The sequence below is a fragment of the Anas platyrhynchos genome, chromosome 3, assembly GCF_047663525.1.
Source record: "Anas platyrhynchos isolate ZD024472 breed Pekin duck chromosome 3, IASCAAS_PekinDuck_T2T, whole genome shotgun sequence".
NCBI classification, from domain to species: domain Eukaryota; kingdom Metazoa; phylum Chordata; class Aves; order Anseriformes; family Anatidae; genus Anas; species Anas platyrhynchos.
In genome coordinates, this window is record NC_092589.1 from 85,390,959 (window position 1) to 85,535,137 (window position 144,179).

Consider the following 144,179-nt stretch of genomic DNA (forward strand, 5'->3'; position numbering starts at 1 on the left):
CCAAACAGCCTATTTGGGAACTCACGTACTTGCGAACGACACATAAACCTATCTAAGCCTTAGATCAAGTGACTTCACAGCCACCAGCACGACTATTTTTAATTCTCTGCCTCAATTTGCACACTAGCAATAATCTCATGCCTGGTAAAGGGGGATGATCTGGCTTAAAAGTTCAGCTGCAGCCATGTTAAAAAGACTGGAGGAAATGGATAGCTCATCTCTGGGACGTGCAGCCCTTTGGAGCAATGCCAGAACTTCTTAAAGACAAATCAGCTTGGGATTACAGTTGATTAGAAGCAAAATGGTGAAGCAAAATTTTCTACCTATTTTTTGAAGTGAAGATGATGAAGGTAGTGAATGATGAAAAGCAGCACACTTCAGTTAACAGGAAAACCAAACCACTTAGCCTGCAGGGGATCAGCTGCTTTTAAAATGTTACCAGTTTGCTTACAAGATGATGCTGTCTAAGGGGGATGCTGGAATGATGTGTGGAACAAACACATGTCCAGTGAAGGGCATGTGCCTCTTGACAGCAATCTAGGTGCCATATTTCAGAGCAACAAATTGCTGTAAATTCTGCTGTGGATGCATACTATCCTCAAATGACAGAAATGTGTTACCTGCCTCAAGTGGGCACACAGCGGGATGTGATCAGTGACCAGGAATAATGCTCCACTGGTTCTTTGCAGCAAAATGCCATGTTGGTGACTGGTGTTTCAGCACCCAACATGGGGTGCTTTTTCCTAAGGAGTTGCTTGGTCAGTGGGCAGGGCAGAGGTGCAGGGATCCTACCCAAAGGATTCCCCACCGGTCTCTTCTATGTGGCGAAGAGACCAGTGGGGAATCATCCTTCTTGAATGGAGGACTTTTGTGCACTACTTCCAGGAATAATCTGGGGTTGTTTGTTGAGCCTTTTGCACAAATGCACAGATTGCCTCTTCCTGAAGTTCTGTGTATCCAGAGCCAAAACCATGCCTGTTATTGTCGTCCAAATGAGAGCAGCATTTGGCATGTGGAATATAAATCTTTCTAAAAAGCCCTGCATTAGGACAACAGGTCTCCTGGGCGAAGTCAGTGGCAAGTGAAGCAAATGTTATGCTGATAAATAAGAACCTCTGGGGGTTAATTTTGAACAGCGAGACTGGTCCTTGGCAGAGGAACAAGGAATGGACTATTAATATTAGTGTACCATTCACTCTCCTTTAATTTATCAGGTCACCTCGTAGGCCTGTGACACTTATCTGTGCTTTCACATGCTGAATGGTACATCCACAATGAAATTCCTTAACACTGTGGAAGGACTTGAGGAGGAGATGGTGTCCAAACTGGGACAGGGATCAAGCTGAGACTGTTGTTCAGGAAAAGATTAGGTTTGGGTATGAGTAGGAGGCAAGCTCAGGGCTCTGTTTCAAATGGATGAAATTTCACAAACTGTTCTCCGTATTTTGGCTCAGTGTCATGTCAGATGAGCTGTCTTAGAAGATTTCCACTGTGATGGGGAATATTCAAACATCAGAGTTAGAGAGAAAAGCTCTGTTCCTGATTCAGCTCCTTCCTACAACCCCATGGTGGGCTGAGGTTACCCTCTGGGGTGCCTCTTCCATGTTCCTCCACAAAGCCACCTGAAACTTTGCATACCCAAGGAACAAATAAGATCTAAAAGGGTCCTGTAGTGATTTGGCTTGGAGATCATTTTTGTACAAGTCTCTGCCCCTTCAGAAATGTGAGGGCTTTGCCGTAAAAAAAAATAAAAAAAAAATAAAAAAAATAGAACAGATATGTGACAATTGCCCTTATTTTGTTGTAAACATTATTCATGCCTTACTATTTTTATCCATGCACAAAGCCAGCTTAGGGTTCAGAGCTCAGCTGGGCTACTGCTGAGCTCAGCAGGGCTGAGGCGCTGAAGCTGCTGCCCTGAAGAAGAGGCTGCTTCTGCCTCCTGAGAGGGGGGGCAGCAGCTGAGCCCCAAACTGGGCAGGAGCTGGGGGCAGGAGCTGTTCTGGTGCTTTCCCAGCTGGGAACAGCTCCTGCCTTCAAGGTCTTGCTGATTTCTGAGCTCTTCCACAGCAGTGAGATGCATGCCTCTGTGGCAGAGCTCAGAGAAGACAGCTTATGCTCCGGCAAATGCTCCTCGGGGAAGGAGCTTTACCACCCTGAGCACCAGGGGTTTGTAGCCTGCCCTGAGCAAAAAAATGGGCTGCAGGTGCTGCTGTGCAGCTGCCCATCTCTGCCAGCACTAAACAGTGCTGGCGAAGCTCAGTGATGCTCAGGGAGGGCTGAAGCCCTGGGGTCTCTGCCTTGCCTGGCACTAAAATCAGTGGTAACCTGCAGCTGTGGGAGGTGGTGGCCCTTGATGCAGCTGGCTCCACTTGGGGTCCCACAGGGTCTCAGCAAGAGCAGAGGCTGGAGTATTTTCCTCCTCAGAAGTGGCTCTCTGCCCTTCCCACGAAGTGGAGGCAGGGCGTGCTACTGCATAATAACTCACTTAGGTACTGATCTGTAGCATTTTCATGTTCCTGGTGGAAAAAATCTTGCATGGGAAAAAATGCTTCACCTTTTTTTTTTTTTATTTTTTTATTTTTATTTTTTAATTGCATTAATAACATACTCCCTTTTCTACTTGGAAATATATATATATATTCATAAGATACCTTACTTTTGATTTGAAATGTAGTTGATAAATTGCCTATTTTTCTTTCTTTCCTTCCTTCCTTCCTTCCTTCCTTCCTTCCTTCCTTCCTTCCTTCCTTCCTTCCTTCCTTCCTTCCTTCCTTCCTTCCTTCCTTCCTTCCTTCCTTCCTTCCTTCCTTCCTTCTTTCTCTTTCTTTTTTTCTCTCTTTTTCTCTTTCTCTTCCTTCTTTCTCTTTCTTTTTTTCTCTCTTTTTCTCTTTCTCTCTCTTTTTTTTTTTTTTTTTTTTTTCCATACTCTGACCAAATGCTCTTCTCTGGCAGGATTTTGCTCTTGAATCTAGCATACCAAAGCAGCACTGGGCGTGGAGGAGCAAAGCTTCCCATGCAGGGAAAGGAAACCCATGAAAGAAAAAGGAGCGTTGTGGGTGGGTGCTTTGGTGAAGTATGTCATTACATTCCTGTTTATGAGAGCAGCACGGCTCTGAACAAGGTCCTTGCTGCAGCTGCCATCATCAGCATGTGGATAACTGGAACTGATCCGGGATGAGGGTGCAGGGTGGAGAAAGGATAAAGGAAACAAAACAGAAAGAGGTGACCTCTTATTTTTGGGGTGACAGTTTTGCTGGAGACTGAGAAATACACAAAGGAGATTAAAATTAAGAACAGATCCCTAACGACTATGCAATTGTGCTGGGGCCAACCAGCTGGAGGGGTGGTGGAGTCTCCATCCTTGGTGATCCTCTAAAACCTCCTGGACGTGGTCCTGGGCAGCCTGCTCTGGGTGTCCCTGCTTGAGCAGGGGTTGGAGCAGGTGGCTTCCAGAGGGCCCTGCCAGCCTCAGCCATTCTGGGATTCTGTGAACTTTGGAAATGCTAAGGCAGCACCAGGATCTGGGAAGGCTAGCAGGGCACATTGGCCCAGCATGGTGGCATCCCATAGGCATTAGGAAGTTTACTTCTGACTAGGATGTTTGGCACAAAGTGTGGTTTGCAAATGGTAGGACAGTAGTGCCACCAGAATGCCTCTTTGTCTCTCTTGATGTGCACACATGGACTGTGGTCCCTTCCAGTTCTCTGCTTCCTTGGAAGAGGACTCTCACACCCTTCTGGTCCACTGCTGCAGTGCCTTGATGGTGGTCCCACCTGCACAGCCCTAAAATGGTGGGTTTCATTCTTTTGTTTTCAAGGCACTCTGATTCTTTGCCTCCAGCCCAAACGCCTGGAGCACCCATAAAACTCTAGATGACCAAAGTCCACTCTAGTTTGATAATAATGTTTTTTTGTTGGCTGTTGGTGTATGTGCCATTGTAAGATCATTTTAGCACCCCAGGGGCATGTAACAATAGGGAACCTTATTTCACAGCAACCCACTATCTGCAGTAGTCAACTTGGGCGAGGTGCTGAGTAGTGTGGGAAGTCAGTTGCAGAATTTGTATTGCTTCAGCAGGCGATTTTAAACAGGAGGAGCACTGAATGTGTGTCTCACCTTTTGATAGTTGACAAGAATTGCATCCTAGAAATACATGTCAGTTCAGTGTGCAGCAAGAAAAATCGCTGGGAACAATCCCGTTCTGTGTAAATATGCCCTCCAACTAGGAACATTGTGCACATTTTTAAAAGTGAGGGTAACTAGGAAATGGAACAATTTTTCTGCAAGAATACGGTTAATTTCCAGAATTTATAAATGTTAATTGAGACTGAAACGTGCCCTGACTGCACCAGGAGTCATACTCTTGATAGTGAAAGTATTTGGTAAACAGACTTTGTTTTGTAGTAGGTGAAACTAAGTAATGGCTTTGAATCTGTGAAACCAGTTCTGTCCGAATGAACGGTAACCCAGTTTCTGGTAGTAGTGTGTTTTCTGCAGCTCACTGCTCCAAATGTAGGACAGCTTGTTTAAATCCAAAATGATGTGTTTCCCCAGCTCCCCTGAATGAAACGCAGAATGGTGAAATCCACTGGAGTATTCCCACATGAGCTTAATGCATTTTAGGATAAACAAAACATGGAACAGTAAAATCGGCATAAAATCCTATCAGTCATATGCAACTGGGATTGCATGACTGCATGAGTCATGAAACATCGGGGTTTCGCCTTTCCTATGTGGGCAAGAAGACTGAAGACGTTGACTTGTCCACATAGCAATGAAAAATGTAGCCTCTTCAAGAGAGAAAAGCCTTATCCTTGGCTCCCAAATGAGCAGACATACCCAGGCAGCCCATTTTAATTGCATTCATATCCAAAGGGCCCAGAATTTGTAAGCAATGGGCTCCACCATGGCCATAGCACCGCACTGAGCACAGCTGCAGGAGCACCCATGGGAAGGGGCTTGCCGGGACCTCACCTGCCCGTGTCCTACATTGTGGGACAACCGTGGGTCTGGGGTGGAGGAGATGGGAGCCTTGCTGGAGCCTCTGCCTTCACCTGTATCCAAATAATCCTGGCCAGGAAGCCACCCTAACATCTCTCTCCCTGGGAGAAAATGCTGGGTTTATGAAATGAAAAATACTGCCATTTGCTGACGCACTGAAGCTATGAACTCTTTAGGTTAGGCAGCAGCCTGTCTTTTGTTTGATGAATGGATTGGTGCCCCGGTCTCCGATTTGTCCTGTAGCTGCTGCAACAATGCAGATGGTGAGCACTACTATTTCATTTGACACACAATTTCTCAACAGAATAGCAAAAAGCTACTGGCAGGCTCATCAGAAAAGTCTGATAATTTGGCCTACTTTAAACTGTACCTTTTCAAAACAACACAGCATTTAGTCCAAACATTGACATTTTTCCCAGGATGAGTAAAACATCTTTCCAGTAAAAACTGGCAGAAGGAAAACAAAGCTAATAGAACTGTAGTACTTTGAAAGCACAAATTCTTCTTTTATTTATCTTTGAAAGATCATTTCCTAGAAATCTCTGATTTTCATTTTATTCAAAAGGCTTTAGTATTGAATATTCCAGTAGTCAACGTTAACTCCAGTGCTAATTCCTAGTATAGCCTCTTCCATTCCAAAATGTAATAATTTTTATTGGTATCACCAAAGGAAATAAATTTCAGAAATAAAATATATAGAACATGAGGGTATCAGGGGACTCCCTTATGCACGTACATGAGAAAGTCAAGGTCTTTAAAACTAGTTTTAAAATCAGGTTTGTGTACTCTTGTGAGACAAAAACGAAACAAAACCAAACCAGCCTGAGCTCTGCTTCCACACCCATGCTCAGACTTTGCCCAGACCAGGTCTGGGAAAGAGGTGAATGAGTAAAGGTTAAGGAAGGCTTGCAAGTGTGTCTAGTATAGACAAGGTCTAGGAGTTTATTTTGAAAGTGCACTGTTCTGTGCTATTGTTGAAAGCAGCATTAGTCATTCTTCTAAGCATTGTTACTTCCAGTAATGCAAAGTTACTCCCTGTTCACCATGGGCCATTTCCATGAAGCTCAGGTTTTGGGGTGTGTGAGCGCATGTGTGCACAGGGGTTAGGTTGGGCTGTGTTTGGCTCTGCAAGTTTTTGTGGTAGCCCAGAGCATTTCTTGCCCAAGCCTGCAGTCCTCTGAATCCCTGTCCTGGTGGCTGATGTCTCCTTGGCATCTCCCTGCTGGGAACGGCCGTAATGAACCTGTGCTGGTGGCTCCCCACTGCACCACAGAGACAGCAGGATGGAGATGAAGGCTGCTCCCAGCTACTCCACCCAAGGTGGTGGGGAAAGAAGGGCACGACAATGGTCTGAACTCTCCAGAAATGTGTATCTGGCAGTGAGCTGATCCTCCCAGATGTTGGCTGGGTGGAGAACAGCTAGGGATGTTCTTCAGTCACGTTCCTGCTGTTTTCCAGAAAGAAAATTGTGTGCCAGCACAATTAAGTTTTCAGATGATTGCTGCCTGGTTACATCTTCCATCTTCAGCAGGCAGAAAACAGGTGTCATTTGTAATGTTTTCATTGCCCTTGGGCACTGTATGAAATGATATTACAAAACTTTCTTATGACACAGTTGGGATAAAGTTTTGCTGTATCTTCCTTTTAAACTTCTGAGGGAGTTCTTTAGACTTCCCTTGCTCTTCCTGTACATCTTTCTTTCTGCCATGTCACCCCTAGACAGAAGGCCTAGAGAGAAGGCCTTTAATACCTAGTGATGGTAACAGCATTGATATTTATTGTGATCTTAACAAAAGCAAACACCTCTGGCTGAATTGACACTAGTGTTTGGACTGAAGTGGCATTGCTGCTCAGAAGTGAATCCCCTGACCGTCTGTCTTGTCGTGAACCTTGGCAGTGTAGGCAGAGGAGCTGTGGCATAAAAACCCAATTCCTCCTTTTGAAAACCTTCAAGCTAGGAAAAGTGCAGGCTGGGGAGGCTCAGCCCCACAAACCAGGCAAAACATGGGTGGGCAAGGCCCCAGGCCATGGGCAGGAGAGGCTGGGGCCTCAGAAGTGGCTGCCTCCATCTGCTGCTACCACTGCACATGATTTGGAGCTCAGATAGGCTCAGAGTCACAGGCCTTTGCTTTTTCACAGCTAAAGAACACATATTCCAGTTTTAGGCACTGCCTAGTGTTCAAAAGGGAGCCAGGATGATGTTATGGTCAATTTCCATGGAGTTTAGTAAGGAAAATACTAAAGATCCTTCAATTCAGTAAGAATTCACCTGGAGTGCGCTCTCTCCCCTGCCGCTGGGCTGAATGAACAACTCACACCGAAGAATTTATTAGCCAAATACACACACACGCATATAGAAACACACTTAGCATTATTAATCTTCATTTTTCTGGAGAAGGACGGAGAGTATTGGTGGGGTGAAGGGACTAATTGAACAATATTGTGCAGACCCACAGAAAGGCATTGTTCACATCGCACATCTTACCTTCCCATTTATTGCTTGGGCAATGCAAACAGCCTGTGTGAGTAATCCCTTCCAAATTCTGTCAAAGAATTTCTGCTCACAATTTCAGTTCCCTCCCCCCCCCCAAAAAAAAAAATCCCTCAAACCCACCAATGAAAACTTTTCCTTCCAAAATACATATTTGTCATTAAAGAGACACTGCATGTTCATAAACTGAATTACTGCTTTTTGTAGCAGCAGCATTACCAGGATCAGTCATAATGAATGATTCCTGAAACTCATGCAAATATTTCTATAGTTCTCATAATGCAACATACCCTAATTCAATTTCCTGCTACAATTCTCAATTATCTCTACTGATTTAAAGTAATGTGGGCTTTCACAACCGAGTTGGCTTAAGAGCAGCAAGTACAGAATACACCTGTACCCTGAAGTGTGAAAATAATTTCACACTGATTCAAATGGTTTTAATTTATATTGAAACAGGCACGATCAACATCCTGTGTACCTTTCTGAACTGAAAGAGTGCCCATGCTACGATTCTGACTGGAAACAATTTCCCCTCCTGCTTCAAGTGAGTGGGATGTGATCCGCAGGTGCTCACAGCAGGCTTGGCTGGCGTTGCTCCTTCAGCAAAGCTGCCCGGTGTGAACGGCTTCCTCTGAACTATGCTCGCATGGCCTTTACCAGAGCAGTATTCTCCAGCCTACTTTTCTTCTTAAGTCTGCAAGTGGCATCAATTTACAGAGGAGAAAGGAAACAAGATGCATGTAAAATAGCATTAAATCCCACTGGCCAGGGTAAATGCACGGAGACGTTCTGTGGTATTGCTAAACTTAATGCTGCTAAAATTTAGTTGCAGCATGCTGAGAAGACAAATATGAAGACCAAGTGTTAACTATTGCTAGCTCGTCTTTCCCCAGAATCTCGGGGATGGCCTAGATTAAAATGGGAGGAGAGGGCAGGGGCGCCGTGCTTCCTCGGGCTGAAGCGATGCTACAAGTGGGGCTCTGCTCGGCTGGGTTGTGTTGGAACCTCCCCAAGTGTCCTAAAGACGGGGCCTCCTCAGCCTCCTTGGCCTCCACTGCAGCCGTGGGTGCTGCAGGCACCTGCAGCAGGGCTGCTGCTGCGCTGGGCCTCCCGGCAGCTGGGCCTGCAGCAGGCCAGCTGCTGCCCCTTGCAGCCTGAGTATTTATTTTAAGTAATGAATTCGCTGGCAAGGCAAGAAACCTGCCGGCGGATACGAGATACCCGGCTTCTGCTTTCAAGTTGTGTTCACATGTACACATTCAGAATTTAAAAGCTTCCTGCTTTTTTTTCCCCTAATTATTTTTTTCTTTTCTTTTCTTTTCTTTTTTCTTTTCTTTTCTTTTCTTTTCTTTTCTTTTCTTTTCTTTTCTTTTCTTTTCTTTTCTTTTCTTTTCTTTTCTTTTCTTTTCTTTTTTCTTTTCTTTTCTTTTTTCTTTTCTTTTCTTTTCTTTTCTCTTCTCTTCTCTTCTCTTCTCTTCTTTTTTTTTTCTTTTCCTTCCCCCCTTTTTTCATTTTCCCCCTTTTTTTTTCCTTTACCCTTTTTCATTTTTTCTTTTCCCCCTTTTCTTTCCTTTTTTCCCCTCTTCTTTTTCTGTCCTTTCCCCTTTTTCTTTTTTTTTCTATTATTTTCCTTTTATTTTATTTTCCCTTTTCTTTTTCTTTCCCCCCTTCTTTCTTTTCCATTTTCTTTTTATTTTCTCCCTTTTTCTTTCCCCCTTTTCTTACCTTTTTTTTTTTTTCAACTTTTCTTTCCCCTTTTTTTTCTTTTCCCCCTTTTCATTTTTTTTCTTTTCCCCTTTTTCATTTTCTTTACCCTTTTTTCTTTTCTCCTCTTTTCCTTTTTCTTTTTCTTTCATTTTCTTTTTCTTTTTTCTTTTTTTTTCTTTTTCTTTTTCACTTCTCCTTTTTCATTTTCTTTTCCTCTTTTTCTTTTTTCTTTACTCCTTTCTTTTTCTTTTTCTTTTTTTTTTTTCTTTTCTTTTTCTTTTCTCTTCTTCTTTCTTCTTTTCTTTCTTTTCATTTTCTTTGCTTTTATTCTTTTTTTTTTTTTTCTTTAACCCGCTGCCACATGGCCCTACACCCCTCAGCACTTTATTCCACCCGGCACCAGCAGTGTCTCCAGCAGGGCCAGCGGCACCTCCTGGGGTGCACCCCGCCACCTTTGCACCCCCCCCTCCCCAGGGTGGTCGCGCTGCCCCCACCCCACACACCTTAACACCCCCTACCCCCCAAAACCCCCCCATAAGCGCCGACCAAGCCCTGTCCCCCCCACGGGGAGGGCCGGCTGCCCGGCAGGGGGCACCGTTGCCACACGGCAGCGGCCGGCGCCGAGCGGGGGAGGGCGGCGGGGGCTTCCCCGCTCGTACCGGGGGGCGCCCCGGCTGGGCGGGGGGGGGGGCACCGAGCGGCACCCTCGGGGCTTTAATTAGGCGGGGGGGGGCGTTCCGTGGCCTTTCCCCGCGCTGTGCGGGCACAGCCCCGACCCCCACCCCGCTGCGTAATGGCGGGGGGGTGTGTGTGTGTGGGGGGGGCTCGATGCGGCGGCGGCCGCTACCCCCCCCTCCGCCCCCGCCTCCCCCCCGCCGCCATTTGGCGGAGCGCCCGCTCGGGGCGGCCTCGCGTCACGCCGCCGAACGCCCCCATTGGCCCCGCGCTCCGCGCGTCACAAAGCTCCGAGCGGTGACGCAACGACTCCCCCCCCCCCCACGTTCCCCCTCCCTCCCCGCGCAAACTGCGCGCACCCGCCCCCCCCCTCCTCCCCCCCACCTCGGGGGCGCGCAGCGCGACGGGACCGGCGCAAAGAAATTCAGCGCTGGAGCAGGTGGAAAACGCAAAAAGGCGGAGCGGTTACGTTAAAAATAAGCAAAAATAAAGCTGAAATTTTTTGAAAATTGGACGCGTGCGTGTGTGCATTATCCTATTTATTTTTTTTTCATCCGAAATCACCAAAGTTGTAATAAATGGGCAGACTGCTTATTATTATTATATACATACATATATATATATATTATATATATATTATTTTCTCCCCGGGATGCGCAGGCACGGCGCGATGCCCCTGCGCCGCCGCCGGCCGCTTTGAAAATCGCGTCGGGGATGGCGCAGCCGGGACCCCCCCCCCCCCCCGCTCCAGGTCCGGGATCCTCGGCATCTCCTCGCAGCGGGGCCCTGCCAAACCCCGCCGCCCTGCTGCGAAGTTTGGGTACATCGCTAAGCACGGGGATGGTTTAAAAATTAGGGGCTGCGCGGGGGGCTGCCACTTGTTGCCCCACCGCCGCCGCCAGGGCGAGGGGCGGGCGTTTGCGCGGCGCTGCGCGGGATTTCCAGCGGGGCGGGGCGGCCGCGCAGCTCCCGGCCGAGCCGTGCCGAGCCGTGGAGCCGTGCCGAGGCGGCGGGGCGGCCCGTGGGTGCGCGCTCCGTGGGCGTGCCGGGGGCACCGGCGAGGCCGGCCATGCAGATGGAGGGGGCGGGCCGCGGGCGCCGTGACTCGGAGCCCCGGAAGAGCGGAGAAAGCCCGTATAAAAACTACTGGGGACCTTCCCCGGGCACAACTACGAAAGCTCCGGAGACGGCGGCGGCCCGCGGCGGGGGCGAGCGGGGCGGCGGGCGGCGCGGGGCGGCCTCTCCGACGGCGCGGGGCGGCCTCAGCCCCGGCGGGGGGCGAGGAGAGCGGCGGCTCTGCAGGTCCGGGCGCCTTCCTCCGCAGGGCTGGCGGGGGGCTTCCCCCTTACCCCCCTCTGCGTGTTTTTTTTTTTTTTTTTTTTATTATTTTATTTTAATTTATTTATTTTTGGTTAATTTAAGGTGTGCGCAGCGGGGGCAGGGGGAGCGCCTCCGCTGCCGCTGCTGCTGCCGCTGCTGCCGCTGCTGCTGCTGCTGACCGCTCGCTTTTTGCTCTTTTCGCCAGGCGCGGAGGACGAGGGGCGGCGGGGGGGCGGTGAGGAGCCGGAGCGGTGCCATCCAGCCCAGCATGGCAGAGGACGGGCAGGCCGGCGGCTGCCCCGCCGGGAGGTACGCGGGGGGCTGCGAGAGCGCGCAGTGCAACGTGCTGAGCTGGGAGCAAGTGCAGCGCCTGGACCGCATCCTCAGCGAGACCATCCCCATCCACGGCCGCGGCAACTTCCCCACGCTGGCCATGCAGCCCCGGCAGATCGTCAAGGTGGTGCGGAGCCGGCTGGAGGAGAAGGGCATCGGGCTGCGGGACGTGCGGCTCAACGGCTCGGCCGCCAGCCACGTCCTCCACCAGGACAGCGGCCTGGGCTACAAGGACTTGGACCTCATCTTCTGCGCCGACCTCAAAGGGGAAGTCGAGTTTCAGACTGTCAAGGACGTGGTCTTGGACTGCCTCTTGGATTTCTTGCCCGAGGGGGTGAACAAGGAGAAGATCACGCCGCTCACCCTCAAGGTAACCCTGCGAGGAGAGGGGCAGCGTCCCCTCCCGCCCCGCTCCCTGCGACCCACGGGGACACACGGGTGACTTTTCCCCCCCTAGCCTTGCACGTCAAGAGGGGTCTGCGGTAAAGCAGCTGGGCTGGTGCTCCCCGGCACTCCTCAGCTTCCCTCCCTCCGTGTCACCGCGTTGACTGTCACTGCATTCGCCAGCACCGCTGGTGTACCTGCTGCAGCCAAGGCTCTGCCAGTCTCCTGGCTCAGCCCTACAGCAGCCTGCGGTACCAGACCCGGATCCTGGGGGGCTTAGGGAGGCTTTTGTGGCTGCGAGAAGGAAGCAAGTGCTTGCACCGTGCTCTTTTGGGGGTGTTTAAATGCCCCGGTGCTGTGCCAAATTCCCTTGCCGCGCAGACGGCTCGCTCGGGTTAATTAGGCTGCGTGCCAAATGCCTTTAAGGTTTTTAGAGGGATTTCTTGGCATATGGGGCAGATTTGCGGAAGCAGTGCCGCAAGAGCAGGGTCGGGGAGCGTTGAACAGTTGCTGAGTTTTCTTTTTTATGGGGGAGGGGAAGTGGACACTGGTAAAAAGGGTTTCTTATCTTAATTGTAGCGGTGACCTTCTGTGTGGGGGTGCATGGATATTTGGCATGCGCACCATCGGTTTTGCGTGTAGATGTATTTAGAAGCGCTTGAAAGAAGCAGCACTGCCAAGTACTTCTCTTGCACGACAGTCCCAGGAACATCCCCCCCCGCCATCCCCATGCAGTGACAGCACTCTGGGCTCTTACACTGAGCATTTCTCCTCCGGTCCGTGCCTGCACGCTCCTTAAATCTTTTTTGCTCGGACGGGGTGAAGGTGGGGGAGAAGGAGAGTGGCTGCTGCAGGGCAGGGGGGGGAGATCTCTCCTCTCTGTGTCTTCATTTGCTCATTTTGTCTTTCCCCTTGTAGGAAGCTTACGTGCAGAAAATGGTAAAGGTATGCAATGATTCCGACCGGTGGAGTCTCATCTCCTTGTCCAACAACAGCGGCAAGAACGTGGAGCTGAAATTCGTGGACTCTCTGAGGCGGCAGTTCGAATTCAGCGTCGACTCCTTTCAAATCAAGCTGGACTCCCTGCTGCTTTTTTATGAATGCTCGGAGAACCCAATGACTGAAACCTTTCACCCGACTATCATCGGTGAGAGTGTCTATGGGGATTTCCAAGAAGCTTTCGACCACCTCTGCAACAAGATAATTGCCACCAGAAACCCAGAAGAGATCAGAGGAGGGGGTCTGCTCAAGTACTGCAACCTTTTGGTAAGGGGCTTTAGGGCTGCCTCCGAGTCCGAGATTAAGTCCCTGCAGAGATACATGTGCTCGAGGTTTTTCATTGACTTCTCAGACATTGGAGAGCAGCAGAGGAAGCTGGAGTCCTACTTGCAGAACCACTTTGTGGGATTAGAGGACCGCAAGTATGACTATCTCATGACCCTCCACGGTGTGGTGAATGAGAGCACGGTGTGCCTGATGGGACATGAGAGGAGACAGACGCTGAATCTGATCACCATGCTGGCCATCCGGGTCCTAGCCGAGCAAAATATCATCCCCAATGTGGCCAATGTCACCTGCTATTACCAGCCAGCCCCATACGTAGCAGATGCTAACTTCAGCAATTACTATATTGCCCAGGTTCAGACGGTGTTCCCATGCCAGCAGCACACATACTCTACTTGGCTGCCCTGTAATTAAGGACCGAAATTAGTAGACCTGGTGGGGAGAATGTTTTCTAACACATAGAAGGGGGCCCTGCGCCCCTTTGAAATGGGGTGTTTTGTGCAATGATGATCTGCTCTGGTTTTCAAGCTTGGTAAAAGCCTGTGGTTCTTCTAATAAACAACGGGAGCATGATCTAGAAAGAACCCCAAAATAATTGGATCCTACCCCAGAGCACAAGAGGCCTGTCATTAAAAGCAACCAGCTTCCCCTGAAATAAGCGAGGGAGGAATGCTTGATGACAATATGGGTTGGCAGTATCTGCTCCCATAGCTTTGGCATAGAGAAGGTGGGAAAGCCTTATTTTCTTTTATTTTTATCCTTACTCTAGAATGGGATCTGCAAAAGGGAGAATTACGAAAGAAACAAAAAAAACAACAAAAAGACAAAAAATCACAAAAAACAATTTTATATATATATTCAGGAATTAAAAGTAGAGGCATAAAGCAGAGATAAGCTGAATAAAAATGTATATTGGAATTACTGCATTTGGGGCTTGCAGCAAGTGCCGTCTATGGATTGACCGTGTAGAATGTATAGCTTGCTTGAATAGAGAATGCTTTACCAGAAACAGCTTGCTCCAAATGAACAGTAGGAGATTGGTACAGTTATAAAAACAGAAACACGTACGATGACAAAGTCCATTATTTCCAGCTGTGTGTGCATGCCTCACATTTTAAAAATGTGAGAATGCAGGGAAACCAGCTGTGGCAAACAAAATATGCTCAAGGACCAAAGATTTCACAAATAAGTTATCCGAGCAAAGAAGATACAGTAGAGTATATATATAAATATATATATATTAAAAAAAAAAAAAGAAAAGAAAGATGTTGCTATATTTGTACACACCAATAGTAATCAAAAGTGCCTGATGCCTTCATAGAATTTGAAGTGAGAAAAATATAGTTTTGTGGTTTAACCATGCATTTTGTTTTATCAGGGACACAAGGATTAAAAACAACAAAAAAAAACAACCATAAGCTTGTGAATAAGTGGTGGAGGAAATGCCCTATTTTTTTTCTTGGCAAATACTTGTATAGAGTAAATGTTATGTCGGTGTGCTATTATCCTAGGTACGTGTGTGTATGTGTGTATATATGTTTGTGTGTGTATATATGTACATGTTATATGTGTATATCTATATATATACACACACAATATATATTAATGTGGTCTAGGAAAATGTAGCAATTAAGGAATGTTTAAATAAAGTACTATGTGTTTTCCAGTTTGCAACAGGATGTCATAGGACAGTGGGCACCTTGCAGTGAATTTTTAACCCACACCTGAGAAATTTGGAGTAAACGAACCAGTCAGGATTAAGGTGGGATTCAGATAATGTCTTTGGTTGCAAGAACAAGGATTACAGTAATTCAGTGAGTTGCTTGTGAGCCATAATAATTCCACAAACGGAGAAACATATGACTAGCTGATTTTTTTTAACTGTTTTGTACTGTAATGCCATTTTGACATTTAACCCACTAATGTTGTGACTGCATACCTCCATGATGTGTAATTCAGTGGAACGTGGATCAAAGATAGGTTTATTTAAACCCCCTGACAGCTAAAGAATATTGTATTAGTTGGTGATCTGAACACTAATTGTTAGTATTTAAAGGAGTATTTTAATAGAATGCGTTACGCATTCCAGGACCACTAGAATTTAGTAAATGTGAAATGAACCCTTTTTAAGAGTGTTGCACGATTGCTTAAAATTATATTTTATATATATATATATTATATATATATATTTTTATGCAAATATTAAACATCTTTGATCTGGTTGTCACACTGCATTTACAAGTTCAGTACTGTACTTTATTTAAATGGAATCACTTTGCATTGGAACAATAACTATTCACTTTCATTTCCTCTCCCAAAAGACCAGCAGGGGGAAAATCAAACCTCTGCTGTTGTTTTCACTTCAGTGCCATCCCTGAAGGTGTTAGATTCTTTGTTGGGCTTTGAAACCCTGATGACTAAATGACACTTGACGCTAATATTTCGCTTTTTCGTACTGAGGAAAAGAAAAAAAAAAAAAAAAAAAAAAAAGGGAAATCAGGCTTTTGAGAGAAAATGTGACCTGCCTCGTTGCATGGTCTTGTGGAGGCAGGGGTGAGGGAGGACAAGACTGTATCCCAGCAGTGTTTTCCCTACAGAGATACTAAGGTACATCTATTTTTGTCACACTTTGTACTTCTAACTCTGAAGGCAATCTAACAGGAACCCGATTTGTTTACTGAAGCACCTTCCCTGTGAATTCTTCAGGAAATGTAAAAGCTGTTTCATTGCCCTTTGCTGTGTTTGCTCGGAGACCTTGTCCCCTCCGTCCCTTCCTCCTGCAGAGGCTGCAGCCTCCCGCGGGCTTCCTCCTCTCCCGGCCCCGCGCTGGGGGCCCGTGCCCCACCGTGTCCCAGTGGTGGAGCGGGGCTGGAAGGCGCTGCTCAAACCCGAGCACTGCCGGCAGCTCTGGAGAGGGTTTCTAGCGGAAGCGCCGGGGAGGGCTGGGGAAATAGGATCAGCTGGTAATGTGGTATGTCTTCTCTCGCCACAACTATTTGCAGCAAATAAATGAGTCATCCGCTCTTTCGAGGGGGCTGAGAATCTATAGCGGTGCCACAACCACAAGATGCTGATAATACATGACACAATGTATTTTTTCCTTTGAAGGACCCTTTTTCCATTGCTTAGAAGAAAGTTTTGATTTACTTCCTCTCCGCTCAAATTTTATTGTGTTTTTATGATTGACAGCAGCTAGTTACCTTATAGTGCATGCAGCAGGGCTCTGAGCTAAACTGCACCTTTCAGCGTTTGCATTTTGATACATATATAATATGTTTTTATATATATTATATAGGTATTCTGGATCTGTTTTGCATATGTTAATGAGCAAGTGGTGGAACTGGTGGAGCTTTGTTGTATCTGTGACTGGGAGTTTAAAAGGTGCCCGGTGTTAGAGGTGGGAAGAAGGCGTGAGTTCAGGCCAAGAGAAAAATAAGAACCCCTTTTCAAAGCTGGTTTATTTCTGCGGTTTGCACACCTTCCCCTCCATAAAATCTGACTCTTTTTTAACTGTTTTTTTCCCCTCCTCTTCAGCACACTGGTACTTTTAAAGTTAACAACCGCATTCTTGCTTTGTAGACTTCATTTTTCCCATCCAATCAGCTGTAAGGCTACAACTTGCTACAAGAGACAGTGCCTCTTTTAAAGAGCTGAACTGATTAAAAACATTGACCTGATTACAGTAAAACTGTTTGTGCCGCAGCTGAATTTATTGCTAACCAACAGGGACCTAAACTTGCTTCAACGTAGCTATCGTGAAACAACCGAGAGCTTTGAAATGGGATTTTTTTCCTTAGATGTAGCTGTCCCCCCAAATGCAAGAACACTTCTAAAAATAGATGGGCAGTTAGGAGACCAAAAAAGTGATATTTTTCTGGTTTTATTGCACTTAAAATATTTTTTGTTTTGTCTTGCACAAAGGCCTTCACACAAATCTTCTAAACACTTCTTACTAAATGCTTGGTTTGCATCATGTCAGAAACTCCTACCAGTTCAAAAGAAGTTTTTTTTTTTTTTTTTTTATTGAGAAAATGAAGTGTGTTAGATAAAACTGCACAGAAGAGGAAAAACTGTAATTGCATATTCAGCTCCTATTTGAATATATTCTTTTGTATGGTTTTCTTTATGCAGAGAGTTTCCCTTGCGAGAAAGAAAATCAGTGTACTGTTTTGCTGTTGTAATAATGGTTTGCTAACAAAATAAATAGTAAAAAAAAAAAAAAAAAAAAAAAAAAAGCCTGCAAATTTCAAGACAGCTTGGCTGAAGCACTGCAGGCTCCTGCAGTCTGTAGGAGTCTGTGCAGATTTGCTTTCCCTCAGATTTCCTTACAACTGTTGCCTTCTGCAAGGCATCCTGTTGCAGCAAACTGCTCCTTGGATTGCTCTTTTGGAACATTTTGACTATAGGCTTTGTCACAGAAAAAGAGCTGATGGAAAACAGACTCTAGAGGGAACAGATTGTGAATTTTGTTTACAGCATCCAATATTTGGATTTTTTTTTTTTTTTGTAAATAAAAAGAAGTTATTTTTTTCTATTGATTTGTGTCTGCTGTCTTCCATGTCTGAAATAGCTCTGGCCTGCTCCTAATGAATACCAACTCGCTTTCATTAAAGAAAAGACGAGGGCACCACTTTTCTGAGAAGAGCAACATTGGGCCGCTTTCTGATGGGAGTGCAGCCATTTTGAAAAGCTTTGCCCAACTTCAGGCCCACTGTGCCACAGAGAAGCTCCCCAGCCAGCACAAAAAACACTTGGTCCAGATCTTGTCAGGCCGTGTAAATACTCCAAAATCTGGTGCCTTGCCCAACCAGCAGTGCTCTTGCTGCCTTCCCAGTGTAGGTAGCGGAGCCGAAACCTCCTTGTGAGGCCTGCAGTGACACAAGGGTCCCAATGCCTCCACTCGCCGTTTGGGTAGTCCTGAGGGGCAAGAGGTGCTGAGATGGGGCTGTATGTAGCAGAAGGGCAGCCGCTGCATCTCGGGAGTGGGGATTCACGTGCCTGTTGGACACAGCTGCTGGATCTATGCAGTTCTTCCCCCACCCTCAACGTTTGCTCGCCTTGCCTGCCCTACAGTGCTGTCCTTGTCAGCAGAGATATTTGCTGTGTTTACAGGGGAGACGCTTCTATAATGAGGGTTAATTTCCTCAAAAGGCACTTCAAGGGAATATAAAATATTAATTTACAATGCTCGTGGCGATACTTTTTAAACCAGGGCTCCTCAGCCTGGCCCAGATTCGAAAAGTGTTGACTAAGACCCTGCAGTATGCAGCTCTTACTAGCCTCATTCATACACTACTCTCCTCTTGGAAGACTTAACGCCAGCTAAGTGGTCACTTGAATGTGCTTATTCTAATGATGAGTGAACCTGTATTCCCCTAGAAAAGCAAACAAACAAACAAGCTGCTGGGGCTGCTCGTTTTTCCAGGCATAGGAGCAGCCCCCTTGCCCGGCACTGGGTGCCTTCCTGCACAGAGCCTCCTTTGAGAGGCCGGTGCGGGGAGATCTGGGCAGTGGTGCCAGAGAGGGACGCGCTTGGTGTCCCTGGCCATGCGGCGCTTCCTCCTGTTAGCTTGCCCAGCTCTAAAATATTGCAGGCAATCTGCCTGAGGTGTCTGCAATGCCTGAAGAAGCAAGTGCAAATTGCAGGACTGGAAACTCTCTAAATTCAAATGTCTTTATATATACGCCTCTCAGAAGGCAAGCCTGAATGGGGATTGAGGATGCTCTTACATTTTGGAGCTTCTCTTCTCTCTCTCTCTCTCTTTTTTTTTTTTTTTTTTGAGTTGAATGCCAATTGAGTGTCAGGAATGTGGTGAGTCCTCCTTCCCGTTTGGAAGAATATGATGGAGACAGAGCCAGCTGAATGCTGTGCTTCAGTAAACTGGATTTTTTATGGAGGGAGGAGCACTGAGGACTGTGGAAGAGGGAGCATTGAGGACTGTGGAAGAGGGAGGGCAACAGCAAGGTGTGAGACCCTGAGTCACCCAACTGACAACATCAGTGGGAGGACTTGTTAATAGATGTTAAAGTAGAAGCGGAGAAATAGCTCAAATCTTTGTGTTCACCCTGATAAAATTAATATGATCAGGGAAGCTGTCACTTTTGAAGATAAGCAACAGTTTGTAGTTTCTCTTGGCATCAGCAAGATGATGTACAGCAAGATGTTTTTATTTTATTGAATTAAAAAACAAAAAAAACAAAAAAAAAAAACCAGGAACCTCTTTGCCTGGGAATGAGCTACGCATAGGCTAAATCAGTACTCCATCCTCCAGTGAAAGTATGTGGAATCCTGGAAAGGCAATAAATTCATAATACTGAGTTCTGTATTATAAATCACTTCTTGGGAAACGCCCATGAAACCTTTGCAGAGATTTTTTGTGGCACAGTTGTGTGGGTTTCATTCACAAATGTATATGTGGATCCAGACATGCTTTCCTGAAACTGTCACCAAACAAATTCCTCACGTTTATTTATTTATATTTACTAAATTTCAGTTCATATGGCTACCTGCCCTTAGATGAAGCACAGTCTATGAGCCATTTCATTATGATAGTGGTCTCCCTCCTTGGAGATCTTCAAAGGCCACCTGGATGTGGTCTTGGGCAGCCTGCTCTGGGTGGCCCTACTGGAGCAGGGGTTGGAGCAGATGGCCTCCAGAGGGCCCTGCCAGCCTCAGCCATTCTGGGATTATGGTATTAGAACTGGTGTAGTTTTGCAGCTGTCTGTAAAAGCAGCTCTGTGTGTGGGACTCTTATCTCCTCATGTATAGAGCAGGAGGACAAAATCAAAATCTGCACTTTTAGAGGAGAAATACTAAGCCTTCAAAGGCCTGATAAAACATAATGAGCAGACTCATCTCCTAAACACTTACATAAATTTAGGCTACTCAGAATGACTGTTTTGTGGATGCGCTATTCCACCGTTTCCTCTGGCTGCTATTTCATCAGGGTATGCAATGCCAATACACACCAGAAAAAAATCCTTTTTCTTTATTTTTGTGGAAAAACTGCATCCCAAATGCACACTTAAATATTGTACACAAAATTTGGATATTCTCCAGGGTAAAAGGGTCTCTTAGATTACCATAATGTCTTGAAAGGCATATATCTCTTCTTTTCAAGAGGATATTAGGTGTAAATATACTTTCCCTTCTGTTGGAATGGAGGGTGAGCAACTCTTTTGGGTGAACAGCTCTCCTGGTAATTAAGCTTGTCTTCCTAACCAAGGAAAAATCCAGACTGGCCAGTGCTTTTACGAAGTGGAAGTCTCAGTATCTACCTACACAGGCTTTCTTCTCTTCAGCTTCTTCCATGCAAGGTAAAGGATTGAGTCATTTCTAAAATCAATGCTAAAGCAAAGACAGAAACCGATTAATATGTTTTGGAGACATCTAGCTCATCCCTGCCATTGTGCATCTCTAGTTTCTCTTCTGCCATTTGAATGAAGGGAGGTGCCTAGAGCAGGAAGTTGGGGGTTCCTGGTGGAGATGTATGTGGCCCTGCAAAGATCTTCTCTCATTGAACATCTTCCTTAGTGCTTCAAGAGCACTCCTGTGTCCACAGTGGCTATATGACCTTCATTTTCATGGTGATTCCTTTGGTTGTGTCATTCCCTCAGTCCAAGACATCCAAGGAGTTCCTGCAGCACATTCTGATATGGAAAAGTAATTGGACAGAAATCTTTCTATACTTGTAACTGTTCTTAATTCAACTCATGCTTTGAGGAAAAAGTAAAGCCACAGTCTGTTTGTTGGTTGGTTGGTTTAATGTTTTACTCTTGAGTAATTTCTCTTGCTCTCACTTCTGCATTGGTCTTCTCTGTGTGCTTCTCTGCTGCCTTCTCATCCTGATTGTGGCAGCAGAAATGGAGGCAACAGCTTCATGTGCTCTTCAGATTATCAGTAATCCAGCTGCTTCCTGGTGCTTGAGAGCCTCTGATGTGACACCCATGCTCGAAGGTTTGTTAACTAAGTTCAGCAACAGGTGTGGATTCAGAAATATTGGAAACTAAGTTTTCCATTGCCAGTTCTTCACGATACCGGCAGGGATTTATGCATACGGGCTTGTACAAACAGTTACTTGGTCATCTCAGGAAGTGCAGAGAAACAGTTCAAATGAATTCAAACTTTAGCAGATTAACAATTATGATTAAGTCAGGAAAAAAAAAAAAAGTGTACTGAAAGATATTAATTAAAAATGTCATCATCTAAACTAGTAGAGAGTAGAGCTCTTACTCAGTTTGAAGGATTCTCTTTGGGTTGTAGTAGTTAATTCACACTCTTTGCAATCCAGACACTTAGCTTTGGGCTAAAGTACCCACCAGAGAAGCATATACATTTCATCCTCCTCACCCTGTACTTTTTCATTCGGAAAACAATGAAAACACGATATTTCTCTGATTTGTGACAGTGTTGTGAACTATGACTTGACTGATTTTCATAAACGTTGTTTATAAGTAATCCTATAAATGTCAGCCAGTAGAGGAAGTGAAACTAAGAGCTTGGGCCTTCCTTCTGGCCAGCTGTGAACTGCTCTCTTGCCTTTTTTTATAGAACTGTAAAACTGAATCACACATTTTTTTTAGATTTAGCTTTCCAACGTGCTTTTCATTTCTTCCCAGCCCTTTGCCACCAATAATGTCAATTATTTAAGGCTGGATTTTCTTGTCTGCCAAACTCATTCTGTGCCTGTGTGAGCCGAAGTCACAGTCCCCTGTGGGTGAGCACAGAGACATTCATGCTGTGTACCAGATGCTTGGGGAGCAGCATCTGCTGTCTTGCAGCCACCGTGGGTCTTCATATATTTCACATTTCATAAAACTATTCAAAAATCACAGAAATTACAAGAACTTGAAATTAGCAAAATTTCACCCCAAACTGAGCAGCCCCATGGTTGTCTCCAGGGTCTTGGAGGTCGCTCTTGTCACCAGGTGTTGTCTGCCCCCAGGAAGGATATCTGTATTTTGTATGCACGTGGGGAATGCAGCAGCTGCCTTGGGTCAGGCTATTGCTGTCACTTCTCTGAAGACAACTCATTAGGCACAGAGCTTCTTCAGGGATGGACTGGTGGTCACCTCAAAAGTAATATCCTAAGAAGAAAGAAAAAAGGGCTTCAGGTGCTGATGAGGAACTACTAGCAATCTTTCTGGCAAGTGCACACACAGCATGGGAGAGGCTCACCACCTAATTTGAATATTTCTGGAGGGTTTTTGGGCAGTTGTCATATTTGCTGCAGACCACCTAATGCATTACTTTCATTTTAAGTGTTCTGGGTGCACATTACTGAACAATACACATGGAAATACTCTTGTAAACTGTGCTTTTTGACCTATTAAAGGATATTCTTCATAAGCAGTTGTCCAGCAGATATTTTCCAGTGCCAAGAGCTTGTTCGCCAAGCTCTGAAGACATTCACGTGGGAGTATGTAATATCGGGTGACAATCTTTTGTCCTCTCAGAAATGCCTTCCCATAGCAATGGGAACATCCACAAATGACAGGAATGATCAGATTAAATGCTGACCAATACGCCAGACTCCTGAGCTAAAGCTGCTAGGGCAAAGAGCAAAGTTTTCCTTTGACTCTGGCAGGCCTGTGGATGAAGCCAGAGCAGTTACGCCAGTGCTCATAGAGACACGCAAGGAGCACACAAAGCAGATTTGATAGCTGAGCTTGACCGTAGCAATGCTTGCTAGTTCTTTGTTATTGAATGTTTGCACTGCAATAGCAACCAAAAGGCATGACCAGGTTAGGACCCATTGTACCAGGCACTGTGCAAACAGCTGTGTGCGAATCCCTTCCCTTAGAGCTTCTCCATGTGGGGCTTTCAATGCGCTCATTCTTTACGTGTCTTGCTATAAGTCAACTCGTTTGCTTAAGATAAGCTCTTGCTTCTCTATGAAATGGGATCTACCCCACAAAAAGTGTTTCCAGAGTCATTTTTCATGAAGTATTATTGAGTTCTGTTAATTTGTTCACTTGCTAAGAATGTCATGTCAAAATCTCAGCTTGCCTTCATAAATTGCTGAACCCACTTTTTTAAAAGCCATGTACTTGATCTGATACATTTCTGTCACTGGGAACTGAAGCCAGTGCTTTCCCTATAGCTGATGCTGAAACAGGTTTATTTTTTTCCCTTCCATTGAATTGCAATAACTTCAGGAGGCGAAATGAAACAACTGTTGAGTAATGTGCAGAACTATTATATGACTCCAGAGCTACAAGGAACAAACACACTGAAGAAGCTGGGCCCGTACATTGTGCCTCTTGAAGTGAGTGGGTGTCCTGGCAGGGTTTATTGCTTTTTATTTCTATGAAGGTGATACCAAATTTTATTTATTTATTTATTTATTTATTTATTTATTTATTTATTTATTTATTTATTTATTTTAATTAGGCTGTCTACCAGATAAACACATTGGACTCAGGGATTTTCTTAACAAGCAAAAATTAAAAAGATTAAAAAGATTAAAGATGAGCTCCTGAAGGGCTACCTTCACCAGCTGGTCAGTGAATCCCCCAAATACTCACTGTTATGAATCCATAATGCCTCACCCTACACTGGCAGCAGGAAATCATTATCCTGGGACACAAGTCTTACTTAATACATTACCCTTTTAAAATATCAAATTGCAATGTTCAGAAAAATCTTGATATGTTAAGCAGTTTGTAGACAAAGGTCATCAGAAAGCAGGTTTAATGATGGCAAACCAGTGTATATAATGAGGTTGAGGGGAGGGGAGTCTAGTAACAGCCCTTTGTGTAATTCAATAGAATAATTCAAAACTCAGCTGTAGGCCTGGGCCTGCAGCCCTGCCCGTGAGACCCATGGGCTGTGGTTATGGGGTGGTTTATGTTTCTATCTTCGTTCCATATTCTCAGGGTTTAGTGCCTGGCTGTAAAACACCCCTCAGGAACTGGGTGAGTCCACATGTGGTTTAAACCCACATAAGGCAAGGAATTCAGAATTTGGGTTGGAACACCCCGTTCTACCTCCCCACCAGGCTTTCACATCGTGCTGTGCTGCCTATCAGGAAGGCCTCTGGCCTGCGGAGATCTCCTTCATGCAGTCTGCAGCTCTTTGCAGTACAGTTGTTGGTTAATATGAGATACTTCTGTAAGATACAATTCCCTCCCCCCGCCCTAAATAAAGCATAATGCAGTGCATTGGCAAAAGTTTGGCTCACGTCTCTGATGATGTGATAAACATTAGTGGATATTTTCCCTGAGAGCTTGGCAACAAATGTAGGAACTTATTCAAATAAGAACTTTATTTACTTTCTGAAATGCATTCGTATTTCTAAATGAATCCATTTGTTAGGTATAGTTTATTAAATAACGTGCTGAGAAAGACCAGAATGATATATCTTTGTTTTGAAAAATATTTCAAAGGTTGCTCACTTTGATAGTGCAATAGATAAAAACATTCCTATTTAGAAAGGCTGGGTTCATATTCATTTAGTTTGCATCAATAATTTTAGATCCATTTTTTCCTAAATGTAGTAAAAGCAAAAATCAACAAATTAATCAAAAGCCATTAATTTTCTGGGAAGCAACTGCTTTGCTAATCAGAGGCATGGTTTGTCCACCACAGAGAATGTCCTTCTCACAATGGTGTGAGCTTACTTTCTGAAAGAACAATAATAGCTCATAGTTCAAACTCTTTCCTACATAGTATAGAGTTGATGTCACTTCTTTATTCTGCTGACAGATGAGAGTGAAAAGCATGTAGGCTGGGAGAAGCCACCTGTCCCATCCCTTTGGGTCTGAAGGAGGTCTGCAATACAGGGTACAGCTTGCTCTGTTCTATTTTCTTGTGGACACCCACTTACTGTGTGGGCAGAATCCATCTTCTTTGGTGTCAACAGCCCTTCAGAACAGTGGCAAAAAGAACCAGGAGTGAGCATGGCCAGGCAAAGGGAGACCACAGAGTTGGCCCTGACCTGTGAGGTAGCTGTGGTGCACAGGCAATATGCTGCACATGCATCAGGCAAAAGGTGACTTATGAAATCTTTGTTACAACAGAGCTGGATTATGACAACCTTTTGCTTATGAAGGAGAGCTGAATTTCAGTAGAGCTGTAGGAAGAGACTGAGTGTTACTTGGTGGGAATATAGGACATAGGACTTCATACATTGCTTGTGATGACACCTAAAGCAGCCAGTGTTGTTAGATAGGCCTGCTTCGACTCTTCTTATAATGAACATCACAGAAATTTGTGATAGTCTTTGAAACTCCAAAACCAGTACTGAAGGTAAACTAGAGTGGATTCTAAAGAGAAAGTGAAGACTAAGACAGATTAAAATGTTTGCAAACACATCTCCTCTTCACTCACCATGTTCTTGTAGATATACAAGATGCCCCAGGCCTTTACCTCTTCAGTTCAGTAGCTCTGTCCTAGGTTGTGTCAGACATAGTCCCAAGGACATGCTTCCATCTGGTTGTTGTTTTTCCCACTTCTCATCAGTCTCTCAATTTGTGTAGTTCCTGCTCTTTTTCTCCCCCCAAACTCCACTCCTTCTTCATGCCTGGCCTACACTGCATTCTGGCAGCTGCTCTGCTGATCATGATGCTCCTGGGGTGCCCAGGGGGAGCTCCACCTGATTTTGGATACAGGGATCGCTCCTGCTGTGGCACCCAGCTGGAGCCTTCAAAAGCATCTGAATGTCCCCTAACATGCTTGGAAACAGTGACCAAAGGAAGCTGAGGTGGCCTGCCATGCTGCACAGCTGAGGGTCATGGACACTCCTGGGACACCCCAGTTATTACTGGCCCCTGCCAGGAGTGTGGATGGTAGAAGTGAATAAGTCTAGTGAGTAAGTGAGCTCAGCCAGAAAGGCATTTTTTTGGTTTTGGGACAAAACCTGAGAAAGTGGGTGGGGAAAGGAAATGGCATAGCTCAACACACATGAAAATGAAGAGAGGGGGGGTTCAGTGTTGGGGAAAAATTGGTACTAAAACTGAGGATTTAATGAAAATTGTACAGCTCATTGTGTTTAAGTTTCATCTGAGATTTTATTCTATCTGCAACAGAACAAATTATTTTAAATGTACTTCAACTTTTTTAAAATACAAGGTCAATGTAGAAATAAAAAATATGCTTTCCATGATAATAGTCCTATTGAGTATTTTGACATTTCATCATCTAAATATTTATCTGGAGCTGTGTGGTAAATTTGTTTTGAAATAACAATTTTTTCTGGTCTGCCTGAGCACATGCATGTGTGTGCCTGTGTGAATGTGTGTGCGCGCATGTGGTTGTGTGCATATAAAGACTGGATAATGCATTTTAAGTTTTTATTCACTGTTTTTAATTTTGTGATTCAAAAGGCAGCTTAGTTAAGGCCTATTCACTGGCAGTTCAGTGGCTTCTGTACAAAACCAAGTCGTTTGCACTGTTTGTCTCATGCTCGAAGGAAGGAAATGTGCCAATGAAGCTGTCTGGAGGATCTTCCCCAGCTCATCACAAAACACTGCAGAGCTAGCATCTTTTCTGGCCAACCATCTACATCTCCAAGGGAGAGAGTCCCCGAAGGGCTATAAGCGAAAACTCTTGGGAAGTTTCTTCACTGTTCTGTTGCTTTCCATTCACCTTGAAACACATAAAATACAATTCAGCTCGTATGTCTTGGGCAAAGCAAGAGTAAGTTTATGTTCCTCATTAATCTCCAATGGCCCAAACTTCCTCCCTATTTACTCCTCATATATTAATCTTATTTATTTCCTCCTTAATCTCCAGTGGCTTTCCCTTTTGCAGTAGGATGTCTGCATGAAAAATACTTTTTTCCTTGTGAACTAGGTCCAAGCTTTTTGGCACTGAAACTTAATTTTGTGTGTCAAATTGATTTTTTTTTTTCCAGTCCACCTTTCATTCATAAACCGTTTATTATCTATTTATAAGAAAAAAAATCCCCAAATACGAAAACCATATCTCCAGTAAATAATCTGGCACTGCTGCCATAAGAGAAAGTTGATCTGCAGAGCCATTACTACATATTCAGATATTTTTTTCTCTGACATTTATTAACTTTTCATGAAAGGCATGGGGATTTCTTTCCCCAGTGGACAGTTCTCAGCTTTCTTTTCAGACCTCTGATTTTTGGCAATAACCCGCAAAATGATGTCTGCAGTTAGAACCCTGCTGTCACAAAGACTATGTAGAGATTTTTAGCTTCCCAGTGAGAACCCGTTATGCCTGAAAGCCCTCCATTCATTGGTGAACACTCTACAGTGCTGCTCAGCTGCCTTCCTCCAGGTTCACCTTCTCTTTCTTCTCCCTGGGCTCCTTGCTTCCTTCATAATGTGTATTAAGAAAACTGTGTTGCCAGGAAAGTATATAAAGCTTTGGACCCTTCCCATGCAAAGCTGCTGGCTGTGCAAACCCCCTCAAAACCAGACCTTCTCCTTGCGCTGTTGTGAGCACCTGGTGCGGCACCCAGGCAGCTCAGCTCCTCCTTGGACAGGGCCCCAGCCCCTTGCTGTAAGTACCCAAATCTGCTGGAGCATGTTGGGATGGGAAGGAGGTGAAATGGTGAAAGGTTTTTCAAGCTGTTTCTGGGGATGGGGGATGCATGTCAGTGCTTTTGAATCTGTCCGTCTGTGTAATCCCCTTATCACAGAAAATGGTGGGAAGAGCCCGCAAGTGTACTCTGCGTCATCTCCTTGCCCAAAGGCAGGATCAGCTGTCCATAAAATGTTCCTTATTGTGCACTTGCAGCCAGAGCAAACAAATATCTAGCATAGTTTCTTGTAGCAAGCCCTTCGAGTGGGGTGGGAGAAAGTCAGTTCGTGTTAGCTCCTCCACCCCCAGAGCCCTCTGCCCTGCCTGTCTGGTCGGGCAGCTGCGAAGCAAATGTCCCACACCTCCTTGCCTGGGCCAGGCGAGAGGAGACCCATTGCATTCCAAAGCTGACAGATGATTAGCCTTTCATATCCCAGACTAATTGGAAATGATGTGTACTGAAGATGGGTGCAGGCAAGGGATCAGCATATTTTGTCAGGAGCTGGCCAGGAGGGGAAGAGTGGAAAGATTTCTGTTTAAAAACTTTGTGCGGCAGATGCAGAGAGAAAGTATCTGTTGAGTGAAGACTTCTTCAAGCCAGCAGATCTGTTTGCCCCATGAAATTTCAGTGCTTCTGAGTCTTTCAGATGGCTAGACTCTGAAACTGAATGAGTGTCTTTTTAAGTAGAGGCATTTTGCTTAATGCGCTGAGCAAAAAAATCATAGAAGTGACATCAAATTTTATTGCCACGTTTCTGTTTCTTGGTGTCTCCTCTATCTCATGACTCTTGGTGTGTAGCTAACTGCTGGGCTTCACTGCACACATCAATGTGTGGCTGCAAGGAGGCAGCTGGAGGGAGGCTTCACATGTGTGCAGACTTGCAGCACTTACTGCCTCCAGCTCATTCTAGCCGAACATCAGGGGAAGATATGATGCAAAATACAGCAGCACAGGATGGAGCAACGGAGGCTGGGTCTAGGAAGGCTGCAGAGAAGAGGCTTGGAGTTGTTGTTTTTCTTCCCTGAAATAATTTTTAGCCTCTTCTCATCATCCTTATGCTCCCCAGCACAACTCACCAAACCTTTGTCCTCCAGCCCTGTTCTTCTAATAGCATCTCCTGATCATCTTGGTGTGCCTGGCAGATAAGTGTTCAACTCCCATTTATTTTTGGTGGCTACAACTGTCCCAAAGAGAAGTTGCTAAGACTGATTTTCTGCAATCTTGCACTGCTACTTTGTGTTTCAGGGTCTCTGTTGCTGAAAAAGACCGTGAAGAATGAAATGATAAGGAGCCTGTGAAAAATAAGCTCGGGGTACTATCTTGAGGAGCAGTTGCAGTTTATGTGGTGCTGCAAAGACTCACCTGGGACCATGCATCTCACATTGCATTTGAACTCCTAGCAATTATAGTAGAGCCTGGTCACTCAATGGATATTGTTTGCCTCCTCCTTAGATGCTGGAGCAGAGTTTTATGCCCAGTATTTATTGGAGCAGTAGTTCATTTCTCCTGACATGCACAACATGCCTCTCATCTGCCATTCCCTTACAGCTTTTGACTCCTTGACTCCAACAACTAATAACCAACTGCCTATTAAAAAATAAATAAATAAAAGATGAAGGATGCAGAGTCCTGTGACATGACAGAACAGGGTAAACAGAAATGATTGAAAGGATGACAAAAAGGATGGAAACTGTTGCAAGGCCATCTCACTCCCATGAAAGGACTTTGCAAGATCTGAGAACTTTCTTCATATGACAGTAGTGGGAATAGAAGACAAGTATAATACCCAGGATTTTATTAATATGAATCTGATTTTGAAAACCAGTCTTGACTGTGTAGCATCCATAGTCTCGTCTCTTTTCCATCAGGCTTGATGGAGACTGTCTTCTAGTGTCTACTTTCCATCACTCAAATTAACGAATGGCAGTTCATATTTTATCTGAACTGATCATGTTCCCAGTCCCTTTCATCCTGTTAGCCGCTGGTGTCACATTAACATTTTGCCTCTTCAGAATTCCTGAGATTTGTTCTCATCTCTGGGCTTGGGCTGTAAACAGTTCAGGTTATACATAAATACTCATTGTAATGAACAGAAGTTCTCTTGAGCAATGCAAATGCAAAATTCAATAGGTTATGAGATACCAAAAACCCTCAAAACCCTTTGGAAACTGTGGGAGGTTGGCCATTAGTCTGGATTTTTTACCAGTACAGGATGGTTTAAACCCCCTATTCATTTTCAAACTGGTTACTTAGTCCAATCTATTAACACTTTGCTGTTCTTTGTGTCAGACAGTCTGAGTGCCAGACTTTGTCACATCTGGAATTGCACAAGTTCTCCAGCAAACTACTTTCTTCACAGTTAAAACTGTGCTGAAAACTTATTCTAGCCAGCTGCGTATACCGGAGAGCATGATACAATCCTGGGTTTGTACTGGAATCCCAGTAAGCTGATAATGCCAGTTGGTCATGTCACATCTAACAGAGTGAAAAACAAACTAAGCATCACTAAGGGCTGTAAGTATAAACAGTAAAATATCTGAAAGATAAAAAACACAAAACTGAAAGTGGTTTTGAGGCCAATATTTGATTCTATAAATTGAATCATACATGGCTGTAGAATTGCCTAGAAATGACAAGTAACAATAGCATGCTGATGAGGAATTAGAATATTGCTAAAAGCAATCTGTTTTCTGGGAAGCGGGGAGAAATTAATAGTGAGAAAAGCAGATCTGTAGAATCAAACCCAATGATTTGCCATTGGTTTCAGTGGGACCTCAATTTGTTTCTTATTTTGTAATAGGAGCAATTAAAACCAGTTGTGACCAAAGCGCAGTGCCCTCAGCTTCCTCTGCTTCCTCTCCATCAGTGTTTGGCCTCCAGCATTCCAGGGCACGATTATTTGCAGACTCTTAGTAGTTTCAGCCTCTCCAAAATGCCCAGAGTTTCTATTATGAGACCAAAAAAAAGTTTTGCAAGCAGCCGTGCATTCCTGATCTCACTGAGTTTCATGCACAAATGTTTGTTTGGTTGCCACAATAGTTTTGTGTTGTTCTAGCCCCAGAGTAATATGCATTTAATTTCGCCGCTGTTGCTAACGGGGAGTTGGCAGAATCCACAGGATCCAAATATGTGCCCCAAAATGTGTTGAAGTCGATTGGCTTCGACTGTAGGTTAATAAGTTGGATTGCTAGTTGGACTCCAGCTCTTAGTTGCAGTACTCATGCCATATAGAGCACGTACTCCCTTACGTGAGATCAGAATATCTGGCATTTCTTCTGAGATTGTTGGGAAATAAAATCAAAGCAGTATGTGAATCTGTGGACTTTCCTCTTGCTACTCATTGGGTGAGAGACTGCCTGTCACCTGGCTCATGGATCAATGTAAGAAGGTTTGGATTTGGCTTGCCATCTCAAAATCTAGATCTTTATCTAGGGTTTATCTAAATAGCTGAATCATAGCTATGTCCAAAAGATTCTGTGTTATCTTATTTTCTTTCCTTATGATCTCACTACACTTACAGTCCTGCTAGGAATAAAAGAAGAAATGTAGAGGGAAAAAAAGAAAAAAAAAAGAAAGAAAAAAAAAAAAAAAGAGAGAGAGAAAGCCGAGAAAGCCAACTTTATACGTTTCCCTAGGATATTCTCTTTGAGCAGAAGCATTTTTAGGCCAGATTTTCCAGTTATGTGCTCCACTTGGGTACCTAAAGTTCCACATTTTGAGAAGCTGAAATGAAAAGCTGAAGACTGCTCGTATAGACATTATTTTACCCGTTAAGTCACTGTTTTTTCCACATTAATAACAGGGTAAAGATATCGGGCTTCAATTCAGATTATGACAGTATCTAATGTCTTTTCCACATACAATTTCAAACTAGGAGAAGACTTCCTCTCTCGTTTTCATGGGAATTTTGTGAATTCCAGTATGTATATTTTTCCAGCTGTAGTATTTTATTTGCAATTGGAAATTGCCAATTGAAGTATCACCTTTCATATGGAAAAGATGGTAATACCGAATCTTAGAAATATTATCTTATTTTAAGTACTCAGGTTAGACAGTCTCTATGCACAAAGTAGCATCCTGTAATGATCTGACATCATTCTCTTTAGGTGTCAACAGCTGGATCTGGGCTTGTTTACTCATATAGAAATCTGCTGCTGCAAAGCTGATTGGAAGGGGGAAGCAGGTTGCATCTTTAGTTTAAGGTCATTTGAGGTAAGCCTTCCTTTTGTAAATCTGTCTTCTGACGGAAAATACTTTTGCTGAAGCAGCTACCTGTTTTGTTTCCTTGGGAGGGACTGAATAAAAGCAGCAACTGCTACATTCACAGGGCTGACTTATCCATGGGTCCAAAACTGCAGATGGAGGTGCAGTGAAGAAGTGGAGATCATGGGCTATATGTTTCACTATAGACTATATATACCTACATGCACTAAATTTCCTGTTACAGAAGAAGCTCGTTGCAAACTCACAATAAGTAACCATGCAAAAATAAGTACATTCATTTTGTGTTAGGCATCTTCCTGCTTGAATGACTCTAAAAACACAAGATTCATGACATTTGGTCTCTCCTGTGCTCCCTTCATGGGGATTACTTCTACAGTTCCTCTTGTCCCACAGCAGTAATCCAGACATGCCGTCTGTCCTTGACTAGAACCCCTCACTGGGCTGACAAAGAAGGGGGGGATATTTCCTTCTGCTTGCCAGTATGCTCAGCTGTTCCACAGCTTTGTCATCCATCTGGTTTCAGAGCACTGTAGGTTGGTCATGGTGGGGCAGCCCATCATGAGCATTGCCCCCATAAACAGGAGCCTCCTGCCCAAAGCAGTCCAAAAGCTGCTTGATGATGCTGAAATGGGAGTGGATGCACTGCAGTCATGGGACCTACACCTTCACCAAACTGGTGGACACCAATAAAACCACAGGTGATCTACATTTAGTGAAGGTGCAGAAGAGCTGCTTGAGAAGAAATGCTGCGTTGATAAATGATGGGTTTAAGCATTGTCATGAGCCCAATAAGGACTACAAAGGTAACAGGCACAGTGAAGAGGAAGGCCAGGCTTGGTTTAACCAGGAAAATCAGTCTGGGGGTTTGGTAGACAACTCAGGAGGAGCGCGGTTTCCTCTGGGTCAGAGCTGGGCTATCTGGTTGCACTCAACATAACAGCTGCTCTCAGATGTGCATTGCCTTCCTCTGAGAGGCAATAACTTTAAGAAGCTGAGAGCCTTGAAGATAGGGTGTCTTCCTGACACTAAAACACGTTTCCAACAAAGGACGCATTGACAAGCTCTACTGCCAATGGTAGGAAAAATAATGTCAGATTTCCTATTTTATGGCTGTTTCAGCATACAAACACTTTCCATCTATGACTTCTCCAGATGGCAAATATTTTTTGCTCATTCAGTGCAGCATGTATGTGCAGCATGTACATATGCATCAGCTTTTGTTCTCATTGGCCACATCTTTAACAGTTCAAGTTTCAGATTTGCTAAGCATGCACAGCACAGACACTCAAAATGCTCTTGTGTTTATTCCTGAAGGTTTGCTACTGTAGACACAAAAAGAGCAAAGAAAGAGCTCCTCAAAGAATTTTGTCACCACCATCTCTAGCTGCTACACACATCAACTTCAGTAAGTAATCATAAACATCATTTTTTTACACTGATTGCACCCCCAAAAAAAAAACAACCAACCAACCAACCAAACAAACAAACAAAAAAAAAAAAGAAGAGGGAGGTTGTGGTAAATCTTTGATGATTCTACATCACTTTTCTTCCCTCTCAGTTTGATTACTAATGAGCCATTTACAATGCAAGTTATAATTCCACCAGTTGCCCTCTGTAAGGATAATCAACTCACATTTTTTTCCCTTCCTTTTGCCCACATATGAAAAATATCCAAATGGGTCCTTGGCTTTGCCATAAAGCTGGGCAGTAATGTTTTGTTTATTAATCTTTGTGCTGTTTCTGGCCTCTTTTAAAATATTTTGGAATTTTACATGATCAGCAACTTGGACAAGACCTAATGGACTCCGAAAGGATTATATTAAATGCTAAGAATAAGATAATGCCTCACATAAACAAACAAAGAAGACACTTTTTAGAGACCTTTTTATATGATATAAAGCATCTTTGACTATTTTGGAATGAAAAGCAATCCCTAAATATAAGACATTAAAAACAGATAATCTAAAACTCCAAAATAAACTCACTCCTCCTATTGGAAACAATATCTGTCTTTACTCAAACTAGACAATTTCGTAAGTCGTCTTCATTTTTTTGAAAAAAGACATCCTAGAATGGCTGGCAAATCCGGTGATGGGATGGAAAGAATTTCTGGATGTTCAGCCAGTCTGATCCATGTTTTGACATTTTATGCAAGAGAATAAAATTTGTTTTTCCCCCCGTTACTCCAGGCTGCTATTACCCATCATTTCACGCAGATCTGGTTACACATGCACAGAAAAGTCATCAATGTATTGGAAGAAGGCAAAGAGAGAAATTGTTCCTGTTTATGCAGAACTTCTGGAAATACAGTGCAGGTGATTCTCTGTTTCATAACACCATTTGCCATGGATCCAAGTCAGCAGTCTAGATCTCTGTGGCAAAGCCCTCGCTAATGGCTGTGGGTATTAGCCTGAAAGTCCAAATAGCAGCAGTCCTATGAAACTCAACCCTAGAAGATCAGTAAAGTGCAACCCCCACAATAGCCCTGTCAGGTAATGACAGACATGTTGAACAGTGTAACTGAAAAATAAATTAAAAGAATGGCACATTTAATGCTAATTCTTTAAGTGAGCTCATAAGTTGTATATTGGGTGTGAGACTTAGGGTATGAAAAGTGTTTTCTTTAAGCAGTACTTCATTGTGTTCTCATCTGTAAAAATACTTATTATTATTATTACTGTTGTTGTTATTATTATTATTATTAAGTAGCTTTCATACCAGTATAACCCATGATTCAATACACCTGAAATTCCTGGCAATGTCATGGTTAGTGACTCTCCTTCTGATACCTCTTTGCTAACTTCTGACTTAGCTTGCTGTAAAACCTATTAACTGACTTCAGTGAGATGCAAAAAAAGCTCATCATGAGCTTAACCAACTGCATGGTGTTTTAGGGTAAAACAACAATGATGACTACAACAAAAAAACCTTTATTGACTTGCTTCTCCCCACAATCTTCTGAGGTGAAATTGTGTGAGTTGGAAGCATATGATCCTGTCAAACTCAAGACCTTAGCTTTTCTTCATAACCTGGGGGTACATCTAGCCCACAAAGAGAAACCTGGTCCTCTTGGCAGACAAAGGGGATATGGAGAAACAAGGTGGAAAGCAGCAGATCTTCCTTGCTGCTGAACAGCTGTGGCTGAAGGAAATTCTGTGACGCTGAGAGCAATAGCAAAGTCAAAACCTCAGGAGAACCATGCCTTGTCTCTGTCTGCATTGCCTGTCCCAGGAAGGCAGTGAATGGGGACAAACATTTGTACATTCATTCCCCACTGAAGGGTGTCTAGCATTTGTACTCTGAGCCTGCAGTTCCCTCCTCCACAAGATTAAAAAGCTGCTGACTCTCCACTTCTGATTTATTTTATTTTTTCCTGTTTAGATTCTTAAAAGCAGTAGTTGAAAGGCTTTTTTCCAGGTCATATTGTTTGGATTATATTTTAGGAAAAAATAATGCCAGGGTGATCTCCAGTACCAAGTCTCCAGTAAAACCCCATCTGAATCTTACCTTTCTCCCTGTAGAACTAAGAGGACCTCTTACCTGTGTAGCATAGAATAAAGTCATAGAATAACAGAATGGCTTGGATTGGAAAGGACCTTACAGACTATGCAGTTCCAAATCCTCCTGCCATGGGCAGGGACACCTCCCACCAGACCAGGCTGCCCAAAGCCCTATGCAATCTGGCCTTGAACACCTCCAGGGATGGGGCATCCACAGCTTCTCTGGGCAACCTGTGCCAGTGCCTCACCACCCTCACTATTCTTCATAGTCTAACCACACTATCAGACACCCAGACTTCAGCTAGGCCCTCATGCTAAAGGAGAAAGATTTCTAATTAATCAAAATGGCTTTTCATGTGTATTAGTCCTTCTTGGATCAAAATTTTAAAAATTGCCTTCACAAAGCTTTTATCCTTTCACAAACAACTTAAAATTAATTTAATTTAAATCTGGATATCAATTTTTTGAAACAAGAATTTGGTTCTTCCCATGGTTTAAAAGCCCCTGGCTGGGTCTAAACATTTTAGAGTGACGGAGGAAGAAAGGCACTTGGATGTCTTTGATAGCATGTGTTCATTTACAGAGGTTTTGCCGTCTGTTAATGAAAGGGACATGTGCCAATTTAGATAAATGAGGCAGTTCAGATAGGCCATGGTTAAGGTAGCCATGCATTACATCCAAATTTACAACTCAACTGAGTTAGTATCTTGACCTTTTATAGAATTACCATGTGATTTTTGAAGATATGGTTCTGATTAATTATAAAGCATATTTTCAAGCAATATTGGCTCACTGTTTTTCTAAGTCCTGTTTTCTTGAAAAGAATGTCTAAAGTTGACTTAAGTAGACCAAAAAAAAAAAAAATAAAATTAATAAAGCCTGTCTTTATTAGCATTCAGTATTTCCTGTGTTCCCTGTGCAACTCAATGCACTTTCGTCATCCCTGATAACTAGAGTATTAAAAATAGCTAGAAATAGAAACTTCCTGCAAGGTGGGTTAAGACTCAGGTGACACGACTTGTGGGGAGAAGAGGTTTTCCCAGACATGTCTTATGTGTGCAAATGACAGTATTCTGACACGTCCCAGTGGGCTGTGGCGGGAATACAAAGACAGAGCTAACTTACAGCTCATTTGGACATCATCAGCGCAAGTGCTGTGCATTTGAGATACCCGGGATATGCAGGACTTAAAGTTAACTGCTGTGGTTTGTGCAGATTAAAGGAAACATCTATGATACTTGAGACTCAAGTCCACAGTCATCTATCTGCAAGAGATGACTAGGTTACACACAAGACATGCGTGAGAGAATCCAAGGAAGCAGTTGTCTGATATAGAGAGTTGCCTGTGTCAAATACCAGCAGAGTAGCTAAAGCATATTTATTTTATTTTATTTATTTATTTATTCATTTATTTATTTTTCTCACAGATAGGCTTTGGAGTTGAACATTTGTCACCACCTATCTTGTGAAATGAAGCTCCGCTCGGCAAATCTCTTTGACCAAAGCCATTTCAGTGATAAGCAAACAATTTTCTAATAGCCTCTTGTCCACTGTTGCTTCTTAGATTATGTACGTTAGTATAGCCAAACTACTTTTGCAGTCTTTCCTGATGCCTTCTACTTCATGCAGTCTTTTCGAGGGATCCCAGAGCCAGTTTGCCACTGGTTTGGAAACGAGAGCAGAAATGTAGAAATGCAGTCTCCCTTCCAAATATGCTGCCTTCCCACTGGGTTACATTGTAGCTTCATGCTTCATTTATAGTCCTACATGCATGTGTTGTACATGTCCAGGAGAACAGGATTATGAACAAATTACATATGTTACTTGTTTTGCAGAAGAACTTGTCTTGCCAGCTGTGAGCCTGCAGCGAGGACTCCCTGTGTGACTTTGATGGGGAGCACATATGCCAGTGAGGCAGCCTGGGTTTCAGAGAGAAAGCCATGATGGCAATGCTGAACAACACGTTGCCAACACCTTGCCTTTACCTGCAGCATATCATGGTAATTCTCAGTGCCACTGCAATGAAATGGGTCCTGGAAAATAAAAATAATAAAACAACAAACCCCTCAAGCATTAGCAGGCACTGTGCTATGCTACCCTCTGGCATTTTCCTTTATCTCCTTGAAGTCTGAATCTTCCAATTAGCTGTAGCATACCTGCTACAAGATTTAAGCTGTAATAGTAGCCCTGGGCTTCCTGACTGGTGTGACTCCAAAAACATACACTGACCAGAGCCACCAAATAATGATGAGGAGGATGTGACGTGTCAGTGGCACAACTTTTTGCAGACACCTACATAAGAGCCCTAGATAGCTACACAGAGCAGTTTTCTAGACTGTTTCCCCCCGAAAGAAGTGTGAGAAGAGGACATAGGACTTCTGCTTCTCTGTGTGGGAGCAGACAGGAAGGGCTGGATCAACAGAGGTAATTACAAGGAATGACAGTAAGTGTGTGATTTTGTCTGACAAAGGGATGAATTTGATTTCCTTTCTTGTTTATACACACTTGCAGGTTACTGTTTTGGCTGCAGCCATGCTTTTTTGTTCCTTCCTTTCATTCGTTTGTTTCATAATCGCTTCTTTGCTGATTTGGTGCTGTGTAACTAACTACAGCTCTGAGTTTGTTTTTTAGCAGTTAATGGTTTGGGGCTGATTTTGAAAGGACACCTACAAGTTTGAACATATCTGATGGCATTTGAAAACCTCCTGAAGACTTGAGAGTCTTCAGTCACCCAAATCCTAGGGGAAATTTGGCCCTTTTATGACAAAAGATATGCTAAGTAATAAAAAGTGGCATGCTAGTCTTGATTAAATCATAAGATAAATTACATCCTCTGGAAAAAATAGGAACTTTAATTTTTCACTGTTGACCTCTGTTCTTGATTAAAGTCTGTAATGTCAGCCTTCAGGCAAGGCTACCCTAATTACTCAGTTCAGTGGTAACGCAGTGGACTATTTAACAGTAATCTGCCATCTCTCATGCTAATATTTATCTGGTTTAGGGCAAAAAGCAAAGAGAAGGAGAATTTTTGACTGATTCCCTGTGAATGTAGAGCTGTTGAAGCTGGCATAGGTGTCACAATGACAAGGGATTTAGTCTGCCTTTTATTGAAATAAAGTGAACAATAATCAAACTGCACTTTGGGGAAAATATTCTGAACTTGCGCAGGAATTAGGAGAGCGTATTATAATGGCAAGCGTATTCCCACCACAACTCTAGTGGCTGAAGGTAGAAATCCTCAGAGGTTTTTGCCTCTCTGTGCAGCCTGACTGTGCCCTGAAGCTAGGCAACCTTTGGGTAGCTGAAGTGAAATGTGATAGTTACAGGCCTCTGATTTCTGAAGGTTTATCCTGAGACTGTGTAAACCCTAAATAAGTAATATTTGCTTACTTGAGCAACAATTCGTGTTGCTCGGTATCTTTATATATATATATATATATATATATATATATATATATTATTTTTATTTTCTTTTATTTTCTTTCTTTCTTTTGGAGTGAAGTTTGACTTTTTTATTTGCTAGCACCAAACACTAATACATTGCCCTATCATTTCAGACTGAATTTAAGTACCCAGCTCTTTTGCATCAACACACCTCCACCCAGCTACTTGGCTGCTACCATAACCACCTCCAGCATTACTTCAGCAGCAATAATGACACTTGAGAATGTGTATTAATGTTCTGTTTAATAGAGATGATTTCCTGAACTGTGACACAAAAAAGAGGAGGTTGTAATGGGTGCACAGTGCATTTGATCCTGGCAGGCAATTATTGGAAGAATGGTACAGATCAGGAGTCAGACTGCCAGATTAGCTGTGTGGGTATGTTATCCTTCTTCCTTCTGCATCTCTTGAATCAGCCCTTGTCAGACTCTTCTGAGAGTGTGAAGGGGTATTTATGCCTGTGGAGACAAGCTGGCTCCATCTGCTTGGGCTCTGGGAGAAGGCACGGGGGAGCCATGCAGGGCGAGGTGGGTGTGTGGCCCTGCACGCCTGTCTGCAGTGCATGTGTGCCATTTACTGTGTGGATCTGTAACTAGTATAGGCATTTTAAAAGTTCCCATCTCTTTTTCCAAATGCTCGACTGTGAAAGCACAGTACAAGGACAAGTAAAACAGAAGTCTTCACATATACCTCCTATAGAATTAAAATCAGCTAAACAGTATCTCATTTGTGAGGAATAAATAGCAGCCTGTGTCCTGTGTTTGCTATGCCTGTAAACAAAATTTGCCTTGAAAGTGAGTAGATACAAGATATTACAGCTCAAACAAGGCTGCCACATCATATTTTAGGTTGTAGGGGCTCCAGCTCTGGTGGCACTAACCAGTGCAGAGATGGTGTCTCAGCAGAAGAAGTAAGCAGAGTCCAAGCCATCCAGTGTGTAGAGAACAAAACTTCAACTCATGTTTTCTCTGGTCATCAAACAGTCAGGGCAGATGCTAAATGCCAGTATCACCAGTGACTAGCACTGCAAACTGAACTGGGCTGTCACCTACCAACCACAGGCAGGCTTGTAGAGCAATGGTCCAGCGGCAAGCAGGTACTGCAGGCTATGAGTGAAGATAGAATAGCACTTTGATAGACTCCGATCCAGTGTTTGGATAGAAGCGAATCTCAGCAGGTAAGGGAGTAAAGGGAGAGGCTTTAAAAGTTATCTGTGGAGCACAAACAGTACAGCAGGGAAAATGTCAGAGGAGGGAATACTGCAATAAAAGAGACAAATATGTATGTCTGTTGGTATGTCAACTACGAAAGATATCACTGATCTTTTAGGTATAGTAAATAGAGGTTTATTACAGTGGAAGGATTGTATGAGATTGAAAAGACAGGACTGAACAGAACTGATTTTCATTATTTGTTCCATTGACCTCAACTCAGATGCAGGCATAGTCCACTAGCTTTTGTCAAATGATTAAGTAGCTCAAATTAGGAGAATGTAGGTCTATGCCATGATGTCTCACAACATCATGAAAAGTCCCCACCTTCTGCAGAGCACAGCTGGCCTCTCTGAGCCCAGAGCGGAGCACTGTCTGAAAGGGATGACTGCCCAAGGGCATGACAGGGCCTGTGCCACAGAGGAAGAAGCTGGCCCAGAGAGCCCTCGCAGAGTGTGCTGGGGCTGGCACTGGTCCCACTCCAGCAGACAGCAGTGGGAATGAAAGCTGGAGCGCGGGATCCTGAGAACGCAGCCCATGAGCCCAGCCCCGGGGACTGAGAGCAGACCCACCACAGCCAAACCCAACAGACCCTGGGACTGCACATTGTCTTGACAACAGATGGATATGAATGTTTGCCCTCAGTCTGAAGTCTGGTCACGGTCCTTGTCAAATCCCCAAAAATGTTTCCTTCTGCCAGCATGCATTACTACTGTTTTATCTGGATCGAACCAAGAGTATCAGACTTTCATCCAGACACTGGGGGCCACTCTGGAGTTACACTGGAATTACACCAATGTTACTGAGATCAGAGTCTGGCAGTGGGTGAACAAACCCAGAAATAGCAGCATATCATGAAAATGAGACAAAGGCGTTTGTCATGACTGGTGATGTGACAGTTAAAATAAGAAGGTTTGTGAGACTGTATGGGCTTAAAATATGTTGTCTTTATTGTAATGACATTTATGGCTAGTATAATTGTATACATGAAATATGAATTTATTATTTGAGCTGTTGTTTAGAATGAAAAAGAACCCAAGCTTCTGAATTTAAAACATATATAAGCCAAGGATACTTGCTAGGTATCGTTACTAGGAATGTCACAACACCGATGCCATTCTGTGAAGCTCTAACACAGTAAATGTGTGGCATAGTCCAGCATAAATATCTCTCTCTATATGTATATCAGAGTAGAACCAGTGGTAGATAAAGCACTGCAGAGCCTGTGTTCATCAAGCTGGGACAAGAAATATACCATTTATTTTTCTGCAAGGTAAATGCAAATGAAACTATGCATTGGCAAGGATATCTCAGTTTAGCTCTAGTCCTTTTACAGTAAGAAATCTTCCCTCAGGCGGAAATTAAGAAGGAAAGTAAAAATAATATTTAAAGTTTATTTTAAGAAAGAAAAATTGCACATAAAAGGATAAGAGAAAGCTCTCAAATGCAGAGACAGTTTTTGAAATTAATCCAAAAATAAGAACAGATTAGATTGTATTACTGTGCCAAAAGGAGAAGTTCATTTGTTGTTGGACAAAGGACTCAATTCATTAAAAATTACTCAGGTGGATAGTGATATTTTTGATATTTCATCCTTCACACTGGAGTCGAGATGGTGATTTTCTGCCTGATTTAAAAATGAAAAAGGTGCTTTTGTGACTACATAGAAGATAAACAAGAATTAAAGCATAAAACCAATAGCCTTTTTTGCTGCATTAGACTGCTTCATCCAGATGCCCGGAAGATGTTCAGTGACAGAGCTTGAGTGGGAACAGCTCTGGGACAGAAGCAACTTTTCTGTGTTTTTGTGATTGTACATCACTCCTGTCCTTGCATTTACAATCAACGGCAGGAGCATTACTGTAAGAATTAGAGTCCTATGACTCCTTCTAAAAATCTCTCTCCTCCACAAAAGCCCTCATAATAGAGCATATCAGTATGTCTCCTTTACCCATATAAGGGAAGTTATTGTAGTGGTAACAGACTGCAACACCTCTACAGGCTTCATCTCCACTCACTTGGATGGCGTTGCTTGCTCTGTTGGTAAAGATATTTGTTAGCCAGAGTTAGTCTTTGTCATGCGGTTGGGAGCAGAACAAAAATAAGTGAGTGCCAGAGTGACTTACACCCAAAAGGAGTGTTAGAAGTCTTTCTAGGGTCACAAATGCAGGTCAAAGTCAGTCCTGGGGACTATAAAACTCTTTGGAAATCCTCACCTATGATATCTACACTCATTTCTGAATACCAGTAACTCTGTCAGGTGGGCCAGATCCTTCTCTATTCTCATTAATAGCAAAAATGAAGAGGGATAGTAGTTACTTTCCCCACAGCTGGGAGCTGTCCTGATTAACACCTTTATGAGTGATCTGGAGGAGATGGCGGTGTGGTCTTACCTAGGAGGCTGCTGCCAAGTGACCAGGCTGCTGAGTGGTTTTCAGGCTGAGGGTAATGTCACAGAACAGGAGATGGGAAACTGCTGGACAAGACATCAGAAACTGCCAAACAGGAACATCGGTGTGAGAAGGTGGCAAAGACCATAGAAACAGAATCATTTAGGTTGGAGAAGATCTCTAAGATTATCAAGTTCAACTGTTAACCTAGCTCTGCCAAGTCTACCACTTAGGGAGATGGTTGGATCTTGGAGGTCTTTTCCAACCCCATTGATTTTATGATTCTATGATTCTAAACCATGTCCCTAAGCACCACATGTCTTTTGAATACCTCCAGGGATGGTGACTCAACCACTTCCGTGGGCAGCTGGTTCTAATATTTCAATTCACAGATACTTTTCATTTGAAAAGTTTTGTGGGTTTTGAATTCATATTCTTTACAAGTGAAGAGGCAAAGGGACAGGCAGGAGAGAATAAGTCACTGACAACATGTTACTGAAGATACCATGTGGAAGAGAGACAGACTGTGAGTGTGAGAATTTCAGACAAATAGAGTGAATTGAAAGATAGGCACATATTTAAACTCTTGATAAAGGAGCAGACATGCAGAAGAGTTTCTGACTCAGACATCTTTACTTTTGCTGTCATTTGATACATGATGTGATTCAAAGAGATAGATTTGGTTATGTTAATTTAAACTACAAACTTTCTATGTAGCAAATCCTCTGCCTTGGTCTTAGTTTCTCAGGACACAGAATAGTTTTTGAGCCAGATCCCCAACAGGAACACTGCCATGAGTCCAAATTGTAGGTATGCAAAACTTGCACTCAGTTGTCACCTTCTTCTAGGGACAGACATTTTAATGATCTGTGCTTTCAGTGTTCTCTACATGTTGGAATTCATTGCAGGTATGAAGTCTGAGGAGCTGTACTAATAGACATGAGTCCCTGCCCAATTGCAGATAACCAGTTACTCCTCCTCATAGATGTTCTCAGAATGCGCCCACAGAAAAAGACTTCCCATGAAAAGCAGGAAGCAGTAGTGCCATTGATTTTGCCATGTGCCCTCCCCAGAAGTGCAAAATTAAATTATCTAGGCACAAGCATAATGAAAAACAAACAAACAAAAATAAAGAAACAAACAAAAAATCATTACCAAAGCAACCTACTGAAACCGCTACTGTGTCTCCTGTTCACCTTCATACTTCTTGTGAATTAACACTACCACTTAAATCATGTGTAATGACATGCAGACATACTTCTGCACTTTTCTCTCCTCTCACAATTACTTCATTGTTTTTAGTTCATACAAGCTTATTAATGTAAATTTACTGTTTTACAGAAGTAGCTCTTCAGCCTGGCTTTTCTACTGCTAGATCTTTACATTTGGTGGTAACACCTGGATGCAGCCTCAAAACAGCTAATTGTATTTTTGTCCCTTCACCTCTGACAGCTGGCTGCCCTCACTGCTGTTACTGTCCTCTCCATCTGCTTCCTGTTTCTCTGAGGAGGAAGCATATTCTTGTCTTTCTAAAATAGCATCTGATAATGTGTGATTTTGTTTTATTATTTTTTTTGTTGTTTTAGAGAACTTAGTATCTATATAACTATGACTGCTTAAGGAACTTAATATCTATTTAATGTCTGCAAAAGCATGAGCATTAATAACCTTTGCTCAGCCTGTAGTATTTCAAAGTAGATTAACTGCTGAGCTCCATAAACTGACCATGTCATTCATCTGTAGGCAAAGAGGTTTGAACATTCTATGATATCAGAGAAGCATAGAATCATAGAATGGCATGGGTTGGAAGGGACCTTAAAGACCATCCAGTTCCAACCCCCTCTGCCATGGGTAGGGACACCTCCCACAAGACCAGGTTGCCCAAAGCCCCATTCCAATCTGGCCTTGAACACTTCCAGGGATGGGGCATCCACAGCTTCTCTGAGTGGATGTGCCAGTACCTCATCACCCTCTGAGTAAAGAATTTCTTCCAAATATCTAATCTAAATCTATCCTTTTTTAGTTTAAATCCATTCCCACTTGTCCCACCACTGAAGAGATAAAAATGGGAAGATTGAAATTTCATGAGTTACTTGAAGAGGATTTGTAGCAAAGATTTATGCAGGTATGGAGGGAAGTTCCAGTTCTCCCTCAGTTTGGTGGGAGACAGCAGTTCAAGGTGAATAAGGAAGTCAAACAGAAGCTGTAATGTTTTCTTGTGTAGCCATTCTAGGGTATTGGAAAATATAACCTGTTATTGCAGTTGAATAAATTGAGAAGGACAGTGAAAGCTAGGAAATAATGACATGTGGAAAATAATTTTTAAGCAATCAAAATCCTTATCATGAAATTCAGCTGAAGTGACAATTTCAAGAAGAACAACAACAAAACATAAGAAAACCTTTTTCAAATGTATTGAGCAGATCAGTGATCAGGAAACTGCCAACATGCTGAAAAAAATGTCCACCTCTAATGGGCAAGAAGTGTCTTCTTAAATTAGTTACTGTTCTTAAATTTCTCCAATTAGTTATATACAGTGTTTGATCCAGATTGTCTATGAAGTAGCATGGATACGCTAGAATTAATTCCTGATGAGGCTTTCGGAGCAGGATGTGGGGCTGAATGAATATCCCTGCTTTGTGGCACTAGGAAGGTTTACGCAGTTTAGTCTTCAAAATGGAATGTCCGCTTGGTGAAAGACCTGGGAGATCAAAACTGAAAGTTCATGTTCTACTATGCCAATTGGAGCTAATTATTGGTTCTTTTGAACCATAGAATCATAAAATCATTTAGCTTGGAAAAAATCTCTAAGATCATCTGATCCAACCGTTAACCTAGCACTGCCAAGTCCACCATTAAACCATGTCACTAAACATTACATATACATGGTTTTTGAAGACCTCTAGGGATGTTGACTCAACTACTTCCCTGGGCAGCATGTTCCAGTTTTGCAATTAGTCTCTCATATTGCAGAGATTAATCACCTCTTCTCAGGATCAGGCCCTAAGTTGTCTTGTGGCAGAGGAAAGTATAACTGAAAATATTACAGTTTTATGAAAAATAAATACTATCCTGCTTAGAACAACTACAGCCTTGGAATAAGCAGCACTTAGAAAGGATGAATTAGTTTTATAGCTTTCTTGGTGTATCAAGCATCCTAGGTTGTACTGCAGATTAACTTGGAACAGAAGATGGTCAAAAGAGTTACTGACATACTGGCATTTCCCTGGTCTACATCTCTACCATTACACCATTACACCAAAATACAACCAGTTCCATTAGTTTTAGGTCTGCAAAATATTATTCTGACTGCTCACGTAATCTGCAAGGCAATTTTATACCTAAGCAGATGAAGGAGATCACCTGAAATATTCAGAAAAAAATGAATTTCATTAAGGAAAATGCACCCAAAATTTTTGTATTCTGTCCATTACTTGCTAAGTAGTAACAACATCTCTGGTAAGGATGTGCCTTTTTTTTTTTTTTTTTTTTTTTTTTCGTAGTTTCCAGTGACAGAGCTCAAATTTTTCCTGATTCCTGATTTTTCCTTAAATACTAACTTCTACAATTCATATTCTTAGATATTATACTGAGAAAATAATTCTCAGGTCTTATGTATTTACATATATACATTCTATGACAACTGCAGTCAAAGGTGTCTTTATTGTATGTGTCAATGGGAAGAAGAAATATGCCTAAATGAAACCTTTGGATTCTTATCCTCACTGATTTTGGGGGTGAAGAGCATGCACTGAGACCAGAAAGAGTCTCTAGTATATTCTATCAATCACTTTGGAATTTTTTTTTTTTTTTTTTTACTTTTATGTAGTCCTTCTGTTGAACCAGACTGCTCCTTTGGGTTACAAGGTTTTCATCTTTTGTATGATATGTGGTACTGCTTGAAGCCTCCTTGATAACTCAGGGGTGCCAGAGAGATAAAGTTCAGCAGATCTGTAGATCGTCTGTCTGGTTTCCTAAGAGTGTTTAGTAACAATATTAGAAGAATTCAATGGATTGCAACTTGCAGAACATGAATGCACAATCCAGAGATGTATTAGTTAATGGGGGACTACAAGTCTTTCTGGAAGATGTGACCTGAAAAAGAATTCAGAGCATGAAGTTCAGCTGCCAGGTGAACTGGTGTGATGGGCTTGTGTTATCCAGGAAATTAGAACAGATGACCAGAACCATCCATCTCGGCTGTGGAATTCATAAAGGTGTAGATAAATGGGATTGCTGAAGATCTGAAAGCAAATGAGCCTGATGGGACATACAAGTCTAAAAGAATGGTCAGCTATTAAATTTCTATTTCATGCATTTTTTTGAGGCAGGGATAAGTTTAAAATATCTAGAAGCTGTGGTCCAACTGGCTGTCAGTTCAAACCTTCAATGCATCTGGCATCAAGTGGGTCTGGGACTATTCTAGGCAAAAGGAGATTATGAATTCTCGATAATACACATTGTTCTATAATATTTTCTTCTTTGACACCCCTTCTCCCGGTAGATACACTAGAATGCTCTCAGTCTGTAATTTTTATTCATGTGGGTGTCTTTCATCTCACTGAGCTTTTCTAAACCAATTACGTTGCTGGCTGCACTAAAGTCAAAGAACTTCACTGCTCTGTTTGCATGTTGTGTATGTCCTAGTGTTGTTTAGATGTGTAAATTTTGTGCTGTTGTTTAAAGTTACCAAGTTGCACAACAACTTTCCCAGTTTTCCTTCAATCTTTCTAAAATAGCAATATTTATTTATATTTGGCAAGCAAAGAAGATGTGGTAAGGACTTAGTGAGGAAGGGGAAACATTCAGTTTTGCCCATTTAAAAGCGTCATAAGAAATTAGGATTGAATTATGATGAACGCATATAAAGTGGGTTCTTTCAAACCAGACCTCTGTCTCTGAAGAGAGAGGTGGCAGATGCCTAAAGAAATTCTCATGTTCATTTTACATCGATATAATCTCACTTTGCATCGGTGAATCCTTTTTCTACCCTATATTAAATTTATAATGCTTAAAAAATCCTGTGTATAGAGTACATTCCAATCTCTCACCAAATTGATGTGTGTGAACTGGTGAGAAATATGGGAAATTTTCATTTGCTTTGTCAATGCAAATGTTGTTTTATATATAATATTTATTATCCTCTGGATACTTATACCTCTGGTAAGAGCCTTTTTCACATCTAAGTGGATAAAGATTCCTTGATATCGATGCTACTGGAAATTACAGGTGGAAAAGACAGTACACAAACACCTAGAGATATGAACAAAGATTTAACACAACATAATTGTCTTTCCTTTCCCTTCCCTGCCTTCATTATTGAATCTTAATGGAAAATATTACTAGGAAGCTAAGGAATGGGAAGCCTGCCTTCAAATAAATTATTATTAGATGCAGAAGTTGGATCCACATACCACAGTTCTGTGATCCTGTGGTGCTCTTGCCCTTGATTTCTGTCATGTTTAAGTAAAAATTATGACCCTATTTGAAAGGAAATGATTACTAACAGCACAGGCTAAGAGGCGGCAGACCAAGTATGGAGATAGGCTTTATTAGTTTTCATATATGCCAGTGAACTTCATTCCTGAGGTTGGCATTTCCAGACCTGAGGCACTCCTTACAGTAAATGCTGATTCTATAAATGTTATTATTTAAATCAAGCTTTTTTTTTTTTTCTTTTTTTTTTTCTTTTGATCCGAGATCTGAGAAGAAGGGAAAAGTGTTCTAGAAATTCAATGTCACGTTGGTAATTATTCTTTCTCCTTGAAAAGGGTGCCAAATTCTTCCATCACACAACCTTTCTGGATTGCTTTTTCTACACCATTGCTTGCAGGCTATATGTGTTATGGAAGAGATCCAACTGACTTCAGTAGAAGTAGGCCCAAGAGGGAGAGGGTGGAGTGAAAGGTTACAAGTTCAAGAAGAAGCAATTCAAATCAAATCGAATCATAGTATCTTAAAATAGTTATTTAACATAACTGTATTGTCTTAAATGAGTCACCCTGAGTAATAATCCATTGATTCCCAGGCTGACTTTTCATTCCATATTTTGATGGGAGCTTTAATGTCTTAAAATCTGTTATGTTAATCTGTGCATGAGAAGTTTCAGCAGAACAGTGTCACTGAGAGAGTTGGGTGAAAGATGGGGGGAAAGACTATGTTCAAGCCATAGAAAGAGGACTATGTGGTAGTTGCTGTAATAGACAACAAAATGTATTTTTTATTCCTCTTGGTATTGCCTGCACCTTTTCCCTGTCTAATATTTAGTTGCTGTGGCCAGTTCATTTCACAAATGACAAGATTCCTGTACTTACCATGTGCTGTTTTCCTCCATCCTCAATGGATAGATTAAATGTTTTTGAAAAAAAAATAACCTAAAATCTCTGTTAAACATATGAGAAATTAAAATCTGCACCACAAAAGAAAGAAAGGAAGAAAATCTGGACAAGTGCGTCTTACACAGTTGTGGAATAGGATGAAACATTTTATCTATTTCTGTAAGGGAACATACTTCCTTCTTGTCCCTGGGACCTTGATAGACAAATACAAAAATCAATCTCCTGAAAGCTGAAGTGTTTTTTTTTTTTTTTTTAATAGCAAAAGTGTTACAGCTTTTCTATTTGACCAATGAAGCAGGCTGGCCCTGCCAAACTCTTGATGTTTGGAGTACTTGTAGTGGGTCACTGGATCATGCTATAGCATCACCTCTTACCTTGGCCTGTGTCTCCTGCTCACCTGAGTGGAGTGCTTCACTGCAGATTGCTTCATGTTGTCTTTGTTCATTTACTTAGCAACTTTTTACGAGGCAGATGTGAGATAAACCATAAAGAATTTCTCAGTGTTTTGCAATAATTTTTGTTTTGGTGACTGGGACCATATTCTGATGACATGCAGTAGGTACTTAAATTAGAAGTTCCCATACTGAAGTGGGACCCCACATCTTTCTGACTGTTGAGAAAGCCAAATATTGGCAACCTTTCAATGGGAGATCTAAGTACACTTATTGTTCTCTTGAATTTTGATTCTATGGCAGGTGAGTTAAGTGTGCCTTATGAACCCACATTTGTGTTCCTACAGGGTTTGCTGATTGTTATTCTTGGCTCTTATACATTGACTGTCTGAAGGAAAACTCCTTCTTCCTGACACCTTCTGGGTTTTGGCCAACTAAAATTGTAAAGTTAATTTCATACTTATTTCTGGAAGCAATATAGCAAGTAAAAGGTGGAAAAGCTTTAGGGTCAGTTTGATTTATGAGTTGGATCTGGTTATATGTTTCTACGTCTCCTACTGCTTTGATGCTGTGGCTTGTTTGTGACTGCAGTGCTACTGTTCAATTACAATGATAGAAGAGACAGTGATAGTTGTGGTCATATCCCATTGATGTGATCTAGGGCAGGTTTTAGTAGAGGGTAGAGAGAACATGTTGGGGGTCAATTGCTCATACAGCTGGAGTGGAGGAAGGAAGAAAGAATAGGGGAGCTGATAAGGTTAATTTCTTTAAGATCAGTGAATGTAAAGCTGTGAAGGGTCCAGTACTAATCCCAGGTCAGAGAGTTACAGAAATGAAGTGTGAAAAATTAATTAAAATTTGGAGAGAAACTGGGACCCTGTCCAATTTCACTTCTAGAATGGGACCAAGAGTTCTTTTTTCCTGAGTCCCATCTTTCCCCACTTCCCCTCAACTGCTATCAAAGAGCCAAGTTTTAGTACTGGATGTAAAAAACCTCTGGTGGTGACAGAGTCTGCTACTTGTGTGATCCAGAGCTGGAGCTTTTCAAAGAAATTTTCACACTGAGACATGGTAAAAAGACAATGTATATTCAATTAGCTTGTGCTGGGATTGCTGCTAAAATGGAATTAAGCTTTGAAACCCACAAAAGCTTTGAAACTATTTATATTAAAAATTAATACTCTGTGCTCACTCATCTTTTTATTTATTTATTTATTTATTTTAATATACCTGCTTAGATTTTATTTTAGGCATTTTGCATCTTTTCATGTATGACTCTAAATAAAATATATGTATATAACATGTTTTCTTATCATATGTTTAGGCTAATTTCTTGATTTGCATGATCAAACTGAATTGTGCTTGCAGGTCTTGATATAAAAAGGGTCGTTTTTTGGTTGTGGCAAATAGGTAGTAATAGCTAGCAAGTCAGTAAAACTGTTTTTACTTTGAAGTGAAAAAAACCCACAAAGTGGAATACTCAGACTTTTCCATTATTAACTTCTACAGGACTTCAAGCCTTATTAAAAACCATAGGCAAATTCTACTGACATTCATTTGAAGACCTATAGATTTTTCAGGTAAGTATCTCCTTCCTTATTGTCAATTTATTAAATATTACAGAAGCAAATTTTAAATGTTGTATACCAAAAACATGGTAACAATCCTTCTAAATTTATGCGAAGATGATAAACTGTACTTAAGAATTACTCTTTCAGTAGAGATATCAGAATGCAAGACTTAATGATAAATTATAGAGATAAAAAATTAATGAGCTTTTTTTTTTTTTTTAATTAATTAAAAAAAAAAAAAAAAAGATTCCTGATCATAATGAACTTTTCAAAAATGTATTCTGATACAGAGGACTATTTCTTTCCATGATGGTGCTCATTTCATTTTTCATTTTTATTACTAATGCTAACTTTTTATAACTCTAGACATGCAATTTCTTGTTATTTCCTTGACTTTATCATCCTATGGTGTGAATTTTGTTTTATTTTTTGGTCAAGAAACTTGCTCTGACATGACTTATGTTATACAATTTAAATATCAATTAGATTAATATGCTAGAATTATCATTGGTAATACTAACCTTAAACAGATATATTTTTTTCTTCTTTGTCATCTGTTTTTAGAGTTTCCAGTGTTATTCTTTCTGTTGTTTTGGCTCTTGGTAAGGAAAAATAAATGCTTCTCTTTTTCTCAAGTAAGCCTTTAGGGAATCCCATAGTACATTTGGCAAGATTTTATGGGATTTATTTTTATCCATGGATTTCTTGATCTCTTCACTTATAAACTCACCAAATTTGAAGTCTTAAATCCTTGGAAAGGAGTTTTGACAGTAAATGTCCATATTAATAAAGACTGAAATGGGCACAGGAGCCCATTTATGAATTCTGCCAGTACCAGCAGCTATTATCTGTACTGCCAGGAGTAAGAAATTGAAGAGCATATCAGTACTAGAGAATTAATCTTGAAACACTGGGAAAAATACATATTTGTTCTCTGCCAGATTCAAGTAGTTCCAAATATTTGATTAGATGGAACCAATACTTTCAGATTTTGGTATTTGGTTTAATTTTCAGAGGTTGTGTCCTGTGGCTTCTTGTGGCTTTACATTTTACATGAAAGTCTTTATTAGGTCTCCATGGGACTGCATACTGCCCCATAAAGGAATGGGTGTCATAGTGAATGCTACAATTTGATGATATTCTCCAGAACTTCCATGCACATTGGCTATACATCTATAACCTCATTTTTGTAGGCTTGCAATGGGATGGAGTTCAATGCATTTTTGCTATTCAAAAGTTACATCTAGGACGACATTTAGTACTTTTCAAACCACAGAACATTCCACCTCATATCTAGATTGATCTAACAGATGAGAAAAGACATTTCTTTATCAGCAGCTGCACCATCTGTAAACTTGAAATTATAGGCTAAACTTAAAAAAAATATCAAAGCAAAACTCACGGTGAATGTGCTGAGCAGAGGAGAAGGTTCAAACCAACTGCTTGAAGTGGTGCAGGTGGGTGGATGGGGAATTTAGCACTCAGGTCTGGAGGACCACTCAGGACTGGTGCAATGCTGCTTAATCCTTGCTAACTCTGGCAACTGTGTGTCACAGCTCTGTGTTCACATAGGTGTCCCAGCCATTTTGTTCTCTGAAAGTCACCAGAAATTTATCTGATGGGCAGGACAGATAGAAGGTAAAGCATTTGAAGGGGTCCATTTACAGGAGTCTGCATGTATTTTCCATAAAACGAGTTGCAGAGTCAGAAAATAAATAAATAAATAAATAAAATTCCTAAATTCCTCTGATTTTTTAAGGAAGTAGAATTCAGCTTTGCCCTTTTCTAGCAGGTATAAAAGCCTCTGATATATAGAGGCTATGTCTGTCTTGCATTTTACCCTTTTGGTTGAGTGAGCTTGGGCTTCATGGCTAAGCATCAACCAAGCATAGCATAGTAACTAGGAAAATCTGTTGTGAGATAAGTGACATAGATTTGAATCTCCTTAAGCTGGCAGGTCTTGAAGGCAGTGTTTCCATTTCATGTCTGGATGAACACTCTAAACCTCTATGATGCAAAAAGACAACCACCAACTCTACCCCTCTGGTCATGGAATCATCTGTGGTGTACTGGATGCCACAGATCCCAGGTGGATGAAAATTCAGATGGACCCAATTTAGGCTTCAGGAAGTTTAGACATCATCAGAATATACAGTATTTTCCTTCTGGATGTCCCTAGGTTTTGCTCTCCTTGTCAAGGCACTAGTGACAATCCTTCAGACAACACAGGGAACCTATATGCTTGGGAACCTATATGCTTCTGTACAGACCAGGTACCTACATTTTCAGTTCTGCAATAATCACTTCTTTTAGTAGGCCTGTTTCTTGCCCCTGGAGATATGCTTAACCAGATGTAAGTGACCAGATAAAGACCCCTTCTACATAAGATGACAACTTTGATGTGATCCTTCTGGTAGTTATTGCTCTCAGTAAAAGGCAGATGCTCTCTAAGGCATGTCTAATTCTGTCTGCATTTCTTAGTGGTGGAATTTTGTCTTGATAAAGTTTGATTACAACAGCAGCTTCTGTTTTTTGTTGTTTTGTTTGTTTGTTTATCTGCTTTCAGGAAAAGGTTTTTCTTCCACTGAAAAAGCAGGTGTGCTTCCATGTGATCTTAGCCAAAAGACTACGTACAGGCTTTTCTCTCTCTCTCTAAACTGGAAGGTGTTGGCAGTGAAACTATTGTTTATTCTTCAGGAAGTCTTCAGTTTTCTCTTTGTTTGTTTTTGCTAGTTGAGACAATAAAAAGTTTGCGTAAGAGCTCTAGGCCAGCAAGTCTGTGCAGATGAAATCCATGAGCCAGGACATACAAGCTGACATGCGTATTCTCTACAACCTGCACTGGCTTGTCAGCAGCATGCATGGGTCACTTGGTTTCTGACTACGCTGTAGCAGCATTTAGATATGGAGAATGAAAGCAGAAGCCCGGGGATGTGATTCAAGCAGTGATGTTCTATGGCTAAGAAAAGAAGTTAATTCCTGAGCATACCGTTTGTATGATTTGGCAGCCCACGATGCAACATACTTTTATGGTATTGTGGTACCTACAAAAACCCTAGTACAGTGAAGAAAAACAGACAGTGGGGTTAAAAATAGCACTTGGGAATTTACATGAAGAGATTATTTTATTTTATTTTATTTTATTATTTTATTTTATTTTAATAATTCTGATTAGAAAATTACACATTCTTTAAATCTCTTATATTGCTTCAATTATCCTAACTTGCTCCTTTCCTCTTTTAAATGTTTCCAGGAGCTTCAGCAAATGCACATTTAATTTTTAAAATGAAATACAACATTGTCATGCGTATGCACACTTTAGTGAGGAAAAAGAATAGATTTTTAGAATCAGTAATTGGAATAAATAAATAAAAAAAAGTAACTGAATAATATTCCCTTACTATAAATAAACCACTTGACAAACAAATGTAACTGTTCTTGTGGCGGGAACATAACTCTGTAACCTATCGGAAATACAGCAAAGCTGTGACATCTTTGTGAACTTCCTTGATAAAAGCATTCAAGTGCGGGTTAATTCTGTACCTTTTCCAATTCATGCCTGAATTACGTCATGACAATGGAATTGTTTTGTGCAGCTTGACAAATATGACTGGTTTTTAGCCATTTCTATGAGCCTAACAATGTGACCTGACATGTGTCAATGTCAGAACAATGTGTCAGTTCAAGAAAAATGTCAGTTAAAAAAACACCTACAAGTCATATGAGTTGTATAAGTGAAGGATTGGCTTGCATATAGAAGCAGTGACAAATCAGAGAACTCTTTGTTCCCCCCCGCCTTTTTTTTTTTTTAATCTATTTTTTTAATATGTTTTTGAATCCCAGATTTATTAATAGATAGTATTTTCCATTCTCTTTTCTCAGTCTGTGACAATAAACAGAGTTGTCTTGCTTCATAGTATGAAACTGGAGGTTGGTTTGCCTACCAAGATAATCAAATAATGGGGTATCATCCTCAAGAGGAGAATTCTCATGCTTATAGACTGTTGCATTAGTCTGTCTGCCTTTGCGTTCATGCTCTCTTTGTAGTCTTAGCTACAGGAGTATTAATTTTCTCTCATACTCTTCTGGGGCATGAACAGCATGGGTTTTGTGATGGGTAGATGACCTCAGTGAGTGGATAGACTGTAACAGGGCCAGAACAACCTGCATAGAGAGCAACCCTAAGACAGCAGTGTCAAAAAGAGGTGTTCCTCTGCCGTCATCTGGGTGTAGAAATAATGAACGGTGGAAGAGTATTGCTGTATTGCTCTTTCACCATCCATTGTACCACTCCTTTGCATCATTTAGTGTTAAAGAATATGGATGATTTTGCAATCTGCAAATAGCATTATAGGTTTTAAGAGCACATGTAGTTCCACACCGTGATTTATGAATGCGGTGGTGCAAGAAAGCAAAGAAAGTAACAATTATGAGACATATCTTTTTTTTTTTTTTTTTAAAATGGACTTCAGCACCAGGTCAGAGCAGCCCACAGAACTTAGAAGGGAGAGCTGCAAGTTGTGAACCACGAAACTGTGGGCTGTAAGGACTTGCTGTGGTGGTTTTACCATGCTGGGCAGCTAAACCCCACAACCTCTCTCTCACTCCCCCTCTTTTTAGATGAGGAGGGGGAGAAGTAAAGCAAAGAACAACTCACAGGTTGAGATAAGGATAATTTAATTAAAGGGAAATAATAATAATTAAATAAAGATTATTATGAACTGAACAATTTAACTAAAGGGAAATAAAAAGGGAAAGGGGAAAATGGAGGGGGAAAGGGAAAATAAAAAGAAGGGAGAAAAACAAACAAATAAAATAAATGAAGGCTATGTGGAAGTGCAGAGGAAATAAATTACTCTCTACTTCCCACAAATGAGCGATGATTGACCACGTCCTTGAAGCAGGGCCTCAACACACGTAGCTGGTGTTCGGGAGGAGGACCAACGTTTTCACAACGAGATCCCACCCCTCCCCTCTTCTTCCTGTTTCCACTTTTATTGCTGAGTGTGACACCATATGGTATGGAATATCCCTTTGATTGGTTTAGGTCAGCTGCCCTGGTGATGTTTCTCTTCTCCCTTTTTGCCCACCCCCTAGGAGGGTTAGAGAGAGGCCCGATGCTGTGCCAGCACTGCTCAGCAGCAGACACAACACTGGTGTGATAACACTGCTGTTCCAGCTACAAGTACAGAGTACGGCACTGTATGGGCTGCTGCAGGGAAAGTTAACATCCCAGCCAGACCCAGTACACTTGCACAACTGAATTCATACTGTCAATAGAACAACTTCCATAGAATCTGTGGGGATTGTTGTAGCAGTGTCTGATTCCTAAGCAACAGGGTTTATGTAGCTGAGTGAGACTAAGCTGATCAGTGGACCTGTATGTTTTTAGGTCATACCATACAGTAGATGTGAAAAAAAAATAAATCAGGTAGTTCAGATGTGAAAATCAAAACTGGGTCTTGGCTTCCAACATGAGAAAGCAGAGGGGAAGACTCCTCTGAAGCTTCTCTCTTTCCTCTTTCCTCTGACTTCATGAAAGTTTTGTCCTTGAGACATTTTCCTGTTGTGGAAAAAATGTCACTACCTTCAGGATCCTGTTGGTGCCAACAGATTAGATGAGCAGGTTTTCTGTTTGTTGTTGTTGATTTATTTATTTATTTATTTTAATGCATGTGTAGGGTGTTTACCATAAGGCTTTTCTAGCTTCCTTCCTTGAAACGTATTTTAGCCAATGACTCAGGAGCTATAAACACTGGTACTTGTAGCTCTCCTACATAGTCTGTCTGCTGCACCAACCTGTGTTTAAATTGTCTTAATGAATAGCTTGCTGCTGTCGTGGGAAGCTGATTGCCCCATCCAGTTCACAGTACAGAAAGGGAGGAAAACAAGCAACACTGATGCAAAGCTTTGCTATTCTCCTCTGGCACTAAGCTGTCATTTGGCAACAATACTACAGCTACTTTCCTTGCAAGGAGAACAGAACTTAGTGAGCCTGAGAGATGTTGTGCTCCACCTCAGTGGTAGCAAACAGGTGTCCCTATGGGATTCTTGTCTGTCAGTAGGTAAGGAAATAGGTGTAAGTAGGAAGGTCTAGGAGACTTGGTATGCATTTTTTTTCCATTTATTCCTCCTCTGTAGGGGATTTCTTCTCTTCATGGAAAAAAAATTATCTTGAGCCACAGGAAGAGCTGTTGTCTCAAAAGTAATGTAATGACAATATTGTTTTATCACAGACTAATAAAGAATTAACTCAACATTTATAGTGCAATGCTTTTCTCTCTCTCCTCTAGCACTTAAGAAACAATGACCTGAAGCAAAAGCTTTAGCTGCTGAAGAGAGACTGGAAAATGTCATACTAGCTTAGGTCTTATGCTCTTGAAGGAAAAACCATCAGAGGTAGTCCACCACTCAGATACTCAGTCCACCACTCAAATACAGAGTTTTGTAACTAAGAGTTCCCTCCAGTGCTATCATCATGTAAGACTAGTGGGTTTTCCCATAAAAAAAATTGGCTGTGAAGAAAGGAATCAAGTCACTTTTGAAGAGTTAATGGAACTGAGCCTCATGTACCAGGCTTTCTCTTCTCGAGACATGGCAACTGCCATGCTCCAAAATAAACCGTTTGTTGTGGTTTGCCTTGCAGAGGTGATCACTGAATCGAGAGCAGATGGTGGCAACAAGTAGGGTTTGTGGTCATGTATGAACTCTGAGTACGCTAAGTATAGTACACGCAGTGCTGGTGTCTACCAGTGTACTACTGAACACAGTAGTCATGCAGTTTAATAAGGCTTAGAGGTGTGCTGAAGATAGCATCTTGCTCCTGAATATCTGTTATACTGACTTCATTAAGTGTAACTTCTTGCTGCACCATGACTATGATATTAGCTAAACGTTTAACTTTAGATGGCTATTGCTTGCAATGTGTGACTATTCTTTTGAATATCTGGGCTTTTGACTGATTACTTTATTTTAAATCGGTGTGACAGCATGATCAGGATTCCTTTCTTTGCATGTGTTTCTTCATATTTTAGTTGGGAGTCTTGTTGCCAAGCGGATGTCATAACACCATGCTGCTTTGCCAGTGCATGATCCTTTGACTGATTCATTAGGAAACTGCAAGCTCAACTTGCTGTATCATTTGCACAACTAACAGTCACAGTCTAAAAATAAACCAGTTTCCTGATAGATTGAGGTCACCCTTTTGAGTGGCTGCTGCTTTCCACCTGGATCGAAAGTGCTTGGAGAGATGTTCCAAGTAAAAATTAACAGTAATTGAGCAGCAGAGTTTCCATTTCAGAACATCAGATAGAGTTACTAAAACAGATATAACAGAGCTCATTAGCAAAATAAAAGGCCTTGACATACTGTGTCACAAGACAGAGAAATTGCTCTGCACTAAGCTGTGCCAACATGGGTTCAGTTGCAAGGGAACACTGCCAGTGTATCTGAAGGAGTTTGCTTCTTGCCAGGTGTGCTCTAGGAAGGATTCCCACCAACACATGCTCTTGCAGAGATGTGCTGAATTTGCACATCATAGAGTCTTTTTACCACCCAGGCTTCTTAACCCTTTGTTTACCTGGTTGTGCTACGTATGCGGGGCAAGTTCTAGGCCACCTACAATTTCTTTCTAAGTGCTCTCTAGCAGAGTCCCTGCAGATAGGTCCTACTGGCAAAATTGTGTGTAGTCAGGGGTGAGCTTAGTCCTGTTATTGAATTTAGATAAGTCAGAGTTTTCTTTTCTCCATCTTTTCTGTATAGTCCCCTGCTAAATGTTTAGTTAATTGACACAGGCTTAGAGGACACACAAAGAGCGATCTAGCTTTTGGCTACCACTAACAGATCATGAAATATGATACAAGCTTATCTGAACCATCAAGAGAAAGTATTTGTATCTTACACTGTATATTTTCCATTCATGTAGACTCCATAGTAATTCACTCTTTTGCTTCTCTCCTACTGATTTTACTGATATCCTTTACTTGATAATGGCAAGTACAGTTCATGCTGTGAGCTCTTGATGAAGAACCAGGGGAGAGAGTAGTCCTTTCTCTTTGAATAATCACTTCTGTTTCACATCTAACAATTCAAAGGTACAGAAATAAGGATCATTAAACAGTCTGAACTGCCAAGGAGATTGAAAGGAAATTAATGCAAGGTGGGAAGCAACACAACAGCAACAGTAAGCAAGGAACCTTTCATTCTGCATTGCCTAATGCCGAATACTTCTTGCCACCCATAGTTACATCTTTCAATGTAAGTATGGACTTCAATGGGCTTCCCTGCTTTGTTTTATTTAAATATTCAGTAATCAATAAGGTCTTTTTTCCTGTTTCAAAAAGCTTTTGTTTTTGAGACACCATTTTGCTGTAAGTTAGGAAACTTAACTGGTTGAAAGCTAGTTTTCATCATGGCTTCAAGCATTCAAGCTCTGTTTTTCTTGGTATTGAAAATTTTACTATGTATGCATGGCTATTTTATGTGTTTGTGTATGTATAGCAATTTTTATGGTTTGGGAACATAAAACCTCTGGGAACTCAATGAACACTTAGATTGCAATAGACAAAGTTTTCTAGCATAATTAGAGCATGAACTATATTTTGCTTTTACGAATTTCTAATGAGAAAGTGCTTTCTTTGAGGTGTGTAGGGCATCAATTATAGAAAAAAAAATCTAGGACATCATCACTTTTAAAAATAATCATCCAGTAATTGCTAGCACACTCGATTTAACTTTCATGTCCCAGCACCATCAATTGAAAATTGAACATTACTACCCATTGTGGGAACTTAAAAATGTATGTGAGACATATAATCTATAAGAGATTTTTAGAAATTATAAATTACCATTTCCCAGAATTATTGTAGAATTTGTCTTGTATGCATTATAGAATTACCACACTGAGCAGAAACTACTCCTTTGACCTCGGTTGGCTTCTGCTGCTGTGGATCTGGGTACCAGATCAAGTGATTATATATTAAAGGGTTGTTGTTAAAGCAGTTTGCTGCCATGTTATGTGCGCAACTTCTGCTTGCTGCTCAGAGCCCACCTCTTGTCTACTCTGTATTGGAACCTGTGCTTCATGGGGCTCTGGAATGATAACGTGAAGCAATCTCTACTTCCTCACACCCGAAATCTTACGCTGCAAAAGCCAATACTGCCAGCCAAGATTAGCATCATTGTTTAAACCTGGGCTCATTCTGCAGGCACAGAAGTATTTAAAGCCATGCTCTTTCTGTAGGCAGGGAAGTGCTATAGGATTCTGATTGCACTAGTGAGCTTTCTTCTTCTTCTTCCCTTCCCTTCCCTTCCCTTCCCTTCCCTTCCCTTCCCTTCCCTTCCCTTCCCTTCCCTTCCCTTCCCTTCCCTTCCCTTCCCTTCCCTTCCCTTCCCTTCCCTTCCCTTCCCTTCCCTTCCCTTCCCTTCCCTTCCCTTCCCTTCCCTTCCCTTCCCTTCCCTTCCCTTCCCTTCCCTTCCCTTCCCTTCCCTTCCCTTCCCTTCCCTTCCCTTCCCTTCCCTTCCCTTCCCTTCCCTTCCCTTCCCTTCCCTTCCCTTCCCTTCCCTTCCCTTCCCTTCCCTTCCCTTCCCTTCCTTCTACAACCACTTTTTCACTTTTTCTTTGTAGCTGATTTCCAATGTTACTACATCATGAATTGGTAGAAGTATGACGTTTTCTGACTTTCATGCCTTCAGTGGGACTGTTTTTTTTTCTATATTATCCAGTTTTACTAAAACTTCATACTTCCTAAAGCATTTTCTCCACTGATTCCTGCAGGTAGATTTATTCTTTTATTTCATATCAATAGAAGAACTTTATTAATGGTTGTGTACATTTTCTGGACCGACAAAGGCTGGATCCAGAAAGACCCATTTCATTTCCACTCCATACAGCAAACAGTTCATGCATAATTAATTATACCTGATTTGGAATGAAAATAAAGGAAGAAGGTAAAAAGAAGAAAGAAAACATAATATCACACCTTTCAATGATATTATATTGACTTTTAACCTCATTAGAAATCTCACAAGCAATGCAGGGCTGGAATGTGCAGGGAAGCAGAAATAAAAAGTATGGGGATGAATCTATAAGGAGGCTTGTGGAGGCTTTAACTGCTAACACCCAAACTCTGTAACCACATACAGGAAAGCCATCTCAAAACTCGTTAACAGGGCAACAAAAAGTTGGAGGTGATAATGTGGTAAAGAGCATCCATGAAGAGTTGATAGAGGGGTTTTTGGGCACAGTATCTGGTAGAAGAAAAAAAAATGCTTCAGGAGGATGGGTGATGGGCCAGAATAGAGTACCTTTATTAACATCACACCCTCACCACATTTAATAGCAGAGTGCAGTAGTCAGATCTAATACAGCCTTGAAGTGCCATCCTTCCCCTTTGCTGACAACGGTCCCCCTCATTGCCCATTAATTACAAAGGTGCTGCAATTGGGGTAGGTGATTTCAGGATGTAGTATGTCCAAGGCTATTTTCCTTGGTGTTACCATCTCAGAGAGCAGGGAGAGTTCAATCTAGTTCAATGGTGGGGAACATTTTCCATTTTGAGTAGAAGCGAAGTGTTTGGAATCATAAAGAATTTGGATTTTCAAATTTGGAATTTCTTTCTGTTAGAAATAATGTTGAAGGGAACTGAGTAACTTCTCCAGGAATCCTTTCAAGGTTTCTTCGGTACATGAGATGTCACCAAATAAGTTAGTGGCAGCGCTTGTGGACATAAGGGAGATAAAAGCAACTGGTGATTTGGGGTGAGGAAGATCAGTGCCACAGAGAGGAACTGTGTGATAATGAGTGATATCTCAAAGCAGAAAAAATACAGACAATAGAATTGTAATCACAACGTTGGGTTGTTGGAAAACATAGACTTGGCCAAAATAAGAGAGGTGGTAACTCGTCTAAGCTAAAAAACTCACAAACTACATACTCATGGACACATTAACATGATAGACCACAAGAATGTGTGGTCTGAGGTCCTGTGGTACCTCACCCAGCTCTCTGTGTTGTTTTATGGAGGTTTGTGTATCTGAAGAGTTAAATTTCACATTGCTGAACACTAATGAGTCACAGTTTGTAATATTTTAGAACACTTGCTCAGAATATGAGCAACCTAGGAAAGCACTTAATCAATTTTATAGGGCAAATGTTAACTATTACAACCTGCATCTTATTTATAGAATAACATAACATGGCGTACAAGGAAAGAGTTATAGTATCTATGGGGAAATGAAACTGCTCTGATCTCTTAAATAACAGAATTCTGAACTGTCAACTGTGAGAGAAAGCAGTGGACATTCTAGGACATTTATTGTGCCTATGCCCAGTTCTTGATAATGGCTCTTCATCTTCTACTGGAGTTCACTGAGCTTTCAGAGATAGGAAAGAAATAAAATATTTTGCAAACCTATTAATAATTTTCTCTTGGAGCTGAATTAACTTCTCCTTTCCAGTGACACCTCTAAAAAGTGAGAAGAAGGTCCAACCCAGGCCTTACAATGTCAGAACAAAGTGAGAAATAATGTAAGGGCCAGAACAAAGAGCAGTTGATAACAAAAGAAATTAAAAACAGCTTGTGCATTTTTATGGAGAGAGAAATATATCACAGCAGTTACATTACTAAATTGTCTTTTTTTTTTTTTTTTTTTTTTTTTTTTTTTTTCTGTATGATCTGGAAAGATTAATGCAATGAAGCATTATTTTAGGGGCTGCTGCACAGACCAAGGTAGCACATTTTAGTGCCCCATCTCTCAGCTACAGGATGCAAGGTTCAAGAGTCTGTAGAGGAAACCGGCTAATTATCATACCAGTAATTTCTATTTAATATATTTAACTAAGTTTAGCTGGAGTTTACTAGGAAAAAGAAGGCTACTACAGAACACGCCCTAGTATGAGTAACTTCTCAAAAGTAGGTCAGCCAAATCTACATTCACATTTTGACCTGTGCAGACAACAAGTGAGAGGCTCTCTTGGTACAGATGCAAACATCATCGTTCCAGGACCTTAGGCCACTTCAGGCGTCTTTTGGGGGACTTACAAAGAGCTGTGACTATTTACTTGAAAGTGCTTTCTTTTCACTTATAAGTGTATTTTTTTTTTTTTTTTTTTCTTGAAACTTTTTACAGAAGACATTCCTGTTCAGAGCTTTTTAATTGGATGAACCCTGTGATCTGTATTCATTCTGGCACATGCTCTCTGATAAGCCTGTTGCAGCTGCAGCTGTTACAGGTGAACAGGCAATAGTAATAAGTAAAGCCCCAAACCATTCTGATCATATGGGGTACACTGGTTTATTGACAGCTTACAGAAAACAGAGCAACAACATAATACCCATTACATATGGGATGAATAACTTGTTCAGGACCTTGCTGGCCAGGCTTTCAGTCACAAGATGAGGAGGATTCCTGTGTCTTGCATGATTTGCATGATGATTTTTTTCAGTCTCTGATTCTCACTTTGCTTGTGTTCAGCCTTTATTCTAGTTATTATTATTATTATTATTATTTTTTTTTTGCTTCCAAACTATAATTTTGTTAGCATCCAGATGACTATATTTAAAGTACTTTGTCATCTAGGAATCCAAGTCAAACTGGTTTCTATTTATTCTTCCTTGAAAAATTCTTTGTCAGTGGTGCCTTGTCTTCTGTTTGTCACTGCATCAATCACTCCCTCATTTTATATTGTATTGAGCCTATTTGTTTACAATAATCCATCAGCAGCAATCAAGAGCCTGAATTAATTTCTATATCTTCATATTGATATGGGACTGGCAAGACAAAATGAAGAAGAGTGAAGTACAAGAGCTGCTCATTCAATGAAAATTACCAGTATGGAGCAACTGCCAACATCCTGTCACTTTGACTAAATTCATGCCAATGAAACTGCTGTTTTCTTACAACACCAAACAAAATGCTGAATTCAAAGACTTGAATTTCTGGGGAAGTAAAGCTCTGGATCTAATTTATGTGGTTGGAAGTCATCTTTCTCTGAGAGCAAGCTACTACTAAAAGGCAAATATGGTATTTGTAGACAGAACACTCAAATGCTTGAACTTCTTTAAAGAGATTATAGCAGAAGTTAAGGATAAAGGAGATGGCTAATGTAGTATAGTTGGTTTTACTAATGCAGTTGACAAGCTCTTTGCCTGAAAATTGCAGAATTGAAGTTTCTGTAATATAAGAGGTAACGTACTTACAAGTATAAAAAATGTATAAAAAATGTTTCAAAGCTACAAAAAGCCATATAATTAGTGGGACCTTATAAGAGTCGCTTCAGGGATCTACAGTGTTCAACATACTTGTAACTGGTTTAGAAAAAAGTGAAGTGTCAAGTAATTTAGAATAGTAAGGCCTAGCTGAAGAGAGTCAGAAGAGCACCTGCTGATACTAAGGAATAAAATAACAGCTGAAGTTGTATCCTGGTAAATTTAAAACAAGGTGGAAATAGAAAAAATTTAAATCTTGAATTCTCTGTGCTGCTTTCTGAGCCAATTTGAATTGGTCTCTGGGAACAGGATTTTGGAACAGAAACAGAGCATCAACAAAAACATTAGTTCATTCCTTTTCAGGGAGGTAAGCAAACAATGTTAAGAAGAATCATTAATCAATACAAAATGTTATATAAAACAGTGTTTGTTTTACTTATGAAATAGTATTTTGCACCTCGGGTTGTCAAGTTCAAAAAGAGCTGTTATGGTTGGAAAAGAGGGAAAGAAGGATGGCCCAAGATTAGAAGTTGTCAGCCTGGAGAGAGATGACAGAAAGCTATATTAGCATAAGCACTCTGTGGAAGATGAACTAAGAAAAACTGTTCAGAGTCTTACTCCATACAAGGGCTAGGAAGCACTGAGTAAACTTGACAGGTGGGGTAATACTTAGTTGTATATATAATAACTCTGCAGAGTATCTTACCTGGGTATGTTGTAGGTATGAATATTTCTTGTCACAAAATTGATCAAGAGAATTCATGGAAGAATTCCATCTTGGTAGTTAAATTCAAGGACACCACCACTAATTCAGGAAGTCTTTGTGCCACAAAACCATTAAAGAGGGTGAGACAGTTCTGCTAGGTACAATATACTTCCTGTCCCCTCAGAGTCTGACTTAGACAACTACAATTTGTTCCTGGTAATTACTGGATACAGGGCCCTTGGGTAGGTGCAGGGCCGTGCTTTACACGTAGTAAAAAGGAAAGGCAGTAGTTATTTCTTTATTTGAAGATTTGGATTTTAATAGCTTGCGTGTGTGTGTGTGAGTGAGATACAACAGGGCACTGCAATCTTTGTCAATAGGCCTGACTCTTGCAACCAAAAGCACATCTTGTTTGTCAACCAGAATGTACTTCACCAGATCCAGATGACTCAGAATGGAAAGTGAAGCAACAGAGGAGAGAAAAACAAACAAACAAATAAATAAAAGAGGTGTCTTTTTTAAGAGTCTTTTTAAAACACTGTTTTACTAAAAAAAAAAAAAAAAAAAAAAGTAAAAAATATAGTGGAATAAGGAAATTGTTTTTCTATGTATTTTACAGATGCTCGATAAAATGCTCTTTAAAAATATTCTGATTACTATACAAGCTTTTCAGGAATGTCCAAGAAATATATTTTGTATTTGTTTGTTTGTTTTGAGGATTTGGGCAGCTGTGGAGAAGAGCGATATGTTAATGTTTTGAACCTGATGTCATGGCTGTTATATTTCTCTTTTGTTTGACCAATCTAAATTGTTGTTGATAGCAAAGGGAACTCCAAGGGATCATGGAACAGAAGGAAATGATTTTTGAAACAACATAGAACTTCTTTATAAAGAACACACTAATTCTACTGGAGATAGCTCAGATGAATAATCTTCATTAGAACCACGACCTATGGACCGAAGCATTAGCCAGCTTGTTTGTTCCACCTAATGATCATCAAGACAGTTGTTTTTAGTCTATTTTTTTTCTCTTTTGCACCGTCACATGGAAGGGGAATGACAGATGACTGTGAATGAAATGGTGACTTGGAACCCTGTGTGAACTGGAAAAACTGGGAAAACGTGTAATTTGGTGTATAACACCAATTATCCACACACAAAAGAGCAGTTAATGAATAGCCTACCCTAATAACAACTCACAAGAATGAATAACAATTCGGATGGCATACATTTTTTATTTATTCCACTGAGGAAAAACAGGAAGACTTTGTCTGCTACAAAGATGATGTAAATAAACATGGGAAGAATACTTTTTTTTTTTTTTCTTTTATTTTAAGTCAAACAGGCCTAAAAGTAAAAACCCTTATTGTTTTAATTAGGTCAAAACTAGTAGTTGTGTATATCATTAGCTTGATTGCTGCTTATTGGAAGATTTTATAAATGTGAAACAAAATAAAAGGATTGCAACAGCAGTTTAGGTTTAAATCATGATACGTTAAACTTGTTGCACTTCAAGAGCCACAGCTTGATTTACTTTTCTGGACTGACCTTACTAGGAAAGAAAAGACAAAATGTAGACTGCCAGCATCTCTGTTCAACATCAGGAAGCAGTGAAGCCAGTTTAACAACTACTCCGTCGTGTGATCCCATGGTAAATAGAGAATCAAAATCAGACTTGGAGTGAGTTGATATTAAATCCTACCGAATCCAGCCAATAATTCATTAAGGTTCTTCTCTGGAACCTGTACAATCTCACTGTAGTTCTTCAGGGGTAAGCTTTCATCCATTAAGTTAACATCCCATCTGATGTTCCTTTGGATACTGCCAGCAGAAGAGGTTGAAAGAGAGCTTTCCTGTTAGAAGTGTCTAACAAATGATCTTAACATGTGACGGGAAAATTGAAGACTGTGAGACTACCAGAGATGACTCTTAATAAGTGAAGCATCCATTGTAGGGCAAAGTCTCTCTGCTTATTAGTCTTCTTTGAGCTGGGGAACAGTGATTTTGCTCTCCAGATGACTACATAAAAGTGGCAAGGTCTGTGGTGAGTACTGATATGAAAAAGAACCTCAATATAATGTCTGTCTGCTATTATTTGTGGTTCTTTTGCTGACCTTGTACCACCATAAACCAAGATGTTTAAATCTACTAGGTCTGTTCTAATGAACTGCAAATCACATATCCAAGCAACAAGGGGTGGGTGTGAGGCTGGAGAAGTTAATCTTCATCAAACTTTTTCTTTATCATAAAATGCACAAAACTAAGATACACAGAATATACTCTTAAGACACCTTATTTGAAAAAAAAGGCGGTATTGCTTAGAGTCTGTCTGGAATAAGAATCCAGAAATGTATTTTCATGTTAAAGCTAGATGGTAATGATTAAATGTGTATGTTTCTTGCTCATCAAGTCACAAGTCCAAAAATCTAAAGGTATGATTCCCATCTACATGAGTCATAGCTAGTCAGGTTTCTTACTGTCTCGTTTGCTTTGCACATTACCTTGCTCTTGCACCTAGTAGTTCCCCCTATTGATGGGGTGCTGAAACAGCTGGCTTTGGGATTTCCAGGGTTTATTGTCATCACAGCACATCATGAATGTACACCTCAGCCACAGAGATTTGTTAAAACAGATTTTCAGTTGAGTATGAGATGTGCATCCAGATGCTCAGATAATGACTGTCTTGGGAGCATTTATATATTGGCTTAAAATTTTACCATATCAGTTTTACTTCTGCATTACCTCATACACATTACAAATACTCATTAATATTGGTGTGTTTTGCTCTAGAGCTCAATAATTTCAAATCCACTTCAGCTCTAAACAACCAATCCAGACTTTGTATTTTGCATTCCATACACAAACCTGGTACAAGTGTTTTTATTTGTATTTTTTTCTGTTAAGTGTTCATTTCTGTCAGGTTCAAATTCTTTAAAAGATTAAAAAATAGTGCTTCAAACTCTAGCAAAGTCCCTAATACAATCCAAAGAATTATAAAAGTGGTAAAATATTTTCCAAAGTCTTCTGATTCTGGGTAAAGAACATTGCTATCAACAATGATTTAAATCAGACCTCTTGTAAGAAAGGCGTTTCTTTTATATCATTTTCCTTAAATGTGGTGTGAAGATTTCTTCCTTGAAGAAAAGTTGTGGAACCATTTGTAGTGTCCTCTGTTAACTAAAGATTATAGCCTGGAAAACAACCTGAATGTAAAACAGTTACAAACAATCTTTTTTTTTTTTTTTTTGAAAGATTGTCCCTAGGCATTTAGTCAACATCAGGCAATTGACTGTGATATTTCTTCAGCCGTTCTAAGGCTTATCCTCATTAGGACTGGCAGCTTTTACTTCAGCATGTAGGGAAACAGCTCAGTGACTATGTAGTGAAAATAACCATTCTTGTGGCTAATGCATGTCAGTGATAACCCCACTTATTCTTTGGACATATATCTACAATAAGGGAACAAATGATCTATGAGACTCTACCTTCTGCCAATTGCATTCTAGATTGAGTTAATTCACTTTTTCTTAACTTTATAAAGATTGCATATTTAATCATTAAAATTAATATTTTAAAAGGTAATTTATATATATCTATTAATATAATATAATATAATATAATATAATATAATATAATATAATATAATATAAATGCATAAATATTCTGCCAGATTACAGATTTGTTAAAAAAAAAAAAAGATAGGAATTTTTAGGAAGCCTTTTCAGATATAAGATATTTCTAAATATTATTATTTACCACAATCTTATAAAAAGAACCATGAGACATAAATGTTCACATTATCCTCACATGCTCAATTATTTCAGTATTTGTCATAAATTTCAAAGTGAAACTGCAGTCAAATGGGATATGTCTGCTTTTGATAACTGTTTTTTATATTATATATGATCTCATTATGAACGTCTGTGAAAAGTTAAAATAGAAATTCTAGTTTTATGTTAATACCATAAAGAGTGATGTACCTCTATGATATATGTATCTTGGTAATTGGGCAGAAGCTGTGCTCCATGTAGGACTTCTGGAAACTGAGCAGCTGAATCTCTTGTTAGACAATGAAATGAGGCAGTTTAGTGGCTCCAGGTTAATTTGATATTGATTTTATAATAGCAATAAAATATTTTTCTATTATATTCAGTTATTTGATATCAAATATAATGCTTTCACATCTAAAGTCTTCATGTTTATGTTCTAATGATTCTTCAGTAGCTTCTGAGAATGGGTACAAACCACTTTTCGGACAAGTAAATCCAGTTGTTTGGCAACTTTAAATATGCTTACGTAGTGTTGCAGTACCCAATTTACTAAAAAGAAAACTTCACAAAAGAAAATGCACAGAAGAAAACAGTAGCAGCCTTTTCATCACAAGGAAATCTCTCACACATTTTAAATGAGACACCCCTAATTGGTCAAACAGCAATGGAACTACCAAATCCTGGTTTCCCACAGGTTTGTGTCCTGCTTGTGTGGATCTCTTCCCTCTCTCTCTCTAGCCTGTCAGGATAATAAAGTTTCCTATTTGGTTTTCAGAGGGCTATGCATCTTGTTGCTGCTATGGTTTTATGTACTTGTGGGTGGTAACTCATAAGCACAAGATAATATCTTCTTTATTGCACAAAAGAATTATCATCTTACAAGGCAATAACTGGGATGTCTTTCCTCTATCCAGGCAGAATGTTTTTTTTTTTTCTTTTTTTTTTTTTTCTTTCTGTTGAATTTGACCAGTGAACTTTGTTTCCATAAGTAACCATCCTCTCTCCATCCCTGACTCCAAAATGTGTGATTTTTTTTTTGTATGAAATGCTAAGACATCTACAACATGTACCAATATTTCTTTCTTTTAATGTAACTCTATACATTTTTTAAAATGGTATTTTTATTTCAAAACCTGCATTGTAATGTGCAGGTAGCTCTAACAATGTTTATGAGGTATTTCAAAACCTGTGAAATACTCTAATATCTTTTTCACCTTGTTATTTTGCATGATATAATTGGGCCTTATTTAGTTCTTAGAATTTATATATTGGTGAAAGTGGCTTTTACAAGACCTGAAATAATAAAATAAAATGTTAATTTTCTAAGTATTTTGGAGGAAAGTAAGCCTAGTTCTTTACTAATTCCTTAGAGTTATAAAAGTTTACCATGAATAATACATGTAATACAGGCAGTAATACATGCCTGGCATCTTCCTGTCAAACTAAGGATAAAGGGACTTGCTATTACATATAATTATTTTTTCAGAAGTAAAGAAAAAAAAAACACCTTCAGATTTATGTATTTATTTATAATATTAACTTTTTTATTAGCAATGCAAGTTTCCAGAGATGTTCTTGAGGTTATCTTTCCCAGTACACTTGAATGTGATAAAAAATGTATTTCATGCTTGTCTTCTCATCTGAAAAGGATGTACCACAATAACAGAGGGAGGTGTGGGCATGAGGAGTAGGCACATCTGTCACTTGACTGGGAAGGCAGGAATCTCTGTTCATCATAACAAATATTAAAATGTTTTTTTACAATATACTACAACTACAACTACAATGCACTGTAACAGCAGATGTATTATGCTTCACTACTGTAGCTGCAAAGAGGTCTAGGTTTAAATTCAGAAGAAAGAGACGATCTTTCTCTTGCAAGCTTTCTCTTGCATTTTGTTTTTGTTTTTGTTTTTTTTTTCTCTCTGCTAAATACACAGGTAAGGACAGGTGTTACTCTGTGGTACTAGTGACTACATTATCCTTTTTTGTCAAAGGAGTGGGAAATGTTTTTGGAAAAATATATGGCTAGGAGCATTGTTGGCTGTTGAAATATATCTCCTGGATGCATTTCTTATGTATCTTTATCAAAGCTTGATTAGAGCCCACAGACTTTGTTAAATGAGTATGCAGAAAAAGGAAAATATGTTAACACTGTGAGTAGAATAAATATATTCTCAAATAGTGATATGTAAATCAACTTATAACAGAAATTATGTATGAACTTGGAGTAAAAATAGTTATCCTGACTTAACTAGCTGCCAACTGAGCAGAAGAAATTAATCATATGCATATTTTTAGCCCCTGGAAAATGGAGGTAAAAAGCTTAATTTAGTTTAAGCAAATGTATTTTATTTTATATTTGTGATAGGTTGTGTGTGTGCTTGATTTGTTACCATCTGTCAGCTGATACATGGTAATTCGTTAAGAGATTGCAATAAAAATATTCACATGATTAAAAGCAATTACCATTGCTTAATATATTGCTTTTTATCACTTTGATATCTGTCAGTGTGTGCTCCTACTTTGCTGTGGCTGTGTAATATTGTGCTATGTAGATTAGAGAAACCACTCTCACAGTAAAGTGATTGTCTAAGGAAGTTATAAAGTCTCCATTCTTGGTGGCCTTTTAAAAACAGGACAGACAAACATCTGTCAGGGATGACGTGAGTGAAGCTGATCCTGCCTGGGGACATAGAATGAACTAGGTGACCTCCTGAGAACCCTTCCAGTCCAGGGAGTTTATGATTTTAGTTTAACTAACTCAATGAAATGCCACACAAGGATTTGTGCTAATTGAATTAAGTTGGCTTTTAAACAAGTTAACAGATGTTTACACTTATAGATGTAACCTCTTAAGGTCTACAGTGTTTAATCTATTCTAGTACTTCATTGTCCTTAAAACTGGAAAGCTTTTCACTAAATCTAACTGCATTTTCCATGCTGTGATACTCTGCTACTTTTATGCACCATTTATGCTATTTTTATTCTGTCCATCACAAGCACAGAGATCCATGTTTGTTACGGATCTTTTTTACATAGTCATATGCTGTCTTTCACCCTTTGTTTACTCTCTTTGGTCTTTTTTCCATAGGTTTTGTAGCTTGCTTTTGGAGTTGGAGTTTTTCATACCTCCAAATATATTTCCCTCTATTTTTTTTTATTTTTATTTTTTTTTTTCCCTCCAGACTCTTTCCAGGTGAACTATGACTTGAAATGTGTTTTCCCAGACTACATCTCATGTTACACTGAATAAAACTTGATAAAAAACTGAATAAAAGTTGATAAAACTGAATATTATTTCCATAGGCAACACTTTTTGTTATACATGCTAGTAATTTAAAATTACATATAAGTAAATTTAAACTTAGTTTTAGATGCATCTGAAGTTTCTAGATCATGATTTGTATACAGATAACTAAGAGTTCAAAATCACATTCTTCAAATCATCTACTGCAAGTTTATCATAGATCAAATGATTTTGTGTCTTGCCTATTATTTTTAGATGAGATCAAGTACCCTGTGAGGACTTGACTCTGTTGATATTCTACTCAACTTTTTATTTTTTTATTTTATTTTATTTTATTTTATTTTATTTTATTTTATTTTATTTTATTTTATTTTATTTTATTTTATTTTATTTTATTTTATTTTATTTATTTATTTTTGAGAGCAGCCCTGAGGAGAAGGACCTGGGGGCGTTGGTGGATGAGAAGCTCAATGTGAGCCAGCAATGTGAGCTTGAAGCCCAGAAAGCCAAACATATCCTGGGCTGCATCAAAGCAGCAGGTCAAGGGAGGTGATTCTCCCTTTCTACTTTGCTCATGGATGGACATATAATTATTAGAATGAGTCCAGAGGAGAGCCATGAAGATGATCAAGGGGCTGGAACACCTCTCCAGTGAAGACAGGCTGAGGGAGTTGGGGTTTTTCAGCCTGGAGAAGGGAAGGCTCCAGGGAAACCTTATAGTTGCCTTCCAGGAAAGCTGGGGAGGGACACTTTATCAGAGAGTGTAGTGATAAGAAAAGGGGAATGGCTTTAAACTAAAAGAGGGAAGATTTAGATTAGAGGTTAGAAGGAAATTTTTCCACTGAGAGGGTGGTGAAGCATTGGCACAAGTTGCCCAGAAAAGCTCTGTATACCCCATCCCTGGAAGTGTTTAAGGCCAGGCTGGGTAGGGCTTTGAGCAACCTGGTGTAGTAGGAGGTGTCCCTGCCCATGGCACAGTTGGAATTAAATGATCTTTAAGGTTTCTTCCAACCCAAACCCTGCTATGACTCTATGATTATCAATTAAAAAAGAAAGAGTCTTCTGCAAAATTTAAGGGGAATTTATTTAATGTTTTATATTGAGGCATATGAAACCAATGTTTCTCACACCCCAATAAATATTTCTACTTCTATTCCCCTTCCTCCCAGATGTCTACTTTTATTTATTTATATTTATTTATTTATTTATTTTTAAATATGGACAAGAGTGAAATAACATAAATAACTGTAAGATCATCATTTTCCATAGTCACCTTTATAACAGTTTTGAGAATCTGGGTGTTTGGATTTATTCATGTTCTTTAAGGAGGAGTGAAAGCAAACCTAGTGTTAACTGATTGCATTTTTGTGCAAACAGTGGCATGTGAGGCTTCTAGTAGTCATCTACTAGATGACTAGGAGACAGACATCCTTCTAACCATACTTTGGTAATAGCTGAAATTATCTTGATTTATTTATTTGTTTCACCTTACAATGGGGAATCTCAGGTGATTCACTGGTATGTCTTTTAATTATACTCAATTAAACTACCAGCCAGAAAAAGTTTTCTTTCAAATTGACAAGAACTGTTGCTTGGGCTTTTTGAATTTGACCACTTTCCAGTGCTTGGAGGTACTGTGACCTCTGGGCCAGCTGGGGGGCAGTCTCCAGCCAGTCCTTTGTCTTTTTCACTTAGGAGCAGAATCTCAAATCTTCAGTACGGGTACTACAGCTGCAATAGATGGATCCTTTTGATCTATGGGCATATTCAGAGGAGTAATTGCCTACTATTGCAGGAATATTCTTCCCTTCTGGTGACATAATTGCTTTTCTTGAAGTTTATAATTTTATATGTGAAAGGATTTAAGCTTATTATAGGGTGGATGGTGTACATTTTTAGTGAACTGAAGCTGTTTACTAGTTAAAGTTCTGCTGTATGGATGAGTTTTGTGCTGGAAGACTGGATTTAAAAACCCAGATTGAATTAATAGGAGTCATGATCTCATTGTTATTTGTAATGCTGAGGTGCCTTCCCTCTTGGTATTGCAAAAGGAGCTAGAGGTCTCAATTATGAACTAAAGAATTATAAAATATAGGACTGAAAAGGTAATACAGTCCTGATAAAGTGGTATCAGATATTCCTAAATTCCTCCATGTTGTATGGTACTAGGCAGTAAAGTGTTTCCTTAACAGTCAAAATTTAAATAAGCCAGAACAACAATTCAATTTTAATACATTTTCTTCTTTTTGAATCTGTTACTGAAGCACTTCAGTGTTTTATTTCTTTTGTCTTCCTCTCTTGTGAGTGAATATAGTGAAGACTTTTGTGATGCTACTTTTGTTCAGGGGACATTTCACATCGTCGACCTTAAATCCTGATCTTACAAATTGATCTGTAAGAGATATCTGAGCCCAAGAAGAATTCAGATGATTTAATGTGCAGTTGGAAATCTGAAATTTCAAGGACAATAGTTTGATGGAAGTTTTTATCTGGTTTTGCTTCTGCTTTCTTATTTATTTATTTATTTATTTATTTATTTATTTATTTATTTTTATTTTTTCATGATTCCACCCTGACCATTCATTCTTGTCTTAAACATGACTCCTCTGTTGTGTTGGAATTTGTATTTAATCTCCTTTATTCCAAAGAGAATTCAGCTAATTAGAGTAGAGAGAAAGATTTTCAGAAAGGCTTACAGGCTCAGGAGCATTCTGTGGGGGACTGTACACTGTGCTTATATTTGTGTATCAACAAGAAAGAAGGAAGAAGTGACCAAAATAAGGAAGCTCCCCTATGTATTCTCACATCGAAAGTGGCACATTTTTGTGTTTTGGTTTCTTTCTTCAGTCCCTGCTTCTCAGAGTCTCTGTCTGACTGTCTGTCTCTCGCAGAATGGCAAACCTAGTCTTAAAAAGTTAGTATGCTTTTTTAAAGTTTCATACCAATCTCATGCATCAGTGAACATTTTTAGCTTATTTTCATGAAATCAGCAATAATAAACAACTGGAACTGCTTTAAAAAAGCTTTACTATCATGATGACTAACTGGTTCCATGGTTTCTGCTTCTTCCCACAGAACCACTGAAAGAGATCTGGAAATGGATAGTTTAAAACAGTGCTATTTGTATCAGTAGTGTAATTCTTTTTAGTGGAATTATGATCTTCTTTTCCTGACACAGACAAACTTTTTTGCTTGTTTTAACCTGAATTTGGTTGGTTAAATTGAAGTAGAACATAAAGATAGATTAAAGTTTTCCTTTAGCTTCAACTGATTAGGCTTGCTAGAGGAGATCAGTTCTGGAACAGAGACTTCCACTTTAAGAAAAAAGCCAATTTCATCATTGCTACTATGAAGAAGTGTTATAGCTATAAATCTAAGGATCTCAAGCATCCCTCTTGCCTTATACTTCCTTGCTACATTAACAATGGGATCCTTTCAAAGATCAAGCAGTCAGGGAAAAACATTTATAAGCACCTTGAATATCCCTTTACAAAGAAGCATGAAGAATTCTGTTAATTGAATTCTCTTTCGAAGAATACACAAAAAATACAGAGATGTTTAGGATGTCAATCCAAAAGGGTTCCACTGTCCTTCCCTACTCTTACTGGAATGTACTGTTGGCTGTATGATTTTATCAAATGATTTATGAGTTGTGTTATGTAATTTCTAGAGGATCCATCACAGAAAGACATGAGACCTGGTCTGAAATAATGTATGAATAATGGTGCCATATTCTGCGCTAAGTTACTCAGTCAAGATAGGCTAATGAAGGGTTAGGTTTAGTTATTTGCATCAAAGATGATCTTGTAGAACCATAACATTTGGCTAGATATTATCAGGCTACATTGTGGAGCAACCAGCACTGGATGTGTTTGGAGGAAAAAAAGGCAAGAGACCATTTCTAAAACTTTTGAGACACGGGGGGATATATATGGCTAAGATAAACTCATCTTATAGTCTGTCATTATTTTACTTTGATAAATGAAAACCTACCACCAACACTGAAATAATTGTGATTTATCTCTTCATCTTCTCCATCTTATAGTTAGAATACAAATTTATAAGGAATAAAATAAATAAATAAATAAAATATACATATAAAAAGGAGGAAAATTTACCATACAGTTTAAATTTGGTTTCCTCCCACCCAAATCAGAACATCTGAACTATTAATGTAGTCACACAAGATTTTCTCTGTACTTGACGGAAGATCTTTCAGAATGACTGAAAAGGCAGATAGTCTCCACTGACTAAAAGCAGAGTACTTAGGGCTTCAGGCAAGCAATTGAAATCAGGTAAGATGAATCCAGACCCCAAGACTTCCAAAGACATTTCAAAGGAAATCTTTCAACCATTGTCTTCTACCAAAGGAATCAGTTACAAATGACGGTAGTAGTAAGAAAAAAAAAGTGATACATAAAATTTTTACCTATGACAATCCGATCAAGGCTGCATTTTGGCTGTTCAATATATTAAGTTCGACTTAGAAACAGAGCCAACCCCAATGTCTCTGACATATGCTTCTGGCTTCCAGATTGTCCTGGCTGTCATGTAAAGGAGCAAAACCAGCCTGCTCCTATGCAGCTCATTGGAATGTTCTGGGATTTCTGGTTTGTAGCTGGCAAGCAGATGATAATTTTATTGAAACAAGCTAGAAAGTCATCTTTGGTTTTGATTCCCATATGCCACTTAAGATGTTTCTTAGTTGAAAATGAAAAACATTCTACCTCTGAGGAACCCTCACTCTGAATAATGGGTAACACATCCCTGCCTTAAACAGCAGTGCTGTGCTTTTGATTTGTGATTAGTCTATCCTATAACTACCCTCTATTTTATTTTATTTTATTTAATTTTATTTTTTTTCTGTGTTGACACGTTTTGGCTGTTTGACTCTTCATGGGTGATCTTCATAATAATACTTCTGGAATTTAAAGTGTGTTAATAAATTTCTTATCCATTGGCAGATAATTGAAGATATTTTTCTTGAATTATTGAATAGAAAATTAGGGTCTGCTTTCTTACAGTTGCTTTCTAGAAGGCTCCCTTGTTTAAAAATTTGTAATCCTAGTCAGAAGTCCTTTCTCTTTAGCGATATGAATGTACACTCATATGATGAATTCTTCAGTAATTGTCTCTAAAAGTATCATTTGAAAAATCCTGCAGTACTGGGATGATTTCAGGTACAGGAATTTATTCTTGGAATTAAACAGAAGTTTAATTTTAAGGTAAATTGTAATTCCATATGTAATGTTTGATAAATAATAATATATCAGTATTATTTTTTTACAGTAGTTACTGAAATTTTCACTGTGTATATGTGTACATACTAGCTTAACTATGAATGCATGCATATATGTTTTTGAAAATATTATTTATTTAGATATTTTTTAAAAATGTCTATATGTGCAAATATATACATTTCTACTTGGGCAATATCAAGTATTACAATTTCCTTAGTCAAGACCATTCAACTGTATTGCACCACAGTTATTTTCTCTTCCTTTTTTTTTCTTATGTCTATTCCTTGCAGATATGCATCAGAGAGGAAGATCACTGATTCACCTTCTCATCCTCAACGTCTGCACACAAAATGCTCCTCTGAACACAGAGGCACAGTGTATCTTGGGGCAGAAGTAATGTAAATTACTTTTATTCACAAAGAAATTGTGAGGTGTACAGCAAAGAGAAATAGAGTTGTGATTAGTGGCAACTCATTTCATCCTGTTTCATCCTGATTTAAGGGGTCCTGAATTTGTTGTATGTTTGTATATATTTGTCTGTCTGAGATAACCCAAAGAGTTACTGCTCCTTGTTGGCCTGCCTGTTGGCCTCAGATTTACCCTGAATGGTTCTCATCTGTGCATGGATGTGGATGAGATAGTAGCTATTTCTGCTTTTTTTTTTTTTTTTTTTTTCCTTTTCACTCATCTATATTTACAATAAAGTGCCTGTGTAGCAATGAATATGCTGAATGGTTTAAATTGTGTGAGGGAGGGACCCACTTCCTTTGATAGAATTATTTTTTTCTCCATGATTTATTTATTTATTTATTTTTAAAAATAAATTTAAGCAAGACTGCACTGAAGATTTTATTTCTATTTCAACTGAGAAAGATAGAAGCAGCTTCACTCCTTCAGAAGTCAGCAAGGTCTAGGTTTCACAGATGACATCTCGGCTGTGTTTCCCCTGACGTGGTAAAGAACTGGCTGCAGGACTGAGGGAGGAACAAGGTATGGGAAAAAAATCCTCATCTAAATGTATTCTACAAATACCAGTAAAATTGATGGTCTAATGCAAGGCTCCCCACCATTTCACAGTGCAGACCACATCTAATAAGAAGGCTCATCTTGTGGACATGCTTCTTTTTCATCCATGATGACACCAATTTTCCCTTCCTCAAACAATTACAATTACATGTCTTCCTGCAGCGGCCTGTGTACATCAGGACAAATATTAGGAAACCTGATCTGTCTTTTCATGCAATTTAGCAGCTGGAAATGAGGAGATCCAGCATCGTGTAACCATGCAGTTCTTTGTGGACCGCAGGCAAGTGCTCCACAGACCACAGAGCTGGAACTTCTTTACTAATCCATTTCCCAAATGCAGTGTAGCCAATGCTAACCACTCCTTCCATCACAGAATCTGAATGCCTCCTCCCGCTCCTCACTGTAACTCATTACAGTTAGCTATACTGAAGGCAGCCTGATAATTTCTGTTATAAAATACTGTTTTCAATGGCTTACAACTTCTCCAAAGTTGAATTTACTTGTAGCTTTCCACAATGTTTTTGCATGCACTGTGTGTGCTCCTACTCCTTGCCATTTCCTTACTGACCGTGCACACCCAAGTTCCATCAGCAGAGCCTGGCCAAACACATTCGTTCTAGGGGTGGTGGGGTGGCATGGGACCCATCAGTCCTCGCCATAATCAGAAGCTGCTAAAATGTCAGGTGTGGGACCAGAAACTCAAAGATGTAAGAACAGAGAAGGAGACCAGGCTGCTTGAAGGAAGGAGCCAGGAGTTGATGCCAATATGGGTATTGGCATCCTTAGGGAACAAGGAAGCAGCAGGGCATGAGGAGTCATTGAACACTGCCTTTATACAACTTCTAGAGGGCTCATGTGTGTGTATGTGCATGCATGGTTATACAGCTCTGAACTGTAGGAGCAATATTTTTTTTTATATATGTATTTTTTTTTTCTCCAAGGGTGCTCAATGCTCAGAGGGTGAGCTAGGGCTACGTAACAATGACAGCTACTCTCTGTAAGATCTCCCCTTGTTACAGATAAAATTCCAGGATGAGGAAATGAGGGGTTGCAGAAGGAAAGAAGATGGATTTTGTGACTTGGTTGTGAGTTTAAGCCTGTGCGTTTGTTTCTCTATTTGTTTGTTGTAGCTTAAATAATAACTATTTAATGTAAAATACATATTATGCTGATGAACTCCATGGAAATGAGCTTATTCTGCCTTCAGAAGAGACTTGCAATAATACCACGTAAATAAGCCATGAACCTACATATTTAAACATTTAAATATTTTGATCTATTTTCATTAAGCGTTTTTTCATTGAGAACAGTCCATCCTGTGCATTAAGTAGACAGACATCCTCTGGGGAAAAATAAATGCATGATACTTGAATGAAACTTTGTCTTGGCAAATATCAGAAGAAAAATATAAGGTTTCCTGTGCAAACTTATTTGGACACTTTTTAAATTTTGAAGGCTTAACTGTGCTACTCTAGTATCCTATTCAGTTGAAATAGTTTGTGTTTATTATTTAAGCTAATCTGGAAATTGTTTCTCTGAGTCTTTTCACATATGTGTGTGCTCAAACATATATGTGTTTATGTAAAGTGTATTTATTAGGTATGCATAGAAATATGTGAAGAGATATATGTTGGGCCAGAATTCTCTCATTCCTTATCTGTCTCATGAGACTTTCAAAATGATGGTTTCCTGTTTACTTGTTAATTCATCATTATAAAATCCAAATGCTATTAGTGTTCCCAGTGTTCCTGGTGTGTATCTGGAGTTTTAAGCATATTCTTTGTTTTCATAAAATGAGAACAAGACATTATTCATATCACTTTGATGTAATTTTTACAAAGAGAATGCAGAGTGTCTTCAAAAAACATTCTCTCAACATCTGAATGGTAACTGCTGGGGATATTCACTTAATATCTTCAAAACATATTTTTAAACCCATTCTTGTATTCCTGCTATTTTCAAATGCTATATTTAAATGCACATTAATATGTCACTTTTATATCACCACTGATTCTGCAAGGTGAAGGGACAGGCAGCGAGCTATACTGAACAATGGGGAAAAGTCCAGGTTGCCTGGGTGTGGTAGAGCTTAAAAACCATGTTCTCTCTATGCCACCCAGAACTCTTCCTGGCCCAGTTCTGAGACCCTCTGTCAGATCCGTTGAGTCATCCTTCTTTGAAGCTCACTGAGAGTTTGGGACAATAGCAATGATGAAGTCAGATGTGGGCATTTCAGTTCTGTTTTCTCCCTATACTGAGAAAAGTGCAGGTCTGTGAGGCTTGATCTTGTAATTCACACAGAGCTCATGCTGGAAATTCCAGTTTTCAGCCATTGGAACAAGCACAGCTTCTATCCTGGAGGAGCCTCTGGCCATTCCCAGACATTGTTTATGGCAAGAGTTCAGGAGGATGTGAGCCAACTCTCTTAGCTATTTGTACCGTTTATCTCTCTGTCCCCCGACCCGATCTTGACTTTTTCCACTGTTATGAGAAAAAAGATTTTATAGCAGTCTCTACAACAGTCTTTCTACTCATGTCCCCGGCAAGCATAGTCTTCTCAATATGATGTGATAAGTCAGTCCTATGAGGGCTTTCAAGTATATGGTCTGTGACCAGCCTTGCATGTGGTCTGGTGGAGCCTCTCCACCTCTTTCATTTCCTTTCTATATCTGTTCTGCCCTCAGACTGCAATGAATATGAAGCTAGAACACGTACATTGACCCAGACACCATTCCTCACTTCACATGCAGAATTTGGCTAGTGGTGTCTCCACTGAAGATTTTTTTCTATGGCAACCATTTCAATGATTGGATTTCATCAGTGCTTTGACAATTGACCAGTTAATTTTATTTACAAAGTTTCTGTCTTCCAAAAGTTTCCTATGTAGGTTATAGTTAGTCTTCAATAGTTAGTCTTCAAAGAGTTTTTGTTTTGTTTTGTTTTGTTTTGTTTTGTTTTGTTTTGTTTTGTTCCCCCCCCCCCCCCTCAGGATATGTTTGATGCCATAATGTAACTTAATTTTTGGGATAAAAATAATGGTTTAACTGGTTTTCCCTTCCCTTCCCTTCCCTTCCCTTCCCTTCCCTTCCCTTCCCTTCCCTTCCCTTCCCTTCCCTTCCCTTCCCTTCCCTTCCCTTCCCTTCCCTTCCCTTCCCTTCCCTTCCCCATATAAAACTATTTCCACTCTTTCCCTTTCCAGCTACCTTTTCTGCACCCCCCCCTTTATTTTTTCCCCCAGAATTTAAATTTGTTATTCAGAGATGTTACTGTGTAGCTGGGTATTGCTGTGCACTGGATGCTCATCATGTATTTGTTACAAGGGAATGTCAGATCTCTGCTAATGTGCTTGAACACTTCTTTTGACATTATCCACACTGTGCTCCTTGGTGAAAGGAAGTGTTTCAAGGATCCAGCTGGAAATCTTCTTTTCTTGTTTGGTCAATGCCAAGTGCTCAGCTGCACATCATGTTCTTGCGTGTGAGGTGTAAGATAAGAGGGACTTTGAGAAATGGAATCTGTCCTATTGTAGTACCTGAATACCAATTATTACTTCAGGAGGTGATGCAATCTATCATTTACAGATTGTATTGAATATATTTACATGTCTTCATGTTTGGCTGACACTGATGCTTCTGTGGTGGTTGTCCAAATTGGATACAGGCATGAGGCATCTTGAATCCTTCTTGGGAATCATGCCACAATCTGTACTAATGCTTTTCCTGTGGGCAAGTAGCCCACAGATGGATAATGGATAAATCCTCTATATTATTTTTTTAATATTGTACTAAAACTCTTCAGTTGTGGAAAACATTTATGTAAGGACAACTGTTTGAAGAATTGTAAGGAACCCTTCTTTATAAAACTTTTTAATTTTATGAATAGATTGAAGACCTAAAATAACATGTTAAAAAATAAAAAGAAAAAAAATATTTTTTTCCTATTCCTGTTCTTGTACGGAAACAGTTGAAATAGGGTGATAAGTAATGCAAGGATAATAAAGGCGTTATAAATAATGTTAATTACAGACAAAGCTCCAAAATGTTTTTTTTTTTTTTTTTTTTTTTTAAATTCCCCTCCCCCCCAACCAAAATCAAATCCCAATCAAAAAAGAAAAAATCCTTTGTGAAAATTCAATGAAAATGAAATCTAGACATCGCAATGCATAAACACTGTGAATTCTTTCATTTTGGGTACCAGAGGTTTGCACTGAAATATGCAAATAAAAAGTTTTTGATCACTATGCACACCATGCCCAGACACATTTTGGGCCTGATTCTCTTGACTTGGATCCCAGTATTAGCAATATTCTTATTTAAATAGCTCTTCATCCTGTTTAGCTGAGCTTTTTAAAAGACTGAACACAATGAATTAATGTTTTATTTTTCTTAAGCCCCAATGCTCTTTCTTCAAGTACATCTTGTCCACTTAATGGCCAAGTTAGGGTTAATACTATTCAACAAAGAACTTTATTTTTTTTACTTCCACTCTTCAGAAATCTTGTATATTTTCTCATATCTCCAACTATATTGTGTAGCTTGGTGGAGTCAGATTTTGTAGAAAAACGGAAGTTCTGATGCTACACATAAAGATTTGACGCAAGGCTTGCATGTGAAATCACTGGGTGTTTTATACATGCTCATTCACTGATAGCAGCAATGGCTATATTGCATTTTGGCAGTAGCCAGATTCTTAGCTATTGAAAACTCTGAAAAACAACCCTCAAATCCACAGTTATAACTGAGAGTAATGATATTTAATTAGAGACTAAAAAGGAACTAGTGCTTTCTCCTGTTTGAGAACTTGGAGAAAGAAAGAGTGCTTTGGGGAAATCTGGACAATATTGGTAAAATCAAACTGTAAATGTAAATATATAGTTAATTTTTACATGCAGAGGACTTTATCAAAAGTCAGATGTATTCCTAGGCCAACAAAGAACAATCATCTCTTAAAAAATTTATCTATATATACATTATTTAAATTTGTCTATTTTGTACAAAGAAAAATGGGATTGGTTTGTGCAAACAGAGAAAATATTCTGCAAGTGCCAGTTAACTTTTATTCTTATTTTTATTTGTTCTTACTTCATAAAAAGATAAATATGTAATGTTTAGAAGGAGATGTAATATAATGTTGTAATATAATGATGTAATATAATAGAAGGAGAGCCATTTCCCCATCCATGCTTTAGAACAAACAAGAAAAGATAACAGAGAAGATAAGTTACTGAATGAATTCACAGCTTAATGGAGAAGAGGAAAGAGTAAAAAGAAATAAAGTGCAAGACCAGTTTGGTAAATAGGATTTAGAATTTTTTCTACAAGATGCTAACGTAAACCAAGACAAAAATCTCTCTACACCTGGTTTAAAAACATGGTAGAAATTCACAAAATTCGTATTTTGTGTGACTGTTTGTTTGTTTGTTTGTTTGTTTTTGTTTTTGTTTTTGTTTTTTCTTTACATTTTCAAAGACTATATTTGTCAATTATCTATGGAAGCCTACTGTAATACCAGCAACTATTTGATATTAGGAAGTTTTAAATAGTACCCAGCCTTGTAATGGAGTATTCTGTCTATTTTACAAACTTCAGCAAACCTATAAATAAACATGATGAAAATATCTGAAATGTGAAAATATCTGAAATGTGAACTCAGTATAGTGTAGGTGGGATATGCTGCTTATCAAAGATCTGAGTCACTCAGGCCTCTATCAAGGAAATGACTGAGGCTCTGTGTGCAAAGTAGAATAAATTAGCAAGAAAACAATATTTGAGAGGTGAAAAGAAACAAAGCAAAACTTATGGCTATCAGTGCTGTTGCAGTATATTTGAAATGACTGATGACTTTATGAAGGTGTCATGGCTATTTGTGAAGAAATAGATGATAATGCCCTAGAAGAAGGCATGGGATCAAACTCCTTACGAAGCTCTCATCTTAAGGATAGAAATCCTTTTTTCTTAGATAGAAATCCTTAGGCCACAGCATTTTCTGTAATGTTACTTGAAATTTGGAATAATGAATGTCTAACTATGCAACAGTCTTTTTCAAAACACTTTTGAAAACATCTTACAACTTCCAGAAAAGTACATCCAGAACAGATGCCACAATCAAATTTCATGAGTGAGGGAAGTCCTCATGGAGGAAGGGAGATGAGGGCAAGAAAGTTTTCTTTCATAGACCCTGGTTACTGCCCAGTCCTTGCAAGCAAGAATCAAGGTTTGACATGAAATATACTAGTTTAAGAAAGCTGTGGGGCTCCTTTTTATTTAGGAGCTGGGACTCCAGGAGGGGATAGAGTAGAGCTCACAGGGGAGCTGTACTAAATGAAAACTAAGATGTAAGCTGTAAAACAGTGCCACAAGAGAGGACAACCAGAATTTTCTGTGGTAAAGGGGATTTCCAGCCCATTGTTATGCTGCAAAGGAAAAAGTATTGCAAAAGATGGCATACAAAAACATAGTCACATCTTAATATAGGAAAGTCTTGCTCAGGTAGAATATAGAGACTCCTAGACATCGGAGAGTGGCATTTCATAGAAGACCAGATTAAGATATTAAGACCACTGTGTAGCAGGAGGATGTGGCCTGGAGGAGGCAGCAGCCCATAGAGAGCCCCCGCAGGAGCAGGCCCTGGGCTGGAGCTGCAGCCCTTGGAGAGGAGCCCACGCAGGAGCAGGGGGTCTGGGGGGAGCTGCTGCCCACCCGTGGGGGCCCCGTGCTGGAGCAGTTTGCTCCTGGGGGATGGACCCCATGGGACGGAGCCGTGTGGGAGCAGTGTTTGGAGAGCTGCTGCCTGTGGGCAGCCCACACAGGCTCAGTTTGGGAAGGACAGCATCCCGTGGGAGGGACCCCACATGGAGCAGGGCAGACAGTGACTGAGGAGGAGCAGCAGGGAAGAAGCATCATGAACTGACTGCAGCCTCTATTTTCCCCTGCACTGCCTGGGGGAAGGAGGTGGAAGAGGGTGGATGGGGAGAAAGCAATTTTTGGTTTCTTTCCTTTGTTTCTCACTTCTCTACCTTGTTAGTAATAGGCAATAAATTTCATTATCTCTGTACTGTTTTTTGAGTCTGTTTTGCCCATCATGATAATTTTTTAGCTATCTCCCAGTTCTTGTCTCAACCCTTGAGGACTTTGCATTGTATTTTTTCTTCCTTTCCCTTAGAGGAGAAGCAATGAGACAGAAGCTTTGGTGGAGCTTGGCTGCCCATCCGAGTAAAACCACCACACCTACACACAGTGGGTATCTTGCACACTGGGTGCCAGAGACACTTTAGATACTTTCACAGGGATGGCATGTAGGAGAGCGGATCTGTGTATGTCTTGACTGGCAGCTGAAGGCCAGATGGGATAGTTTCAGCACTGGACACCTGTTCTTGGTTGATTGGAGTCCAGTGGCACGTTTCACATACACAAAGCTTTACTCCAGTAGAGTCATGACTATGTTAAATCTGCTGGAAGTCTTACCATTCACAGTGGTATCATCTGTGCACCACCCACAGTGTTGAATGTTGTTCGTTCTAATTTACTTAATGTTTAAATTATAAGAAGTGAAGAAACATTTTGCAGTGGATCAATGCCAATTTTCACCACCTGTTTTTATGGGATTAATATTAGCTAAACTAAGGTAAATAATGCATTGGGAAAAGTAATACTGAGTAATTCATTTACCTTTTTTTTTCTCTCTCCCTGCTCCCTCCTGCCTTCCCCCCCCCGCCTCCCCACAGGATTTCAGTGTACAATTATCAATCAAACCTCATGCTATTGAGGGATCGACACAATAAAATTTATTCTGAATTCTGCACCACCTTTCTAATGAAGAACTCTCATAAAACTATCAGTGTTCTCTTGATCCTAGACTGATCACTCTGAAGCAAAAGCATGGGTTTAATTTGAGGGCAATCAGATGCTAATTTTAAGACACATCTTATTTATCTATGATAATTTACTGCAAGAGAAATTTCAATGGTAGAGGGCAAGAAGGAAAAACAAAGTAGTTTGGCTCAAATTTCACTCATGCTCTTTGAATGGAGACTGTACTATGTATGTAAATCAGATCTGTGGTCTAAAAGAAGCTTGGAGGGCTTTAAAAGGCTCTAAATGGATAGGTGTCTTAATGTCCTTGCATCATTCCCACAGTCCTGTTGGCTAAAGAGACCGAATATTGCCTCTTACTCTGTTCTCTAATCTAACTGTAGTCTTGCTCTTTTTCTTTGTGTATGTGAGGGAACAGAGACATGTTTGTCCTTCTGTTAAAAGTTTCCCCCTTTATCCAGCCTAGCAATGATGCCAAGTGAGAAGAGGGCCATTTGTGACCTACAATTCAAAAGCTAACCTGGCATTGGGGTGACAGTAGGCGCTGCTACACTTTACAAAACAAGGAGTTCTTTGAAGTTAATGAAACCATGTTTCTTACAGCTTTATACATTGTGATTTAATCTCAATGTCTTCAGCTTCCCCTTCTCCCGTCCTTTTCTATGCTCCTCTCTCCACCCCTCTCCCCAGCAATTGCGTTCTAGCGCTTCTCTCCACTTTTCTGTGTCCCTTACTTTTGTCCCCTATTTGTCATGCTATCCAGAAACTACATAAGCATTGGCTGGCTGGCCAGCTGAGTACAATCTCATATAAGGAAAAATTATTTTAGGATACCTAACCCTTTGCCAGTATTCCCTTACCAAAGACTTTCTGGGTAGCTTGCATCACTCTCCTTTGAGATCTCATTAGCAGCTTGAAAATTTGAGATCACTTGAAAAGAATGGGAGAAACTTTAAACAGATTAAAATCCTCTATGTATTTGGTGTTCTGATTTGGACTAATATTTGTCAAGACTGATTCACCAATCACCAGTAGGTGCTGTCTTGGGAAATATCTTAAGCATTATCAAAGGATTAAGGGTATGGAGTGATATTGTTGTACAGAAACTTGCATTATTATTTCATTGGCAACAAAATGACTTCTTTTTCTCATTTTCCTTTGAATCTGTATGTATGATCTCTTGTTCCAGTAAGGGCTAATTAAGCTTCCCATACCTTAATGTGGGTAAGTATCTACTGGACCACAAGGATATATTAATACTTAATCCTAACTTTTATTATATAAATATTCTAGTGCCTTTTTTTTTTTTCTTTTTTTTTTTTTTTTTCTTTGCATTGCTACAATAATGCAACACAGCACTGTTTCTGGTTTTGTCTGCAGCTGCAAATTGACCTGAAGGCACAACTCTTTTTTATTTAAGTTGTATATTACAGTAAATTCTTTAGTACTTTGGTCACAGTGTTAGTGCTTTGCCACATGAAAAATGATGTGCTTTTAATTTATTTAGGGGAAAGGTCTTTTACTTTACCCTACATTTGAATTTCTGTTCAGTAAATGAGATATTCTGAAAGAAGTATCATAAGATTTATATTTGATATTCTGATATAGATTTACTTGTTGTGGTCTTTTTAATATTCTCATAATAATGTTGTTATCACTATAAAATTTAAGATCCACAGAGTGAAAGGGCAAAAGGAGCCATTCTATCATCTTGCCTGATATGTGGATACTTCATATTTCATCCAGTTATTAATATATTGAGCCAAATGTCATGAACTTGATTAAATAATGTCATACAGAAAAGCTTTCATCCAGTGGCTCTTGTTACACCTTTCATGGAAAGTTAGGGAAGTTAATCCCCACAGTCCTCCCTTTCTGGGGGCTCATTTGTACTGTAATTGCAGAACTCTCTACATCATGTTTGTAGCAAGTTAAACATTAAAACTTGGCATTTGTTGCCATTCTCAGTCTTTTTTTTTTTTTTTTTTTTTTTTTTGTGTGTGTTTATCTTTATGAAATATTGGAGAATTGAATATATGTCCTTTATAGGAGGGGTAACACAAATGCGTAGTATATTCCTGCATATACTTAAAAATGTTCCATAAACAGATAATGTCATATTTTCATTCTTCTTTCTCACTTTTTTTCCTTTTCTACATCCTTCTTGCCTTAGCATGAGAAATCATGTTATGTTATTTCACTGCAGCTAAGACCTTTGTGATTGAGGACTTTCTTGTGTTGATGTCTTGCTTGCAAAGTCATTGCTTATTGTAAAAATCATCACAGCAGTACAGGAGGTCCCTGATTACTGGGGAAAAATGTATGTTAAACCCATCTTTCAGAAAGTTAAGAAGGACTTGAGGGCTATAGATGGGTGAACCTCATCCCAGTCCATGTAAATATCATGGAATGTGTCCTCTTAATTCACTTCCAAGTACACCAAGGACAAGGAGGCAGTCTGAGGGCTGCCTTCTATAATTAAATGGCTTTTGATTTGGATAAGCTGGGAGCAATAGATGTAACCTGTCTTGACTTCAGTAAAACTTTTTATACTACCTTGATCAACATCCTCATTTAGAAGCTGACAAATACACAGACTGGGTGAATGAACTGTCTTAGCTGGCTTGAAACTAAGTAGTCCAGTTGGCTGGACTACTGAATTTAGATGAGGATTTATAATGAGTGGATAAATGCAACAGATAAATGCTGCTATTATTCAATAGTTTTATCTAGAATCTGGAGGATAAACATCCTTAAAAACCTTAATGAGAACATTAAAAAAAGTATAAAGGACTTTACATTTGGAAGGTAGATCTGGTGAATGGCAGAATTTCAGTCAAGACAAACTTAAGGATTGAATCATCAGGACCATCATGGATTTCAGAAAAAAAAAGTTTACTCTTCCACATCAGAGACAAAATAATAACACTCAACATTGTTTGTGTGCAGGGCAGTGCCCTCAGGGCACAGTGAAATAGGAAAAGTAAAGCCAGCATACTGAGACATAATTTTTCTCCTTTGCTCAGCTCTACTGTGGCTGGAAGATGGCATTGTTTTGGGATTAACTATTCAAAAGGACTGTTAAGAGATTGGCCAGCATTAGCAGAAGGTTGCCAAGATGGTCAGTGGCCTAAGGCATGTGATCTTCCTAGAGGAGCTGGAGAATTTGGGTTTACTGACCCTGACAGAAGGAAACTAAGGTGCAATTTAACAGCTGCATACAGCTACAGTTAAAAGGTAATGGATCCAAGACCTTTTCATTGATGACAGATGGTATAAAGAGTCCAAAAATTGCAAACTGGGAGACTTACTGACCATGACATAAGGAAGAGGTCTTTCCTTAGGAGGCTTGCCCAGCACTGGAACAGGTTGTGCTTGTAGAAAGGAGAGCTGGCCAGACAAAACCACAGCTGACCTTACCTTGAATTAGAGATTGCTGTGCGTTGGACAAGAAACTGGAGTTTATGACCTCCAAACATGACCTCCACTGAAAGTTTAATAAATCTGTGACATATGCTTGTCTTTCTCTGTATCAAAGTACTAAATATACTACATGGCCATTCAGACATTTGCACCATTTAATATTTTGTTATACTACTTATCCTTCAAGTAAGCTTCAACAGAAGTATGTAATATGTACTATCAGTTTATTGTTGATGATGTTGAATGCTAGGCCTCATGCTGAAATTAGCAATTATAAACTTTTTCTTAACAAGTATAATTTTTTTTTTTTTTAATACATATGTGTGATTTAGCTATTTGTTAATCTGCATCATGAATGTTTCTTTTTACTAACATTGTTAGGTCAAATGTTTTATGTTTTACAAGAGTCTAAATAAAAAAAGTGCCATTGCCTTTATCAATCACGTAATTTTCCCTCAAAAATTGAAATCAGATTTGTTTGTTTTGTGATAATTTTTCCATGAAATCACAGTGACTGGTACAGATTATTTTCCAAACCTGCTATTCATTTTGTTTTAGTTCACTGTGAATACAATCCAGGCAACTGTTCCAGTTGTTTTTGGTAGTAGGTGTCCCTGTCCATGACAGGGACATTGGAATTATATGACCTTAAAGGTCCCTTCCAACCCAAACCATTCTATAATTCTATGATTCTATGATCCTACTCGTGGATTCTCTCCTTTGCTTAACCCCTCTCCAGTCTGTTAAATGGGTTATTTTTATTAATTATAAGAGATTTGAAACCACTACCTTGTTTGCACACCTAAGTACATCAAAGGGTCAGATGATTACCTATTCCTTTAAACATTTTTGATCACTCATTGTTACTATTTTTTTTTTACTATTTTTTTGCTAAAGAGTAGTCTGCAAACTTTAGAAAAGATTGAATATTGTTACTCTGATGAGGTGAAATACAGTTGAAGCTATTTACTTTATTGCCATTAGCACAAGATCACAGTACCATCTATATTTAATTTGTATTCTTGAAACTCTCAGTGACCCTGTTTGCATTTTTGGAAAAATCATAAACTTTTTTTTTTTTTTTTTGGTGATAAAATTAACCTTTATATATATATTTTATTTTTTTTTTATTTTTTTCTCCAGAATCTCAGTAACAAGAGAAGTTTGAGAGAAAGGATGCTTTTACCCATGCTCTTTCTTATCCTTCTTCTTTTTGCCTAGGAACCTATAAGAGCAATGCACTGCCCCAGCCCCTCTTCCAGCACTTGTCTTTTGCAGCACTTGTCAACCTCTTTTCTTAACAGTGAAGTTCTGTCCTTGGGACTTGCATAAGAACATAAGAACAAACATTTTTTTTTTTTCTCCTTTGGTGCTACCATCAAGTTTTTCCAAGGTGGGGCTAACTTTCCACTTGATATATATATTTAAATATTTAAATATCATTGTTGGTACAAGTTAGTTGGTACAAACACTTTCCATAGAGAATGAAAAGACACAGAAGGGCAAATGGAAGAGTTAGCTGTAAAAATTGAAGTCTGTAAAATGGAGGTTTCTTTGCTTCACCCTATTTATGTAGGTAGAAATTTGAAAAATGAAATCAATCAATGTACTATTTTATTGCCCCTGTTCCAAGATTTTGGAGCAAACCTGCTTAGTAGAGTGTTTGAAAGGGTGGATAACCTCATTGCAATAAAATATGGAGAATTAAGTAAGGTTAGCCTGTTTATACCTGTTTTTATTGCATCCAGTTTGTCAACCTGTATTCTAAACTTAAATAGAGAATCACTATCTGAATAGAGAACAGTAAAGATTGTTGCTAAAAGAGTTGCAGAATTATCACTTGAAATTATTAGGACCAAGTTAGGTAGGAAGTACTTACTGGAGTAAGACCAGAGTTTAGGAAATACTTACAGGATATATGTTTATTCTCTCTGATCAACCCTTTCAGTGCTACTTGCCAATAAGCTTTTTATTATTTTATTTTATTTTATTTTATTTTATTTTATTTTATTTTATTTTATTTTATTTTATTTTATTTTATTTTATTTTATTGTTTCCCTTCAAAGTAATTTTGTAATGTTCTAAGTAGATAATATTCAATGGGACTGATGAATTTTTCAGGAATAAGTGAATGCTATAATTTCTGTAACACATTTTCGACTAATAAGCCTCTGCCCTCCCCTCCCCCCCCCCCACCCCCCAATAGCCTCCCCCCAGGATTTTGGAGTTCTTGTATACCTATTTACCATTAAAATATTTTAGGGTCCTTACTTTTTTTTTTCCCTCATTTTCCTTGTTTCTCTCATTTATAGTTATGTGAATAACAGTCAGCTGTGGTCACCTATTGCAGCCTCCCAAGAGGTCTGAAAATATAGGTGTTGCTAAAGCAGTTGGGTAATAAACTCAGTTGGACTGCTGGAACTGCTGTGTTGCTGTAACCTGTAGTGCTTCCAGACTCCAGATTCCTTCATTCAGAGCTTGCTCTGACACCTTTAAGTGCTACCTTGTAGACAGAGCCTAGAATTCAGCTGTACTTAAAAGCTACAGTTTAGTGACTTTGCAGAGAGCTTCATATAGAATGAGCCTTGAGAATTTTGAGAACATGCTTTTACTTGATACTTGATTTACAGTAAATGTCAACATAATTGAAATCTCCATGATCAATGACTGGGCATCTGGGCATTTTTACAGATTTCCTAAATGTGCTTTTTTTTTTTTTTTTTTTTTTTTTTTTTTTTTTTTTAATAAATCAATATATGCTTCATGTTCTGCCATGTAATCCTGCCCTGGAGATGCATAGTAGTTCTTTATAACTGTTGCTGCTATTTCACTATTTTCACTCTCATCTCAGTCCAAACTCTTTCAGCTGTGGTAAGCAGACTATATCTACAAACTTTTCCCTCTAGGGTAATACCCTTCCTCACATATGTTTCCATATAAAAGTTGGTCATCCTGCTACTTCAATGCCGACACTGACATTTCCATGGTTTATTGGTATGGCTGGGGCAGTCACCATCCAACACTTCACTATTGATAGTAAATATATATGAATGAATGCAGAGAATAAACTTCCTGGACTTCCCCCCTTTTATTTATTTATTAATTTATGTTTCTGTTTTTTTAGCAGTGTGAATCACAGAATCACAAAATGGTGGGGGTTGGAAGGGACCTTAAAGATCATTTAATTCCAATGCCTCTGCCATGGGCAGGGACACCTCCCACTAGACCAGGTTGCTCAACCTAGCATTGAACACTTCCATGGATGGGGCATTCACAGCTTCTCTGGGCAACCTGTGCCAGGGCCTCACCACCCTCTGAGTGAAGAATTTCTGCTGAATATCTAATTTAAACCCACCCTCTTTTAGATTAAAGCCAGTACCCCTTGTCCTATAACTAATTCCCTGACAAAGAGTCCTTTCCCATCTCTCCTGTAGGTCCCCCATAGGTCCTGGAAGGCCACTGTAAGGTGTCCCTGGAGCCTTCTCTTCTCCAGGCTGAACAACCCCAAATCCCTCAGCCTGTGTTTGTAGGAGAGGTGCTCCAGCCCCTTGATCATCTTCATGGCTCTTCTCTGGATTTGTTCTAATACATCCATGTCCTTCTTGTGCAGGGGGTCCCAGAGCTGAACTCAGCAATCCAGGTAGGGTCCCACAAGAACAGAGCAGAAGGGAAGAATCACATCCCTTGACCTACTGGCCATGCTTCTTTTGATGCAACCCAGGATACGGTTGGCTTTCCAGGCTTCAAGAGAACATTGCTGGCTCATGTTGAGCTTTTCATCCACCAACACCCCCAGGTCCTTCTCTTCAAGGCTGCTTTCAATCCATTCCCTCCCAACCCCTAGCCTGTATTGCTTGGGATTGCCCCAGCCCACAGGCAGGGTTTTGCACTTGGCCTTGTTCAGCTTCATGAGGTTTGCACAGGCCCACCTCTCAAGCCTGTCCAGGTCCCTCTGCATGGCATCCCTTCCCTCTACTGTGTCAACTGCACCACATAACATGGTCTCCTCTAAAAACTTGCTGAGGGTGCACTCGATCCCACTGTCTACATGTATGTCACTGACAAAGTCTTAAACAGGTCTGATTCCAATATGAAAAAATACATAAGTGAGCTAATAAAAAGACTTTTGTTGACACAAGAGCCTTTTTTAGTACATCTGTGACAGAAGACATTGTTTTAGAAAGGTAAGCAGTTTCTTGTCTGGTGTTAAGATGGATGTGACGTTTCTCTAACAATAAGAAGTCTTTGGTAAGACTGATAATTCTATTTTTATTTTATTTTTTATTTTTTTTGTTATCAGTATCTTACGATTTCTCAGATCTCAATTTTTATTCTTTTAGCTATCCTTTCCTATTGCTCTCTACATTTATTTATTTATTTTTTTCAGTCTTCTCTCGTGGTTCTTTCATAGCTTCAGATGTGACCTTTTGCTGACAGCAACCCATCTTCTGTGAGATTCAACAGACTGCCCAAGTGAGTCTGTCCAAATTAAATGGTTATTTAATAGAGGAATTATGTAACCTGTTCTATCTCTTTCCTCTGTTGGTAGCAGAAACCAAGTTATTCAGACATACAGACAATGAGTCACCAAAAAACAAATCATTCTTTTTTTTTTATATTATTATTATTTTTTATTTTTTTAACTCAACACCTTCTTCTAAAACTCTTTTTCCCCCTCTCTTTCACTTGGAGGAAAAAAACAAAATACCAAAACCAAAGTAACAGTTTCTCCCTTTCTTTACAATGATTGTTGATGCTGTGGCCATGTCCTGGATGTTTCCCAGAGCCTCTGCTTCTGACATCACTCTTCGTTCACTGAACAGTGATCAAACACACAGAAATGTTAGAGCAGTTAGCTGTACAATATCACATCTACGTTTATTTCCCTTATGTACACTTTCTTTGTTCTACTGACCTTCTTTTTACCACCTTGATGGATTTGTGTGGATTTTGCTGACCCTCTCAAATGTAATTTATTACCATAACTGTTTCACTTCTTTATCACTTGCTGTCCTTTGGATCAGAAACCTCAGGCTGGTGCTTTTCTCTCTTTTGTGGTAATGAAATAATTAGCACCTTCATGATACAGCAGGTAAATGCTTTTTCTTAGAGAAATCTTAAAGTCTTGTTGGTCTGTAATAGATTTAAACAGTAATTGACATTACAGTATTTCACAAGAGAGGTACAGAGGAAAAAAAAAAAAAAGGACAGACGAACTGTTCTCTGTGCTCTAGGACATAGGCTCTGATATATGTTTCTTTTGAATGGCATTCTAACAGTGGTGAGGAGTGTCTTCACTGCTTTGTAGGCTTAGTTGATCATGAGGTGATTTTAACTTCTCCATGGCCATATATTGATATGTATAGTCCCCCTGGAGGCTCACATCTACAAACTTTAATTACGTTTATAAATGTAATTAACATTTTTCTTCCTCTTTAAAATAAAATATAGAACTTGAGTTACTTCCTTCAGTGTAGCACTTGACTATTTTATGTACACAATGAGTAAAAAAAGTATATATAATTGATTTCATCTTGAAAGTAAAAGTACCAATGGGAAATAATATAAGATATTCAATTTGGTTTAATACAGTTCTAGTACTCATCAGGGAAAATTAACTTAATTCCATCTATAAAATGAGGGAGAAATGTAGAAACAACGTTCCCCAAACTAACAAAACAACAGCGGAGACTAATGTTCTAGATGTGACTTTGCACATTAGTCCCAAACCTAATGAGCTGCAATGATGCATGCCCAGCAATATTGCATTACTCAAGCAGGAAGTGATGGGCCTGATGTACTGACTTTTTTTGTTTCAGAGGTAAAGATAGTATTTCTGAGTAGCAAGAAAGCAAACCAGTGAAAGATGTATGTCAGGGGTTGCTTTTAAAGAAAGCTCAAAGAGAGCAAAATACATTGAGATTGGCAAGACAGACCACAGGGAATTAGGTATGAGATTCTGGAATCCTGAAAAGGCCAACAGATTTGGGGTATTCTTGCCCTTAATACAACATCAGGAGCATCAGACTGGGATTGAGAGAGGGTGATTTAGCTAAAACATTAGGAGACAAAATTGTGTTACTTTCTTCTTCCATGTAAAATAGCAAAATGATTTGCCAAGTCAGATATGGAGGTCTTCATCCCTTCAGGCACACAATAGAAAAGAGACCTTAAGAAGCAAATCTATGAGGTATTCCCTGCCTGTATTTCTGATTATTCTGCTTTCTCTGTGCTAATCTGTTATTACAAAAATATGTGTCTCCTTCTTTTAGCTATATGAGTTAACATTATAATTAATAACTATTTCAAAGTATGTAGGTCACTTACAGGATACTTCTGTTCCTTGCAGGCTCTTAATGCTACTCCTGAATCAGATGAAAAAATTACCTACAAGACAGTTCAAGGACTTTTCATGAATGAAGGATGAGAGCCTAAGCATGGAAATTCTTCTCTCCATTTGCTAACATGATGAATACCTTCTATGATATCCTATGTGACACCAAATCTTTCCCAAACTTTTTTTGTAAAGGGTGTGGTTTTCAGTTTCTAGGGAACTGATGTGAGGTGTTGCAAGAAACTTAGATATAATTTTGGAACAGATCACACTGGAGATTTTGCAAGAGTCATTCTGACATTGAAATTATTCTCTTCACCTCACTTGGACTGAGTTATTTGCAAAATCCCTTGATAAAAAGAAAAAAAAAACAGTGTAAAAACCAGCTGGAATACAAAGACAATTTTTTAAATTATTATTTATTTATTTATTTATTTTTAATAGAAGGACATAAAACAAGCATTTGAAATTAAATGAAAATTACAGTTTGATAAACTGCAGCAAGCAAAGCTGGGGAGGGGTGTGTTGAAGTCCTGTTAAATCATGAATTATGTGGAAAATGTGAGAAAGGAATGATCAGTCATCATTTTTCAGAGGAAACACTAGTGGGCCTCAGTGAAACTATACTGCATCAGGTTTAAAGCAAACAAAAAGAAATCTTTATGATACATAATTAAATTGTGGGAATCCTTGTGGGACATGGTGGAGGCCAAAAGTATAGACAGAGCTGGAAAGGAACTGGATAGATTAATGAAGATTAGGTCCATTTGTGGCTGTTTCATGCAGTCATTTAGATACAAGCTTCATGTCAGACACTCCCAGTGATAGCTGGAAGCAGGAGATTACAACAGAAGAAGAGCTCTTTTATGTGTGTTCTGTTCTCAAGCTGCTCTGCAAACATATGTTGCTAGTGGCTGTAGGAGAAAGGATGCTGAATACATGGACCTTCAGTCTGGGAGACAGTAGAGTCGTTTGTCTGTAACAGCTGATAGCTTTCTGAAACCCAGAAGGATGAAGTAAATATTCAGTTGGCTTTATTTCAAGCAAATGGTTAATGTGAGATTTGGAGTAAACTTTACAACTGACAATTATATTTGGTAGTAACGTTATCATTTCTACATCTCCTGAGTTAGCTGCAGTGTACCAGGTGGTAGATCTTTCAGCTTTGTAATTATAACATTATTTTACTTTCAAACTATTAATATTAATTATATGATACTACTTGATGCATAACATGTCTGTCATATATAGCATAAATGAAAAAGCAGAGATACTTGTAGATGTAAAAATCCATTGCTGGAGTTCTGAAAATTTGAGTAATTAAAAAATACTATGAAATTAGTCTTTTTTTTTTTTCAGGTGCTGTTATCCAGAAAACAAAACAAAACAAAACAAAACAAACAAACAAAAAACCATTTTATACTATGGATTCATAGGATGATTAACATTGGGAAAGACCTCCAAGATCATCTGGTCCAACCAACCCCTTACCACCAATATCTCCCACTAAACCACATTCGTAAGCACCACATTCAACCTTTCCTTAAACACCCCCAGGGATGGTGATGCCATCACCTCCCTGGGCAACCCGTTCCAATGCCTGACCTCTCTTTCTGAGAAGAAATTTATCCTCATTTCAAACCTAAACCTCCCCTGGTGCAACTTGAGGCCATTCCCTCTAGTCCTATCACTGGTTATCTGTGAGAAGAGGCTGACCCCCAGCTCCCCACACCTTCCTTTCAGGTAGTTGTAGAGAGCAGTAAGGTCTCCCCTGAGCCTCCTCTTCTCCAGACCAAATAACCCCAGTTACCTCAGCCGCTCCTCACAGGATTTTTGCTCCAGGCCCTTCACCAGCTTCATAGCCCTTCTCTGGACACACTCCAGGACCTTGATGTCCTTCTTGTAGTGAGGGGCCTAAAGCTGAACACAGTACTGATGGTGCAGCCTTGCTTGAGCAGAATACAAATACCTCCCTGGTCCTGCTGGCCACACTATGCATGATACAAGCCAAGATGCTGTTGGCCTCCTTGGCCACCTGGGTACACTGCCAGCTCATGTTCAGGTGAGCGTTGTCCAGCACCGCCAGGTCTTTTTCCTCTGCACAAGTTTCCAGCCAATCTGCCCCAAGCCTATAGTGCTGCATGGGGTTGTTGAGGCCAAAGTGCAGGACCAGGCACTTAGCCATGTTTATCTTCATCGCATTGGCCTCTGCCCATCAACCCATCCTGTCCAAGTTCCTCTACAGGGCCTTCGTACCTGATGGACACTTCCCCTCAGCTTGGTGTTGCCTACAAACTTACTGAGGGTGCACTCAATTCCCTCATCCAAATCTTCAATAAAGATATTAAAGAGGATAGGCCTGAACGCTGATCCTTGGGGAACACCACTGGTGACCAGTAACCAGCTGGATTTCACTCTTTTCACCACCACACTCTGGTCCCAGCCATCCAGCCAGTTTTTAACCCAGGAAAGAGTGTACCTGTCCAAGCCATGGGCTGCCACCTTCTCCAAGAGAGTACAGCGGGTGACTGTGTCAAAGGCATAGCCAAAGTCTAGGTAGACTACGTCAACAGCCTTTCCCTCATCCACCAGGTGAGTCACCCAGTCAGGGTGATGAAGGAGATGAGGTTGGTCAGGCAAGACTTGCCTTTCATGGACCCATGCTGTCTGGGCATGATCCTCTGGTTGTCCTGCACATGCTGTGTGATTTCATTCAAGATGATCTGTTCTGTTACCTTTCCTGGCACCAAGGTCAGGCTGATGGGCTTGTAGTTTTCCAGGTTCTCCTTATGACCCTTCTTATAGATGGGTGTCACATTAACAAGTCTCCAGTCATCCAGGATGTCTCCAGGTTATCATGACTGCAGATAGATGATGAAAATTGGCCTGGCAATCACATCTGACAACTCCTTTAACACCCTATCAGAGACAGTATAAGGCCCTGTATCTGAGTTATTGTCTTCTTTCCCCAAAAGAGGAATATAAAAACAGGTTTCCACAGTTTGGGAAATTTTGTTTCTTTTCTACTTTTTGGCAGATAAATGAATGAATAAGTAAATAAATAAATAAAGTCTAATAGGAGAGGTGGTGAAGAGATATGGTGCCTGGGATTGTCTAAGGAGAATTCTGAAGGGTGGGAATGCCACTTACTCATGCACAGAAGACTGTCCAAGATATATTTAATGATCCTAGACAGCCCAGACAAAAATGAGTCATGTATTGTGCTCTGAAGGGCACTACTCTCAGTTGAAAGCTCTTTTACAGTGAGAAAGACAGCCACATTTAAAGACTTCCCACTGGATATGCTTTTCTCCTGCCCTTCTCATATCTGCCCTGAGAACTAACTGCTGAAATATGTCTGCCATTTGCAGCTGCAACTTGCCGGCATAGAGAGAAGCTCCCCATCGGAGAGCACGTGCTGCTTGAACAGTAGGATGAGTATAGGAACAAAAAGTGCTTTTTCTCAAGCATAACAGTGGTCTGGCAACATTTGCTCTATTCAAAGGCATGGTACCAAGCTAGAACACATATCATAATGCAGGAATGATTTACAGCCAGATGTGCAAGACAGGGAAAAAATTGTGTCAAGTGATTAAAGAGAAATCCTTGCAGGACACAATTAAAAGACATTATATGAATATCTCTTTGTGCTTTGAAACATATCCACTTTGGCAGTGTTTGCACCATTCTTGTTTATTTATTTTAGAGCATGTGCCAAAAAAAAATCTTCTGGCAAGAATTTTTACAGACCTAGCAAAGGTCAAGTAACTATCGCATACTTAGAAAGCAAAAGTGGTATTCATAAATGTTGAGAACATATGTTGAAAAGGGCACAAGCTTATTCCTTCAGGTATGTGACTAATATAGTACCATGTGACCTCCCTTTCCAATGGTAAAGGTCAAATTTCAGATAGCAAATACTTTCAAAAGCAAGTGCAAAATTGTTTTGAAAGTAATTCCTGAATATGTGTATGGCATTTTAGGATAATTTTTAAGCAGAATAACTATTTATAGGGAATAACTGTTTTCAGGGAACATAACTGTTTTGTGAAAAATGATTCACTGAAGTCTGTTTTAGGCCCTAAATTGATATTTTTGTCATACTATGAGACAATCAGTCAGATAAAAAGGCAATATATGTTCCATTATTTTGATATCAGAGCAAATGGAGCTGACCTCTATAAATCATTTTCCTGTAGAACCTGGAAAAGAACATTGTAAAGTAAAAAAAAATGCCTAGATATTATAGTCAGCACATGGTCATCTGACTTCTAAATGTGTGGAATTTAAAGATTCCAAGAGGATTAACAGATTGGAGCGCTGAATATTTGATAGTGCTATACTTGCATGGAAGTGGTATAGTGACAGATATCAGATGAGGGCCAATTCAGTGAGGAAATTCGTTATGTGTTGTGCTTCAAACACATTAGGAAAACAAAACCTGTCTTCCCTAAATAAAACCTAGTTCTGCCTCCTCTACTCAAAGTATCTGGCATCTGATTATATAGTAAAACTCCTGAGTTAATAAGCTTTGTTGACTTGTTCTCTATGGTCCTGCATTATAAAACAAGACAAAATCAATCAGTCAACAAAACAAAATAATAATAATAATAATAATAATAATAATAATAATAATAATAATAACAACAACAACAACAACAACAATAATAATAATAATAAAAATTGATTTTAAAAGAATATGTATTAATTTATAAGAATGTTAAAGAAGGCCACTACTTGTAAATGCTGTGGAACAACTGAGCTAAAATATGATAAACTTTACCCTAGAGCATGCAGCAGTGAGATAAGATCATATACCAGCCATAAGTATTGGAAATAATATTCAAGTGCACACAAAAGCTGACTAAATCCTACACTTCACCTCTGTCCCTGAAATTTTATGGATAAAAAGAGGAAGATCAGCCCTTATGCTGATTTTCACCTTGGTGGTGACATTTATCTATTTGTGTCAGGGACAGGAGTAGTCATTCCCAAATTAAAAGCACAGCTAAAAACAATGCATGAAGGAACTGCACTCAAATACTTTGGCATCTATTGTTCTATATCTTGGCCATGCTCTCCTTTGTGGTCTTGGGGCTAGAAATTATATTTTGTTCCAGCAATTAAACTTTCATTTCATGTTTCTCAGGACCAAAACTGGCTGAGAGATTGCCATCAACAGAAAGCTACAATTTTAATCCAAGGGTGGGGCATAACATTGAATAAACTGTACATGCTCTCTCAGAGGTTCTTTTTTGCTCCATACTCTATCAAAATATCCAGAAAGAAAACAATATAATTTTCTCTAACTAAGTTAAATTTAAAATTTTGATTCATTTCTTGGGAGTGTGGGACTGCAAGGTGATAAGCATCACATTTGAACCTCAAGTGGTTCTGAATTCCTTGTCTCTTGGACAGTAGTATCTTGGACAGGCTCATTATGTCCCTGAGCTCAGTTTTAAAGGATTTTGAAGAAAAGATAATGTGCAGCCCTGTAGACTGAGTTTATGCAAGCTTAGAAAAGAAATACCGGAACCGATGAACCTGCTTGACAAGTTTATGAAGGTCATATAAAACACGTTTCCTACTGTCCCATTCTTTTCCATGGTTATAAAAAACATTGTTAGGACATACAATGTGATTAGGCCCTTATAAACCCTACCATTCAATGAATCATTAATAAATAAACAAATACAAAATGTTTTTACTTTCCATTAGCATGTTTAACGTTGAATATGTACAGTTAGTTTTAATTATATATATATAATTATATATATTCTCTCTATATAATATAGAGAATAATTATACATGTATATAACATTATATAATATATAATAATATATATAATATATATAATATATATATAATATATATAATATATAATAATAATAGTAAATTATATATATTGTTTAATTTATTTTTTTTTTTGGCCATATTCACATCTGTATTACTTGTTTTACCTTGTCTCATCTTCTTTATTAGGAGAACAATTGTGCTGTGAAAGTCACTAAACACAACATTTCTCAGGCTCTTAGGTCTCAGCATCCTGGTCTTCATGGTCTAACTTGTCGAAAATCTAGCAAGCAGAGGACTTGGTGGCTCTGAGTACAGGTCTGAACAATGCCATTGAATTTTGCACAAAGATTGTTCAGAATAGGATACACAGAAACTACTATTATGAGCTGTTTAAGCTAGTTTCCTCAAAATGTCACAGGAAGGTGTGAGGAAGAAGTATCAAACTCTTGGCACATACATGTTGCAGCAATGCCAAAGTTCCAATTGCTTTGAAATTGATGATCCAGAAACGTGTGATCTGCTGTGAGTTACATATATCAGAAATCTAGACAATGTCCCAGACTCTTGAAGAAAGGTTCATTTCTACATCTTTCTTACAAAATATATTCTGGAATAATACATTTCTCAGTTTTGTTATTGTTGTTGTTGCAGTTTTGTTTTGCCTGGGAAAATAATTATTCACTTAGCTAGAAAAAAAAGAAAAAAAAAAGGAAAAAAAAAAGGAAAAAAAAAGGAAAAAAAGACTATAATAAATTGGCTAAGTAACACATTCAGAAGCAGTGTAGGGGATCCATCTACTTTCACATCCTGGATGTATGGGCTTCTTTACATATTATAAGGGTGGGAAACAGGAGAATATACATTTTTTTTTTAATTTATTTATTTTTTTTCTGTACATATTTAGATATTCCTTTTCATTCTGGTACCTCACACTGACTACAGACATGTTTTGTTGTTTTCAGGAAGTAAAGAACGGATATATGAAGTGAATCTCCTTATTGCTGAAGTTGGCTGAAAAGCTGTTCATGAGTCCAAACAGATGTTTAGAGCAATGAAAAGTTTATAGAGTGTCCATTTATCTTTCAAAAGAGAATGTTTAAGAACTCCAGGCTCAGGATCCCATCTTTCCTGGAGGACTTTGACTGCATAGCAAAACTGGAGCAAAACCTGATGATCACATAAAGTTATTTTTCAAATATCGTAAAAGAGATTCCTTTCCTTTGGAAAGCAGACTCGAACATGTGGAAATTACATTGCTCACTACTTCTTTTTTTGAAGAGCTAGTCTGATAAACATTTATTTGAGTCTTTTTTTTTTTTTTTTTTTCCTACTAGGTGTTCAAATGTAATATTTGTTGACTGATAATTATTGCTATCATTATTATTTTTTGTTTTGGTGAATTGGAGAAGCTGAATCTTATAAATTATTTTACTTGAAATAAATTAATGCTTCACTCCTGTACTTGGAAACATTTTAAATAGAATTAGTGCTTGCAGAAGTGATCAAATATTTATTTCTGGAAAGTCTGTTTGTGTGCAGTTCAGGTAAAAACAAAACCTCCTTTCTATCCAAATATTATATGCTATTCAAATTTAACCTGAAAGAAGACATTTCTTTGTAAATTACCTTATATATATAAGTACTTAATATGTATATATCAGTATTGATTTGGTCTTTTCTCCATATTTCCTCTTTCTATATGATCTTTTGTGCTAGTGGTCTTGTATTTATCCAATGAATATTTCATTCCCCTTTCAATGCTGAACATTTTAACAAAAATATTATGTCTGTAGATATACTTTCTTTTGAATTACACAGATATTAAATAAAAGAGTCCTTTTGGCATGACAGCCAGAGTAAGCATTAATGAAATTTCAGAATCAGATGATCAACCCCCCTTCCCAAAACAATTATCCATCAGAGACAGTGCCAACATCTATTGCCTGAATAGTCTGATATAAGAAAAGACAGTCTCCAGAATAAAGTGATTCAAAAATAAAATTGTTATTATATTGTCAAATAAATATCTGGGCTTTGTTACAGTGTGCAGCAGTTGAGTTTTGTGCTTTGTCTTCTGTGAAGAAGCATTAGCATGTGATGATATTATAACTTCCTGAAGTGATCTCTTCATTAAGTTGCAGAAAAACTATATGTGGTGATACAAAGAATGTTTTATCCACAGAGAATGGGCTACAGATCACAGGCCTCTCTATAAAGTCAGTGCTGACTATCATGTGCTCTCTGTACCCATGCTCCAAGATGGAGAGATGTGAGCCAGTTTTTAAGTTAGAGCTATACAGTCACTTCATTTTCTCTACTCACCATTTCACCTAGGAGGCAGAATTTGTTAACAAATTGCAAAATTATTAACCTGAGGGGATTGCACAGATGGGAAGGCTCCAGTTTAATTGCTTAAAATTATGGACAGAATGAGAGTGTGACTTACTGATGTGCTCAATTGTTGAGATTCCTAAATAGTTGGGACAGTCATTGTTGGAGGAGGTGGAATAAGTAGATGGATGACTCATTGTGAGAAGTGAGGACCTGGACGTGATTGCTGGCTTTCAGCATCACAGAGAACAGTATCATTTCAGTGTCACTTTCTCAAGGGCAATCACTTGCATCAGCAGCTGTCTCTTAGTCTGACGTAGCAAAAAGATGGATGCTTGACATTTGTATTGCAGGATAGGACATATTGTGTAGTAAACTCATCCTGTTTCTGGATGAGGTTATGATCATAAGAGAGAGATGATCAAACATCAGGTGGGGTGGTTTGCATTTTTATGCAGGGAATGCACACTGCATTTATATGCATTGCACATAGTTCTCTGTTGCTTTGTCCACAAGAAACCTCATCGATGACATGAACATTGGACTCTGTCTTCAGTGATTTCTAGACGTAGAGAAAGGAAATCACTCAGATTAGCACAGAGGCTAAACTCTTATCATCCAAATGCTGGTGGTAATCCAAATCATTCTTAGGAAAGGTGCTTAAAGGGAGTAACAAAAAAATAGCCGAATTTCAGCCTGTAATCTGGGCTCTGGCATCTGTGGAAGGAAAATAATAATAGTATATTTCCTTCTCTGAAGTCTTGATGACTGGAAGCCAGAATACTTTATGTAGGACAGTAATTCAATACTGTGTCATTTTTTCCTCAGATATGTTTTTGGGCAGAATTAACTCATGACATATCTATGAAACGTAGCAGTGTCATACTGCCCATTTGAAGCAAATTCAGATGTGAAGTCTGTAGCTTTTACACAGGTTAATAGGATTATGAGTGAACCTAGGCTTCAATTTGACTTGCAGATCTATGTGAAATACACAGAATCTTGCTTCCTAATGAGATAGTTAGTTATTTGAACTAGACACTTTATATATATATATATATATATATATATATATATATATATATATATATATTTATTAATGAAAGAATGAGGACTCAGAATATATGTTGTAGGATTCTTGGGAAAAAGATCCACAAAACTCATTTATTTATGCTACAGATTTATTTCATCTGAGGTGGCTCTTGACCAGCCCACCAACAGATTCTCAGCACCTCAGTCCCATTGCACAACCACAGATTGCAAAAAACCTCTAACAATGTGGAAGATATAACTTAAACATTAATCTTTCAAGCTTCACCCATGTGATATATCTTACAAGTGCCTGGCACACTGGGAATAAAAGAGAAATCAATTTATGACAGGAACACATCTTTGGATTTAAAAGCTTGGCACATTAATAAAGAATGATTAAATGTCAGTATTTGGAGTAACTCATATTATTCTAGAAATGAAGCATTCTGCTTGATAGAGTCTTGAACTCCAGTGAAGAGTAGCCCTTTAAATCTTGAAATCTTACTGCTGTTTGCCTGGTGGGCTGTCTTATCTGATGGAACCCAGGCCAAGTGAGGGTCTCCCTATTTGACCTTAATCTTCCTGTTAACCACCTACATCTTTAACTCAATATGCCAAGAATTTTCTTGGCGGCCTTCCATAAGCTGTTGAGCCAGATTTTGTTTCTAGTTACAGCAGCATAAACTCAGGACTTGGTTTGTCCTCAGATTCTTCAACCTTGTTGTCTGGATCTCAAGCCTGTTTCTGCTCTATAGACTTGTCATCTCTCCATTCCTTGGTTAGAATGATATAGCTTATGTAGCTTTATTTTCTTATTTATTTATTTTTTTTTATCCTTGTGAAATGATCGTTTTCCCTGCCATATCTTGTGTGTTTCTTTTTAAATTTTACAGTAATCAATGTTTTCTTGATGATTTTATATAATGGCATTCCAGTCTACAACATTGACATTGTAATTAAAGCTGGGTGAATGGAGATAAAATACTCAAATAAATAATTTGCTGGAAGTTTCCTTCAGTTTTCACCCTGTCTTTAATGTCCATGAGCATTTAAGTAAATGGACTTTAATCATCATTTTTTCCATTTGTATATGTGAATATTTGTTTTGGAAGAGCCCGTAGTCTCATCCAGCCAGGTGAAAGAAACCATTCTACATGACTTATTAGTATCCCAGTTAATCCTAACAACTAGACTGCCAAATATCGAACACCTATAGAACTTCTGGATGCTAATCAATAGTTAAGCATTTGCACAAGATCAAACAACAATGATAATAATTTTAAAAAGAAAGATCAGTTTATGGACTAATCTTCTTAAGGCTATCCCATAGGCAGAAAAAAAGAAGCAAATCAATAGTTCATTAGAATGTACTTGCTCAGCTCTAGCCCCAAATGATGAAGTTATAACTGCTTTGTTGAGTCATAAATATTTCTACAATGCTGTGCTCTGTACTTTCTTTTCAAGGCTACATTAGCTGTCCTGCAAAACCTCCCCTTATGGAAACTGCTGAATTTTGGAGACATTGGTTAGAAGCTAAGATGCTAAAATCATTGAGTACCCAGGTACATCACCTGGGTGAATTCAGCTTGTGGAGGAGGGAGAAGAGGTGGGAAGGAGCTGACATTTGCCCACAATGGTTTATCTCAGCAAGCTCAGGCTGACCTTCTGACTCCAAGGGGTCAATCTAGGACAGTGTTGTTGAAAGTGCAAATTAGTAACTGAACCATAATGAATCCATGTGTTCACCCAGTGGCAAATCCATTACTTTTAATTGCCACACTTGCTTCTAGTGATTGGAAATTAGTATTATATCAGAAAGAATATCCTCTCTGTCATCCCACAGGGTGCAGGCTTACTGGGTTTAAACTTGTATCTAAATTGACTCAACATGGATGTCAAATTAAGGTATGGTCTATTGCCAGTTGTGTTCAGATCCTGGGCATAACCCAACACCTCTGCACTTCAGTTCTGGCTCAGGCAGGCTCTCTGTGCCTTTTAGTTTGGAGAATATATTTTCACTAAAATACTCTTATCATATCTTCACATATTATTTGAGATTTTTGTAGAAAAGATCAGAATGTACAGTTTCAGTTTCATATTAAATTTCTGTGATAGGAATGTCTCTTACCACCCTATTTCCATGTAATGCCTAGTAATCCTCTTCCTCACTGTTGCGTTTCCATCATAAATGGTTTCAGTGGAATTTCCAGGTTCACGTGAAACTACCTTAATTTTTATTACTTATGGGAAGATTACAGTAGCCAGCAACTTTTTTTTTTTTTTTTTTTTCCTTAGCAATGTGCTTGTTGGATTTATAGCTTTTTCTCTTCTACACATGCATTTTTTATATATAATATAATTTATGAAAAATTCATTTATATTCCATAACTTCATCACTAGCAACTCAAGCAGGGTTGTCTTATAACTGTTGAAAAAGCAATAAAAGCTTGATTTTTCTCAATCTATAATTAAAAATATGTTTTAAAAAATTGTGTGTGTTTTTTTTTTTAATTTTTTTAGTTTTTTAGTTTTTCCACTGCTGCTTAGGAATCTCTTCCCAACCTCTTGCAAACAGGAAATACAGAAAGTAGGATTAGAGTTCATTTTAAGGAACTAGAGAGATAAATGTGTTTTTATTGATCCCTTGGTGCTCTGAGTCATAATGTTTAAACATGCTGCTGCCAAAAAGTTAAAGAAAAAAAATATCTCTTTCTCTTCAATGCTTTCTAGATTTATTACACACCAGTCCAAGCAGGGCACATGTAACTAGGAATTGTAGTACCTTATGAAACAATAAGAATTGCCAAGCTGGGGTAAATTTTTTCATGAATGTCAGGCAAATGTTACAGATGAGGGAAAAGCAAACAGGATTATGTCAAAAGAAGGTACTTCTCAGTGTCACAGATTTTAATCTCAATGCAACAATGTTTTTTAATTAAATCATTATGAAAACTATGGCAATTTGTATATTTATTCACTCTATAATAGGAAAATTGCATCCTCTCTTCCCTCCCACCCCCAAATCTGTACAATATACTTATCTGACACATCATAATTTTAAAATGTCACATGTTAGCTTAGAAGGGCAACGATCTATTTAGGAAGGAGTGACAACACAATCTTTTGAGGCAGTCAAAACTAGACAGTCCACAGCAATGATTATGGCATCATAATGAATAGTCCTTGACTTGCAGGCAGATGGTCTGTGTGACCTACTAAATCCTAATAAATGTTATCATTCTTTTTTATGTTTTTTTTTTGTTTTGTTTTGTTTTTTGTTTTGTTTTGTTTTGTTTTGTTTTTTTGTTTGTTTGTTTGTTTTGTTTTTTTTGGTGTGTGTGTGTGTTTTTTCCACATTCATGGCTTGATATCGGTGAGATGGTGTGTGAGTTTAGTTGTTCTCAGGAGTGTTTTTAACGTGTTTTATTTTTCAGCTGTAAAGTTATTCTTTGGTTACATAAGCAAAAAAGTTCAAAGTGAGGTGCTTATAACTCTTCTAAAAGTATATTCTGAAATATACTTTGAGAGCTTCTACATGGTGAAGGACTCATACAGCATCACAAATCACTGAGAGTTCATCAACTTTAAAAGCTGCATTCATTCTACGTGGGAGAGACACTTTCAAAGGAAACAAAGTCAATAAGCCTTAGATCCCTCAGTCACATGGATGTTGGTTGCCTTTTGGATATGTGACAAAAGAATGACAAAGACTGAACTTTCTAATTGATTCTTTAGAATCAGTACAGGATTGCTTTTTGGTTGCTTTTTATTTTTTCAAAAATTCTTGTTAGAGTTTGAATTGAGTTAGAGAAATATATTTGTGGTAAACTAACAAAAAAGGTGTGGTATCAAGTCTGTGGAAAAATTGGTGCAGAAAGATCCAATATATAGCAACATAAAGCAAAAGCACTGTCTAGGACAAAAAACATATCTTCTTTTTGTCTTTGACACTGTGAAAGTAAGTTAGCACTTCAAGTAGAAAGCATTTAAAAAATCACTTGATGTGCTGAATGCAGTTGAAATACTGCCTTTCCACATTCTAAACACTGCAGAAGACCTTTTTTTGTTTGTTTTTGGTTTTATTTTGCAGAACATATCATAGAATGTAGACAGCATTTTCCTTGATTGGTTTCCTTTCTAAAGTAGTCTGAGATTCACATCTGCTTTACAGATAGTGTCCTTTTTGTACAGTCTGGGTTATTGTACCTTCCCAAATCCCAAATGAGATGTTTTCAGACAGTTAAAGCAGTTTACATTTTTCTTTCAAAATTAGGATTGATTAAAGAGGTTTTTATTCCTCCCCCCTCCCCCCCTCCACACACACACACACTTAGTTCTCTTTACCTAAAACAGAGGAAGCTAAAATGAGATGACATCTCAGAAAGGTTCTTGTACATCTGTATGCTGTCTGATATACGAAAAATATGCTTACACCCCCAAAGTGCTACCAAGATAAATACAGGGAAAAAGAATCTTTCCGCCCTTCATCATATTCTGCTTGCCCAGGACTTTGTATAGGATTTCTCAAAGCTAGTGGCTTTTGCTGTGGCCACCAGTTTTAAAACTGCTGCAGAAGAAAAGCGCAACCAGCATTTTTTCAGGAATTCCTGAAGTCTGTTGTAATTGTACATTGTTAAATCTCATGCTGAAAAACCTCTCAAGAGCTATGCTGGTTGGGTTTAAATGGTCTCTGCATCTTCAGGTGTTTGATGTGCTACAGTTGGTTTTCTAATCCTTCAGGCACTTGGAGAATATGTGCAATTGGTGTTCCTGTGCCACCTCATTGAGGAGAAAAGGAAGCTCTACAAGTGAGCAGTACTCATTAAATTCCCTATCATATTCAATTAAATATTTTGTCACATAGATCACAGTATCCAGAGTTCCTTTGGTAAATAGCCCTACTCTTTAATAGTTGTTTGGATGTTTTTTGTTTGTTTGTTTGTTTGTTTGTGTGTGTGACCAAATGTTTCTTCCACTAACTAGTTAAAATTTTTATTAGTTAAATATACAAGGAGTTGATCAACTGATCAGGTTCAGATAAGAAGAGCAAACTGTTCTTGGATAGAAATACCTGCAACCATGGACACTTCAAAGTGTAAAAACACGTGGAGATTGAAGTAATCTCTCAGGTATGTATGTGTTTCCCAGATCAGGAATGTTAAGTTTGGCTTATTAAGATCAGCTGCAAAATTTGGATTAAGTTTCATTAATTCCTAATATACCTTTCTTTCTTTTCCTTCTGACTTTACTTTTCCAAACTTACTTTTTCAAGGTGCCCTATACAATGGTAAAATAGAATATAGGACTCTCCTTTTGGACCATAATTTCTGATATCAATCCATATTGATTTAAATCAGGATCATCATAAAAACTGTAGACTAACAAAATACTCTGTGATTTATGCCACTTTTGAGTGGTCAACTCTTCTTTCTCTCTTAGGCAAGTGTTGAATGTACTCATTTTAAGTCTTCAAGTATCACAGAATGGCTGAGGTTAGAAGGGACCTCTGAAGATCATCTAGTCCAACCCATTTGCTGAGCAGGATCACCTAGAGCACGTTGCGCAGGATGGCATCCAGGTGGGATTGTAATATTTCCAGAGAAGGAGACTCCACAGCCTCTCTGGGCAGCCTGTCCCAGTGCTCTGTCACTCTCACAGTACAGAAGTGCCCCCTCATATTCAGCCGGAACCTCCTGTGCTTCAGTTTGTGTCCATTGGCTCTCGTCCTGTCACTGGGCACAACTGAAAAGAGACCGGTTCCATCCTCTCGACACCCTCCCCTCAGATATTTATATACATTGGTGAGGTCTCCCTTCAGTCTTCCCTTTTCCAGGCTAAACAGGCCCAACTGTCTCAGTCTGTCCCTCCTCTGGACTTGCTCTCGTAGTTCTATGTCCCTCTTGTAATGGAGAGCCCAGAACTGGACAACACATTCCCTAGGACTGAGTAGAGGGGGAGGATCACCTCCCTTGACCTGCTGGCAACAGTTTTCCAAATGCAGCCCAGGGTATCTTTGGCCTTCTTGGCCACAAGGACACATTGCTGACTCATGGTCAACCTGCTGTCCACCAGGATTCCCAGGGGTCTCTAAGGAATTGAAATTGCTCTTGGGTGATTTCACTGATGTTGGAATGTTGGTTACCTTATTTATTTATTTATTTATTTGTTTGTTTGTTTGTTTGTTTATTTATTTATCATCCTTGCATGTTCTGATTGCAGGATGGAAACTAGGAACACAGAAGGGCCATTAAAGATGAAGAGGAAAGAGGCCAGAATTTACAAAAGAAAGAAATGAAGAAGACAAATAAAGGAATGAAATACAGAGTCAGTATTTGCTTCTGGTTGCTTTGGTATTGCTAGCTATATTGTGACTCTTGCATTGACTCTTCCATTAACTCTGCCATCCATGATTTCACAAAAGTAGTGAAATTATAGTGCTAGGCACAGGATGGTCATCAAATCTGTTTTTGTTTGATTATTATTTTTTTTTTTTCTGCAGAACTGAGAGGATTTACAGGTTTTTCTAATGTGTTCTTAGTGTCTTGTCAATTCTATACAATGGGCACTGAAGAATCAGAGAGGCATGGGGAAATCTGATGTGTCTGGAAAAGGTTCAGTGAATTGTCATATGGCTAACCTCACCAGTGTAGCCTTATTTACCAATGCAAATATTAGGAAATGAATGTGGGCAATTATCAGGTCTGTCTTCAAACACAAAATCAACACTTCAGAGGAAGGAACTGAGATGGTTTCACTCTCACAAAACTTTTTGTTGCTGGAGATCAACAACAGATTTTCCAGTGTATCTTCTCAAACGTAAAAGGTCTTGCCCTTGCTGGAGTCATCTTCAGCCTTGCCTTTGGCAGAATTTCCTTTGGTAAAGGTTATTAAAGGGCCTGGAAGACCTTTGATGTGTCTCAGTCCTGGTGATGTTGAACATTTCCTTAGTATTTCTAGCTAATTTGGCAGCTTGAATAACATGATAATTTCACCTTACCTTTTTTGGTGGCTACCTGTCAACACTTTTGGATAGGGCAGATGACAACACAATGTGGTACCTTGTTTGCTTTAAATCCATTTTTGCTTCCTAATTTGGAGTCCCTGCAATATTCCTAAACAAATCACTGGGCTGTAATGCTCACTCAGACCCAGTCACTTGAGATCGGAGACTTTTTGTGTGATGACAATATCAGTCACTCAGTAACTTTATCCTGAAAAGGCTATGGGCTGGCAGATTTACATGAAGAAAAAAAAAAAAAAAAAGGTTTAAGGTGGTTACTGAAGGCTGGGTGTGGAGGAGCAGACTGTCTGCCCTATTGTTGTGTACCCAGTCACAGGGCTTTTCTTAAACTGGCTTGATGCCAGTTCAGGAAACACCTTGTCTATTTTAGTAAGTTAGGAAGTAACACCTTGCAGAAAAAGAACTTATATTTATTACTAATTAAAATAAATACACACACACACACACAAAATAGTTTAAGTGCTAGAAGCATGTCCTAACTTTATTTCAAACAGAAGGTGTATGCTTTCCAGCTATGTTCTTGCACACATTTTATATTCAGCAGATAACATGATCTCTGGAACCAGTTTGTGTTAAAAAATAATGTTCCTTATGCTTGTTTATAGTCACAAACAATTGCAAACATATCATAAATACAAATGTATTAATCACAACATGTCACTGACTAGTATAGACAATTTTCTTCATATCAATTGCTCATGAATTGTTGATTTTGAATCCACCCTATTCTCAATTATTTATTCTTGATGTGTGATCAGTCACATGATTCATAGGGCATGGAACAATCAACTTTCTGATGAGATGACTGAAGTATATTAAGAAGTATTTTAGACATTAGAATAATGAAAGTCATATACTTGGTGACAAGCAATGATTCAGATTGTCGGCTGTAGATATTAGTGTAACTGTTGGATAAGATGGCAGATAATACTTCAAGTAGTATTCCGTTTGTTTTTTTTTGTTTGTTTTTTTTTTTTTTTGTGATTACACAGTTCTAAAGACTTTCCAAAATAAAAAATAAAAGAAACAAGCAAAAGAAAAAAGGAAAAAAATAAGAGAAGAAAGAAAGGCCTCCTTCCCTAACAAGTGTCCTATGCCAAAAAAAAAAAAAAAAAAAAGGATAAAATGATAAAATACAGAGGCATAGTGTTTATGATTATGATTTGTATAGGAGTTCAAGATTAGACATTCTCTGTCTTTGTCGTGGTTCCACTCGAGTGGGGAGCCGAGCTCCACCACAGCTGCTCTCTCACTCCCCCTCCTCAAAGAGGAATGGGGAGAAAATATGTGAAAAGGGCTCAAAGGTTGAGATAAGAACGAGAAAATCACATAGTAATTATTGTAATGGGCAAAACAGACTCGGCCTAAGGAGATAGTAAGATTTATTGCCTATTACTAACAAGCTAGGGAAGTGAGAAACAAAGGAAAGAAACCAAAAGCACCTTCCCCCCCCATCCACCCTCTTCCACCTCCTCTCCCCGAGCGGCGCAGGGGAATGGGGGAATGGGGGTTACAGTCAGTCTACAGCGCTTCTTCTCTGCCACTCCTTCTCGGTCACTCTCATCCCCTGTGCTGTGGGGTCCACCCACAGGATGCAGTCCTTGATGAACTGATCCGGCGTGGGCTTCCCACAGGCAGCAGCTCTTCCAGAACTGCTCCGGATATGGGTCCGTACCACGGGGTCCATCCCTCAGGAGCAAACTGCTCCAACCTGGCTCCCCTATGGGCAGCAGCTCCTGCCAGGTCACCTGCTCCTGCGTGGTCTCCTCTCCATGGGCTACAGGTCCGGCCCGGAATCTGCTCTGACAGGGGTCTTCCACAGGCGGCAGCCTCCATCGGTGCAGGGCCACCTGCTCCACCGTGGACTCCTCCATGGGCTGCAGCGTGGAACCCTGCTCCACCGTGGTACTCCATGGGCTGCAGGGGGACATCCTGCTTCACCATGGTCCTCACCACAGGCCGAAGGGGACTTCTGCTCTGGCACCTGGAGCACCTCTCCCCCTTCTTCTACACTGACCTTGCTGCCTGCAAGGCCATTCCCCACTGCTCTCTCCCTCCCAGCTGCTGTGTGGCACAACGTTTTTTTCCCTGTCTTAAATATGCTCTCACAGAGGCGCAAAACAACATTGCTTATTGGTTCAGATCTGGAAAACAATGGGGTCCTTCCCAAACATGGGGCAGCTTCTAGATCTTTCTCACAGAAACCACCCCTATGGCCCCCTGCTACCAAAACTTTGCCACGTAAACCCACTACAGTCTTATGGCTTCCCAACATTATGAAAGAAAGATTGTGATGTGAATTATCTTCTGAGTGTTAGTGGAACAGATTGAGCATGTTCAGGTGTCAAGTAGCCTGATATTGTAACCTTAGCATCTACATTTTGTCATCAGTGAACACAAATCAGTGTGTTACACAAACAAAAAATAATAATTTTGCTTGTCAGCTTATTACACTGACTACAGTGGTAACTGTAGTAGGTGTCAACTGTAGGTGTCAAGTAGCCTGATATTGTAACCTTAGCATCTACATTTTGTCATCAGTGAACACAAATCAGTGTGTTACACAAACAAAAAATAATAATTTTGCTTGTCAGCTTATTACACTGACTACAGTGGTAACTGACAGGTCTAATTTCCATTAATACAAGTAACTTTCATGAATGTTACATTTTCATTATTTTTAGAAGCAATGACAAAGGAAGATTAAAATGAAAGCACTTGTTAACATGATTTATTGTCAGCACTTGCACTGCAAAATGATTCTGCAGATAAAGTGGAAGCTGAGCTATTCTCCGTCTGAAGAACAGCATTCTCAAATGGCAACACACACTATTATTTTTAACATCTCTTCTTTCAAGGGTATTTTAGCTTAATGTTTCAAAGAGAATTCAAAAATTCTCAGATCTGACTATTCACAAATAATAAAATCACAGCTCTGAGCAAACTGACATTTATTTAAAACTTAACAACAACAACAAAAAACACCGCTGCATGGGGTCACACACAGCAGATGAGTCAAAAGCTTCTCAAATTAAGAGAAAATTATTTTATGTGTTACAGGGATGGAGGAAATGCAGTTTCACTGCTTCACTTTGTATGTATAAATTGCATTAGTACTTAAAAGTATATCACTGAATTTAAAGCTGCGGCTCTAAGAAAATCACAGGCAGTGCTTTCACAGAACTGCTAATTAAGCAAACAGCATTGTGTGTAGCAATTGCATTGTAACAGGTTGAACCAGGAAATATGGTCTTACAATGTCTTTGTAACCAAAGAAGAGATGGAATGGGTTCCAAGTTGAATAAAAAAAAATCCAAACAAAATATTTGCATTAGGATATTATGAAATATGAAAATATAATTATATTGATAGACAAATGTTTTCTGTTTAATAAAACTGGCTCATGGGTCATTGAATTCCTTCTCTGAGAATTGTCTTGTTTTCTATCCCCTATAGGGCACTGTGAAGTTTTCAGACTGAAACAGTGCTTGAACTGGGAGGCAAGGGAGCTAAAATGAAAAAAAGGAATAACTGTTCTTTTCAGCTCTGAGCAAACAGAGAAGTCCTAAACAGATGATCTGTTGAAAAGTCTTTATGGGCCAGATACTTCAGTAATAGGAGGGCAGGTTCACAGAAAAATTTCCATCCAGACATCTGAAAACTACAGCTTATTCTGGGAGCAAATCCATCAGAAAGACTGAAGCCGAAGAGAATTAGGATGCCTGTACTTTCCAGGAAAAATTACTAAGAAAATACATGCAAGGTCATGTGAACCAAACTACTCAAGGAAATTCTGTTTGTTGTCCTTAGAGTAACTAATGACTCAGTTTCTAGCACCTAGAAAAATACATAGACATTAGTGTGAATCTTAATTTGCAGCAGCCCCAGAAATAAACCCCAGATGAAGGGACAGAGTGCACCCCCCAAATAGTCTGCAGACAATACAAAGCTTGTCAAAGTGGCTGACACACCAGAGGCCTGTGTGGCCATTCAGAGCAGCCTGTACAGGTTGGAAAGTTGTGTGGAGAGGAACCTCATGAGCTTCAACAAGTGTAAGTACAGGGTCCTGCACCTGGGGAGGAATAATCCCAGACACCTGTATAGGTTGGAGGCTGACCTCCTGGAGACCAGCTCTGCAGAGAGGGACCTGGGGGTCGTGATGGACAACAAGTCAAACATGGGCTAGCAGTGTGCTCTTGTGGCCACAAGAAGGCCAATGGGATCCTAGCCTGCATCAAGAGGAGTGTAGAGAGCAGGTCAAGAGAGGTTATCCACCCCCCTCTACTCAGCTCTTGTGAGGCCACACCTGGAGCATTGTGTCCAGTCCTGTGTTCTTCAGTACAAAAGGGACATAAAGCTTCTGGAGAAGTATAGAGCCATGAAGATGATTAAGGGACTTCAGCATCTGTGCTATGAGGAAAGACTAAGTAAGCTGGGCCTGTTTAGCCTAGAGAAGAAGAGATTGACAGGGGATCTTATTAACCTCTTATAAATACCTGAGGGGACAATGTAAAGAGGATGGGGCCAAACTCCTCTCAGTGGCAGCCAGTGATAGGACAAGGGGTAATGGGTATAAATTGAACCACAGGAGGTTTTGTTGCCATATGAGGAAGAACTTTACAGTTCAGGTCACAGCACTGGAACAGGCTGCCCAGAAAGGTTGTGGAGTCTCCTTCTTTGGAGATATTCAAAACCCGCCTGGTTGCAATCCGGTACAACATGCTCTAGGTGCCCCTGCTTGAGCAAGGGGGGATTGGACTAGGTGATCCTTGGAGGTCCTTTCCGACCTCAGCTATTCTGAGATTCTGTGATTCCATGATGTACTGAGGTGCAGCGTTTAGCTTTAGATAGTGATCAGTAGTACATCACATTACATCGATGCAGTTGTTTCAGAAATATTTTGATAAGCTCAGTCAAAATGAACATTGGCTGCTTTGTTTTGGTTTGTTTACAGAATGGTGCACTTAATAAATAGTGGTTTAGATCAAACCTGTCCTGTGAATGAGTTCAGTTACAGTGCTACATGTTGTATTAAAATATGGGTTTCATGCACTGTGGGACAAACATGCTTAAGCAATGTATGATTTTACAGGAAAATATGAAGATAAAACTGATGACATCTTTTTCCCTGTCTTCTTTATAGCTGAAAGTAGTCTGCATATAAGAACATTTTCCTCTAAGTGTAAAGCATCTTTTTTCCCCCTGAAAATTTGTAAAGGATTCTGTTCTTTGATTTAAATATACACAAGCTACAAGGAGTAGCTGAAAAGGAGTTATGAGCTGCATCTCCATCTGTTCCCTGAACCTGGGATTGGGATGAATTCCCTTCTCCCTCAGGACTGCCACAAGATGACCTCAGAGAGACCACAAGGCTGACGAATCTGTGGAGTACACAGATTTGTACGCTACTCTCTGCATGAGATCCTGAGAAGTTAAAGGTGGGTTCTTACGTATGAAAGGCAATCACGTAAAACAGCGTTATGACAGGACTCTTATTAATCTAACTTCTTTTACTGGTAGTGATTTTTTTTTTTTTTTTACTGTTCCATCAGGATATGACTTTTTAAAACACACTGAAAGGGACCCTGATGTGATACATTAGAATGAGAAGGACCATGTGGTTTCCATTTCAGGAATGCCAGTCTAAGCATTTAATTGAGAAGTAGGTACATCTGATGTTTTAACTAAATATACTGTAGTTGTTGTCAGCCTTTCCAAGTGCAATTTTTAATTTCCATATAGCCACAAATTCCACAAATTGCAAGCACAAACCATGTCCACAGTGCCTCATAGTTGCTTTAATCCTGAATCCAAAAACATGCCATTAGTGTTTTGTTTTGTTTTCATTGAATCTATATGTCAAAATAAAGGGAGAAAAAAGTGACAGCAACAGAAAAATACTAAATGTTTTTGCTGTTTGCTCTTTACAAGAATGGAGTTTGAATGTCTGAGATCAAAAAAACTCAGAGCACATCTGTAAGTGATAACTCAACTCTCCTGAGGAAAACTGGTTCATCGGTCTTATTACCTCAGCCCTGTGTGCCTGCCTGGAAACTAAATAAACAGATAGCTTGCCAAAATGAAACATCAAAATCCAGAATAGAGTTTGACCTGGGATGCTTAGCTCTCAGACTAAGATGGGCTGCTAACCAATGTTGATAGGAAGTCTTCCAGGATAAAATAGAGTTAAAGCTAAACATGCATAGTCCTTGCAGCTAAGCAGACAAACCAGTTTCTTTGTCCACTGTCCAATTGTTATTAAGAATATATTATAAATGAGTCTCAACAGTGACTTTTAATGGTGTGTCTTTTTAAGTCAGTATTCCCCACCTCCACCATTAAAACCAGTATCTCTTGTACAAAGTACATTGGCTAAAATAATTAATCTATATTATGATAAAATCTGAATTATGATAAAATCCAATGGACAGCAAGTATCCCTGGGACAGAGTTTTGTTTTCATGCTTCTATGAAAAGGGTGTTCAAGGGCTTTTCAAACGTAGGACTTCATTCTTACTAAAATTGAGGTAACTACTTGACATGAATCTACATACTATCATTTTAACTCTTAAAATGAAACTAGTTACTGCTTTGTCTTCTGCTCTCATGACTTTTCAGATAGTTTGCTTGCAATATTATTCACCATTTTTAAGAAGCAAGAAATGAAAAAAATATAGATCTCATGATAATCAAATAATACAGAATGAGAATCCTGTATGTTGAAAGAAACCTTGATAGCTTATTCCAAATGTGACCACAGTGTTGGTTTAGTGAACTCAGTACACGCAGATCGTGAAGTTATTAGGGGATTACTGCTATGAAAATTGCTGTGTCATGAATGCCTCTCTGTCAGCACAGGTTGGCTTGATGAGACCTGCCTGACAAGGTGGTCATTAAATCCTAACAGGCAGCTACTGAGCCTGAAACACCTTGGGGCAATAGGCTGGCTGAGGCCTTGGTGATCAAGGGGGTTTGGGTCTACAGCTGTGGGCAATTTGCCAAAGGCTGAGACAGAAGGCAAGTGTTAGGAGAAGAGGTTATAAACAGAGTGAAGCCTGATAGAGATAGTAAGTGTTTAATGAGAGAGATGAGTGAGGGGTTGAGTTTAAATCCAGGAGTAAGGTACTTGGGGTGTGTTTAAGATGCTTAGAGCAATCACCTTAGAGTTTAGAGAATCTGTGGGTGTCCCAGAGAGGGGTTGGTGAGGTGGTGCAAATCCCATGCTCTGAAAATGCTATTCTTTGATCTTTTAGATGCATTTCTATAGTTGGGAAGATACAACTTGTTTCTGAGATCCTGTACTGTGAGAACTTTTCACGTGGAGTATGTGCAAGGGAGGGTGCCAGTGAGTATTCTCCAACACTTTCCCTTCCTCAAGGTCAAAGACTGATCAAAGAACATCAGTTGAGAAGTATGTAATAAAGGAGGCATATAACTGTACAAAGGTCTGCTTAATCCTTTTGCAGGTCTGCAGAACTGTGAAGACAGGTAAAAAGGAGAGAATGATCACTCTAGTGTAAAGTTCAGGCTATGTTGTTAAACCATTTTGAATAGCTTTCCCTTCAGCTCAGCACTACAGTATGCAATACAGCACTTACAGCTCTGTCAAGTCACTGGTCAGTCTTGTGTGCTGGGAGGAGGGACACTGTTGCGCTAGTGACCTCTGGGCTTGATCTACAAGAATGAGGTGACTAAGCTGAAAATGCTCAGTTTGTTCTCACTTAAGAAAATGAATAAGTCAGGCTGCCGAGAAGACAGTGCCCCTAGGCCCTGTTCTCTGGAGGTGGGTCACTTCAAAGATGGAGCTAGACCAAAATTTTTAGTACTGTGCCCCAAAGCGTGAATGACTTAAGCCGTTAAATTGCAGTGTGTGCATGTGACTCTCCACATTGGCAAAATATTTCGCCTGAAGAGGGGAATGTTACCCTCAGCAGTGAGATTTTGATGCGAAGGGCAGGGGCTCTGCCTCAATTGCTTTGTGGTTTTGTGTGTTAATCTGTAAATTAAGGGTGGGATGTACTGTAGGCATCAATGTGTTAACGGTTTTTTTTTTTTTTGTTTTTACAGTAAAATGCAGTTTATACTCTTGCAAGATAATTGCTTATAATATCAAACATAAAACCATTTCAAGGCTGGGAAATGTGAGAAAAAGATTCTTTACACTCTTGGTGGTGCTCAAAAGTGACCTACAATCTGGTCCAACCAAAAGCGAAGTTGGGCGCATCTGCAAGCACATTACTGAATATCTTTGTTGCCTGGTTTTCTCCCAGGCTCCACTTTGGAGTAAGCCAGCTATTTCCTTTCAAGAGGAGACCTAGATACAGTTAACATGATAATTTGTTCCAGGGTCTGTTCCTGACAGGCTGTATGGATGCAGCCCACGTCAATGTTGACTCTTTCCATCTAGGACATTCCTCCTACATTATCCCATGCGGTAATGCAGCACATATCCGTGGTGTCATGCTATGAAAAACACAGCTGTACCAGACTGCATCACAATCCTCACTTTATTTTAGGCATTGTGAACTGGAAAATGATGACAAGTACTTAGCCTACCCTTGACCTAAAGGAATCCCTACAGGAGTGGGATGCCTTTAATTTATAGCCTCAGCCAGTACATCCTGGGGAGCCTGGTGAGGTCAGTGCTGGCTGTTCTGTTGTGCCTTTAAATGCTGAGATTTCTCAGATATTAACACAGGAGAGATCCTGTGAGACCACTTGGAGAATGTAAGGTGAATAAAGTCTTCATCTATTGGTATATCCTTTGTTCAGTACATCTTCTCTTCAAGGGTATGTGATAAAAACTAAGAAGAAAACATGAAAGTATCAGAAAAAATGTAATGATGTTGCTTTGTAAAATTAATCAAGGAAATGTTTTTTTTTTTTTTTGTTTTGTTTTGTTTTTTTTTTTTTTTTTTCTCCATAAAAGTCTCCTCATGTATCTCATGTATTCTTTTTCTAGCTTGTATTTGGTGAGACCAAGGAATATAATCTTATATCATTAATTCTATTATTAATAATCCATCTTGCTTTCTAAAAGAGCTAACACATACAGCCTTCTCCACACTGTCTATCTAAGGAGAACATGTTAACTGGTTTTTGGATGTACATAAGTTCTATAAGCATTATTTCCTGAAAACAATGTGCCATAGTTCCAGGACTGAGTAGCTTGGGGAAAACTGGTGGGTGTTTATAGCAGTAAAATAACATCTTGCAATCAACTTTCAAGATCTTATTCCCAAAGAGATAAAAACTTCATATTTACATACGTCTGTTTATGTATAGAGATTGCTTCACTCATCAGAGAAACAGAGCCAGTTGTGGCTAGGACATGACAGCTGCTCACTAGCTGATGCTCACACATTTTAGGACAGGAAGGGAAGAACAATAACACCCTCAAGAGGAATTAAAAACATATTTTTATCAGAAGACTATGGAAGGCATAACAATTCTCTTACATGTTGTCAGTGACCACCAGTAGCTCACCAGCATATAGAATTTTACCCAGCTGGTTAATATTGATGGTACCACCACTATTTTCCTCAAGTTTTTATTTTGTTACCACTCTTCCAGTTACAGATTTGTCTGTTTTGCTCATGAGTTGTGGCAGACTTATGACAATCAGATTAAAATCCATTTTTCTCTGAATATTCATAGTTAATACTTTTTTATACTGTTTTTGAACACACAGTAAATCACTTTCCATGCTATTTGCATGAAAACAGATGATATGATAATTTACAATTTGCTATACAATTGTTTCAGGACAGAGAATATGCAATACAAGTGAAAACAGCTATACACTTCTCAGTGAAATGTATCAAAGTAGTATTAAAAAATATTTGAATATATAGTTGAGTTTCTTGGCAATATTTTTCCTGGCAAGAAAATCACCTCCAGAATAGTTTACAATGATTATTCTAATACTTTTCCAGCTGACATCAGCCAGGACTGTGCCTCTGTAGCAACACTAAAGCTGGCCTATTTATGTAGCTATGCTCAGGAAATGCTTCTATTTACAAGTCTATCCACACTTCATTGAAAACATTGAGCACATTTTTTTTCCTTATTTAGTGTCAAGGTTTTATACTTCAGATTATAAATTCAAACTTGGATTAATGCTGGACTCACATGGTGCAAAGCACAGGCCAAGTGTATTATGCAGATTTCACTACCATGCTTTGTATTTAGATTTTGGATGATCTAATCTTTTAATTGTTTTAAAACACTGGCAAAAGCATGGACAACAGTATCAAAGTCCCAAAGGTTAGAAAATGAATCCAAATACATGAAGGTCTGTTACCCAACCAAAAAGCTATTTAGGGTATATATTGGCTCACAAAGAACTGAAAATTTTTGACGTTTCCCAGAAGCTGAACTGACTTTCACTGCAGTCATCGTGCTAATCGCTTACACTGAGATACAAAAATTGAGCTGCCCCACTGCATGTATAACTAAATGGACATTTTGAATATAACTTGTTAGAATGGTAAAGGGTCAAAGGTGTCTTAGGTGTGTTTTTTGTTTGTTTGTTTGTTTGTTTTTGTTTGGTTTTTAGTAAGGAGGAGGGAAAGGAAAGGCAAGGGTTATGGTATTATCAAGTGTCTATGCAGCAAGTGCATAAGCAACTTTATGCTAATGAATATAAAACTTAAAAGTTGCCTACTGCCAACTCCGTCTGCAGCTTTAGTGAGCTAAATGAGCTAAATTGTGAGTGAGGAAGCTCACATACACAGCTACATTCAGAGCACTGAAGCAGGAAGATGGACAGATTTTCAGAAATGCTGGAACAGGTTGCTTTACTAAATATGTTTCATACAGCTAGACTTCATTTTGATTTTGAAAGCTAAACCAAATTGCTCTCAAACAAAGATTTCTTAATAAAGAAAAAAGTTTGAATGGCAAGAACATGGGGATAATATGACATCCTAATGTAGCAGGTGTGTATTTTAATACATGTATTATTCGGTTTTCTTTGATTTCCACATGGTATGAGCCTTGCCTTATGTAACCATTAACTGGATATTTCCTTTGCTTCTATTCTTCAGTGTATTTTCTGCAAGGAAGTGTTACGACAAGTCACACTACAGAGGTGACTGACTGGCATCAAAAGCAATCTTGCCTATTTCTATATTGCATAAGGTTTAAATCATACCAAATATTTGTCTTTATAATGCAGTCCTGGTTCTTACTAAACTGCTATTGACTGGTGCTGTGAATGAACAATTTGGGACCATACTTGTTTCCATTAATGTCAAGAGCAACTTGCTATCAAAGAAAGTTGATTCAGGTCCTCCAAAAATAAAAATAAAAAAAAATAGTGGTGCATGGGTTTTGCAACAGACTTTATAGAAATTCTTTTTGGATGCAAATATTTTGGAAAAAAAAACAAACAAACACAAAAGTAGATAAAGTTGCTTGGATCCCACTGGTCACTGTGAAATGATGTTCCTGAGGAAAAAATCCTGAGAATTATGATACTGACAATACAAATGTGCTGGTAATACATGCCGGGGGGTATTCAAGTGGGAAGAATAATGGTTTAATTGTTCTCTTAAGAAGATTACAAAATGAATGGGAAACGATTGGTTTTTAGTATATTCTAGCAGCATTTTTGCATCAGAGGACTGTGTATTCATAGCTTGGACAATGATACCTTACTATGGATTGCAAAATCAGATATTTTGCTTGAAAAAATATTACTGCAGGGAAAACATGGCTTAGTCCTGTAGACATTTTTTTCCTTGCATGGTAGGGAGAGGGGCTTAATTACAAGTTAGTCATTTGGTCTGGATAATTACAATGCATTTGTTTTTCTCCTCATTATGAACGTTTGAGCTTTGTCAAGAAAAAGTGTGGACTGCAGTAAGTACTATGCTTTACAACCAAAAGTCATATGTAAATGGTATTAATCCACAGGTTCTGGTGGTTTTACTGCTTTAGCACTGTCAAATGTTTTCATAAATATTTTCATAATTACGTTGTAATTATGACCCTTATCAGTTACATTACAAGTTATAGAGTTAGTGCTACTTACAGAAATATTGATTTTTATTCCTTACATGTCTTAATAAGCTTCTGTTTGTTGTTTGGTGGAACTGGTGAATATCTCTAAATATGTTGTAGAAATTGTAGAGTATAAATTACTCTGTCCCTTCTATAAATGGACAGAGTAAAGGAAAGTTCACAGAAAATAGAATTGACAAAGGTTTGGAGAGGTTATGTAGTCTATACTCAGCCTCAAGAATTCAGCTCTGCCTTTACCACCCCAGGCAAACATTTGTCCAACCCCTTCTTTGCAGCTCCCCTTGAGAGAGATTTCACAATCACCCAAGGTAATCTATTCCCATGCCTAGTGATTCTTCCTGATATCCAACCTGAATTTCTCTAGTGGTAATTTGAGTGCATTTCTTCTTGTTCTCTCTCCAAGGACATGAAGAACAGATTATTCCTTTGCTCTTTGCGGCAGCCCTCTCTGTACTTGAAGAGTGTTATCAGGTCTTCCTTCAGGCTTCTCTTCTGTAGACTAAACAAACCCAATTCGTTTTCAATTACAGCTTACTGTTACTTAACTGTCTGTGAGATGTAAAGTGGAAGGGGCATTTACAAAGAACACAGTGTTATCACAGTAAAAGAAAAGTTTCAGAACACACACATGAAGAGTGTTTCACTCTGGTTTGTGTGCTTCTGTCCCATCTATTTCCTACATTACATTTAGAGACTTGCTTCACACTTGTTTACAAGGCTTTTGTTAATTGTTGCTCTGGTCCAGATCTGAGTTCAGATTCCATCTGCCCATAAAGCCAATGGGGAACTTTATTCAAAGGTTTTAACTGAAGTCAAAATTTCCAAAAAGTCAGTGAAATCTTTCAATTAGAACTGCCTAAAAGAAAAGACCAATGATTTAATGTTGTACTACAGCTGAAAAGGAAGATACTATTATTGGACTTCACAGGAAGATGTCCTCTGAAAACCAGGGGTAGTTCTTTCCATTAATTTACTTCCTCCTCCACCTTCTCTTTTTCTCTGAATGGAATGATGGAATTCATCATTTGAAAAAAAAAATGAGTAAGCTTAACTTTACTCCTAAACTGTCTCTCTCTAGAAAGAGACAGTCTCTAGTAACACTTAAAGTTATTCTGTTACTTTTTTTAAATTTATTAAAGAAAATGTTAGTAACTCAATTTCTTACTACCGTCCAAATGTTGTGCTTTTAGCTATCTTTCAAACACTGATTTTGATGTGGTTAGCATAAAAATTTGTCAGAGTGATAATAATGCACCAGGTAGAATAATCTTGAAAATTCATTAATGTGGACTCACACAAAAATGCATTTGAACATGGTTCACTTAAGACCACAGAAGACAATGTAAGCAGGCAAATGAGGAAATGATTTGGCAGCCCATAATGCTGTAATAGATTCTGGGATGAAAACAGACAAATCATAAAGTATTTTGACTTCTCCAACTTGATGGTAAATTTAAAAAAAAAAAAAAAAAGAGCAGAGAGGTAGGAATAAGGAAGTGATGTTACTTCTGTGCTTTGTATCAATGAGAAAGAAGCTGGAATTCTGTCTGCAGATTTGGCATTGAATTAAAAAAAAATTATAAAAAGAGGGAGAAGAGCGGTAAAAGGGAAAGCAAAGTATTTTATTTTATTTATATTATATTAATTACATTACATTAATTATATTATATTATATTAATTATTTAATATTGATTATATTATATTAATAATATTATATTTTAGTTACTGAAATGGGATTTAGAGGTGTGCATAAGCATTTCTGGAAAACAGCAGACACTAAAAGGTTCTTTGAAAGAAAAAGCTATAAGAGGCATCCTTGCAAGCCAAAGAGGCAAATTCAAACAGGAAATGAGACAAGTGCCTTTAGAAGTAAGGTAGGAATGGAACAATAGAAACTAACTACCAAGAGAAGTGATAGACTTTCCATCTCTTATTGTCTTCAGATTAATACAAACTGCCCTTCTGAGAGATGTGCTTCAGCAAAGCAGAAGTAGCTAGGTTCTACCTGGGGAAAGCAAGGTGACCTACATTGGTAGCATATGGACAGTGAGAACAGATCACTTGTGGCTTCACTTTTGGAGATTCAGTGCTCTTGGCAGGAAGCTTAAAATTCTGAGTTATGAAGGAAGTAATTTGTCATTTTTCTATTCAGACTGATCGTCTTACTCCTTTCTACAAAAGTGGCAAGTATATCTTCTTTATCCTTATGCCAGTTATTAAATGTCAACAGCTTGCATTTCATCTTGTTTATGCAACCACAGTTTTGAATCTCTCCATTCTTCTACAGACTGCTTTGCTAAGAGCTGGAAAGGTGCAAGAAACAGAGGTTTGGACAGAAGAGCATTCATTGAGAAATGAGCAGTTTCTTAAAGAGCAGTTCTCAGGCTCAGAGCAATTCGCTCTGTACTTCTATGCTCTCAAAGCATAGCAGGTCAGCTGGTGTCACACCCCAAATTCCTCTCTGGCCAGGATTCCAGTAGGAGGAATGAAGAACCACTTCAAAGTTCCACTGTTCTGCATAAGGAGGTCTTTTTCCCAGTGATGTGTCAACCTCTCTGTGCCAAGTTATGAGCAGCTCCTCTTTCAGAAGCAAGAGCCACCAGTCACATGATAAAGAACAAGGAAATAAGATCCCAACTTTGTTGCCACTCTGGGCAGAAACAACAGAAAACTATCCCAGGAGCCAGTAGGGATGTAAAGGTTTGTGACATTAAGACCACTGTCTAAAAGTACAAGGAATACAAAGCTGCCTCTGCCTTCCATGCTCTGTTATCCCTACCTGTAATACTCCCTTCCTTACCCTGCTTTTTGCTCAACATAATTCCTTGATTTTGGGCATTGAAAGCACAGACAATGCTGTGGACTGAACTCCACCCATTGAATTTCAAATTTCTTTTTCAATGCCTGACAGAAGCCTAAGGAGACACTTCCAATCTCTCCTCTTGGGTAGCCTTGCCCAGGGAGGAAAGTCATCATAACAAACTACCCACTTCTCTTGCTGAAATGACTTATATGGATAAGATGTAGTAGATCTTGGTTCCATTCATCCATTACCATCCTGGCCGTTTCCCCCATATGATAAGGATATAGAATCATCGAATCCTAGAAACATTGAGTTTGGAAAAGACCTTCGAGATTATCTGGTTCAACCATCACCCTACTACCAATGTAATGCACTAAACCACATCCTTAAGCACCAGGTCCAACCTTTCCTTGGCTACTAAGATGGTGAAAGGCCTAGAGGGGAACACGTATGAGGAGTAGCTGAGGTCACTTGGTCACTTCCTCACATCACATCTAATCTAGAAGAGGTTTTAAAGAACAACAACAAAAAACAAACAAACAAACAAAAAGCCAATAAAAAAACACATGTTAGTGTCTTCTTTTACCTTCACTGACAGGAGCTGGTCTCTTGTTTCAGAGACCTCTAGTCAGTCAAAGGCAGGAACACCCTCAAAACACTTCAATGGGTCATTCCCAGTTGGGGCCAGGGTGGAAGCAGCCCTGAGGGTGCTCATGTTGTGTGTTCAGGTCACACAAATTGGCAACAGGTTCTTTCTAGGCTCAGCACACTCTTATTCCTGTACCTGTACACAGTAGAGGTCAGTTCCGTCCAGGCCACCCTTGCCCTTGACACAGAGCTCTGCTGCATTGGAGCCTTTCTCTTTGGGTTATTGCTGAGACCCAGAGTTGAGAAAGTGCTGCGGGAAAGGTGAAGGGAGAGTCAGGTCCATTCATGCTCTTGTTATTCTTCTGAACCAGAAGAGACATCCTGGGCAGCACCGGCAGTTCCTCATACAAGCAATGCTCATACAAGGAGACCCTTTCTGCAAGAGCTATAAGGCACCTGTTTACCAGCCTTTATTCATCTTGTGCGGTCTGTTTCTTGTTTATTGTTAACATTTCCCTCTCTCAGTTCCACTAAACCCTGTTTTCAGATCTTCATTTGAGTTATTTTTAAGTAACACTTAAAAAAAAATTATTAATGTTCTCTCCTGTTTCCTCTTTGTCTTCCCTCCCTTTCTCTCAGTAGCTTTAGTTTCTTTCTGGTTTTAATTTTGTCTTGCTTAGCAGGAGAAATGAAAGACTGTTTGCTGATCCTGTCCCCACCCTTTCCTTTTGTGTCACAGCTGGTCCCTGAAATATGATGGAATAATAGTTCTGCATGTTCTCCCCACCCGCACCCTTCTTTGGTCTTTTAGAAATGAATTTTGGTATTGTTGAAAGATCTCAGCTGATTCTGCCAAGTCAGAATGTCTAAAACAGACTTTATTGAGAGGAAATGGATTTAATAACTTATAAAACCACAGTTTCTATTTAATTCTTGATTTAAAAAGTGAATGTAGGGTAAAGGAAGGTTTGGACATTGCTGGGGGACCTGGTATGTGCTTTGTTCTTTTGAATATACTGATATTTTGATGAACTAGGTTGAGTAGCTTCAATTTTTTATCCATTTGACATAATTTATTTTCAAGTTAAGTAGGCAATGCAAGACACAGTGATACAGCTATAGCATGGATGAGATGTGATGAATGCACAGCAGAATGTGCACAGAATGACATTGCTACAATCATCTGCAGTGTTAGACTTTTTCAATGTGCAAAGTTTGCCAAGAACAGAATATAAACAATCATGCAAACAGCTAAATAAACAGACTGTGGCATAACTCTGTAAAAGAAAGAAGGAACCTGAGGATTAACAAAGGAAAAAAAAAAATCCTTTTGTATTGCATAAGATTCAGGTGAAACTCTTGTTAACAGCTAACCTAGTCAGATTCATAGGTGATTTATAAGTTCACTGAAGATGTATGTGACCCCAGTTGTTATTGCAACAGTTTTCTGAGCAATGACTGGTGGTTACAGATATATCCTAATCTTACAAAGGGAGTGTAATGATGCCTAGATCCTTGGGGGAGGCCATCTCAATCTGATAAATGGTTACATAGTTTTGTTATTTTAGCTGAATAATAATAAATAGTGACAAAGTTAATTCCCAATAAGAGTATATCTGAAAACTGGCTTCTGCATGTATAAATGCATCTTTGCTGTACCTTTTTAACATAATTAGACTTCTGATTTGTCTGCACTAATGTTATAGTAAAATGTAAATAGAAACAATTCTGCAAGTGTTTCCATATACCTAATTTGTCAGAACATTTAGATACAAACTAGAGGGGTGCTTCATTCATATTTTGTTTAAATATTGTTTGAGTAAGTAACTTAAATACAATGCAAACCACTAGGATCCTGGAAAACAAAATTCTAAAAAGCTGACGTTTAAGACTAATATGATGTCATTCTGAGGAGGAAAATGTCATCTTGACACACAGAAAGGGCATAGTTATCAAGTCAGCTTTGTGTCATAGATACACTTGAGTGTTTTTTTTTTTGTTTTGTTTTTTTTTTTTGTTTTAAAAAAAGAAAACATAATGTTATTTAATTACAATTCCAAATATTTATACCTATTTAGCTTAGTGGACCTTACATTCAGTTGTAAAATGGCAAGTGAAATGCTGAACTTGAGATCATATAGTACTGTGCTCATCAAACCATCTGATGTTACTGTTTAAAAGGGCAAGCTGTTGTGGTCTCAAACTCTTTTGTCATCTACTAAATTATAGCTTAATTCTTCACCAAATTCATGCAGCTCTGCAAGTTTCCATATACACATAACTTTGTAAAAAGAAAAATATCTTATTTGGAAAGCCACACATTTCTGCAGTTTCCCAGAAATGCTGTTCTGCAAGCTGAAAGCATCTCATAAGGAAAGATCTTGTGGCAAACCTAAGGCAGTAGAAGCCAGGAAAACTTGTCCACTTTTTCTTTAACATCCCAGTCCTCATTAGTACGTCAGATTAGTCCACTTCACATGCCTATCATTGTTGTAATGCACAATCAGGGTTTTTCTTCTCCAAATGTTTTGTAGCATTCCTTAAAATATTTGGCTGGAACTTTGCAGGTTTAACCAACCCAACAGAAGAAAGGAAGAAGAGATTTTTCCTGTGGCTTGATTATGGCAGTGTTTCACATCCCAGGTATTGTTTGTAATTACACAAATAAGCTTAACGTTAGGATCCATGGCTCAGAAAATGCAATAAATTCATCTCCGGATATTCAGGGTTGGGCTTGTCTTTAAGAAGTGATGAGGAGCTTTCACTTGTTATATCTATATTAAAATGATCTTTAGAAGTTCAGATCATAACTTGGTACCTCTTTCCAAAACAGTTAATGCTTAAGACTTGTTATGTGTTTTATTCATAGCCTAAAACTTGACTGGATAAATAAGCTTCAAGTTTGAATTCACTGTGTTATGCTTTTTTAACTGGAGGTCACACTGAGTAATTGCTGAAGAGTTCAAATATTTCATAATGAAAATGAAGGGAAATAATAAAGTATTACCCTGGAAAATTACAAAACATTATGGTTCAGTTAGCACAGGAAAAGTATGTGTGGTTGCATCCCTCAAGAGAGGAGCAATGCTGTATGGTGTAGACACTACCTAACATCCAAATACGTCTCCATTCTCTGTTGCACTGATTCAATACTGTGGCATGAACATGCTTCTATGTCTTTAGCTAGCTGTTTGAACTTCATGGACAAGAAACTAACAATAGCAAAAATTCAGCTTCTAACTACAGCAGTTGATGGCTTTGTGTCTTTGTGAAACACTGAACAAGTTCATTTTCAAAGGTTACTGCAGATTTCTAATAATTTGGGGTATGAGTTGCCTTGCCTGGAGATTTAACACAGGACAGCTCCACTCTCCATCTTTGTGTGTGGGCATCTCTAAATATCCCTGTGGCTGTTTATTTCTAAAGAAGTCAACATTCATGTAGTTAACACATTCAAAGAGGGAAAATCCCTCTATCACAGTATATAAGCTGAAAATTTCTGCAACTACTGATTTATTATCACAATATCAAGATTGCTATGCTAGCAAAATCCTTCTGAGAGTTCACAGAGTGTTGGAGATGTTCGTATACATCCAACAGATCCTATGAGAGAGATTTTAGAGGCTTGTGTTAACAGAAGCTTAGAGAGCTTTTAACCATGCTGAGATACTTACAGTTCTGGATACTTACGGTTCTGGATAACTGTGCTGGACAACACGATTGTCCATACAGTTCTCAGGGTGAGCTCAATGGAAATAAGGTCCTTAGGCTAGAAGGAAAGCAGGGTTTGGGCCTTTACCTCTATATGACACTTTTGGCTAACTAGGGAAACCAGAAGGACTACAGATGTAAAGGCAAAGGGATGATTTAGAATAGTTTCTCTACCTGTTTGTGGATGGCAATAGAAGGGGCACATCCAGTCCTGCAGCCTTTTAGCAAAGGGCTGTTCTTTTTCCACAGAATTATCTAGGTTGGAAGAGACCTCAAGATCATCGAGTCCAACCTCTAACCTAACATTAACAAGTTCTCCACTAAACCATATTGCTAAGTTCAACATCTAAACATCTTTTAAAGACCTCGAGGGATGGTGACTCCACCACCTCCCTGGGCAGCCCATTCCAATGACTCACAACCCTCTCAGTAAGAAGTTCTTCCTAATATCCAACCTTAAACACCCCTGGCACAACTTTAGCCCTTTCCCCCTCGTCCTGTCATCAGGCACATGGGAGAATAGACCGAAACCCACCTCTCTACAGCCTCCTTTAACGTACTTATAAAGAGCGATAAAGTCGCCCCTGAGCCTCCTTTTCTCCAGGCTGAACAAACTCAGCTTCCTCAGCTGCTCCTCATAGGACTTGTTCTCCAGACCCCTCACCAGCTTTGTTGCCCTTCTCTGGACTCACTCAAGCACCTTGATGTCCTTCTTGTAGCAAGGGGCCCAAAACTGAACACAGTACTTGAGGTGTGGCCTCACCACAGCCGAGTACAGGGGAACAATCACTTCCCTAGACTTGCTGGCCACATTGCTTCTTATACGAGCCAGGATGCTGTTGGCCTTCTTGGCCACCTGAGCACACTGCTGGCTCATATTCAGCCGACTATGAACCAATACTCCCAGGTCCTTCTCTGCCTGGCAGCTTTCCAACCACTCATCTCCCAGTCTGTAGCTCTGCTTGGGGTTGTTGCAACCCAGGTGCAGGACCCAGCACTTGGCCTTGTTGAACTTCATGCAGTTGACCTCAGCCCATCGGTCCAGCCTACCTAGATCCTCCTGCAGAACCTTCCCACCCTCGAGCAGATCGACACATGCGCGTAGCTTGGTGTCATCTGTGAACTTACTGAGGGTGCACTCGATCTCCTCATCCAGATCATCAATAAAGATATTAAAGAGGACCGGCCCCAGTACTGAGCCCTGGGGAATGCCACTAGTGACTGGCCTCCAACTGGATTTGACTCCATTCACCACAACTCTTTGGGCCCGACTATCCAGCCAGTTTTTAACCCAACAAAGCATACATCAGTCCAAGCCACAATCAGCCAGTTTCTTGAGGAGAATACTGTGGGAAATGGTGTCAAAAGCCTTGCTAAGTCAAGGTAGACCACATCCACAGCCTTTCCCTCATCCACCCAGTGCGTCACTTTGTCATAGAAGGAGACCAGGTTTGTTAAGCAGGACCTGCCTTTCATAAACACATGCTGACTGGGCCTGATCACCTGCTTGCCCTGTAAGTGCCGCGTGATAACACTCAAGATAATCTGCTCCATGAGTTTCCCTGGCACTGAGGTCAAACTGACAGGCCTATAGTTTCCCAGGTCTACCCTCCGGCCCTTCTTGTAGATGGGCATCACATTTGCTAGCCGCCAGTCAACAGGGACCTCCACTGATAGCCAGGTTTGTTGATAAATGATGGTAAGCGGCTTGGCCAGCTCCTCCACCAGTTCTCTCAGTATCCTCGGGTGGATCCCATCTGGCCCCATCGACTTGCATACATCCAAGTGCTGTAGCAGGTCACCAACCATTTCCTCATGGATAGTGAGGGCCACATTCCACTCCCCATCCCCTTCCACCAGTAAATTCCACCGGTAAATTCCATTCAATGATATGTTGCGTTTCTGTATCTACCATGAGAAAAGTAGTCCTTACTAGGGCATATGAGTACAGTGCACAGTGATATTTGATTGGAAAATCTTATTTGTTTGTAAACCTTCCTGAGTGTTTGACTAACTGAAGTTGTGTGGAGCCCTGGGAGACCTCCACCTTGATGATCAGTAAACCTGAACCTATGGAATTATAAAAAGTAAATATATCAAATAAGATTACATATTTTAAACTCATAAAATCTGTCAAAACATCCTTTAGCTTCACTCCTTCAAAAGAAAAGTCCATGAATCTTTGTCAAGTGCTAAACTCTCCTGGCTCCTCAGTGATTACAGAATCACAGAATCACAGAATTTCTAGGTTGGAAGAGACCTCAAGATCATCGAGTCCAACCTCTAACCTAACACTAACAGTCCCACTAAACCATATCCCTAAGCTCTACATCTAAACGTCTTTTGAAGACTTCCAGGGATGGTGACTCCACCACCTCCCTGGGCAGCCCGTTCCAGTGCCTAACAACCCTTTCAGTAAAGAAATTCTTCCTAACATCTAACCTAAAACTCCCCTGGCGTAACTTTAGCCCATTCCCCCTCGTCCTGTCACCAGGCACATGGGAGAACAGGCCAACCCCCACCTCGCTACAGCCTCCTTTAATGTACTTATACAGAGCAATAAGGTCACCCCTGAGCCTCCTCTTCTCTAGGCTGAACAAGCCCAGCTCCTTCAGCCGCTCCTCATAGGACTTGCTCTCCAGGCCCCTCACCAGCTTCGTTGCCCTTCTTTGGACCCGCTCAAGCACCTCGATGTCCTTCTTGTAGCGAGGGGCCCAAAACTGAACACAGTACTCGAGCTGCGGCCTCACCAGAGCCGAGTACAGGGGGACGATCACCTCCCTAGCCCTGCTGGTCACAGTGTTTCTGATACAAGCCAGGATGCCGTTGGCCTTCTTGGCCACCTGAGCACACTGCTGGCTCATATTCAGCCGACTGTCCACCATCACTCCCAGGTCCTTCTCTGCCTGGCAGCTCTCCAACCATTCCTCTCCCAGCCTGTAGTTCTGCTTGGGGTTATTGCGCCCCAGGTGCAGGACCCGGCACTTGGCCTTGTTGAACTTCATACAGTTGACCTCAGCCCATCGGTCCAGCCTATCCAGATCCTCCTGCAGAGCCTTCCTACCCTCGAGCAGATCGACACACGCACCTAGCTTGGTGTCATCTGCAAACTTACTGAGGGTGCATTCAATGCCGTCATCCAGATCATTGATGAAGATGTTAAAGAGGACCGGCCCCAGCACCGAGCCCTGGGGGATGCCACTAGTGACTGGCCTCCAACTGGACTTGGCTCCATTTACCACAACTCTTTGGGCCCGGCTATCCAGCCAGTTTCTAACCCAACGAAGCGTGCGCCAGTCCAAGCCAAGAGCAGCCAGTTTCTTGAGGAGAATGCTGTGGGAGACGGTGTCAAAAGCCTTGCTGAAGTCAAGGTAGACCACATCCACAGCCTTTCCCTCATCCACCCAGCGCGTCACTTTGTTGTAGAAGGAGATCAGGTTCGTCAAGCAGGACCTGCCTTCCATAAACCCATGCTGGCTGGGCCTGATCGCCTGCTTGCCCTTCAAGTGCCACATGATGACTCCCAAGAGGATCTGCTCCATGAGCTTCCCTGGCACTGAGGTCAAACTGACCGGCCTGTAGTTCCCCGGGTCTGCCCTCCGGCCCTTCTTGTAGATGGGCGTCACATTTGCTAGTCGCCAGTCAGCTGGGACCTCCCCCGATAGCCAGAACTGCTGATAAATGATGGATAGGGGCTTGGCCAGCTCCTCTGCCAGTTCTCTCAGTACCCTTGGGTGGATCCCATCCGGCCCCATCGATTTGTGGACATCCAAGTGCCGTAGCAGGTCACCAACCAGTTCTTCGTGGATGGTGAGGGCCACATCCTGCTCCCCGTCCCCTTCCACCAGTTCTGGGTACTGGGTATCCAGAGAGCAACCGGTTTTGCCGCTAAAGACTGAGGCAAAGAAGGCATTAAGCACCTCCGCCTTTTCCTCATCTCTTGTAACTAAGTTTCCCCCCGCATCCAGTAAAGGATAGAGATTCTCCCTACTCCTCCTTTTGGTGTTGATGTATTTATAAAAGCGTTTTTTGTTATGTTTAACAGCAGTAGCCAGATTGAGCTCCAGATGAGCTTTGGCCTTCCTAATCTTGTCCCTGCACAGCCTCGCTACATCCTTATAGTCCTCCTTAGTGGCCTGCCCAATTTTCCAAAGATTATAAACCCTCTTTTTTCTCCTAAGCTCAAGCCACAATTCTCTGTTGAGCCAGGCTGGTCTTCTTCCCCACTGGCTCATCTTTGGGCGCATGGGAATAGACCGCTCCTGCGCCATTAGGATTTGCCTCTTGAAGAGCGCCCAGCCTTTCTGGACCCCTCTGCCCTTCAGAACCGCCTCCCATGGGACTCCACCAACTAGTGTCCTGAGCAGCCCAAAGTCAGCCCTCCGAAAGTCCAATACAGTGGTTTTACTGGTTCCCTTCCTGGCCCCGCCAAGAATAGTGAACTCCACCATTTCGTGGTCACTCTGCCCAAGACTGTTCCCAACAATCACATCCTCCACCAGTCCTTCTCTGTTTGTGAAGAGAAGGTCTAGCAACCTTCCTTCTCCACTATAGACACTCATTCAATGGTAATCACTAGTAATGTTATATGCAGCTCTATTTATTACGGAGTGTAATGCCTATAATTGCAGCCAGTCTTCCCTGCGGCTCAGGTTTATTCCAGAAGTATCAACAGGAGTTGCCAGTTCAAGCACTTCATCTGCACAAACCCAGAGTTTTCCCTGACTGCTTATTTTTCAGCCAAGAAAACCATTGTTAAATTCTACTTGCCTAATTCTAAAACCAGTCATTCAGGGAATGGCTTATGTCTTGCAGATATGAAACAATAACGTAAGACCGAAAAGTTCCTCAGTGGCTATATCATCCTCTATATCACTGTTTCATCTTGTATGGCCTGTAAGGGGATGAAGGAGTTCATTGTTCAGTGTTTTTTTTTGAAGAAAACAGACAAATAAACAAAACAATATAGTCCAAAATGTACTATGAACTTATCAGGTAAATACTTCAGTAAGCTTGGGCATGAGCATATGTCACCTGTGTTTGAAAAGGGTTGCTTGGAAGTCCTCAGTAATTTAATCTGTAGTAATCTTATTTCAGATTATATTGCTGGGAATGTTTTAATTTAGCTTGACACACCTAATAAATAAGGACTATGTCCAGGAAAATATTTACTCTCTTTTTCTTAAACAAAGACATAGCAGGTTCACATTAAGTTTTCATTATTCAGAGAGGATTGCTTTTTCTGTTTCTTAAGAAATATCCTCATCTTTGGATTTGAGGCACTTTTCTATGTGAAATTCATGGCAAATTTCAGTATCAGAATCCAGAAAACTCCATCCTATTTAGCATGCATGTTCTACAACAGTGATACCAATGAATCTCAGAGAAGCTGAGTACCACAACAGACAGAAGACAAGACATCTATTCAGGGGACAGAATTTCTGTTCCTGACCCTCACATTGGTCTGCCATGTGACTAGAAGTGAAACATTTCTCCTCTGCTCTAGTTTGTAAAATGGAGAGGGATATTCATATCTCCTTCTGATATGGGCTAGAACATTAATGAACAAATTAAATTTCTTGAGCCTACACTTACCAAAAAATATGATTTTTATAACCGTATCTTAACTTCTGCCTGTAGAAACTACCTCAAAAAAACCGTTCATTATTATATGATTTTATGAAATATACTTTCCAGTTTTAATCTTTACCTGACACTCTTTGATGAAGAAGTTAATTGTTTTCTTTTTTAGACTTGCACTTATGAATGTTTAATATTTCTAATTAGCTTGGAATTCCTATTATAGTTTAGGTTTTATATGCTTGTGTTTATAAATGCATTGCTAAAAGACAGCATTTGTGCCTAGAACAGAATCAACAAGACAGTCATAACAACAGGCCTTCACAATGCCCTTATCAACATTCTTGAAGACCTCACATCAAATGAGAAATAGGCAGTAAAGCTTTGAAAGAAGTTGACATATCTATTAGGATCTTATTGATGTATCATCCAAAACTGAACAGAGCCTTTACTGCTTAAAAAATATAATAAATGGGTAACAGGAACAAGCTCTGTAAGCCAGTTGAGCTCAGTAGGCTACTGAATAAGTGGTAGATACAACACCGACATGCTGTGGAGAGCTTGTAAAATAAAGAGAAATAGCTTATATTGATGCAGCAGAAAATGGAGGTGAAGTGAAGAAAATGCTTTTTGAATACCATCCTGTATGGACATAAGCATTATTGAATTCCTCAAAGCTGGAGAAAACGAGGTGCTTTGAGGGACAGTATTGTGATCATCCCTCGTGATGCCAAAGGATGTAGCAGAAATGAAAGGGAAATTTCAAAATTCTCAAGATCACTTAGGGTGCTCTGCTTTTGAATAGCCTAGACATAGACCCATATTACTATAATAGCCCACATTTTTTTTTTTACTTATCAGATAAATAAGTTCATCGTATTATTTTTAATCCAATACTTCATTTATCATAATAGAAAATCTAAAATTGAATTGTGTTGTAAAAATAATAAGATTTTATTATTATGTACATGTATAACTTATTAACATACATTGTTATTTTCTCATTTTTAAAATGTTTTACTTCTAAACATTCTGTTTGCCTGCTTTAGTTGGAATCTTTGTTTAATGCCTTCTCTGTGTTTAGAAGAGATTTTACAAAATACAGCTCATAAAATGTGTTTATGGTGTTTTTCTCTTCAAGACTTTCATTGTAGGAAGAGCTTGCAAAGAATCTTATAAAATGCTTTTTCTGCCTGGAATATTACAGGACGGATCTTGTTTGGTTCTTGGGCTCCTGCTGCTGGAATTTGGGAGAAGGAATGCTGCAGTGCTTTTTAATCTGAATAAGCTCTGTCCATCCAGAGCTCCATATAGACAGAATCACAATTTGGAAAGGTGATGCTTTCTCATACCTGTCAATGAAAAGGGAAAATATTTTTATATGGGTTGTACAGTTGACAGCCTGGATCTGCTGGTGGGGTTATAAGATCTGTTTGAAGTACCTGGACTTCAGGATTGGGCAATGATAATGAACTGAGAGATGGGCACAGGGCTGCTGCTTGACAATCATCTTTTGGTTGGCCTCCACCAAGTGCTGATTTGGGCTGACACGTGAGTACCTGATAGCACAAGGTTGGTGCCACTTGTGGAAGGTATTTTACAAAACACAAAATAGATGAAAGTCTGTAAACCTGATTCATCTTTTTTTAAGTCTCTTATCTTCTGCCACTGCAAAAGACTCAGGTCATATTAGTGGCCATAGATAGCTAAGTCACAGGATAGGCCAAAGTCCTGTTTCCCAGAAGCCTGGAGACAGGCATGTGAGAGCCACTGACACCATCCTGTGGGCTGGTGGATGGGGAAGTGCTCGTGCTGTGATAAGGATAGTTTTGCCTCTAGGACATTCAGAAAAATTAATAGAGATGGCAGTTGAGAAGCTATCAGTGAAACTTCTGTTAGTGTGTGAAGGTCATTATTTGGACAGCCAGTCCATAAACAGATAACACAGGGAATGTGTTGTGTAACAACATCCATGATCCAACGATCGTGAATGCTGTCAGAGAAGGGGAAAAGCATATCACCGATAACAGTGAAACTTGAGTGCTTTTCCTTTAAGGCAACTCCAACAGCAACTTTTGGAGATAACGGTGGATCCAATGTACTGCTGGTTTGACCCACAGAGCATTTCTTATGTAAATTTGGTGGTTGCAGTGTCTTCTCACACTGATGTCTGTGTAGAATTTGTTTTCCTTTACTCTTCACCTTTAACAGAATTCCAGGATCTAAGCAATTTTATTGATTTTACCACTTCCTCTCCATGCGCATGACATGTTTCTTTAAACTTGCACTCTCTAATATAGAAATGCTTAGGTCCGTGTGTTACAAAACCAACCCAGATCCCAAACAAAACCAACACCTGATTCTGTGTAATCTGCATTCTGGGTGAAGGATGAGAGAGCAAACACTATAAAATACTCATAAAAGTCATTCTGATGTTATACTAACATACTTGTGAGAACAATTTTTTATGTCTTTATTTATTCTTATCCCAACCTTAAGGTTCCCCGGTTTAAATGAAAGTAATATGCACTCACGTCTTTTTCTATGACTTGCAGTAAATATATATGAAATGCTTTTCAAATGCTCGATCCATTGCATCAAATAATAAGTGAACAACCTTTCATACGTTATTGAAAAGTACTTGATAGTTTTTCCTAAAGATGTATGTCACACCATAACAGTAATGACTCCAGACAGAACCAGAAACACAGGAACCCTAGTTAGCATTTCTATAAACCATGCTTTGTAAAAACATGAATCAACAAGGTATGGTGCAATGTATCCTGGAACAAAGGTAAACTCAACATTCAGAGGGGGACAACTCCATCAAGTTGCCACTGTTTTGATTCACCGGATAGTCAATGTCAAATCTTTAGGAAGATTACTGGAACAATTCTCTTGCAGACATGACAAACCAGGCAGAGATAACAATTTCTATGAAGAGCTTGCTGGGAGTCATACCTCCTTTCCTGTGAAGAGTTTTATGACAGTATATAAATAAATATATAACAGTCTGAGTCAGCAAGTACTGCAGCTGTGGATACCAATGTAGGGGTAATAGCTTTGGAGAAACCTGTAAGAAAATCCCTTAGAGAAAAATAAGCTAAAATTCTTTGTCCCTCTAAGTAATTTCTTAGTTGCCTTATTGAAGTGAGTTTGAAACTTGGTGATAAGAGCAAGACTATTTTCTAGCAAGCACAAGTGTGAGAAGTACTATTTTTCTGGGCTTGTATAAGTGAGGACCAGGGAGGACAAAATTGCTGTTAGGTAACTACTGCAGACTGAACACGTCTGCAGTAGTAAAAGAGCAGCAAAAGAGCAAAGCAGGAGGTGAATGAAACGACTTTGCACAAGCAGGAAGATGTTGTGCCGAGAGCTGGAAAGTACTGTCACAGTTCTGATTCAAAAAGAGTGGTGTTGACTAGAGTTTTCATTCACACAGCAGGTAAAGACACAGATTTGTCTCAGTGATTAAGGCATTTGGGGCAGTGTATGGAACTTGCTTACCTGGGTATCTGAAAGGTGATCAGAATGATCTGCACTGCCTGTTTTGTTTATCTTTCCAAAGTGGGTAGGAGAGCAAGTGGTAAAGGACATAAAAGTCACCCCTGGTAAAGTTTTTTTTTTGTTTTTTTTTTTTTTTTTTTAGACTACAGAGAACAATTAATGACTTGTAGAGTCATGTAGAGAAGCCAAATAATGACTTCTTTTTCATTGGCTAAAAACTTCACAGATACCTTGCAGTTTATGTCAGGTAAAGAATGGCATGAGCTTTTTTAGTTGCTGTTTCCAGTGCGCAGTAGTAATTATAAAATAAGAATATGGAATGGGTTACTTTATACCACAGGAAAAATTAACCACCTTAAAAAGATTTTGTTCTCACACTTCAATTAAATGATGTGAGAATGGCTATAAGTAACTTCAAGCTGTGGATGTGAAATACCCCTTAAATACCCCTTTCCACCACATCATACAATCCCATTTTCCTGTCTTGCAATGACAGGGAGCCTAAACTAATCCGAGTACTTTCAAAGTAAAAAATAAAAAGGAAAAAGAAAAAAAAAATAACAAAACCAAACAAACAGATTTAATGAAAGGTACCAGTCATAGCGCTACTGAGAGAATAAGCAGACTGACTTGAGTGATTAGGCTTTAGATTTCTTACTAAGTTTCCAGTTACTATGGAACTGTCAGCATGTGCCAAAAATGTGCTTAGGGTGTTACAATCATTTTATCATTTATCTCACAAATGTCAAGTGTTTCAAAGCACAGAGAGCTGGAAAAATCCAATGCTTTTCCCTCCAGTTTACCAAAACTTAACCTTTGTAGACATGACTTGACACTGAATATTACAGACATCCATGAGTAGAGGAAGATTTCAGTTGATTTTTTCTTTACCTTCTGTCAAAATAAGTAGAACTTTCCATAGTGTGTTTGCAATGTCTCCATTTTTGGGTGAGATGTTGAAACCAGTTTACCTGCATTAGAAGCTCTCTCAAGATCTTTCCTGAAACTCCAGTCAAAGTATAAATCCATCCTGTTCTTGTTAGGGGGTAAACAAATATGCTGACGGTAGGTAGTATGTTTGTCAGGTACTTCACAGGAAAATCAGCTACCACAGGCAGTGTGTACTCAGGCTGTTCTTCCATTTGTGATTATTTTTCATTCAAAGTAGTCTGAGCAATGACAGAGTTTCTGTGAGATTAAATGATAATAATAATTAAATAGGGATTTTAAAAAACAACAAAAGTGTGTATGAATTCCAATTTATGTTGTCTGGGCACATTTATTCTACATTGGAAAGCTGTTATGTTAAGCAGTTCGGTTGCTGGTTTAAGATGTGGTTTTGGGGTAGATTCTGCAACACAGATCAATAGCAAATGGTAGTTAATTGAACAGCAGAAGGTCAAGCAGGATTCAGACTTGAACCTTTGCTCCTAGTCCTAGGGACACCATACAAGTCAAATGTAGACACAGAGGTAGAGAGAGATTTGTGACATGTTGAGTCACTATCCCTTGATTTTGATTCCCCGGAAAACTCATAAGTGAAACAGAAAAAGTCAAAGCTGTGCATTTAAAAATACATGCATTTGAAATAAATTTACTGAGTTGAGTAAAGCAACATCTCTCTTATTTTTATACACACATGGTTCTAAGAATAATGAGTCCAATATTTTTAAGAAAATGTCCATATCTTCAGAATCTCTACATTAGGTGTTGAAATTTCACACCAAATTCAATCTTATTACCATGCCTCTTTGTTGTAAACTAGTGTTTATTGACATGTTCTTGGTGATGTTGAATGCATCATTTCTCATATAAATTGTGTAATTTTAATGCTAGGATATATATATATATATATATATATATATATATATATAAAATCATGTGCATTATGTGCCTATCTAGATGGGCGCACTTACATCTGGGAGAGAGGGATATGTGGTGGGCAGTGGTACCCAGAGGTAAAAGGGAGAATTAGGTAAACATGCTCCTGGAAAAAGCAAAAGTTTAGTCTGCTGTCTGCTGCTGAGGAAAAGTAGGGTATAAAGGCACTGTTTACTTTTCACATCATACTAGACTTACATATTAAGTGGGAGAAACCATGTGGTCCAAGGATGTTTTTTTTTCATCTGTCTTACAGAAGAGTTGGTGAAGAAACAGTTGGTGGTGTGATTCATACCCTGGGGATGTGTTATGGTATCATTCCACTCTGATTTACATAATTCAAAAAATTCATAATAGAATAAAACAAACATACTGATGGCAAAATATTGCACCTTTGAGGCTGTTTATTGTCTTTTGTTTGTGAAATTACCACTTCCTCCTAAACAACTTCTTTCTTTCTAGGTAAGTTAACAAGGAAAATGTATATACACTTTAGCTTGTTTCTACCTGCTTCTTTACATATAAGTAAATCAGTTAAATCATTTACAATAGCCAAAGCATAAATATGTTAGAAACATTCTCAGTTTTCCAAGATGCTCCAATTTTACTGGATTCCTTCCAAATGTCATATTCAAACATTTGTATCTCCCCCCATGCCTAAAATGTTTGATGATTTGTAACATTCATATTTCATGACAAGTTGTTATGAAAATGTTCCATTCTAGTGAATTATCAAAATGCATATTACTGGGAAATCCTAGTAGAAATCAAGAATATCTTTTATTTCGTAAAATTGAAGAGGGTGTCAAGTATGTGACACTTAGCAGGGATCATGCATATGTCTGAACCGCGTGGTAGATGAACTCTGAAGGTACTCTCAATGTCATCTCTTTATCAAAGAGAATGCACTACAGCTTCTGAGTCTATACCAGTATTTCATTCCAAATGCAAGCTTTGAAGACAATGGGGGTCATGCATGGCCATATTTGGAGGCAGAGTGTGGCCAAGGTTTGCATGGGAGACCAGGACCATATCTGGGAGACCAGATATGACGCAGCTACCAGGATTGCACCTGTCGTGCACTGTAGGCTCATCTAGATTGACCTTACAGATTGTCTTTCTCCTTTTTAGATTTTTGTTTGTCATCCTGTAAAACTGGAAGAGTGAAAAAAAAAAAAAAAGTGAGAGAGAATTTTCAACAAAATGAACTAATCACAAGCTAGGTAAAATTAATAGGTCCTTTAAGGATAGCTCATTAACTGCTCGAGTATTGTGCCAGGTTGTTTTGTTTGTATTCGCCAATATCTCTGATGTCTTTAATACTCCTTGTTTAGATGAATGGCATGTGTCAACAATTTCTTCCTCTTGGAAAATTAATATCTTTATTTTTATGAATATGGGACATTTTTGTAATGTATATTTGCTGTAGAAAAAAAAAGACTTTTCATCTTCCTTGTTCACATAAAGATGTTTTTGTACATAAGCCAATCTCAAGGGGGAAAATGCTATAAATCTTTTGGCAGTCAGGGAAACTGTCTCAGAAGAAATATTTGTAATAGGCAATATTTGTGTTATATCTATCCTTGGCAAAGGAGTGGCCAAAGAAAATTTCCCTCCTAGGACACAACCTGCACTACTATTTGCTCCTGTAATGCACTGAGGGTATTTAAGGTAACATGATTGAAAAACTTCTGTCAATATTGACATCTTTTAGAATTTATTGCTACAGAATATAAAATGTACAATGTTTGAAGCTGAGGAGTTTCTTTCCTCAAGAGGGCTTAGAGTTTAACAAACTTGCAGTAATTTTGCTTGTCATTTAGGTAGGTCTGCCATTTTAGTATGCTACCCTGATGGGTTCAGTTTACACTGGAGGTTACATGCTGGGCTCTGTAGCTGTGGCTCAGAAACATTGACAATAAACAGATTAGAGCAAAATCTCTTAGAGATGAACCTTCATTACTGTTGCAGAAGACAAAACATTGCATTTCACTTTGGGAGAACTCCTACCTGCGATTCCACTGCTGGGGCTAGCTTCAGAGATAAAGCAGTCATTTACATAAGTTCCCATTTGAACTTATTTGATAGAAACTGTGGTGACTAAGCAAAAGAAGGCTATGATAATTGGTGGACAGGTGGGAAAAAAATATTCAAACATGCGTGCTTGTTTTAGCCTGCCCTTTTCTTTAGAAATTCCTATTCAGAAAATGTAGCTTAACACCAATAAAACACTTTTTCCTCATGCCCAGCTGAGTTGTAGGGTGCATGGCTAGTTGAAAAAGAATGTATTTTAGGCTTGAACCTTCAGAGGGCTATATTAAAAAAAATGTACAGAAATAATACCAAATAAATTCAAGCATTGCTT

At 39.5% G+C, this 144,179-nt stretch overlaps 1 protein-coding gene and 3 long non-coding RNA genes across 6 annotated transcripts; all 4 read left to right on the forward strand.

Annotated features, from left to right (window-relative positions):
- Positions 1 to 10,983: 10,983 nt before the first annotated feature.
- Positions 10,984 to 17,436, forward strand: TENT5A (terminal nucleotidyltransferase 5A). Of its 2 annotated transcripts, none has more exons than XM_027454955.3 (3): positions 10,984 to 11,182; positions 11,303 to 11,903; positions 12,836 to 17,436. In XM_027454955.3, the coding sequence occupies exons 2-3, from the start codon at positions 11,469 to 11,471 to the stop codon at positions 13,613 to 13,615; spliced, it is 1,215 nt and encodes a 404-aa protein (XP_027310756.2). In that variant the 5' UTR covers positions 10,984 to 11,182; positions 11,303 to 11,468; the 3' UTR covers positions 13,616 to 17,436. The 2 variants fall into 2 exon arrangements, with proteins under 2 accessions (XP_027310756.2, XP_027310755.2); XM_027454954.3 differs by having other exon boundaries at positions 10,985 to 11,182; positions 11,406 to 11,903.
- A 10,124-nt stretch (positions 17,437 to 27,560) lies between these two features.
- LOC140002028 (uncharacterized) lies at positions 27,561 to 33,329 on the forward strand. The gene is made up of 3 exons (XR_011807882.1): positions 27,561 to 27,677; positions 31,806 to 31,911; positions 33,238 to 33,329. It is a non-coding gene; the product is annotated as an uncharacterized lncRNA (long non-coding RNA).
- A 4,381-nt stretch (positions 33,330 to 37,710) lies between these two features.
- Positions 37,711 to 77,417, forward strand: LOC140002023 (uncharacterized). 2 transcript variants are annotated; one of them, XR_011807878.1, is made up of 4 exons: positions 37,711 to 37,847; positions 50,708 to 50,778; positions 58,863 to 59,025; positions 77,234 to 77,417. It is a non-coding gene; the product is annotated as an uncharacterized lncRNA (long non-coding RNA). The 2 variants fall into 2 exon arrangements; XR_011807877.1 differs by lacking the exon at positions 58,863 to 59,025.
- A 41,379-nt stretch (positions 77,418 to 118,796) lies between these two features.
- On the forward strand, positions 118,797 to 120,475 carry LOC110353100 (uncharacterized). Its single transcript, XR_002403149.4, has 4 exons — positions 118,797 to 118,839; positions 118,971 to 119,062; positions 119,184 to 119,205; positions 119,785 to 120,475. It is a non-coding gene; the product is annotated as an uncharacterized lncRNA (long non-coding RNA).
- Positions 120,476 to 144,179: the final 23,704 nt, after the last annotated feature.

Excerpts from the sequence above, each read along its gene's own strand:
- TENT5A (XM_027454955.3), top strand. The coding sequence starts at position 11,469 with ATGGCAGAGGACGGGCAGGCCGGCGGCTGCCCCGCCGGGAGGTACGCG. Across the intron at positions 11,904-12,835 it reads TCACGCCGCTCACCCTCAAG|GAAGCTTACGTGCAGAAAAT; the intron begins GTAACCCTGCGA and ends TTCCCCTTGTAG.